Here is a 115058-nt window from a genome sequence, read left to right on the forward strand (position 1 = left end):
ACCAGGGCCTAGAGTTGAACGGTATTCACTAGGTTATGGCATATGCTGATGATGTAAATTTAATAGGGGATGATAGGAGAACAATAGAAAGAAATGCAGAGATCTTATTAAACGCTTGCGGGGACATGGGTTTAGAAGTAAATGAAGAGGAAACTAAATCCATGGAAGTGCGTCGAGAGCGTAATCCGGCGAATTATGGATGCGTTAAAATATTAAATAATACTTTTAATAAAATGGATACTTTCAAATATCTAAGATCAATATTAACAGACGAAAATCATATTCACGAAGGGATTAAATGTCGACTTAAAGTAGGGAATTCGTGTTACTATTCGGTTCAAAACCTCTTGTCGTCGCGAGTCCTGTCGAGGAATTTGAAGCTTAAAATATTTAAAACGATAATCTTGCCTGTTGTTCTGTATGGTTGCGAAAAATGGTCACTTACTCTGAGGGAAGAACATAGACTAAAAGTATTTGAGAACAAGATCCTGAGACGAATATTCGGACCCAAGAGGAATGGGAATGGGGAATGGCAGAAACTTCATAATGAGGGACTACATAATTTATACGATTTACCCAACATTGTTAGGGTCGTCAAGTCTAGAAGGCTTAGGTGGGCGGGTCATGTAGCTAGAATGGAAGAAAGTGGAAACGCTTCAAAGTCTTAACTGGAAGGCCAATTTGAAAACGACCATTAGGAAGACCTAGGCGCAGATGGAAGGACAATATTAAGATGGATCTCGCAGAGATAGGAATACAAAGTGGAAACTGGATCCAATTAGCTACGGATGGAAGTCAGTGGAGAGCTTTTGTGAACGCGGCATTGAACCTCCAGATTCCATAGGCCATAGAGTTAGTTTATATATATGTGTGTGTATTTGTAAAACTTGTATGGACTGCGTACTAAAATTCAACTACTTCAGTAGGTTATATACGATGGCCCATTTAACTTGAAACGCACTTGTAATTTGTTAAACTAGATTAACAGGTTTCGAAATCTCGCCTTGCAACTGCAACTACCGCTCCCATTTAGCTCATCGTCCTATATGATTTTTCAGTTCTCTTTCGTACTATTTTCAAGCACAGGTATATCAGTGGTATATCACACAAAAAAACCTGTACGTAGAAAAGTTGATACAATGTGTTCTGTGGTACAATCCCATCAATTCTGTCTGACATTTGTGAATTTTCATGGAAACAAACCGATTTCTTTCTAACTACTTACATATGTCTAACCACTATTAGTTACTTCAACCTGTTTTAGGGCTTAGTGATCACAAAGCAGTGTTGGGTAAGTTACTTGTAAAAATGTAACGCGTTACAAGTTACTTTACTTTCTCTTAAAATGTAACGCGTTACTCTTAGGTCCGAAAATTTGAATATGTGAAAAAAATATTTTTACTTCAATTTTCCGTACTACTATTACTACCGCTATTATTATTATTATTATTATTATTATTATTATTATTATTATTATTATTATTATTATTATTATTATTATTATTATTATTATTATTATTATTATTAATATTATTATTATTGCACGTTCTGAATCGCTTTATGTAAATGCAAGGACAATTTTTTATTTGACAACTGTATGAACATTTTCATATAGAGTAACATTGACTAAAATGCAATACTGCGTTACTCGTAGGGATGGGCACGTCCGAGTTCGAGCGAGTTTTCTTTGAAACTCGATTCGAGTAGAAACACATTTTTAAGCTCGACCCGAGAACTCGGCTCGAAAAATTTCTCCCAACTGGACTCGAATTCGGGTCTAGTTTCGAGTCGAGTCGATCCAAATCCAATGTGTAGTCTCGAGTACTCTCTTCAAGTATCTTACATATACAATATAATTATCAATGATACTACTACTACTAAAACACTATTATTATTATTATTATTATTATTATTATTATTATTATTATTATTATTATTATTATTATTATTATTATTATTATTATTATTATTATTATTATTACAACACTGTGTATAGACATGAAAGACAGGCAGTTTGTATTTGAATACTAAAAATTTAGTTGATTGGTAACTTCGGTAGTCGTGAAGTCTAGGATTCAAGGACATTGTTCACGAGCTTCTGAATTTGGGTTGAGAGTCTAGGTTGAGTGTTCGGGTTCGAGCCAAACATTGTTAGAAGTTATAGGGTACTGGCTAAATATCTTCAAACTCCTCGGCCCGGGTTTAGAATTGTCAACGACTCGAGGAGCTCGGCTCACAGTTCATTCACTATTGACACGAACCGAGAAGTGAGCCCAGTGAACAGCTCACCCAACCGAGTCGGTTCAGTTGAGCCGAGGCGAGCTGTACTTGTTATAAAAAAACCTCTTGTGGTCTCGCTATTGAGACGAGACGAGATGCAAACAGTGTCCCCTCTCGTGAGCAACACTAAAAGTATTCCATACTACTGCTTAGCTTACATTTCTCATGGCTTTGCTTTTCAGTGTAATCAGACCATGATTTCAAAACGAGTTAAAACGAGCGAGCCATTTATCGAATTCAACTCGACTCGAAATTCGACGCCAAAAACAGTGAATTGGCTCTGAACTCGACTCGAGAAAATTACCTTTGACTCGACTCGAAACTCGACTTGAATTCGAGTCGAGTCGAGTTTTAGCTTGACTCGTGCCCATCCCTATGCGTTAGAAAAAATGGATGCTTATTATTATTCTGCTAAACTATATAATAATAACAATGTTATGTAAAATTAAAAATACAGAATATAGAGAAACATTACACCACAACTAATAAAATGAGAACACAAGAATTGAGGGTGAATCAAAACTTGCCATTAACTCTAAAATCGATACACGCTCTTTAAAGCTAGTTCTTCCAAACTCTATAACACTAGCCAACAGTGAAAATGTAACTGGAATGAAATAGATGTTTTGTTAACTATATTGACCACTCTGATAATGAAAACGATAAATGAAAAACTCGAATTAGCTCTCGTTTCCAAGTTAAGGGGGGGGGGTGCATTTAATTATAAGTATTATATTTTATTAGCATTCATTGTCAATCCCTTCCCATTAGGCTTCGAAATCTCGATGATGGTAGACAGACTGACTAAGTTTACTACAGGTAACAATAGCTATGTGTATTTTGTTGCTATTTTTAGCCCGGGCTCATAGCAACTAGGGGAGGAGAAAGGGAAGAAGAACGAAGCATGTTTCCTTTAAGCGTAGTTTGTTTGTTACAAATTGTGTTCTGTTCGTGTTATGGAAAAAGGTATTACTGAAGTGTAGTTAGTGTGTGTGGTCACTAATTGCTGTGATTCATTATGCCTCGCAAATGTGTAAACAATGTTGACAATTTTTGCTACAGAGCAGACAGGCTACATTGAGATCGCAAAGGAGACTAATAACGCCATATATTAGGAACGCATACAGACCGTACTTTGGCTGAGAAATCAGGGACCACGACAAGCTCTGGGCCCTTCAGGTATGTTGCAATTTTGTGTCTCGAGTCTTCATTCGTGGTGGAATCGTAAAGGATCTTCCGTGGGGTTTGCTATTCCCATGATCTGGCGAGAATCACCAAACTATGTGAATGATTGTTACTTTTGTATGACAACTCCATTAATATGGTATTTCCAAGAGGGGAAATCTTTCTTTATATATGTAAACATACCGTCGGCCATGCGACCAGTGCCTCACGAAGACGGACTGCCTGTTCCTGTCCCACCTGCCTTTGTTTAAATGTCAACAAACTTTTTAGAAAATAAGAGGGCAGGAAACTGTAAGGATCTGGTGACAAATCTTCTGCACTGCTGTTGTAGACTGGGGTGCAATGTGTCCTCGAAGTTACATTTCTTAGATTCCCAAAAGGACTTCTTTCCTAACGACTATGGTGCTGTAAGGACGAGCACGAGGAACTCTTCCACCATCAAATTTCGGACGTGGAAATGAGATACCAGGGAAAGTAGAGTGCATCAATGTTAGCCGATTACTGCTGGACACTAATCAGGGAATCGCGAGCAGAGAACTACAAACGCTAGGCAAAGCGGTTGCGCTTTCAGTAACCTTTCTCCGAGGGATAATAACAAGGAAAATACATGCATAAGCTTATATAGGCAATAACGTAAAGTTACCGTAACTTCAAAACGAGAGCTGATCTTGCATTTTCATTATCATTTTCGTTATCAGCATACCCGGAAACATAAAGATGAGCTGGTTTCATGCGAGTTACAGAAAAAAAGTAAAATTTTGTTGGGTAGTGAATCAACGGGACTTTAGGTTACGCAAACTGATCTAAACGAACTCTAATATTACATACTATCAACATTACATCAATAAAGTAGGCCTGCTCATCAGAACACAGTTTATTCATATTAACCCTTACTATATATACTTAATTATGGCACCCTAGTTGTTGATGGTTCCCGCCGGGGCACCACTTTACTTTTAAATTCTGCCCACCATCATCTTCAGTTTTTAAGAAAAAGTATTCTTTCGCATGTTCGAACGATAAAATATTTTCGTTCTCCATCTTTATGAAAACAACAACAATCTAAGTAAAATAGACTACCGGTACCATTGCACTCGTAGTTCACTCACTGAATGTATTGATTTAGAGCTGTCAAAATCTATAACAAAATCTTTCGGGTGCTTGCAATCAGTACACATGATTTCCCAGAGGCTGTCCTCTTCTTCAAAAAACAGCAAGTGGCACTATGGTCTTATCTGTTTCTTTGTGTGCCGGTGACTGACTATCGGTCATTGACATCGTTCATGCTTCATTGCTCCATTCTGAGAAATTCACTTACAGGAAAGTAACATTTATTTCCGAAAAAAATATACATATATTGTAATTACTCATCCGAAATGTAACGCGAAAAAAGTGACACAAACTAGATACGTTACTTAAAAATTTGTAACGCGTTACCGTTTCAGTTACTTTGGAAAAAATGTAACGCGTTACTAGGAAACGTTACTTAAAGTAACGCGTTACTTGCGTTACGTTACTTCCCAAGACTGTCACAAAGTCCCTTTACACCGTATGTATTACAGAGATGTTAATAAATCACTGTTTCTTATTGTTGCAGATCTGATATACATCTAAACCCGTTACCCCTATGTATTACATAGATGCTAATGAATTATTGTTTCTTGATGTTGGAAGTGCTGATCTAAATCATGGCTGATGAGTCCGCTTACACCATGGAGGAACGTATCGTAATGAGGACGTAGGCTCACGAACAACCACATACAGGTAAATCAATGAGAGATATTCAATATGATTTCACTAAGGTTACAGAAACCTTCCCCTCCAAAACCAACAATTTTAGTAGGAGAAAAACTCTTTGCAGCTGATTGTTCCGCTCAGGATGAACACCAACCCGACTGGAAACGTGTGTGGAGGCTATAATATCTGTCGAACGTTCGCCAAATTATATAAAAAAAAAAAAAATCCATTCGTAAGCGGTCATATGAATTAGGTGTTCATACTCGACGTTACAAAAAACATATGAAGAAGGATTTGCAGTTAAAGGCATTTAAACTTCCGTTTGTAAACAAATTGAATGATAATGACATGCAAAAACGTCAGCAGGGTTGTAGACAAATACTCTATGTCTTTGAACTCTTCCTTCAATGGGGAAAGTGTTTTTCTCGGACGAATGTGCAATATACGATATCGCAGAGCAAAAGCCAGACACGTTTATTTCTGGAGAAAACAAACCTCACGCTTTTATGAAGAACTAAAACGCAACCCACCACATGTTATGATCTGAGCTGCAATGTCTGCAGCCCTCTTGGTAGTTCCATATTTCTTTGACGGTGCTGTGAATCACATTACGTATCTCACCATGTTAAGTGATTGGATTTATTCCATATCTGCAAGATCAGGGAGTGCTCGGTCGTGTATGGTTCCAGCAGGATGGAGCACCAGCCCATTATGTTATTGCCGTTAGAGAATATCTCAATGAGGTATTTCCTGATAAATGAATTGGACGTGGTTCTGTCCATTTGCCTACATCTTCGGAGTGGTCACTCCGAAGTCTTGATGTTATCTTGCGACAATGCATTATGGGGATTCATTAAACAAAAGGTTTCTGCCACACATTACGAGACAGTTGACGAATTTAAGGATGTTGTTCGACGTGCATTTACTGTCATCACGACAGCTATGTTGAGGAAAATTTAACATCATACATGGAGAAGAACCATACTCTGTTCTGAAAACGATGGTATAAACACAGACACTAAAATAAACAGTAAAGAATAGTCACATTATCTCAAAGTTGCCCTCTGCCATGATCCAACATTAATCCAATGCGACTATCTATGAATATCTGGGCACGCGACAGGAGGTAACGGGATTTTGTGATCACTCTGTAGAACAAATATTTGTTTATCCCATTTTGCACTTGGAGCAGTAAATGCCAACTGAGTCATTCTTTACGTTTGAAAACTTCTATATACAATATCCATACTTAAGCATTACAAAATCGGATAAATAATATTTATTCTATAATTTTGCAAGCCCTAAAATAGGTTGAAGCAACTAATAGTGGTTGGACATGAAGAAATAGTTAAAAGGACAGTAGATTTGTTTGCATAAAACCTCTGGTGTCGAATACAATTAACAGAAGTGTACCAGAGAAAACTCAGTACCGATATTTCTATTTACAGGTTCTTGGAGTGATATGCTACTCTGATCATAAATAGATTTCGGTTTGCAACAGGCCTGCAATTGTAAATGGTCACAGAGAGAACTGCAATATCGTGTAGAATGATGTTCTAAACACGGACGGCAGTCGTGGGTACAAGGTGAGATTTTGAGTTTTGTGTTATGTACCCGAGAGCATAGTTTATAATTCTACATTAACAGGTGTTGTCTAGTAATGAACATAAAATCTATTCTTATGCATTATGTAATCATTGTATACAATATTTCCCATTATCGTTATGCTGCCCGATTCATTTGTTTCTGCAAGATACTTGTCGAGCAGTGTCTATGGATGTCCATATTGCATTCAATTTAACATGTAAAATTAAAAAAAAGAATGGAATCGAAGTTTTACGTCCCACAATTATGCCGGCTAGGCTAAAAGAGACGGGGATGATGAGAAATGAATGAAATGGTGGAATGGAGTGCGAGGAAACGGAAGAACCACGAGAAAAACCACGCACACGGTGTTTGGCCATCACAAAGCTCACTTGGTGCGAACTGGGACCGAACCAGCCCCCGCCAAGTGAACTTTGTGGTGGACAAACACCGTGTGCGTGGGTTTTCTCGGGGTTCTCCCGTTTCCTCCCACTCTTCATTCCACCATTTCATTCATTACTCATCATCGTCGTCTCCTTTAGCCCAACCGGCATAACCGTGGGACGTAAAACTCAAAGATTTCATTTCATTTTTTTTGGGACCGAACCAAGGACCCCATGCACCAGAGGTAAAGCCTCTACCACTGACACAGAGCGGCCAACATGTAAAATTGACTAGTGTATAAAGACCTTAGAAGAAATTAGTATCGTAAGTTATCAAAGCTTTCTTCAATATATGATTAAGCTTTTTCTATTCTATCTTCGATATTATTGCGTATCGCTTTAGTAGAATTAGGTTCAATTTCAGTGAAATTACCCGAAAATTATTTTGATCGGAAGAAGATGAAGTGAAGGGAGAGAATCACTGAAGCAGGAATGTTGTATCAAGTAATAATCAGAGCTCCATTAAAACGAAAGTCTGTGCGTAAACCTACACTTATAACTGGTTTCGAAGGGTACACATTGAAGAAATATCAACTAACATTCCAATCATTGACAATGAGGTAGGTTGAGTAAGAAACCAATACAAAAATCTTCGAATATATGACTCATAATGTAAGTCATATATGACAATCATCTCAAATGGTTTTGGTCATATGACAGAATGAATGAAAATATGTTGTCGACACAAATATGCGAGGCATGCTCACAAGATACAAAGACTAAGAAATAGTGAAACGATTGTCTAAAAGAAATTATGGGACAAATGACATTTTTAATTCAACGTCCCGTGAATATGCCCTTTATGTTAGTGGTGATGGATGATTAATGAAGTAAATTCACTATAAAAAAATCGGTGGAATGAGAATGTGAGATGAAAGAGGAATACTCTGAAAGAACCTACAGGCACGATGTCCACATCAAGCTTATAGCCTGGGATCGAACCAGGAGCATCTTGCATCAGAGCTAAGCGCTCTACCATTGAAACGTGTCCCCTATATTATCTATCTATCTATCTATCTATCTATCTATCTATCTATCTATATATATATATATATATATATATATATATATATATATATATATATATATATATATATATATATATATATATAGAGAGAGAGAGAGAGAGAGAGAGAGAGAAATATAAAGGAGGCTACGCAGAAGTCAATATGAGCTTGGCATTCAAAAAATAGAAATATCTCTTTTTCCATTTCCCCTCTTCGGAGTGAAGAGGAATCGCGTCGTAAGTAAAACGAATCGCTCAACTAAGTAAAACTTTGCCCAAAATTGTAAAGCATTAAATTCATTTTACTCTTGTGGTAATGCCACTTGCACTCATTATACCCTACCTCAATAATTTATTTTGTTTACAATGATGGAAAGGTTGTTCAGCACAAATGGAAACACCTAGTTATCAAGTTCATTCTTTTATTTCTATTGAACAAAACGACAATACACATTGGAAATAAAATATACATCATTATTATCACATATTTTATACAATGCATATCACTGATTCATTGAAATATTTTTGTTAATTTCTACATTCTGGATGATGAAAACAGTATTAATTCTGTTTTACTAGGAATTATTTTCCGCGTAAGTTAAGTTTAACCCGGTCACAAAACGCACTTCGGTAAAACACTCGCCTACAATTCATTTCTAGGATGTAACACAATATAGCTCATTGTTTATCATTATAATTCCTTCTTGGTTCTTATCTTTCCATCAATCGTTAAAACAGAACAAAAATCATGTTAGTTCGTTCCGCATTCGCCGTCAATAATTTCGTTAATAACTTTCAAATTTCTAACAACAACAGTCATGAATAAGTCTCAATCGGCTACCATTATTGCTGTTTTGTATTGTTAACAAAGTTGTTTTCAATACGTATTACTTATGAATTACTTCACGGAAATTGTCACATACATTTATATTTTACGTACTGATACTGTATACTTCAATACTAAGTAATGAATTTCATCTGTAACAATTTTGGCCGGGCGAAACTTAATCCTGTTTCATTGTTCTCCATACTGTAATAAGTATTGTAAGTTTTGCACGAGCACCAAAATTAACTATGAACTTCATTGAATTATTATTACAATGACCATTCTGTTCAACCAATTTTAACATGTCCAAGAATGTTGTTAAATTCATTTGTACATATTATCATTTGTCAATACCAACGTAGGACAAAACAGAAAAATGAAACATTTACATTTCTTTATAAGTCAAACTCCTTTGCAGTGATGAATAAATAAAAGAAATATTTATATATATATTTTTTTTTTTTAAATTCAAAAGCAACAAAGATAAATATTCTTGTTGTTCTCAATCATTACAATTGAGAATGAATTACAAATGGTCTTGTGAAGTGCTTAACAAAAAGAATAGGAACTGTTCTATTGCTTTATATGTTCACTCAGAAACATTATCAAAATAATAACTCAGCACAACCTATAAATAAATAAATAGAACAAATAAGTTACTGATAGTTAGAGTCAGGATTTGTATATTAATTAATGTTTTGAACAGGCAACTTTTTTTTTTTTTTTTTTTTTTTAATTAAGCACGCAATAGGAATTCATACAACGGAATTTTTTTCGAATATACTCTTTCGGGGATTTTTGTACGACTTTTGCATAATTCAATGTTCGCTGTTATTTTTATAAATTAAGATCTGTTTTAAGATCTATTTGTGCCTATATATTTAAATATTTCAAAAAATACTTTGGAAATATCTGGAAAACTACTTGGTAATTACTAAAACTCAGACTAGGCCAATTTTATATTTGTACATACACTAGGAGTTAATATGATATTTTTCTCAACTTTTGTTAATCCCTTGATACTGTGTTTAGTATTTTGTTATGTACAGCCTTGTTCAAAAAATCTTGTCCACTCAGCCTGCTTTAGAAGGCCATATTCGGGCAACGCAGAAAATTTTAATAGTTTGGCTCTGAATAAAGATTTCAATAAGTCAAAGAAACTCTACACTTGTTTTATTTAACTTCAACTGTAGATAAGAGTCAGGGTTTTCAAAGATAAATAGGTGGCCAAGTTTTTCTGGACAACACTGTAAAGCCTTCAATAATTCAGGTAATATGCAAAACATCTGAACATATATCAGATAGTTTTTCAGATATTTATGTCGTAACAAACAGAAGTGTGAAATATATATATATATACAAATTCTTTATATATCTAGGTATTATAATCTTTCGTGTACTAACCCTAAATCTCATCTATTATATATATATATATATATATATATATATATATATATATATATATATATATATATATATATATATATATAATGAAGGTGACTATGTGATTTAACTCTTGAACCACCCCACCGATCTGGATCAAATCTGCAACATAAATGAGGTTCGGGGCTGGGATGTTTTCTATCATTTCACTTTGATGGTGCAACTTAGGGGAGGGGAAGATAAAAGATCGAAAATTACCGATATTGGTGTCGAATCCATAGTTTGGATGGTCGCTGAGATGAACAGTGACACTTCCGATGCCGTTTAAATTCAAATTTCACCCGCAACTTGGGAGAGAAGAAGATATATTTATAAAATGATCGAAAATGACCAATATTAGTGTCGAATCCATAGTTTCCGGAGTAGCTCAGATAAATAGTGACACTTCCGATCCCGTTTAAATCAAAAAAATGAAATGAAATCTTTAAGTTTTACGTCCCACGGTTATGCCGGTTAGGCTAAAGGAGACGGTGATGATGAGAGATGAGTGAAATGGTGGAATGAAGAAATTGGAAGGAAACGGGAGAACCCCGAGAAAACCCACGAGCACGGTGTTTGTCCACCACAAAGTTCACTTGGCGGGAGTATCCGTTTAAATCAAATTCGGTCCCGTAGCTTAGGGGAGGGAGGAGAGAACTCCTTTCTTCTCACACGGTCAACTTTATGTGACAATGTCTCGAGCTGTAAATCCCGAAAATTTATTTGTTCTGGTTGAAGAATGCAAGACAAAAACAGTATCTATTACAGAGCGCTTCAGTAATAGTAAGTGACTGACTAACGGAATATATTACTATTTTTTTCTTATTTTAACCCCGTGAAGCGGGTAATTGACGCTATATAAAAAGGTTTATATATATATATATATATATTCCACCACTGTTAGTTACAACATATATATGTGAAGACCAACATAGTGCATAGTCTTAAATCTTGGACCCAGAGAAGAAGAACCGTGGGAAATATCGGCTAAAAATACACACAAAGGAACATTATTCAAGAAACTTAAGTACCTTAGTCGTTTCGTATTTCATATAAATCCTGACCCTACTATTAAGTCATTCTTCTCCTTTCCCATCGTATATAAATAAATAAGAAAATAAATTCATTAATGTTGAGGAGATGTAATTGTCAAATTTGTAATTATCTTTGGTGTCCGAGTACTAACGGTATTTGTTTCGGATGATAACGCTCTTACTTTCTGTATATATTTACTACAAGTAATGGCACTTGTTTATTTCATATTATAGCATCAGGTATATTTCTAGACAATTATTAACAGCGATGCTTTTTTCACCATACACTAGTAGACTCTGTCAAACAGCAATCTGTCTTGTACAGTCTCCATAAAAGGAGACATGTATCCTTATAAAATTGGAGTTTGATGCTCGCGGTAATAGTTCATTGTCAATAGGGAATAAAGTTAAACTGTTTCTCGTTATATTAATTAATTTCTGAAATTATGTCAATAATAAACTGTTAAAGTATTCCAATTAATACTAAATCTGCTCGAGATTTTACTTTTTTTTTTTTTTTTTTTTTTTTTCTGGCGCTTTCACAAGTAGCTGAATGTAAACGTTTTCAGAAATAACTTTTATACTCATGGATCAAAATATATTCACAATTCAGTAAATATAGTATACTATAAAGAAAGATGGCTTACATTGAAAGTTAACTGAATTACGTAACAGTTTTTAAAAATGAAAGTTACTTTAGATGTATTTCATAAACATTTATGAAAATAATATATATATAATGGAGGAATATTCTTTTGTTACAAATAAAGGAAATTTGTGTTTTACAGTATGCTATACCGTTTATCTACCAACAAGTGGTATTTCAGTCAATCCTATCCCAAGAAAAGTGGTTTCGTAGGAGAAGAGCTTAGTGCATACCTGCGAAAGCTCCAATCCAATAGAACAAAAAGAAAAATTAAGCCCTTTTATATATATACACACACACTTTTGTTCAAATCTAATTTAGTAACTCTTGTAGAAGTAATTTAAAATTACATCCTCCTAACTTTACAGAAAGTCCTAAACTACAACGAAGCTTTCTACCTCGAAATATGTTTACATTAAGATGAAAAATTACCTTAAATAATTCTTACTGATTTTAATCCTTTATAAAATTTCAGGCTAAAGCTTCTCCCTTAAGCTATCTACACCCGAAGAATTTATCTGCAATTACTGACCACAAGAATTAAAACAAGAATTTTGTCTTTAAGAAAACAAAAATAAAATTTAAAAAGAAAGAAAGAAAGAAAAAAAAAAACATAGCTTAAAAGTATTGTTTCAGCTTCGGATATAATGCTGATAAAATTATCTGTTTTCCGATAAATCGCTGTTCTCGTCATTTGATAACAAACAAGTGTGGTATCAAAAGTGGCGGATCTAGAAGGTAAAAACTAGGGGGGAGAGGGCAGCACGCAGACTATGATAGGTGTATCATGAGTTTACTATAAACTTTCAAAAATATATAAATAATAATTTCAATTATTTATGTCATTCAAAAACCTGAGGAGGATGCTAGGCCCCTCCGGCCCCGGGCTAGATCCGCCACTGGGCATCAAGATTTTTTATCACTTTCTGGTTTCTGAATGTCAATCAGTTAGTCCGACAACTACCACTAAGTGTTCACTTACTGGCTTTAACGGAAAACTCATCTTGTATTTATTGCTATATAATACCAAAGTGAGAAGACATTTCTACTTAAATTGACTTCTTAATATGTTACGAACATTTCATTTACTTTAAAAAAAGAAAAAAGAAAAAAAAAGAAAAACTATGAGCAATTTGACTTTAAACTTTCTAAAGCCCCATTGTGATCAAACTGAACCTAATGTGTAAAGATGCAAGTTAGTAATTACTGTTAGAATATCTGCAGACAAGTTAAAAAAAAAAAACCGCGAGTGATACCTTGAAATACCTTACATTTTTTCTAGGGTTCGAAAGTTAATTCACAAGACCGTATAAAATCTGAAAAACTAAATAAACTTCTTCACTATATTTTTTCTGATTGTTTTCTGTACAAATTTATTTTGCCACAACTATACATACTACTTAGTTCGCAATATGATTACTTGACTTCTACAGTTCATACTAGAGAATTTGATAAATAAATGCAATAATATTAATTTATACCAGGTGTGATTGTCGTTTTCTTCTCGAAGTCTACCTTTGATCTTCATAAATTGCGTTACTAAACAGTTTCACACTCACAATGGAACTTTCTTTTTAATGTCTACACATAAATGCTTACACGTATTTTAACAGCTATCACGTAAAAAGATTCATTAATGAATTTATTTCTACTAAAATTTCGTGTAATTCTTCACATGTATATAAAAAACTTAGGACCTGAGGCCTGATGTTAATAACCATCCAATATCTGGATGAAGTACTCATGGCAGTGATGGTTTCAGAGTATAAATATTTATTATTTAATAGTAACTTATGTTCCACGTAACTGGGACTTGGTATGATACAATATGTACACTCTTATTAAATTATCAACAACAACAAATATATATATATATAATGAATGTAATGGAAGGAATTATAACATTAACAGGATTTATAATCAGGATTGTGACCTAGTCCTTGGTTCTTGGGGCGCATCACTGCTTGGATTGGTTCCGTAATTCCGTCAGCTTGAAGACCAAGACCGTTTCCAGGCTCCCATCCCATGCTTCGTAGCATCTTGTTCCCAATATTGCTTTCTGGTATTGGATCGGATGACCCACCGACTATTTCTGGAAGGAAGAACATACGAACTATATAGAATTATACATGAAAGAAAATTAAAACTGCAATTACGATAGTTTGCATAGATATACGTATTATGTAAATATGATAGATACTTGTTAAAATTTTTGTCATGTAAAAACCTATGTGGGTTACTAGGAAAATCGGCTAACTCACAAGGAACATTTTAAGTGATCCGTTGAATTCGGATAGTTAATTAGTGCATTCGACAGAACGCATGAAGCTTTATCTAAAGATACTTGTATACAATATTCAACACCACACTTTAGGGAACGGAAAAAAGAAGTCTGAAGGCAAATAGTGCACTATAAGTAAAATATGCATTCAATAAAAAAAGTTTTACAGAAAACAAACAAAACAAATCAACAAAATCAATTACTAATTATGGTGAAATCAACAGTAGAAAGATAATTATCTATGAATTTAATATAGAGCTCATACCAAAGCACATAAGAGAAAGACTTGTATTGTAAAACAAATGTGAGATTATCATTAGTTTTGATCAAGGCCCAATCACATGAATATCTGTCAGTCTTTCCTTTAGTTAACTAAGGTTATTATTTAATTTTGACCAACTGTTCCTTGGGTATTTCTATCTCCAGAAGTCAGTTTTATTTGGCACCGAATGTAAATTTGATTCGTAGTTCGTGGCGCAAAGAAGTGTATTGTTTGAAGCAATTTGTGACTGAAAACTAGTATAAATGTATTTCTGAACAACGTTTGAATAAAGCAGCGTTTCCCAACCGGTGTGCCGTGAATGGGCCGCTGGTGTGCCGCGAGGAAATTGAAACAAATTATTAATTCTATAGGAATCAAATTGCAAGACAAAGGAAAAATGTATATTTGTATTTCACATTACTATGAACCTCTACTATGAATCTACTACTTTAAGTTTCATGCCGTGCTACTTTTCTGTACATTTTTAATGTTGAAAAAAGTATTTGTTATCATTGTTATGACTATTATTGTTTCTTTATTGCTGCAGACTATTTCGTAACTTGAAATTTTAAAATATCATTCAATCCTTTCCACAAAGCAAACATGCATACAAATTACCTACATTTGTATTTTAAAACTAAAAGAGGTTTGTTTGTTCGTTCGTTATTTAGTGATCTTTCTTCTTAGTGAAAGGTTGGATACATTTTCCAAAAAGAAAGCTTAGTTTAAAAACCTGAGTCCAATATTTCATTGGAGTTGTTTTCTATTTTTGAATAGAATGAAAAATAAGCATAATGATTTACGAGGGAAAAAAAACTGATCGAGCTTTCTTCTGTGAGAAGGAGATCAGTAATCACAGAAAAAAATGTGACGGTATTTTATATTTACAAATAATAATATCTATGAGTGTGCCGCGAGAATTCATGTTACACCCGCAGTGTGCCGCAAGTTGAAAAAGGTTGGGAAACGCTGGAATAAAGTAATTAGTTTCAGCAATACCCTAAATTTTTTCAATTCTGTACTGTGATTTTTTCGTCAATGCTATTATCTGAAGGTGTATATTTTATAGATAGAGGTTCCCAAAATTAAGAGAGACGTTTCTCCTTGAAGTAACAACATATCTGGCGTATAAAAGTTGTCGGATTTCCGCATGATGGCAATGAAGATAGAAGTAACGTGTTAGTGTCTACTCTTTTAGCGTCTCCATAGTTACACTCGACCGTCACTAAGAACAGGCCAACACGGGAACGGTTATACGAATTTGTATGGTTACTAACTACAGCTAGGAGTTTTGGGTGCTGCACCCTATAACTTTTGACATGTTTGTTACTTGCAGAGGAAAACTGGATACACCGAACACCACAACTACACACCTTTTCATTTCCGATTCTACCTCTACAACTTGATTAACTACGCTAGACCAACAGAAAGCTGTCACTATGTACTCCCCCGATTCTCGGTCACAAACTATCTTTTCCAATTGGTGGTCCGCGGAACAAAATTAAGGGGGTCCGTGACATTACTTACATTTCGTAAATTATTTGAGGGTGTCTACTAAAATTCCGAAATAAAATTTCGTGACCTTTTCTTTACCAAAACATAAAATTTCGTAACATCTCAAGAGCAAATTTGGATGCGCATTGGGCCGAATTTTTATGCATGCGATAGAAGTGTGCTGTGCTTGTGATTTGGTAGCGTCTAAAGCCGATCACAGACATTCATGGTGGTGAATTTTGACATTTTATAGAACAAAATTTTCCAGTCTGTACTTATATATGTACAGATTAAAAAAGATCCAAAAGCTAAATTTCTTGACTTTCATGATCGTCTTCTGATTTCGTGTCTTTCGCGACTTTCGTAACCAATAGACACCTTGTAAAAGATACAAATAATGCCACGGCCCCCCAGCATGTATGTACGGTATTTTGCATGCTTATAACAGAAATAAAGATTTATAATTTAACTGTTAATATCCCCTTCTCAACTACGATTACTACGCAGCTTCGAAAATTTAAAGTAGGGTCCATACTTACTTTTAATAATAAAAAAGAGGTTCGCCAATTCTGAAATATTTGGCAGCCACTGCTATAGAACAAGATGCTGCCGTAAATAAAAGCCTGTTAACGATTGTATAATATACAGGGTGAGTCAAAAGTCCTTGGACACCTGCATAAGTTTGAAAATCGACGGGAAAAGTAAGAAGTGATGATGGGAACAGAGGTTTGATGAGTGTCCGCAACTTTTGGAGTGTATGTCATTCATGGCCATCTTGAAATCCGCCATTTTGGATTCAAGTCAATTTTTTTTTTTAAAAATGGGAAGCGGGTGTATGACACATCAAATAACATTAGCTTGAGCTCAGGAATTTAGTGGTGTAATTTTTTTTTTCTATCTTGTACAGTTTAGAAGTTACTAATGTTCAAAGGTGGGAAATTGAATCCGTCCAATGTTCAAAGGTGAGAAAATGGGTGGCTAATCGTCCCATTTTCTTTTCTTTCACTGTGAATTGCTAAATAAAGAAATTCAGCCTTTGTTATGTACTTTATGTGAGGGGTGCTAGCAGGGATATCCCTATGACACACCCTCCAACTCCCAAAACAGTTTTTGTGTCCTCTCTCAAAAATTGCATTCCAGTTACAAAATATTTTTACACGTCTTGTCTGAAAGAATTTTGTTTTATATTATTTTGAACATTTCGTATTAGTATTAAAAAAGAATACAAAAATTTTGTTTAAAAAAAAAATCATTAAAGAGATACAAAATGAAACTGTACTTGAACTCATGTAAATTGTTCGCATTGCTGCATTCTTTTCAATGTCAGCGTAATTTTAAAATGACAATAAACAATATTTTTATTAAAACTTGTGAGACGCATCATTAATGTATCATTACAAATGTATAGCTATTGATGGAAGATGATAAAATATCAGTTATAAATGAATACCAATAAATATTGCATTATAAGCATAAAGTACACTTTGGTATCCCATATTTAAAGACCAAGAGTCCGATTAAATTAGTCACTGAGTAGTGGTCCAATGCATACACTGATGTACAATTTTATCAGCAGTTCTATAAACTTATAAGTACTTCCGAAATAAAGCTCTCTGCGAATTACACAACAATCAAAAAATAGAAGCTGAAATACGAGTAACTGAATTCCAAAATCTTTATATTTGACTGACTGGCTACCTTCACTTTAAGTAAGAGGAGGAAATTCCGGTAAAATCGAAACTAGTGGAAACGAAAATGGAAAAAGATTGGAATTATGCAAGCATCGAAAATTAATTTACCATTGGATCGTTGATCCAACTGCATTTTGTAGATGATTCATCAATACGTTATTCCACTGCACAAATAAAAGCAAAAGACAATGTGCACAACTACAGGACGTAAGTTTATTACACACCATTACTAGAAAAGACAGTTAAGTTCCTAAGTTTGAAGTTAGCAATAAATAAATCATAAAATAGACCACAGCTGAAATCATCTTAGAATTTTCAATTTAAATGTTTATAAAATTTTGTAACCGTCTGCGAGGGGCGTAGCCGGTTCCTACCCGTGGTAGAAATTGTTCTGTACCCACTTGTTGCTGTGAAAGATAAAATATATTGTCAACACGACAAGAATAATGTTATCGTAAAACATAACGGATGTAAATACTGAGTAGCCTTCAAGCAACAGAGATGATTATAGACGTGTTTCAGGGCACAGTCTGTTCGGGGTACTTCGCTACTAAAGCAACAAACAAAACATACCCTGTTCAGAAATATAATATTTTTGATTCTATGTCACATGCACGAGAATTGTGTACGCAACATCGAAGAGTGAAGAGGGTAAAACTCAACTTCTCTCCACAGAACAGCTCATATACGCGCAAGTACGCGCCAATATGTTGAACGATATCCATAGAAAAGAAAATTGAAATACTACCCAAATATGCTCTATTTATTGGATAGTTTCCGCGAATAGAAGTAAATATATAAACTCAAAAATAATTTCACATTTCACGTGTTATATATGCACTGATAATGGTATGAAAACGCTTAACTGTTAAGTACTTACTAATATATGGCCTTCTCACACTTCACTATCGAAAACACACACCACTATAATGATCACTTTGGGGGGGAAGTGGAGATAAGACAAGTAAGACTTTCATATGGTATGCTGCTCCGACAAAGATGAAATTCCACTGTAAGAAATGTTGGTAATATATCCTATTAATGCTGTTCATTGCTCCATGCAGAAATTGTGGCGCAAGGATAAGTAATTGGTGCTTTATACATAACTTCATCTGATTACGTAGCATAAGAGAAAATGTCTGTAGCGACTTCACGCTCTTATCCAAAACCTTCAATCCTTTGCTTTAGTGCTTTCTTAATTTAGACAAGAATATTCAATGTGAGCTCAATGTTCCAATAATATACGCTATTAAAATATAGAAAACTGCGTAATTAAACGTGCGCATAACTATAACGAGTTACTTCTATAAAGAATAACTATGCACTAATTTAAGAACTAGAAGCGTACTCCGCGTTTGGTTTGGTTTGGCTTGGCTTGCCAGAAGAATTTTCCGGATTGTTTAAGGGATTGCCAGACAATTTATGAAACTTATTGTAAAGCAGATAAATGTTAATATACGACTATTGTACAGGGTTAACTTACACAGTTCTGGCAACGTCAGTCTAGATAATTATCCAGTCTTTCTTGGGATAATAGAGTATTCGCACAGTCCAAAATCAACATTTCCAAGTAAGTTTAATGTAACATGGAATAAAATTATTGTAAGTCCATATGTGCGTATAAGAAAGAAAACACATAAATAAAACATATATGACAAGCCTGAATGAAATGGTTGGTTGCCTGGCTTTCTTATATGCTTCCCACTATCAAAAGCGTTATTGTTTTCTTATCAGTCCGGCTCGCAACAGTAAATCAAACACTTGCAACGTTGCTGACAAGAGATTGTGCAGTTTGTAGACAGAAAATTCTGTCTTTTTAATGCTGTAGTACTTTATTCTTTCATAGTAAAGCGAAATTATATTAAATAATAAATGTTCACTAAAATGTAAGTAATTTTGAGCCAAGAATTGGTCATAATTTCTTTGAAATTCCCTGACTTTTGCCGGTCTTCTCATATTTCCTTACTTTTCCCGGTTTGTCGCTACCCTGTATTCAATTAAGAGGTACAAAATTCCGGTTTAGAAAAACAAGTATAATGGAGTACGAGCCAATGAATCTATCATGCATATCCAGTTGAAGGTGTGCCATCCCTTCACGGGCTGTAGAGCAAGAAAAGGGAGTTTGTGTGCTTATTGTGTTTGAAAACCAAACGAATTATGAACCACTGAGCAGAGCGCAATATTTCAATATATAATAATAATAATAATATTTTAAATGTGCAATTCGGCATGCATACAGCGTGAGATACAAGCGGTATTTGACAATCACATCATTAATTACAACTGAGTGATTGTAATATATCCGGAAGTCATTATATGACTAAAACATAGTTGGATAGAAAGCGCCTTATTATATAGAAGCCAAATAGAATAAGAAAATAAGAAAAGCAATTATTATAGTAACTTAATTTTATTCTTACTTTAAAAAAAGTGATACAATTAAATATTAATATCAGATTAAGATGTTTATTTACATATATTCTAGTCAGTGGCGGATCTAGCCTGGTGCTGGGGACGCCTAGATCCCCCCCCTCCCAGTTTTTTAAGTGACAAAAATAATTCAATTTAATAATATTTTTGAAAATTTATAGTAAGCGCTGCCTTTTATTCTTTACTGAAAATCTTTGGAAACATTAAATATAGTTTTAGCTGCAGTTTCTTTGTTATGCAATGTGTGAACCAACATTTGAGGTCCACAATGTCAACGTTAGCCGTAATATCCATCGGGAAAGAGTTAAGTTGGCAACTTCTGCAGGACACATGGAAAATAATGAATCAATATGCCAACACAGGCAATCGTCGAATTAGTTCTTGAATGGATCACGATTATGTGTTGTGTCACTGTGTACTGGTAGTAAAACATGAGAAAGTGAAGACAAAAATATCAATATTAAGCCATAAAAGCGTATTTTTGAATGAGAAAACTGCTCGAATTGTATTTTGAAGGTCACAAAAACGATCAATTTCAAGAACTTTTAGGTCAAGCCGTATCTTTATATATTGTCTAATACCAATTACTAACCAGAGCATTATACATTTTTTTCAATGCTTGAATTTCAGAAACAAAAGTTCGCAACCTTTCAGCAACTTTGAGTCCTTCACATGTATTTTTTTCTATTGTTTACCCATTCTCTTTCAAAGCTCTGTGAACACTTAAAATCATAACAATGGTAGTCGCTGAAGCTGCGCAGTAACTAATGAACAACAATATGAGAGAGAGTTGAGTTGAGTTGATTTTGAGTTTAACGTCCCGTTCAGCAGCGAGGCTATATGAGACGTGGACCTACTGATTAACGTGGAATCCGAACCACGTGAGCTCCCGCCAGGAATCGAACCCGGGTCTCCCACGCCAAAGGCGCGTACGCAATATGAGAGAGAGAGAAAAGAGTTTGAAATTCGAAACATTATTTTCGTTCGTAAAAATAATTATTATTATTATTATTATTATTATTATTATTATTATTATTATTATTATTATTATTATTATTATTAATAATAATAATAATAATAATAATAATAATAATAATAATAATAATAATAATAATAATAATAATAATAATAATAATAATAATAATAATAATAAAACACTGCATCAAAGGAAAGGATAATAGCCTTTTTTTCTTTTTGTTTTTATTATCATTAACAGTCGACAGTTGCATCGATTATATCGTTGAATTTACGTTTGCTATAGTTCTGGTGATTTATCGGTTGTACCCGTGCGTAAACTGAGATTCGTAAGCTCTCCGTTTTTACGAAATGTCGAAACAAAGTAGTATTTTAAGTTTTTTGTCTCGCAACAAGCGCAAGTGTGAAAGTGGCAATAGTCAAAGAGATTTCGCAGAACATCTGCCATGTGGAATTGTCGCTAAATCGAAACGTCTCAAACTAGCGTCCCAACCCAACGACGAAGAGGGGATTGCTTCGGTTTCCAGCGGAGAAGAACCACCGAATGATATTAGCGGGTCAGTATTCGACGGTCCGTGTCAACCACGTAAAGAAGTTTACAATTACAGATTGTTTAATAACAAGAAGAGAAGTTTTAGCAGTATTTGGTTCGATAGATATAAATTCATTGAATATTCCGAATATAAAGATGCAGTTTTCTGTTTTCCTTGCCGTCATTTTCAATCTAAATCAGGCAATGCGGAAGAGGTTTTCACAAAGTGTGGATTTTCTAACTGGAAAAAGATAGGAGAAAAACTCTAAAAGCATGCTGATTCTGATAGCTACAAGTCTTCAGTAATAAAGTGGAATTCTTTTCTAGAGAGTGAACAAAGTGGAACAGTGACGTCTAAGCTAAGCGAGAAGCACAAAGGTGAAGTATTGCGTAACCGCTCAGCTGTGTCGACATGGCCAGGGTAGCAATACTTTGTGCTTGACAAGACATTGTGTTGAGAGGTCATCGCGCAACTGTTACGGAAGACGTAAATAACAAAGGTAATTATCTCGAGATTTTAGAGCTTATTAAATTAGAAAGTGAAAGTGTTAGGAACAATATCAATGGTCTTCCCAAAAATGCTATATATGCTTCTAAAACTGCGTAAAATGAATTACTCGATATATCAGCTAACATAATCATTGATCATATTGTAGGAGAGGTAAAGAAATGCAATGGATACTACTACTTAATATTGGATGAAGCAAGAGATGAGTAAAGTGAAGCAAATGTCTATCTGTATTAGATATGTATGTTAATATTTCATAGTGAAAAGTTTCATTGGTTTCATACATTTGTCCCAGTTGAACGCAGAAAACATTGCTAATTCAGCTTTGGAACATCTTATTTCAGCAGGACTTGATCTAAGTAAGTGTATTGGGCACGCTTATGACGGGGCACCTATCGCGTTAGGAGCCCAAAGAGGTGTTCAAGCAATAGTTCGAGAAAAAGTTGGAAATCCATGTGTTTACGTACATTGTTATGAATTCGCTTGAATTTGCTTTTAGTAGATATTTCAAAAGCCGTTGACATTGGAGGTGACACTTTTGGTTTATTAGAAGCAATTTATGCTTTTCAACTTGCTTCTACAGTGCGCCATCAGAAGTTTATGTAAACACAAACAGATCTTCAACCAGGAGAACCTATTTTAGAGATACCTCTTCAAAGCGACACGGAATGGGTGTGTAAATATAAAGGAGTTCTGTATTTCAAGAAACGGTTCATTTCAGTTAAATTGTCCCTTGAATGTTTTTCACAGTCATCTAATAAGAAAGAAGCAGCAAAAGTAAAAGGGTTCTTGAAGCAGCTCTGTAAAGTGAAAGTATTGTTTGTATTGCAAATATTTTCAGATATCTTTGACTAATCGACAGAGTTTCTGTATTCTTACAGCTCAAACATGTAGACTTTGGAACTGCCCAGAGATTAGTCGATGGGGTTGTAAAGTCATTACAGGAAAAACGAAATGATAATTATTTTAGAGATATATGGACAGTTACATGCGATTTTGCTCAAGCATCAGGTATACGAGTAAAAACTGAAACAAACCCTAGAATGTCGGTTCTTCCTAAAACAATGTCTGATCAAAGGTAGAAAATACCACACAGCCAGAAAATTATAAAAGACAACTGTTTGAAGAATTGGACAATGTGGTAGGAGAGTTACAGCATAGATTTTCTGTAAATGATTTTGTTTGCAATGCCAAGGATGCTTGTAATCCAAAAAGTGACGCTTTCTTAAATTCAGACTTGATTCTTGCTTTTGCTGAAAGGTATAAATCTTTTTTCTCTGAAAACGAAAAACTCAAATCTGAAATCAGTTTAGCTAAGAATGTGTTTCAGACCAAAACTTCCACTTTTTGCTTCTTCTCCGAACTTGTGAAAATGAATGTTGCTTTCCCCAAATTGTTCTTATTTGTTAACTTTATGCTGACTCTTCCTGTATCATCAGCTTCTGCTGACCGGAGCTTCTCTGTCATGAAAAGAGTAAAATCGTATTTACGATCAACAATGTCAACAAGGAGGCTTTCCAACCTTGCACTTCTTTCAATCGAAAGAGAATTGAGTGGGAAACTACTTCAAGATCCATCATTTGTAATAAATCGATTTGCTCAGAGAGGAAACAGAAGATTAGATATGTGAAATAAGGAAATTTTCTGACTTTCCAGCTGTTTCACTTTCATAGTTTTCATGTTTTCCATATTGTGTTGACTGTGTAGTATGCGTGTGTATGTGTATATATTCCTATATTCCCTTATTATTTGCTGGATTCTATCAATAGAGGTTCAGACGATACTTCTAGGATAACTTTAATAATGGAGAGTTGTATGTTTATATTCAACATTTATTTATCCGACAGTTTCTAACTTGACTGTAATTACAATTTTTTACCAAATAAAGCGCAGTGTCTTGTGACTAATCTGTTTAACTGTAAATTATTTATTAATTGCTAGTTCCTGCTTCATGTCTAACTGTAACTGGTCGAAAGGATGATTCATTTTTTATCCCTAGTTCCTGTTAAGGAACAGCGTAAACGGATCTCAAATTACAATAATTTGCGTAAACCCATGATATACCTATCATAGTCTGGGTTCTTGCTGCCCCCCCTCCCCCCAGTTTTTACCTTCTAGATTTGCCACTGATTCTAGTGTAAAATCATGTACGGAATTACTAGTAATAAACCGATCTTAAGGTATGTCACTAGGTATTTTGTTTATTGACTATAATTACGAACCAAATAAAGTAACAGAATCCAGTGGACCCAAGGGTCACGAACCCTCTTTCGCGAAGAAATCGGTTCATGAACAATTTTCTCTCGGCTCACGAACGACATCTTGCGGTTCGAACGGGCACACAGCTTCACATGTCCGAGTTGCTCACTGTTTTCATGGAAAGGAATTCCCCCCACCGAAGCAGTAGCTTCCTCCTCTCCTCCTTCAGCATTCATTTATGCCAGCAACTATTTATAACCACGGTAAGAGTAAAGTAATACCATTTTATTTAATTTGATGTTACTTATTTGCCTCGAATTAAGAATTTTATTTTCAACCTATAGCCTAATCACAGAAAAAAAAAAACTTACAAATGTAAATAATACATATATACAAATCCATTATAGCTACAAAAAGATGTGGTTATAATGGATTAATTGTATTTAGAAAAATTTCAATGGGACAAATAATCTCGGTTCGTGAACAGCGTTACGGAACGGATTAAATTCGAGACCAGAGGGCCCACTATACTTTAAGACAGGGTGCGACATTTCCAGTCGCCAGGTCGCAACTGGCGAGCAAATATTTTAGTTTGGTAATAGAGATATTGCCTTTACTTTGTTTGCTCTCGAATTGCGAAGGCAAATGTCGACTAAGATCTCTAATCTAGCTACTGGATTCAGACCTGAAATTGCATGCCCTGCTTTAAGCTATATAAAAAGTTGTCCGCTGCATGAAACACTTTTCGATCAGGTTTACCAAACGTCTTCTTGCTTTTCCCTGGAAAATACGTCCAAATCTTTTTGAAGAAAGATAATCTACACAAGGTTATTTATTACAAGAAATCACCTAAATGAGCTTGAGGAAGTGTTGACTAAAATCAGCCGTGTGTTTAAACAACTAGTGACATGTATCATTTTGAGGTTGGTATTGCTGGACACTCGACTCATACGACTTTGCTCGTTTTATCTGTCAGTTTTGCACTGTTTGCATTCAGTTGGCCTTTTCTTCTTAACACATCTTGTTTCAAGTACCAATACTAGAAATGAAGTGTCCTCGTTTTATTTGGGTAACGTTTGGTAACTGTTTTTGATGTAACTTACGATTGCCTAATAGGGTAATGATATATTTACATTAATCTACATGATACACAAAAATTTTCCTGTCGCATTATTTAATGTGACTGCCGAACTATCCAAAAAACAACATATCTTCAAATTTAAAACTGAAGCTCTAAAATAGAAATATAAAATCTTGTTTGATGAAAACGCAAAGCAGCATTCCTAGCAGAACTTTCAATCACAACAGGCAACCTAATTACGTCATGTCAAACATTATCTTCAAATACTACACAATACTGCACCAAGGACAAGTTCTTACATGTACATTCCTGTTTCCTGCTCGCGACAATCCGTCCACGTGGAATCCTGGCTGTCAATTATATAGCATTTTAAATCACATTATAAATAACGAGAGGTAACTAGCTTTACAGTGCGAGCTCACCTGGTGAGAATGGTAAAGGGCTAGAGGGTGGAGTTTTTCTACGTCGTTTGAAGTCATTCAGTGGTTGAAAGATCCCCTGCAAAGCTAATTGTTCCACACGAACCGCTTGCGTTGTGTTTCTGGAATGAAGAAACCTAATGTTTGGTGAGAATATGAAAAAGAAAGCAAAGGAAAAATAATTAATTTCGTTGCTGCAAATGGAAGTTATCAGCAAAGGAACATAAAATAATATCCTCCCCAAAACAATAATAATACGTCCAAAGATCAGCAGATATAAAAATCAAATATTTGGTAACGTGTATTTTTTCCGTAACCGAATATTACTTCTACTTTGAACACTTATTTCCGAATATCCTAGATATATACTATTAGTAAGAAATTTCACAGGACAAAAAGATAAAGAAAAGGTTCCCCATTAAAAAGATACCATCCCCACGCCAAGATGTATAAGAGAGCTTCAGTGAGTAGGCACTAAAAAGTGAACCAAGAATCTCAACAAATAGAGAAAATATGCAACAAATTGTGTAACTCCACTCTATCAAATAAAATATTTAGTAAAGTAAAGCAAATAGTCACGTGTTTTATCAATTCTTAATTTTCTATTACGAAAGGGGGAGGGAGATTATAACAGAATTAAATATACGAGTTAGAAGCAGAAAAGAACAAATCATAGAACTATATTGGAAGTCTTTCCAGTTTAAGAAAACGATAGTAATCTACGGAAATTATTTATAAAAGATGTATACTTTTTCTAATGTACCACATCCTTAGTCAAAATCCTCTTCACTACAATCTCAACAGAAATATTATCTACCAATCAATACACAAGCAAACAGGCACTTACACTAAAAGCATGAGGCGCATTATAATGATTTGTGTGTATTCATGTTTCCACTTTTTATTAAAACTTGTGTGTTTTAACTTATTCTCAAAATTAGACAGAAAATGCAGGAAATACGTAATTAAAATTCAAATTAATTACTTGCAAGTAATGTAATAAATTACGTTTATCTTATGTAAATAAATTGATGCATGATTCGATGTCAAATTAAAGCTAGTCTTACAATACGTCCTAATATTTGGGGATGACAGAATATTGTTCGAAACGTTCCGGTAAACAAATATTAGGATGTATTACAACATATATTTTTTAATTTGATACGTAGTATCATGCTATGCACCAATAATTTAGATGTGGACGAATATGCTTCATTTGAAATGAAATGAAATGAAATCTTTGAGTTTTACGTCCCGCGGTTATGCCGGTTAGGCTAAAGGAGACGGTAATTATGAGTAATGAGTGAAATGGTGGAATGAAGATAGTGGGAGGAAACGGGAGAACCCCGAGAAAACCCACGCACACGGTGTTTGTCCACCACAAAGTTCACATGGCGGGGGCTGGGATCGAACCCGGGACCCCAAGCACCAGAGGTGAACGCTCTACCACTGAGCCACCGCGGCCCCTATGCTTCATTTGAACCGGTACGGGAAAGGTACTACGACTATTGCATTCCACATTTTTTGTCGAAAACATCAAGATTCCACTTGTTGAGTTCAAGATAATTTTGTTTGTGAAACACATGATGTAATCACATGTTAAATAAATGTGACTTATCATACTTGGAAATTTAATGTAACTCAAGTGGAATCTTTATCTTTTCATCATAAATGTAGAAGTGCAATAACTGTAGTAACCTTTTTCGTACCAGCTCATATGAAGGATATTGTATTTGGTCTAGGAATTAATTCGTGCGGTTGGTACGCACACATTGAAGCTGTAGTACAAATACAAAATACATAAATACCTTAAGAAAAATATTGTCCATCGCTAGCCACCACTTTCGCCCATCTGTCAGGCAATGTACGGATTCCGTGGCGAAAGAAGTCCTCATCCTTGGAAGCGATCCAGTCAGAGACCCATGTTTCGATATCTTCTGAAGAAGTAAACCGCTGTCCAATCAAATCGTTGTTCATGCAATCGAACAAGTAGTAGTCCGAAGGAGCAACGTCTGGTGAATACGGCGGGTGGGGTAAAACTTCCCATCCGACATTTTCTAAATAGGTTTTGACCGGTTTTGCGACATGTGGGCGAGCGTTATCATGTTGAACAATAAGTTTATCATGTCTGTTCTCCCATTCTGGTCGTGTTCTGGCCAGAGCTTGCTTCAAACGCATTAATTGTCGTCGATAACGTTCTCCATTCATAGTTTCACCCGGTTGCAGCAGCTCATAGTACACCACACCTTTCATATCCCACCATATGCACAGCATAACCTTTGCACAGTGAATATCTCGTTTTGGTTGTGATGGACCTGGTTCATCTGGTTTCACCCAGGCCTTTTTTCGTTTAGGGTTCTCGTAATGGATCCACTTCTCATCACCCGTAATAATTCGATGCAGAAACCCCTTTCTGCTCTGTCGTTGAAGCAGCAATTCGCAAATGGTTTTTCGTCTTTCAACGTCTCTGTCTTTCAATTCATGTGGAACCCAATGTGACATCTTTTGAATCATTCCCATGGCTTTCAAGCGTTTGGAGACTGTTGTTTGATCAACGCCTAATGCTGCTGCAAGTTGTTCCTGCGTTTGACACGAATCCTGCTCGAGCAATGCTGTCAATTCTTCGTCTTGAAATTTTTTTGGCTGTCCAGCTCGCTCTTGGTCTGCCAAGCCGAAATCACCACTTCTAAACCGTGCAAACCACTTCTGACACGTTCGCTCAGCTAGAGCATGGTCACCATACACTTTCACCAAAATACGATGACTTTCAGTCGCACTTTTCTGCATGTTAAAGTAATGCAGCAGGACACCCCGCAAAAACACTTTTATCAGGCACAAATTGCGCCATGTTCACTTAACTACAAACTGGTGTTGTTGACGCTTTAATCCACTGCCCTATACTACGAACGATACGCGATGACAGGGGTTTGCAACACATGTGTGGATACACGGAACTGTGGGACGCTCCGTTCGTTGCGCCATCTCTTGTCCATCCGCACGAATTAATTCCTAGACCAAATAGCACAAGTGAGATTACAAGCATGTAATAAGATGCTACTGAATTTATTGGATCTCTTACAGGTAATACATTCTCAGAAATTTCACAAGTGTTATTTACAGTTCTACTTGTTTCTGTAGAGTATTTGTTTCAATTACTCTCCATTACTCAGAATAATGCGATTGCCCTTCCCAGAAACATTAAGATATGGAATATAACAATAGAGAGAAGTATAAAAGAATGAAACCATTCATCTAATACTGCAGTATTACCTTGTTTTTGTAAGTACAGGGTAGGCCACTCCTTTTGTTGTGTCATTTCTCAGTTTTAATGAGTACAGATTAGCCAAATGACCAAGCTGATCTCTCTCGCGCTTTTGCATAGGATGTAACCTGAAAAGTATAAGAAATTATCTTACTTATTTGATAAATAATTACGGACTACTTATATTGAATTATAAGTCAACTCTATGACCTCTGACACAAAAAGTTTGAAAGGCATGCCTTACATCGAAATAATATTAATGGGTTTTTGGAAGTGAATATCTGTACAATGAACTCACAATTACTTTGTTTTCATATAGAATTTCAACGTTGCTGTATGGTTAGCATAGTCGTCCTGAATATATTTGTTACTATTGAAACTGTACAATTCTTTTCTGTTTGCACTGTATATTACCTCTATTGTGTTAATATTTGTTTCTTAGTTACCTGGAAAGTTGATGGAAAACCTGATCATCTACGGCACTTTAACTTACAAAATCCATATAACATAACATAAATTTAAATGAAGCCGTAATACGAATAGTGTATATGAAAACAGGAAATGTAATATCATACACTAAAAATGAAGAAAAAATATATAAATTGTTATCGCCAATATATTCACGTTCCAAATTCATTAACTGCAGGTAAGAAGCATGATATAAAACTTTTTACTTTGACCTTGGAACTTTGTGAGCAATAAGTCAGTGGATCAACTGGTAGCTCAAATAAGTGTTCTTTGTAATATCGTACTAGAGAGAGAAGGAAGGTACGCCATAGCTGTGGTTTCATTTCGCTTCACATTATAAAGGAAAGAATGCATATTCAACTTCAAGAATACATAGAATACAATGCTAATTTAGCTTCTCGTTTTGGCAGATACCATCACATTATTTTTCTTTGTAGTGCTATTTCTTTTTCTTGAAATGCTTCTTTGGCATTGCAATAACTAGTTTTTCGTGACAACATTCAATATATGGCCATAGTGATATATGACAGGGCGCATTCAGCAGTAGTACTTTTTTTTCTATTGCCCTTCTGCTCATATCGATGGGTCGAAAGTCTGTTCAGTACTTGAAATGACTGCTCTGGAATTTATTTAGGAAAAGCTAACAAATGGATACATCAGGCTATATGAATTACGATTACAATTAATGTAAACATGTGTTTTGTTGTGACTAGTATTAAAAGGAAGGTAAATTCCCTTATAATAATCAATACAAAGATACAGAATATTTAAACCTGAATACCATTCAACGTTACAAACTTTTCTGTTATTGTGTCCTGGTGAAAAAGATCCACATAGTACTCTTACATACATACTCTCTCTCTCTCTCTCTCTATACATACATATATATATATATATATATATATATATATACAGGATGTTACAAAAAGTTCGGGACAGTGGAATATCTGGAGAAATATACGTCGTATCATAAAATACAAAAACACGTGGCAAATATATTTTTAAATTCTATTTCAGAGTGGAACAATGAATTCACCCGGGTGCCCCCTAAGGGGGATAGAGGGGGCAACTTGAAAAGTTTAAATGGAAACCCCAGGCTTCAGTGCAGATTCAAATGCTACACACAAAAATACGTAACTTTTACTGGAATCATTTTGTGTATTCTTGACAGATGGCACTATAATCGCAAAAAATCTCTTTTATTGAGTAACGCAGCAGAAAGATCGGGACAGGAAAATATCTCGAGAAATACACGTCCGAGCATGAAAAAACAAAATACGTGTCAAATATTTGTTCGATTTCTATTTAACTGTGTGCAAATCAATGCTCTTCGGCGCTCCCTAAGGGGGCAGAGGAGGGCAACTTGAAAAGTTTAAATGGGATCCCCCCAGTTGGTAGTGCAGATTCAGATGCTACATACAAAAATATGTAACTTTTATCTGCAACATATTTGTTTGTTTGCTCGATAGATGGCACTGTAATCGCAAAATCTCTGTTTTATCTAGCAACGCAACAAAAATGTCGGGACAGTAGAATATCTCGAGAAATACGCATCTGGGCATGAAATTACACAAAAATATATGGGTCTAATATGTTTGATCCCTAAAGTGTGTGTGTGTAAATGGAAACACCTGGATAAACCTTAGTGAGACAGAGTGGGCAATTTGGAAATTTGACCCCGCAGTTGCAAATTCAGATGGAATGCACACAAATATACAACTTTTTTCTGAAAAGTTCTTCTGTGTTCTTGAGAGATAACAAAACTGTTTTATCGCTGTAATGCACGAAATGCGCTTCCGATGAAAAGATACAAAAAGACATGCCGAATTGTTATCGAAAATATTTTATTCTAGTCACCTTAGCAGGAAATAATAAGAGAAACAACTAAAGTTTAGAATTAAACATTCATATTGAAGTGGAAAGGACTAATGTGTACATCACATATAGCAACAGGCGATAAATTAACTACTTGTAGTGCTACACAGTAACAGCCACGTGAACGTACCTGAGTAGCTGTATATTCCCTCCTGGGTCTATTCTGTCGGTGCATCACCTCACTTCTCACCGTCGGGGTGGTTGTTGGTGCCTACGATATTCTCCAGAAACCAGTGTGTTATAGTAAGTGCTCAAATTGAGTACCTTGTTCGATTTGACAATTCCCTATTCGATGATAGAATCCATCTACAGCAGCCTTAATGACATTGAGTTCAATGAGTGCAATTTCGTCAATAATGCTTTGCAGAAGCTCATCTAAGTTGGTAGGCTTCCTTTCGTACACACGATTCTTCAAATGTCCCCAGAGAAAAAAGTCCAGCGGCGACAAGTCAGGAGAACGAGCTGGCCAGTCAATTCCACCTCTTCTGCCAATCCACCTTTGGGGGAATTGCTCATTCAGAACTTGCCTAACATTTACACCATAGTGCGGGCCCGCACCATCTTGCTGGAATCAAGTTTCGGCTAAGTTATCCGCTACAATGTGTCTAATTGCTGGAAGTACGTCGTTCTGCAGCATATCTTCATACTTCCCAGCATTCAAATTCCCGTCAATGAAAAATGGTCCAACTATGGAGGTGTTCATCACTTCCGCCCAGACGTTCAATTTTTGGGGATATTGGGTATGTGCTTCAACCGACCAATGAGGATCGCTGTCAGCCCAAATCTACAGTTATGCCTGTTAACGTGACCGGTTAATTCGAAAGTGGCTTCGTCTGAGAAAACAATTTTAGTGAGAAAGAGAGAATCGTCATCAATGCGCCTCATCATCTGTTCACAAAATTCCATACCACGGTCGAACTCATCTTCATTCAACTCATGTATCAGATGAATTTTGTACGGGTGGAACTTGACTACTTTCAAAGTTCTGTGGGCAGCCACGGTTGTCAGGTGAGGATTTTCAACGAAGGATAATGCAACGTCAAGCTGTTTTTCGGCCGTAGTCGATGACTTTGGTCGCCCAGGAATTCGACGATTCTTTACGCTTCCCGTTTCCTCGAAGCGCCGCACGGTGCGCTCGATAGTAGACTTTGAAACGAGATCGTTTGGACTGCGAAATGTTTGATTAAATAGCGCCCTAACTTCAGCATACAGTCTTTGGAGATAACCCCATCCGCGCATCATCAAAATAATTATTCTGTCATGCTCAGAAAGAGTGGCCATGTCGTTAAGTAGTTAATATCTGTCCAGCACTTCGAGATCACCACAATTTGACTTTACTTTCGCCAGTAAAGTGCACTTAATTTACAAGACATTCACTTACAATGAAAACCTCTATTTGAATTCACAATAAGACTTCGTGATAAGGAAGTCTCTGGCAGGATTTCGATTCTCACTCATTTTACACTACTTGATACTCTCTCTCAGCCGTAACAGGCCACTACGGAAATGAAATGAAATCTTTAAGTTTTTACGTCCCACGGTTATGCCGCTTAGCCTAAAGGAGACGGTAATAATGAGAAATGAGTGAGATGGTGGAATGAAGTGGGAGAACCCCGAGAAAACCTACGAGCACGGTGTTTGTCCACCACAAAGTCCACACGGCGTGAGCTGGGTTCAAACCAGGGACCCCAAGCACCGGAGGTGAACGCTCTACCACTGAACCACCGCGCCCCCCAGGCCACTACGGAGTAAATCACTAATTTTGCACTGATGAAAACTGCTGTGCAGTGTCTTTCATGCAAAACTAACTCGAAGCAGGCATGCCGAGGCTACTCCGCAAGGAACTAAACAGCAACTACAAACACAATTACCAGCTCTATTTCGATGACTTATTGACATATAGGTCGATGACCAACGTTTCTTCTATATAAAAACAACTCTTTTGGCAATTAGGGTAGTTTCATGCTTGTTTGATTTGATTTTAATGCATCCGTTTCGCGGAGAACTATTTTAGCCTAATATCCTCATTCTTGGGGGCACAACGTTTAATTTGAAATATTGCGTGCGTTTTGAACTCCAACATTTCTATGCACTTTGAAAGAAATATTTAGTTGTTGCGATTACAGTCATGGACGCCCGCAGACTTTATCCGAGGAGAGGGAAGCACAATGTTTCAGAAGACGGGGGCAGGGGGAGGAGAACTACCATTAAAAAGGTATAAATTCCAGAGGGAGAAAATGCCCCATAATTCCCTGTCTGTCACCGCTCCTGATTACAGCTTGCAGTAACGGTAACTGCAATAAAACCATTCAGGTATACAGTACTTGTATTTCTTGCTCGAATTACATTTCATGCGTTACTCGATAAAACAGCTTTTTGATACTACATTGTCATCTGTCAAGAACACAAAACAACTTTTCCGATAAAAGTAAGGTCGATTTTGTGTAAAGCATCTGAATCTACAGTAACAACTGGAGGTTCCATGTCACATTTTCAAGTGCCCCCTCCACCCACCTCCTCTAGAGGTTGACGAAGTTCATTCATTTGCACACACACACTTCAGGGATCGAAAATGTTAGTCCCATGTATTTAATTTCATGCCCAGATGCGTATTTCTCGAGATATTCTACTGTCCCGACATTTCTGTTGCGTTGCTCGATAAAATAATTTTGCGATTACAGTGCCATCCATCGAGCAAACACACAAATATGTTGCAGATAAAAGTTACATATTTTTTTATGTAGCATCTGAATCTGCACTACCAACTGGGGGGTATCATTTAAACTTTTTAAGTTGCCCCCCTCTGTCCTCCTTAGGGGGCACCCGGGTGAATTCATTGTTCCACCCTGAAATAGAATTTAAAAATATATTTGCCACGTGTTTTTGTATTTCATGATACGACGTGTATTTCTCGAGATATTCCGCCGTCCCGATTTTTTGTAACACCCTGTATATATATAAAAGGATATAAGGTGGATCAATTATCTTGATACGCCCTTGTAACTTTGAAACAAAAAACTGAAATTCTGTGGCATGCAAATATCAGCAGGGGAATATTATTTGACATACTCTAAGATACCACCAGGATTACAGTGTTGCCAACCCAACAGTTATATTTTTTCAACTGGCTCTACGTCAGGTTATTGTATATTTCAATTATACACGTCAAATGAAAAATTACAGTATCACACGTGTTATTCAGTGTTCCAAACTAAGAACGCTTCAGTATTACAAACATCTCGATTTTGGTGGCCTCTACAGCAGCCATACCGCCAGTAAGACAAACGGGCCAATGAACATCCCAAGTACTTTACAGTCTAATATTATTATCATGATATGATAGATTTTGAATGAATACGACGAAAGTTACACAGGATTGAAAATTTGACCTTTTTCAAAAGCCTTTATTTCGAAAAACCGCTTAGAAACGTACCTTATCCAATTACATAGATGGTTTTCAACAGATGTGAAGATCATAATGTCGTTTAGAACAACTTGATAATTATCCCTTTTCCAAATCAGATAATACGAGGGGCAGTCCGAAGATAAGTTTCCCCTCTCATATTCCCAGGAAAGCGAACATCAATGGGGGGAAACAAGACAGCGGTTGCATGTGCAATACGCCCAGACACAAGTGCGCATCATTCGCCCACGATTCTGCAGATGGCTTCGTCAAAGCGCCTGCGCAAATGTTACTCAGAGTGTTTTGGGATGCCCAAGGGATGTTGTTGCTGGACTTATTGAATGTTGGAACCATCAATGCTTCGCGGTACTGTCACACCCTGTCGAAATTGAAGGAGGCGATTTGGAACAAGCTGCCTGGCCTTCTCACATCTGGTGTTCTGTTGTTGGACGACAATGCGAGACCACACTCAGCGACGGCAACACAAAATCATATTGCAACTCTTAGGTGGGAGCGCCTTGTCCATCCACCATGCACTCCTAATCTCGCACCCACTGACTTCCATCTCTTTCCGGCTTCGAAGAAGACTGTCAGCGGCAGGCGCTTTGAAAGCAATGCTGAAGTCACAGAAGCTGTTCGACGCTTCTTCCGTATGCAAAGCCCTAAATTTTTCCTGGAAGGGTTTTTGAAGCTTACAGAACAATATGACTAATGTCTCAATGTACGCGGTACAAATGTTGCATTCCCACCTCTGTAGAGAGTCGCCTGGGGAAACTTACTTTCGGACTCCTCCTCGTATATATGTCATACTCAAATTTTAAGACTTACTAAATATGCTCTAAAAGTGTATCGGAAAATGGAAAATACAAAATACGAAACAAAGATTTATAATCTTAAAACTGAAAATTAAAGCTTTGGAAAAAAATATACCTGAGTTCCGACTGACTTGGATCTTGCAGGAAACGTGACAACTTTTCATTAGCAGACGTGATAATACTAAATCCAGGTCGCCCGTCCTTTAACCGACGCCGACCAGCACGAATTTTCCTTCCACCCTGTAAAATAGATTTCAGCTATGAAGACAACTGTATAGCACACCTACTATCTAAATCCATTAATCATCTTTAATTACTTCTGCTATAAACTTGCAGAAATATTTTCCACTACGATGACTGAATTACTACTTTAAGTACTCAGAAAAATTTTATTTTATGTTAGTCCAGTGTACACCAGTGCGAGAGCCCTCAGTGTTTGTGGATAGTGCGCGTGGGGCGAACGTTCGATTTCCAGTAGAGTAGTTAAAGGCTACTCATGCATTGCAATGGTTGGAATTCTACCTTAAGCTGTAGGTCCACGTCTCATACAGCCTCAGTGTTGAAAAGCTAAAACTCCTACCACCATTAATACAAAAAGATAAGCTACCTGAGTTTTCTTAAATTAATTACATTTAAAAATCAAATATTTAGAGGTAACAAAAATAATAAGGATGTCAAGGAGAGAGAAAAAGTAGATTAATGGCGTGAATTGCTTGCTACCAATTCGTGTATGAACGTTTTATTGTCACTTTTATTATACAAGAATTTAAAAAATAGCAACTGCCTAAATGTATTAATTATATTTGTTGAATTTTATAATTGAGTGATAAGTTGCAGAGAATACAGAGACTGCAGGCTTTCGGAAACAACGTTTTGAATAAAATACTTGTTTGCAAACATTTACACAACGCAGAACAAGAGATACACATCACAAAATACTATACGGATTGAGATGTTTAACGTGAGTGCAACATATTACTCTCACCGGAAATGGTGAAAGTTCTATAGGCGTTCGGAAAGTTCCTGTGCTTTGAAAGTAACGATATTTTGAAATACTTTGAACGAAAGATGTTAAAAATGGACCTCTTCAGACGTACAAACGATAGTGTCATGCACATTTTTCTTAAGATATATCTAGATGTAGTGTAATTTGCTTTACAAATCATATATTACTGTACTTCCATAGAAGCATGCAATCATAGTGCACAATAACTTTATGGACACACTGTAGTTGTGAAGCCTTTCGAAATAGCTCTTTGAGTAGACCAATAAGAAAATAATACATAGCAGATTTAAGGGAAGTAGATAACGATTATCTGATTTGGCTTGTCTTGACATCGGAAGGGACTCAATAACCAAGTGGTGTTTTAGCAGCGATGTCATTTAGTGTTTCTTAAGTTAACAGAGAACAAGTTAAAGCATAAATACAACACTTTCTTTAAACTGTGCTTGTTTTTGTTAAGGAATAATAGCATGACTAAAAATAATAAGTGTTAATGTTAAAATTTACCAAACCATCTCGTAGCCACTGAACACGAGCACGGTATGCTTGCTTCGATTCTTCTGGCATATGTTCAAAGCTCGCTGTAAGAATAGCTTGAAATGCTGGATCTTCATCTCTATCTGTATCATCATCCCCATCATCATTATCCCACCAAGGTTTTACACCGCAAGCGGATCCTGATTCACAGAACCAATCACTCTGTTCGTCGTCACCTGCCAAAATATAAATTGTGTCATTTACATATACTACAGAAAACTCAACGAAAATACTGAAAACCAATTAAATGCTTTCATCAGCATAAAAAGTGTTAGCATTATGTCCAGTGCATCAACTCATATTACACAGGCCTATGACCAAAAGAACTAAATGGGCGTTTTCCTCTGATTCTTATAGATTTTTGTATGCTGAACACGAGAAAATACTCAAAAGTTCTTTAGGTGAAATCTTCTTAAAAATCTAGAGCGCACCATAGGGTGGAGTGATATAAACTATATACTATATATATAAAAATCAAACTTCCAATTTTTTGATCTTTAAATAGTTGCCAACAAAAGTGAAAAACAAAGTGTGAAAATTGCAGAGCTAATTAACCTCACTGGAGAAAAAGATATCCTTCTTAGATTCATATTTTTAAAGTTCCTTTCGGGAGTGTATTCGCGTTCTGACGAACCCATCACTTACTTTCTGACCACACAGCAAATACCCACCTGAAGGAAGCTTTAGCTTCGGGATATCAAACTAGCGTATAGAAAGCGATTTTCTGTGATTTTTCAGGTCATCGTGTTATTTCGGAAGTAAAGTTCACGGACATGCTTTCGCTCATCCATTATCATAGCCAATATAACGTTCTAAGAATGGGCGAAGTAACTATTCCGTTAAATTGCATTGTGAACAATGGTTTTGTATTTTTCAGATAAACATGAGCTGCTCTGAATAATTCCATGGAGGGGGCGAGTACCTTAAGTAGTATCCGAAAGTCTTCAATCTATACTAGGACGGTGCATACATTTTCAAGGTATATTCATAAGAATATATATGATTATTTTCAGGGCGTGAAAAAGGCTTTTTCTTCTGAAATTACCAATTGTATGATAGAAAGTTAAGAGTACATGCCAATTATTGGCAATTTATTTTTAACGTAAAACTTGAGTTACAAGATCAAGGCTTAATGTGGCCCGGAACTCGAGGCAATTTCGTTGCGCCACCTTAGTGTCCTATCAAAACTCAGTTTGTGAGACTTCGTCTCCTAGTAATATTTGGCATTTCTGGAAGGTTCTGCTCTTTATTGACTCCCATCATTGCCTGCATTCCGGAAAGTTATCGTGTCAAGTGTTCCAGTTATTTTAAACACTGTGTACGAGGGAATGCGTTTTTAAGGCTGCTAAAATTTCAGATGATCGCTGCCATGCCATGGCGTTACTTTTTATATCTCCAATTCTAACAGTGAACTAACTTTTTTCCATCCTTGAATGGAGGTCTCATGCTAGCTCATCACCGCTGGAATAAAGCTTTCTATGTGTTACAGTTTTTATTCAACTCGAAGAAGTATTGTTATGGTATATAAATATAATAAACAATGCTTGCCTTTTTTTAACCACTAAAACAGAGCAGTTATCGTTCTGATTTAAAAAATATTACTTTCGGATAGAGAAAAAAAAAATAGGATATTTTCGCGTCCTGACATCAGTTAAAAAAAAATCGGGACTAGGATTAGAAAGAACAGACTGTCCCAACCACATTGGGATGTTTGGTAGCCTTATTCATTCAGTTAGAAGCAATAAATTAGTTTGGTACTATAGCTTCCAACAGACGTGCTACATTGCTGATAACTTCAATGAGTTTAGTAGAACAACTATCAATGAAGACTAGAGGCTCAGATATGAACAGAGAGCTAATGTGGCTCGGATTCCACGTTAAGCTAAGGTCCATGTCTCATATAACATCGCTGTTGAAAAGAATTCTAACTCAAAATCAAATCAAATTATAAATGTGTCAAGAATGGCAAATGTAATTTTGTTTTACATGTTAATGAGATTTTTTTGATAAATCAGTGTATTATAGTCTCTTCTTTTGCAAGCAAACTGTACGTTATTAAAAGAAAATCAAGTCATTCAGACTCAGTACACCCTAAAACATAATAAACACTGAAAGACACCCATGCAGCTCAAAAAATACCTTTTGCACTGTACTATTATTATTATTACTATAACGATTTTTTTTCAGGTATTATAATTGGTTATTGAGCATTTAGAACACATTATAATAATAATTAAAACTAACCTGAATAATGTTCCTATCATGTCATTTTTAAGCCTATATTTCAAATGCTTGCCGCGGGCACTTCTCGTCAAGGCTTAGGCTTAAGGCTATCCTCTATGCAGATCTGCACAGTTTTTTGTAACAACTGTCGTTTGCATATATATGCACAAAATGATTTCAGTATAGTAAAGGATCCTGCTCAGAGCTTATAGAAATCCGGTTTCCGTTAAATTGACTGGTATTGCAGTATGTTGTGTATTTTTGTCCCCTGATGAAAAGTCTCAATGGCCACGAAGCCCCAAAACCTCACGTTTGAGATATTCCCTTATTATTATCGTCACTTAAAGCCATACACTCCCGCAAACTGAAAATAATTAGGCCGACATTTTACTTATGAATTATCTCAACGAGTCTCACTAGGGTATACTAGGTTTTAGGGGTCGCAGATTCCGAATACGAGTTCGGTTAACCTCCATCACGTCAGGTTCAAGGTCATTTGAAGTTCAAATCAAGAGGAAACGTTGCAAAAACCTTCACAAAAAATACATAAATGTGTTTTGCGTCGCTGGATCAGATTATGTCATTTTCTTGACACAAGAAAGTCATGTAAAGTTCATTGCATTGTGATTTGAATGTAAAACGTTTTATAGAATGTAAAACTTTACTATAGGTGAAAACAGGTTGGAAAGAATCGGTAATTAATTAATTATATATATATATATATATATATATATATATATATATATATATATATATATATATATATATATATATATATATGTGTGTGTGTGTGTGTGTGTGTGTGTGTGTCTGTGTCTGTCTTGTCGGGTCAAGAAAATGACAATCCGATCCAGCGTCTGAAGAAACCTTTATGTACTTTTTGTTCAGATTTTTGCAACGTTTCTTTATGATTTGATTTCAAATGACCGTGAACATGACGTGATGAAGGTTAACTGACCTCGGATTAGGAATCAGCGACCCCAAAAACCTAGAGTACCCTAGCAAGACTCGTTCATACTTCATAAGTAAAATGACGATCTAATTAATAATTTCAGTTTCTAAAGGAAGCGTATGCCTTTAAGTAACGACAATAATCAGGGGATATCTCAGAAACGTGGGGTTTTGGGGCTTCCTGGTCATTCAGACCTTTCATGAGAGACCAAAATACACAACATACTGCAATACCAGCCAATTTAACTGAAACTGGATTTCCATAAGCTCTGAGCATGGTCCTTTGGCTAGTGCACCAACACGTAAATCAAACTTGTACTTTTTAAAAAGGAATCTTATCCTGTAATCTTCTACGTTACATACAATTAAGTCTACTACAACGATGTAAGTTCAAGCACCTGTATGCACAATGTTGTCAAATTAAACACTGTTGCCAATTTATGTTTAAATTCAACCCTTAATCTGTAATTTTTGCATGGTCTAAAGGATGTATAATCAAATATTTACTGTCTTAATTTATTATTATTATTGTAGTTGGTAATAATCAAATTCCAGTTCTTCTCAAGGTTTCCCTTTATAGTCTTCAATAGCGGTTTCTCTGTTCTTATATAATAAGCTCAAAATATGTTTCTCTCAATATTAGTAGTGGCCCGATGTGAACTTCTACATTTTCAATTTTCAACTGTACATTCTGTGGTCTCGAGATATCTTGACAGCCCTGAGACAGCTTCTTTATTTTTCTGAAACTTTCTAATGTATCCCTTTAGTCTAGTCCCAATGTTTCTTTTGGAGATTCCAATATAAGAGGCGTAACAAAAGTAAAAGATCTGCTATATGTCACTTAAACTGTTTTATTCACAAAATAATTTTTATAATGATAAAGTTCTTTCCATGTTTCAAGGGGGCTTAAAACTAACTTTAAAGTTGTCTTTTAGCTATTCTCTTTAATTTGCACGATATTCCTGGTCACAACGGAAATGTGACCTACAGGAGTCTTGTGTACGACTTTTTTTTTCCCCCTTCATTTCAGACCCGCTTTTCTAAGTCTTAAAAATCCTGTAGGCTTTCTGTTTCCAACATAATGGAACTGTAACTGTTAATACACCATAGGTTTGATTTTCCATTTAGTTACTCAACCAAATCTTCTTGAAGAATTACAAATCTGAAAGCTCTAATAAACATGATTATCCATATGTTGATCTGGTCTGTCAAAACGCTCTGGCGTTCTTTTTACGAATACATTACTAGCTGCATACTTTCGACTGAAATTTACTGAATATCTTATGAAATATAACGTCCAAAAAATTATGGAGTTCTTACTTTCTTTTTCGATTATAACCTTTATTCTTATATCAATACTCTAATTTTCCTATAAGATAATTTGTTCCTAATTTTTGTACACCATACGTGCGTGAAATGTAAATAATTAATGTAATTCAGGAATTCAGGCTAAAAAACAAACGAACATTATTCAGGTTAGTTTTAATTATTATTATTATTTTTTAATCTCCGACATTCTTTACAGGAAATGATTTATATAGTTCATCCTACGATATCTTACTTAACCCTTTAAGTGGCAAGCATTGACCGCATTACAATTAAAATGTTTAGTTTGCTTTTATGGTTGAACCATGTTTTCCTGATCATAATTTCGTAATTTTTAAAGTATTTTTGTACTTTGGTTACAAAATACAGCTACTGAGCTACATTGCCCTATTATGGTAAAATATCATAAGAATACTCTCAGTAATTACCAATAGGGTTTCGTTGAAATATTTTCCTACAGAGCAAGAAACCACAAATAAAAATAAAAAAATAACTTTGCGGAACGTAGGAGATAAAGCTTCTACAATACTGAATTTGACTGTCCCCTGTTGACGAAGATTAGAAGTATCTAAAAATGAGACCCGCAAATCATGTATATGAATATTGTATGAAAGCAATAATGCCAATTAAATGATCACTGAAGTTATAATTCATGCGGATAACGCAATAGAATGTGATGTTGATGCAGAGCAACACTGCCAAATAAAGGGTTAATTCGATATTTGTCAACTAAATATTATAATAATAATAATAATAATAATAATAATAATAATAATAATAATAATAATAATAATAATAATAATAATAATAATAATAATAATATCTTTTACGGGTGCAAATTCATGTAATTCAAACAGTGAACATTTGCCTTAAACTGATCGTACGTACCTTCACGGCCTTCATCATTGGTATATATTCCAGTATCACTTTCAGAGCTGCTTAAACTGCTGCTACTCATCATTTCACTAAAAAGAAAAGGAGTATAATGAGTCAGAAATACATAATATGCCGAAAGGACTCACCATCTTCACGTGTCAATGAAGTAAAATAAATTGGGCACCGGTTCAATGATTCACTATCATCATCCTCGATGCAAAGTGAGAAAATTAACGCTGCTTAACAAATTACATTATGAGATTTCTTCTTACTTCTACCATCATCCACTTTCTACCCAAGTCAGAAGAAATTTCAAATGAAATTAGGAAAACAAGCGTTAATTTTTTCACATCGCACTGAAAATATTAACAGTACATAATAGCAACCATATGCTATTTATCTTCATTTAGAGGACATTTAAAAGTATCTTTTCAACTATATAAATTAAACTATTTGCTTACCAAATACTTATTATTATTACGTTTATTTATTCTGTTCCATGAAGGTATTTATTATACGATAAACTTACTTTAATAGTGCTTCATATCAATGTTAAGTTGTTTCTAATTTCGGATACTTTTTCTGTAATCATCATCTTCAGAGCAATTAGAAAGAATGTGTAGGAAGTTACAGTATTGGTATTGTCATATATAATGGTCTTTTTAAAAAAAAGCTACTGGAAATTTCTTTAACACGTATCTACGCTGAAAAAATCCTGGGTGAGAGAACCAGACATAATGGTAAATTAAGGATGCTCATGCACCAAAATATAAGCAACAAACCAATTACGTTTACAAAATGGGGAAGTCCCGGATGGATCACTCTTATACACACACACATATTTATATATATATATATATATATATATATATATATGAATGGCAGTGCCAATATACTCGGATCACAATAATTAATTTCACAACTTATTTAACTTTGATTGATGTTTCATTGTTAACACTAACAGAATACTTGGTGCAATGGCTTAATGTGTGTGTTTCTGTACCTACATGATTTACACAATATCCACCTCGAAGCACAACATTAAGCAAAACCAGTGAAGTACAAACAACTACATATTCACTAGTTAGAAGCAACCGAACCAGTGCAACATGTCTCTCGCAGTTTTAGTTGTTCTTTGTCTCTTGCACATACCATATAGAGCGCTTGAGTTACTAAGCAAGTTTTATCAGGCGTGGCAAGAAACTCTCAAAAGAATATTAAGATAACAAAGCAAAAGCAGAAATTAATGTTAAGACGTTAGTAATCATTTCTTAGTAAGCATTTTTGCTTATAACAAAGCAAAAATTGCTCCCATGCTTTGTTGTAGTTCTGTCAGAATAGCTGATGAATCCATCAGCAATGAACTGAAAAGAAGTATTAAAGTTTACAAGATAGGAGCTAAAAATTAATCAATTCTATCTAATTGCTGTGATGAAAGTGACAATACATATAAACTCATCGAAATTATAAACAATTACACACTCATGAAGAACACTACTTAGATGGGTCTACAGCGTTTAAATATCTTCTCCCCGTACAATTTTTATCTTATCTAAACCTTTAAGATTGAAACGAAGAAAAGAAACAAAAGGTTGAAGGTGAGCAGAACTTACTTAATGTACTGACAGGATGCATATTTAATATTAACTAGGTTCGTACTCACGTAATCGTCCCCCGATAACAATGGGAAATCTTGACCATACACGTTTAAAAGACTTTAAAGGTTGTCACCTTCCTCAGTGCAAACTCTTTAAGGAAACAAGTTCCCTCGTGGCTATATGGTTAGCGAACGCTTCTTCGGCGAGGAGGACCCGGGTTCAATTCTTGGCAGCAGCTCATGTGGTTCAGATACCACGTTAAGCTGTATGTCCACGTCTCATATAGCCTCGGTGCTGAAAGCGACGGTAATCCCCAATTCACCAACCATTTCAGGAAACAATGCTGCATGAAGAATTACATTCAATGAATTTTATGCACTGTGAAAACAATTTAATTTGTCTTTCTTTAATTATGTATGTACTTCTTTCCTATAGAAATAAACTCTACATGAGTTATTATAACATTATTTTTACAGTGCATGAGATTTACAAATAATATAATTCTTTAAGGTTAGTATAAAGGGACAAGTTTTGCTGATAGATGTCACTACAGTCTTCGTATCTCTCCCATGTATTTTTTACCTTTCACGAAAATTTACAATTTCTCTTACAAATTTCAACCTAGAGACCTCAAATTTTTAGAGAAGGAACTTCATAATCTATTAAAGGAAACAAACCGTGCCGATTTTTTATTTAGAATTTTCTGCATTGTTGAAACAGTTCCATTGTTAAAGGTTTGAATATCCATTTCAACAATCAAGCCATTTCAACAATGAAGAAATTTCTAAATAAAGAATCGGCACGGATTATTGCCTTTGATAGATTATGAAGTTCCTTTTCTAAAAATTTGAAGTCTGTAGGTTGAAATTTGTAAGAGACATCGTGAATTTTCGTGAAAGATAAAAAATACATGGGAGAGATACGAAGACTGTAGTGCCATCTATCGGCAAAACTGGTCCCTTTAAACCAACCTTAAGTAATGTTGTTTTCTTGAAGAATCTGTACTGATGATGATGATAAATGGAAAGTCTTTAAAACGTACTGTATGTGGATGTACATTGAGTAAAAACTTCGTTAATAATACTAGTCTAGTAGGTGTACTACCCATTCTACAATAAAACTTCTTTGCTGCGTCTTCTGTTCATTCATCGAAAATTGTTATAATAACAAGTCAATTTTACTTCACTAACTTTTGTAATTTTGTAATTTTTGGATCTCTGTAGTACAATAGCACAGTCTTATTAACAACGCTGTATTCAAATCAAAAACAAAAGACTAATAGACCTAAGAGTTACGCAAAGAACTAGAACAATAAGTAATTCTTACATTTATCTGTATTTGATTCTTTAATATATATATAAATAGATATCACAGTGGAACTTAGAAATGTAAGATATACGAGTAACGGTAATTGTATTGGACTCTGTAATATGAAACCTAGTATTATTACAAACAAAACTATCTACATGTGTGATAAAAATGTATATTTCACCACTTAAAAGTATTTTAGCCTAATTCACGTACACCAATACAGCTACTACAAAAGTGCCTAGTATTCAATTTGTTGCTTCAGCAGCTCTAGGTTCATATTTATTGTTAGTTTGTGGAAGTTTACGTATCATTTTAGCACCGAGGCTATACGAATTAGTGGAATCCTAACAGCCATAATGGGTTCAAATTTTAATGCTCTTCTACCGGGAGTTGAACCCGAGATAAGATGCTTCAAAGGCGCATGTGCTATCCATTAGATCAGAACGGATTTCGGTTATAGATAATTATGTCACTTTCGTAACTGGTATAAAAACTTACCAATGCTTGCCTTCCATTTGAGAGAAATCCATGTGCCTTTCCTGTGCATTTGACAGAGTCATCTTATGGAAGCCCAAAAACCTTGAAGATTTAGAATTACTTCCTTCGCTTCTTTGGCAATCAAGACTCTTCTCTCTTGTGCTCCTCTTGCGTTTGCCACATAAGATGCTGTTGTATCTGTTGATGTGAAAAAGACATGTAAATCCTTTGAATTTTAAAGATGTTGAGCTAACGAATTTGGGTGATATAGAGAAATAAGGAAAATTCCAGGAAGATGGAAGGAATTCGTTAAACGCGAGTGTCTCACATATGAAAAAGAGATCATGACTGTAAATAATAATAATAATAATAATAATAATAGTAATAATAATAATAATAATAGTAGTAGTAGTAGTAGTAGTAGTAGTAGTAGTAGTAGTAGTAGTAGTAGTAGTAGTAGTAGTAGTAGTAGTAGTAGTAGTAGTAGTAGTAGTAGTAGTAGTCGTCGTCGTCGTCGTCGTCGTCGTCGTCGTCGTCACGACGGTCGTTCTTTGATAAGGCTGTATATTCCTTGGAAGTTGTACAATATTTTGAATGGCTAAGATTATTGCTATGCCATTCCCACCACATCTAACAATCATAACTGTACGAAGTAAATAGTTGTTTTAGACATGTTCCATGAAAAGCAAATAATTAGTAATTTCGTGTAAACAATTACTTCACCGTGCAACATAATTCAATTCATTCATTATTCAGTTCTACTATAATTAATTGAATACAAACATTGTTAATAGCTGATTCTCCCAAGTCTTTGACTCGTCTGCAATTTGCCTGCACGCTACCGACATCTCTTGGCGCCGGTGGGAAAATGAACTGAAATCTTACGGTTTAACGTCACACAATTATGCCTTTTAGGCTAAGGGAGACTGGTGATTTAGGCAAGTGAATGATGATGGAAGAATTGGTGGAATGAGGATGGAGGAAACACGAATACATCGAGAAAACCCACGGACATGGTGTTGTCCACCACAAACTTCCTTGGCCGGTGATCGAGCAAGGGACCTCACGTAACAGAAGTAGCGCGTGTCCCATACGCCAGGTGGGAGGCACCCCGAGCGCAACAATTATTATCCTGGCTTTCAACTATTGAGAATTAGCGTGACTGACAGACACGCGTCTTGCGTGTATAATAAGAATTAAGACTATTTAAAAAAATAGCCTAAAGTTTATCGAATCCGTAACTCAGCAATGTTTTGAAGTTTGCATATTAGTGTTACTCAGAAACTGATAACGATTAGTCGAAGCATCAATAATATACATACAGGAACATTCATAAACACTGAACCATCCATACAAGTCAAGTTCGATCAGTACATCACAGAAGTTATTGAAATGTAATCTTATTTTACATTAGTAACTGCTACACTCACAGGTGATATATTTTTCACTTGAAATATCATCTAAATTAAGAGATTTAAACTATTCATACAATTTACAGTGAGGGCAGTTATCCCAATTCAGCCAGGTATTGGACTACATCGATTTCACTCTTACATATCAACCTATTTCCAAAATGAAATATATATATAACTGAACTAACTACGGCCTATGGAAACCGAAGGTTCAATGCTGCGTTTACAAAAGCCCTCCACTGACTTCTATCCTTAGCCAATTGGATCCAGTTTCTACTTTGTATTCCTATTTCTGCCTGATCCATCTTAATTGTGTCCTCCCATCTGCTCCTAGGTCTTCCTAATGGTGGGTTTCCGATTGGTCTTTGAAAGCGTTTCTACTTTATTCCATCCTGGCTACATGACCTACCTATCTGAGCCTCCTAGATTTGATAACCCTAACAATGTTTGGTAAACCATATAAATTATGTAGTTCCTCGTTATGAAGTTTCCGCTATTCCCCATTCCCATTCCTCTTGGGACCGAATATTCGCGTCAGGATTCGTGACAGAATTCGCGACAAGAGATTTTGGGCAGAATAATAACACGAATTTCCTGCTTTTAGTCGATATGTAATTTCTTCGTGAATGTGGTTTTGGTCTGTTAATACTGATCCTAGATATTCGAATGTAACCACTTTGTCGATAATATTATTTGATATTTTAACGCATCCATAACTTGCAGTATTACGATCCCAACGAATTTCCATGTATTTGGTTTTCTCTGCATTTATTTCTAAACCCAGTCCTTGCAAGCGTTTAATAAGACTTCTGCATTTCTTTCTATTGTTCTCCTATAATTTCCTATTAAAATTACATCATCAGCATATGCCACAACTTGGTGAAAACAATTCAACTCTAGGCCCTGGTTGTTATCTTTGATTTTCCTTACCGTATTCTAGGACAAAGTTGAATAATAATAGCGACAACGCATCTCTTTGTTTCAGGCTATTCTCGACGTGAAAGCTCGTGAACAAAAATTTTCCTACCCGGACTTTACTTTGGGATTCATTTAAACGTATCTGAATTAATTTAATTAGCTTTTCGGTATTCCAAATTCTGTAAGAATGCTGTACAATGTTTCTCTCCTAACCGAGTCGCAAGCCTTTCTAAAATCAATAAATAATTGACGTACCGGGGTATTGTATTCCCACTTCTTTTCGAGTATTTGTCGAATAATAAATATTTGGTCGATAGTTGCTCGATTTCGTCTAAATCCGCACTGATAATCTCCATTAATTTCATCTGTGTTCAATCTTGCTAATAGAATGTTTGAGAGGATTTTACACGTTGCTGACAAGAGAAATGCCTCGATAAGTATTACTGTTTTATCGCCTTTCTTGTGATTGGTACAATTATTGATTCATATCAGCATTAGATAATGAACTAGTTTACATTTATATCCACTTTCAGTTTAGTTTGACAACTTAATTATTTTTAGATTTATAATTCCTTGTCATACAGTTGTTTATTTTTGTCAAAAATTGTACTTGTTCGTTGTCAATAATTCTATTGAATGAAACCGGTGTATAGGTAACTCCACCGAAAAAATTTGGGAAGCGGTTCCTTATACAAGATGAAAGAAAAAAGTTCTAATAAACATGGGTCGAAAAAGTCTCCTTTCAGAGTTATGAACTACCGAAAATTCGAAATGTCACGTTTTAAAACGCCCTGGCTTAGAAACTATAGGGCCTATCCCAAGCGGTTTAAGGAATTACACAGGAACTGGTATACGCCCTATCTAAATATCAATGTTTCAGAATTCACCGGTACCAGTGAAATGAACACACCATTAGTACTTAAAGGAGTATCCCTATACTTCAACTTTCTTTACAGTTCCTTTCACCGACAACGGAGGATGGTAAAACATGGATATTTAGATAGAGCACATACTAGTTCATGTGTAATTCCTTAAACCGCTTGCGATAGGTCCTATAGTTTCTAAATTCGGGAGTTTAGAAAAGTGATTTTTCGAATTTTCAACGGATCATAACTCTGAACGGAGATGTTTTTGGGCCCATGTTTATTATTAGAACTTTTTTCTTTTATTTCGTATAAGGAATGCCTCCCAAAGTTTCTCGGTGGAGTTACCTACCACCCTGTAATATATATATATATATATATATATATATATATATATACACGTTGGTAAAAAATTATACTTAGCTGAATAATGTGATAATAGAAAAGAAACAATGACCAAAATATAAAATAGTTACAAGGAATGAAAAATATGGAAGTAAGCACGAAATAAATATAACGAAATTGGGTTTGTCACACATTACAAAATTACAAGTTTTGTTCGTTATACATTGACATATCGGAGTAAATACGATTTCAATAAATTATCCACACAATTATTAAGAATTATGTTTTTGATGTAAACAAATTATAGATTGTCTGATATGAATAAAATATGGATGTCAGATATAGGCAGAAAACAGTCACTTACATTTGAAATTCACACCAGATAGGCACTTTGGAAACTTCAGTAAACACAGAAGTGTTGGAAAGGTAATCTATCCCAGTAGTTCTCAACTCCTTTTGACCGGCGACACAGTTTACTGATCATCCATGACATCGCGACACATTTTTTTGCTTTTTTTATTATTAATAATAATGAAAATTATAATATTGTAAACCTATAAGTTTCAATAAAGCAGTGACTACGTAGTACTGAGCATCGTTGCTGTCGTTAGAGGCGCTGACTGGTGCACTCTATCTCAAAATTAATTTTAACTAACTACTAAATGTTTTATGGTTTTTAAACTATAACATTTCGTGACGTACCAGATCTATATTATTATTATATAAGAGAGTAAAGTGACTCTCTCTTCGAAGCTCATGCCATATGATATAGCTAGAAACGTGAAATTGGATATAAAACTCCTTTTGTCACGAAAGCAGAATGTGGGATTCTTTTTCTTTCTTCAATAGTTTCGGAAACTCCGTTCCTAACTAGAGAAAGGAGGTAGTTCTCATATTCAAACTTCTGATTCTTCACTAAAAATATGGTTAGAGCCAGGATTCACTAAAGTTGTAAGTATGAAGTTCGATATACAAACTCTTCATTAAAAATGAGAGAACATGTATTAATGAGTTTTTGGAAAATTTCATTTCTAAGAGAATTAAAAACAAGCAATTTCTACAATATTCAAATTTTCTGTTTCATGTTTTATTAAACTATATCATTTTCGTATGAAGAGTAAACACTGCTGCTAGTATTATGATAGAACGAAATATCTTCCCATACAAAACAACGGTCGTAATGGTTTGGTTCTACACAGGCTACGTTCAATGTCGGATTTACGTTCCTGTGCTGATAACTTTCGTTTCTTTACCCATCGACATGGAGTTACTTAACAGTTTTAGCTTATAGTGCAATGTGATTTACGTGAATCATATTCGTTCCATAATTTTGCTTAAATATTTGGTCTAGGAATTAATTCGTGCGGTTTTACAAAAGATGGCGTAACTAGCTTATTGTCCCATAGTTTCGTTGATCCAAACATGCGTTGAAAACTACTGTCATTGAGCATCTTGTTTAGTATATGTCAGTTGCTTGAAGCGGAAACAACAACATTTTTTCTTCAACTGAAAATGGCGCATTTTGTGCCTGATAAAGTGTTTTTGCGGGGAGTTATTCTTCATTGCTTTAACATGAAGAAAAGTGCTACCGCAAGTCATCATATTTTAGTGGAAGTGTTTGGTGACCATGCTCTAGCTGAGCGAACGTGTCAGAAGTGGTTTGCACGGTTTAAAGGTGGTGATTTCAGCTTGGAAGACCAAAAGCAATTTGGACAGCCAAAAGAATTTGAAGATGAAGAATTGAGAGCATTGCTTGATCAGGATTCGTGTCAAACGCAGGACGAACTTGCAGAAGCATTTGGAGTGGAGTTGAGCAAACAACAGTTTCCAAACGTCTCAAAGCCATAGGAATGATTCAAAAGATGTATTATTGGGTTTCACATGAATTGAAAAGAAAGACGTTGAAAGAAGAAAAACCGTTTGCGAATTGCTGCTTCAAAGACAGAAAAGGAAGGGATTTTTGCATCGAATTGTAACTGGTGATGAGAAGTGGATTCATTACGAGAATCCTAAACGAAAAAAGGCCTGGGTGAAGCAAGGTGAACCAGGTCCTTCACAACCGAAACGAGATATTCATTGTGCAAAGGTTATGCTGTATATATGGTGGGATTTGAAACGTGTGGTGTACTATGAACTTCTGAAACTTGGTGAAACTATTAATGGACACCGCTATCGCCAACAATTAATGCGTTTGAAGCAAGCTCTGGCCTGAAAACGACCAGAATGGAATAACAGGCATAATAAACTTATTTATCAAGATGATAACGCTCGACCACATGTCGCAAAACCGGTCAAAACCTATTTGGAAAATGTCGGATGGAAAGTGTTACTCCACCCGCGATATTCACCAAACACTGCTCCGTCTGACTACTACTTGATCGATTGCATGAATAACGATTTGATTGGACAGCGGTTCACTTCTTCAGAAAATATCGAAAAATGGATCTTTGATTAGATTGCTTCAAAAGATGAGGAATTCTTTCGACACGGAATCCGTAAATTGCCTGAAAGATGGGAGAAAGTAGTGGCTAGCGATGGACAATATTTTTGTTAACGTATTCATTTACTTTGTTTTTGAAATAAAGCTTCAATTTTTATTAAAAACCGCACGAATTAATTCCTAGACCAAATATTTATTTCATTTTTATCAAGAACTCTGTCTAGGATGGTGCAGGATTCAAGGAAGTTTTAAGAGCTTATTCTTAATTCACCCAGTCGATGAACAGCAGGTAGGTGTTACAAAAATAGGAGGGCTACAAATACTACAATACATCAAACTAGAAGCATGTTTTGGTAATATATTAATTCATATTTCAGCAAGTGAAATGGAGATTATTTTTAAGTTTTTAATTGACAATGTCTTGAGATATATATTGAAAATGTTAGCTAGTTTATTATGTTAGAAATCTAAGCTCTGAAAACAGTTTTCGAAGTGTTAACTCTATCTTGCCAAACTATTAACAATGAAAACAACAACAACAAAAGAAACAGTGGGAATATGAAACAGAATATTTATACCAGCCACATTACCTGTTCTCACTATTGCTTGAATGCTTGAGAAACTTTTTCTTCTTCACTCTTGGAGGAGGAAGTATAGAAACAGCATGAGATGTTGAAGGGCTGCCAGGGTCTGGATCAATTGCCATTCGCTTGAATTTCCGCTTCCTGAAATCGCAGCACGGGGAAATAATTAAACAAAGAGGTAAACAACAATCAAAATTCTCCAAAAAAGACTAAGAACGTTAATTATGTTCTTAACAAATGTTCACACAAATTTATCCAATCGTGAAAACTGCCATTTCCTGTTCAAGTATTACCCAAATATTCAATAATGCGCGAATTATACCTACACAAATATCTGCCTGTTTGTCGTAACTTCATTTCGGTACAGTGTAAAATAATACATACATGTAAGTATGATTGTAACTTACTCGACAACTATTCGATATTATTCATAAAAGAAAAAGGTAAAATCCAAGACTGTACGTAATTTCTTTTAGTACGAAGAATGCAGCATCAACAAGGTAACAGCTTAAAAAAGATGTCAGTTAAAAAAATTTTAAACATACAAAAACCTTCAAATATGAAATGTCACAGAAATGAATGAATTTGTTACAACATACAAAAACTACAACAACTAAACAGACAAAAGCAGCAACAGGTTGTTAAATCATCGAAACACCCTTCTGTACAAACTTGTTTCCCCTATGAAAGAGGATTTCGGATATAATCTGGTGTTCAGTGGGAAAGTAACATTCCATATATATATATATATATATATATATATATATATATATATAAAAGGAAAGTGAACAGCTAGAGCCATCTCAGGAACTGATCGCGACATTTAAGCAGAAACTTAAATTGTAAACTTGGTGTGTCCTGTTATAGGGGATTGCATATCTGTCTGAAAGTTTATGGTACGACGTTTTCAGTTTTCCTTTCCTTGTATGTATTATGTCTATTTGGTTATTTTTCAATCGAGATAGGTGTAACACCTTATTAACTGCGTCTATAAACAGTGTACCTAAAAGGTTTCGAACGCGTAATTCAGCACCTTTTTTTACCAGATTAAGTAATTTGCATGAAGATCGATTCCTTTTATGAAAACATGTCCTTTATGTGCAAAGATTCAGAATGAAGCCTCTTGATAAACTGGTAATCTGTGTCGGAAAATGTTTTCGGAACAGCTTCTGTCCATCTATTGCCCTTTTTACTCCATAGCGATCAATGTAAAAATCGGAAATGGTTGATTTCTGCGTTTCTGGTTTGACTAGAGGGTTTCAGATAGAAACTGAGATCTATTCTTAGAAAGTTAAATCGATTCCAAAAGCAATCGCTTCTCGTTATCTCTTAACGCATACGCTCTATGAAGATCAATATTGAAACTGAAAGTTTCGTGGAAGGAAACTGAAATGGGTTTCTATCATCTTCGGTTTTAGTTGAGTTAAAGATGGAGATGACATGTATTCTTGACACGCTTAATCGATACTATGAAACCGCTTCTAGCTATCTATTACTGTTTTTTGTTCTACAGTAGTTAACGTTAAAATTGGATATGATTAATTTCTGCCACTTCTGACGCATGTCTTCCGGACGGATACGTGCACAGAGAAGATAAATATACAAAAGAATTTCTGAATGGTACACCATATTCCTTAAAATTAAATTTTAATTAGTAATTTTGAGAAATCATTGAATAAGTAACCGTAATAAAACACTGAAACTTGGAAACGTAAACAAGCTGTCCGTGCCGCTTTCAACTTACATGAATTCCAATATTGTAAATAAATAATAATTTGCCAATAAACGTAAAAATTACATCTATCTCAGTTGAAAATTGATATAAAAAATGTGTCAATAACAATCTTTAAATACATATGTTTACATTCGTTTGATTAAAATCGAATAACCCATCACTGAAATCCCGAACATCATTTAGACTTATCCTGTACACAAATTACTACTAGAAACCACTGTAAATGTGCAAACTGGGCTTTACGAATACTTTTTTATTTCTTTACTTTTTTCCTAAGTCTATTCTCCCTAGATGGTAAAGCGATTTAACTCAAGATTATAGCGTACCGTTTTTGTATTATATGATAATACGTTCACTATATTCTGATAGTAATGTTTCTTCCATATTAGTGACCTCCCTCGTGGCTATGTGGATAGCGAACGCGCTTCTGGCGCGGGAGACCTGGGTTCGATTTCTGGCGGGAGCACATGTGGTTCGGTTTCCACGTTAAACTGTAGGTCAACGTCTCATACAGACTCGCTGCTGAAGTCAAATCATATCTTCCATACCCGTTTGAGGATTACTTTGTTCAATTATATATAAAACATGTTAAGTCCCAACAAATATTATCATGGTTACCTTTTAAATTTTTAGTTCACTCTTTAAGAACTGATTACTTCATAAAGATTAACTATAATTACACATTAGTATTGAATGATTAGAGGTTAAAATTAACACTTAAAGTAGTTAACGTCACAGGAATAATGGAATATTATAACAGATTACAGTTTCTTCAATCTAACATGATTAAAATACTTTGTGCTGACTTTTACTGCCTATATGAGGCTCTGATGTATGGAGGCTACCAAGCCGTGAATCGGAGGTTACGAAACACGGTTAACTAACAACGTACAATATAACTCTGACATTCCACTTAGCTTCTCGGTAATATTCAACTCAATTACGTCAAACATAAAATTTTGTGTTGAAAATAGTTTTCAAACTTCTTTTTTTATTACCTGGGTAATACCGAACGCGTTTAACTTCAATGAGATCTTGGTTAACAATGGTAAATGCTTCTGATGTACACTCGTGCTCAAAAATTATGGACAATAGTAGTTATAAGTACTAGTCATGCTGTTACAACAGACTGTATACAAACACAGTGAATTTGAAGTGTATCACAAGTAACAATACACATAAAACACAAAATACTCAGCTGGGGCCTGCAGAAGGGACAAAACTTACCTGGAGGAATCACGACGTTTGCACCCATGGAATGTCATCAATTTCCTAGTATGCTGAAAAGATGTCAATAACTCCGGACTGCCAGACATGCCGTACAATGACTGGGTATTCTGTTCACACAGTTATCCCACATTTAGGATATGGCGTCGCATCGTATTAACACGTTGACTGCCGAGCGTAATTTCGGATTATGGGTGGGTTCAGGCCAAACGTTCATTTTTTTTACTTTTTAACTTTTGTGACATTTTTAATTTGATTTTTCAGTTTTTAATGGTTTCAATGTTGTTTTTGATGTTTTGAGATGTTTTCAGCCGTGTATACTTTAGTATACACATGGCCTGGGACGGTTCATAGTCCTTTCCAAGCCACGTGTATACTAAAGTATACACGGATAATATATTGTTTCGTTCACTCTTATTCAACATTTTTATTGTGTCTTTAGCATGATACAATGTATAATATATTTTTCATGGGTAGGTTGCTTTTTATACTATCTTTTTATTGCTGGCATAGTATATTGCTGAAAGGAATATTACAAATCTTGTTTCCCACAGTAATTCAATAATGATTTTTCTGTCACTTGCTGCAGTCCCAGAAAACGTATCATGCAAGGCCATTTGATTATATATATATATCCATTGAAGACTTCCCTACATTTTAGTCGACGATGTATTGAGCTTTTGCTTTACCCTCACCTCTCCTGTTTGTTTGGATGCAGACAGTTGTGCAGTGGTTTGGTGAAGGCATCAATATTTCCCTCATGTCTTTCCACTTGCTCATATTGACACCTTCGCCTATTATTCCAGAGAAATCTCTTAGTATAAAAGATTTTAGAGAAGAAGTTATCCTGTCGTTGGCAACCCCAAGCAACAAACTCCTCAAGAAACAACCCCAACGGCAAGAAAGGAGAACTCTCACTATTTGGTTGACAGAAAGTTCAGGGAAAAATCCAAAAAGGGGCGATGTGTTTTGTGTTTAAAAAGTATGGAAGAAGTGGTCAGCTAATAAATGGCAAACTGAAGCGTGCACCTCAAGTTGTGACCTATTGTGACACCCGCCCTAAAAGTCCATATATGTGTAGAGACTACTTCAATAAGATTCATTAGACTTGTCATATTTCCTTCTAATAACAGGAATTAGATATTAGAAGCAAATCATATTAGATATTAGTGATTAGTGATCATATCAGATATTAGATATGATAAGGAAATCACTGATTCATATTTCATTCTAATTACAATTCAGGAAAGCTTTAATTGTTTGACATTTATCAGATTTATGTGCGTTTTCTTCATGTATTACAATTTAGGAAATAATGTTTTATGTACTGTAGTGCAAAAATACATTACATTATATACATTGTTCAAACAAAACGTAAAAGGAAAACAGCGTACCCATATATCTATATCTTAGTTTTGCTTGCTGTTTTTTTGTTTTTAAATGATACATATAGATATTGTACCAACAGCAGGTTTCAATATAAAAGAAAATTCTGTACTGGATTCAAAACTTGATCCCTCTTCCCCAGAAAACAAATTCCATAAACTGACAGCAAAATAAAAGACACTCAGGTCACATGTGATATCTCTTCTAAGGGCAAAGTAGGATGATCAATAGTTAAGAACACACATGACCAAGAAGGAAACCTAGTGTGTGTATACTTAAGTATACACGTGGCCTGTACTTACCTACGCCGTGTGTATACTTAAGTATACACGTGGCAGTGAACGTGTTAAAAGCACTAGGAAATGAATGATGTTTCCACACTGTATCATTTGAGGGTATCTATGTATGCTCAATGAGATTTAAATTAGGAGAGCGGGCTGATCATGCTATACGCCTGATACTCTCAGCCTTAAGGTACTCATCGATCAAGGCTGCTTGGTGTGGATGTGAGTTGTCCATAAAAACGGAAATCAGAATCCACTGCATCCCTGCAAAGCTGTACATGCTGGTGGAGGATGAGGTCGCAATTCATCTGAGCTGTAAGAGTTAGCCGTTCGAATATGTGTAAGTAAGTGCGACTTCGCAGCATGATCCCACCTTATATCACAATACTATTATTCTCCTAACGGTCCCATTCTGGAATATTGAGAGGAGCTGTAACTACTACTAGATTAGTTAGTTTTAATACAGCAACAGCCACTTTGTAAACTAAACTTCGGATTCGTCTGTAAACAGTACACAGTCCCGCTGTTCCTTGTCCAGCCAGGTGTGCAGTACATAAGCCCTCTATGAACGGCGGTCAATGGGACAAACTGCAATTCCTCGTGCAGGTAACCGATGTTCATAAAGATTAATTATAATTACTTAGATATTGTAACTTGGAAAAACATTTGTCTTAGTAACGACAAAGTGGTCCTAGCAAGCGCCTCTGCTGCTGTTAACCCCCTGGCGTCTGACAGCTAGTTAACAGTCTTCTTGGAACGCTGCTGTCCTTGGACGTCTGCTATTGAACCATCGTTGAACATTTCCGTCCCGCTGAAGCCACTTCCACATTCTAGAAATGACTCCTTGTGGGACACTCAGTTCCTCCGATACGAACACTTGTGTTTGAACTCACTCCTGTCATTCAATGATCATACCGCGCTTGGAAGTCATCGAAATGAGTTTTACACTTACCAGTCAGAGATACTTTCAGCAGCTCCAAAAATAGTTCTGAGCTGTAACAAGATACAAGCTGGTTTACGCTGTTCTGTGTTCTTGGTATTTCAGTACTACCACACGGTCAGGTGTATTGCGTTGTTCACGAAGATACATCCGATAGTAATTTTGTATGTATCGTATCGTAACTACTGTTTCAATCGTTTGTCTCTATTCTTTTACATTACTTCTAATTTTGAGTGTAACTGTATTCAAGTAATATATTCTCTGCATGCTTCTTACAATACTTTACTTTTATTTATTTCTTATATTATTAAAATACCTTCTTGTCGTGGGATGAACTGGAGAGAAATTTTCATTCACCGAATCTGACTCCACAAAGTTTCCATGCAATCCTCCAATTTGTCGAGACTGAATACTTAAAGGAGCAAGCCTTTTATGAAGATCTGGCGCAGGACTAATATCATCTGAGTCGCTCTGAAATCAAGGAAAAATATTTAAAAACAAATATTGATTTTTACTTATAATTTGCGTACAAGACTAGTACAATATAACTACATAAAGGAGTTCTAAACAGCGTACTTTTAAAAAGTGTTTTAATATTGGCTCAGTCTCAAAGGCTCAGTCCCTTATCTCTACAACAACAAAACAACACTCATCTGATACCGGCAACCGACCTTCCCGCAAATGTGATTTTCGAAGTTGCGTTACGTTCAGAACTTCTCCAAGTAACCTTTGGTAGATGATGTGTATTTTATTATAAGAACTCGTTATATATAGGAAATGAAATGAAATCTTTCGGTTTAATGTCCCATGATTATGCCCTTTAGGCTAAGAGAGACGGGTGCCACAATAATTCAAATCAAATTTGGTAGATAAACCTACACGCTTTGGTCTTAGATTATCATTACAGGTATAAAACGTACGAGTCTCTTTGTCTGCTGTCTCGAGGATAACAGCAATTAAAGATACATACCATATAAGTTAAGTTTTGCAAAATAGAAGTATACGTTTTATGTCCGTGTAGAGTGTTTCTGGTAATCGAACGTAGAAAATTCACATTTAATTACTCACCTAGTTTTGTTTGATTTAATTCCGACTGCAGGTAAGAATATATGGATTTTCAAAGATAAGTGGGTGCCAGGTTTTATAAAACAAGACTATACATGTGTTCTCTGAATCCATCAAAATCCTCTAATAATAGGAATTGATGTTAAGGTTCAAGGTAAACTGGGAACTTTGAGCTTTATAATGAATTTATTACAATTTGTTTTTCATTGATCCAAGTACATAAAAATCGAAACTACTTGCAAGTTGGTAATACTAACGAGTAAAAAACAAAACAAAAGAATCTAAACGCCAGACTTGTTCTTCCAATCGCCACGGGGCAGCATAGATTTATCAAGCCGACTATAACGTTGTATATATATATGGAAAAATTAATAGCAACTATTTGGAATTTTACGCATTCATAAGGAAGTTTCTACATAAATATGCACAAACATACAATGATATATACATCAAATTAAAGGAAATTTTATATAGAATCCAAATCTACTCATATGCATCTTTACAACAATTGATGATATTCAACAAAATATGACGTCAATTGTTAAGTAAAATGAAAGTAAATGAAGTTAAGTGAAGCGTACTCAATTGACTTTGGCTCAGTCTAATACTTGATTGCATGTCCACGCTTAGTAATAACGTCTTTGCATCGATGTGGCATGGAGTTTACTAACAAGGACCGGACATGAACCTATCATCCGGATTCGCACGAAAAATTAGCTGCCATGAACAACGGAGTAAGTCCCTGGGGTTCTTAACCCTGTTAGTATAAAGAAAATCGTAGACTCGAAATGAAATAGCTACTGCATCAACACTGTTCATTGGAAAGTCATGGTTTATAGCTCATTCTCTTCAGCATGAAATAAGCTTTCCAGAAGTGCTATGTACTGGCGCCCATAACGTACTTGAACAGAGAAAATTGGGAGAATATCGGGAAAATTCCCTCCAGAAATCCCTTCCATCAACTTTGGACCTCTCTAGAGTGGCTCCGAGTAAAAGCACACAATCCAAATATATCTCGAAAAATACTATAGGGGATAAGAAATGTGTGTACCACGTTTTGTATTGATAGACAAAATAGATATGAGGAGAAAGCGAGTTTTGGTATACAAACTTTTCCCTCATATCTATTCCGTCTGTCAATACAAAACTTAAAATGAATTTCTTCATGACGAAGCATCTGCACATCAATGAATTTGGCCCGATTGAATTGTCATTCTGATTAATGATTCGAAAATTTCCGATACTCTAAAGGGGGTTGCGATAGGAAAGTAGGTTTCTCATTAGATTATCAAACTTCCGAATGCAACGAATATAATGCGATTTCACTCAACAAAGTTCTCTAAAAGTTCACATAATGATTTAGTCCTAACGCAATGAGCTACAAAAGGAATTAATGATATACCATTCAAAAGAATATCAAGTACACACTTAACAAATCAATATTTAACATCTGTAATCTAGTATATTCAATCATTAAACACATATGACGTACTAATTTCAACATTACCACTATTTCCTTCCTTCCATTTTCAGGTTTCATAATCAGTTTCTAGACAAGCTATCCCGATGAGAACAATGTTGAGATGGTGTCTTCAGAAAGAATAAGTTTATATATATATAAGATTACTTTATAATAAGTAGTTCAGAATAGTGGGGAAAACATAGTTACTCGTAAGGACATTTAGAAGTAGTTTAGTTTAGCTGTTATTCTAATTAATAACTTTTATTCAGTAAATTTGTTACATACTTATGTTTAATGTAGTTGTATATTGTCCTAGTAGTAGTGATGTATGCTTATTTGAAGCTACTGGACCGAAATATGTTAACGCAATAGTAAACACAGAGCGCTTGTTCGAGATTAAGTAACGTAAAAAGCATTTTATTTATTTTCATATAATTTGGCAAAACATTCTGTATATGTATTTCTCTTACAATTGACGCATTGCTATACTTTCATAAAATTCAATTATTCTTTATTATATATATTATTATTATTACTGTATAAATATATTTCTATCAATTCGAAGATTCAGTTATTAACTATTATGAATTTCTTTCACAATTCATAAAATGATCGTTCTTAACGGTAACTGCACGTAAATAAACTTCAATAATTCGATTTTTTACTATGGATTCCTAGTTTCGTAACACTGGACAGGAGTTATTATATTTAATTAAGCATGATGACATGATGTCGAAGTTCTCAAACAACGTCCAGTAAATTTTCCATTTTCTCTTTCTATACAAACATATGTGCAGTTAAATATGAGTTAGGCTTATTATCGGAAGTAAATTTAGGTTGGATATACCCCATGATATCAGGTCGGATTTATCGATTCCATGAAGGGAAGTTCCTTCTCAGTTCTAGGATTTCTAAAACTCCATTTTTCTTACGTTCATTCTTCCTGATATTTCAAAAATCTCAATGAATAACACGAACCTTAGATATTTTTCAGAAATATGCCTAATAATTATATATAAGTTTCGACCAACACTGCTCTTACATCATTTCTTCTTACAATAAGATATTTTCTTACTATTTATAAGAGTGTTTCACTGATATTTTAAATCAAATTCCTAGAATGATTCATAAATAATACTACAAGAAATGGTAATGTGCCCATCCCAAGTGCGTAGTCGCGCACTACAAGGCAGATACGATTGGAAAATTCTACCATTTTTGATTGGAAACCGTGCATTTCCAACAATTTTCTTCTTTTTGTTTTTCGTATTTTTACACATAACAAAGCTGGGCTATGGCCCTGGACTTTTGATACATATGGTATAAAATTCAACAAATTTCGTTATGAAAGTGTACATTTACTCAATAATTATGGTACCAAATTTTGTTTTGAGAAATATTTCGATTTATTTATTCATTCATTGCCTTAAACTGAACCTTGCAGCAGAAAAAAAAAATCAAGTAGTACTTCTATTCCAATATTCTGATTGTTCATACAACAGATTTATAAAAACTAATTAAATGAATACATTAGGCATTATACAACTAGTAACTGAGATGTTAAATCAATACATACCTGATGAATGCTGGAAGGGCCTTTTTCACGGGACAGCAATAATTCGCCTAAACTACTGCTTGAGTCATCACTTTGAGTAGCCTGACATGTAAGAGCTGAAACATTAAAATACATTATTAGTGTAAATTCCACGTTACTTTTTTTTTACAATCATAGTACAACTTAAACCGAAACAGAACTAGAAATCTGCACACTACGGTATTACTAGGCAAAACTGAAATTTAACTATTACTTCAATTGTTTTCTTGCACTTAACTGATCTTCAACTATATAAATTCAGGAACCGAACTGTAACTTAACTTCATTGCTTCTGTATTTACCTATATGTAGTTTACTTTTTTCCTTTCTTCAACGGTGCCCTTTTTGCGTACTTCTGGTCTTCTATTCGATGGCGGGTTTCACGCCATTTTACCCAGTGACAGTGTTGCCAATTTAGCAATCCAGCGGATTTGGAGAGAGGCAGGTATCATTTTTTTTTCTTTCTTTCAAAAGCGATTAATGGCTTTCTTTTAGCGACTTTTGAAGCGTCTTGGGAACAAAACTGGCGAAATGTTTTGCTGCTTTGCTTTTTAAATATTTCGTTATTGCTGACTGAGCTATTGTAAAAAATAAATAAATAAAAAATAAAATAAAATAAATAAATAAAACGAACGCGAGTCGTCATGTGAGTGCCACTGGGCATAATTCGGGAATAACATGTGGTTCATGACGTCTACTTGTATACACCAAGTGTAACAAATTCGAAAACTTCCTGTGGCTTGTCCCAGCTGACAACACAACCTCTTGATAACCATAGTCGGGCGTCAGGTCAATTGACACGACAATTCGAGACAAGGGAGAGGACAAAATTATTTGCCGGTGATTACTGTACATTCACTTTCCAAATAGAAGAACGGAACTAGGGCAGTGATGGGCAAACTTCCTTAGAAGAAGGCCAAAGAAAGAAAAAAAAATTCTTAGGAGGGCCAATATCATTTATGAAAATAAGAATGGCATAAGAATCTGAGAATTTTTCATAGTGTGGTTCGAATTACACAAGTGTCCCAAACTTAAGCATAATGACTGTTCGAGTACATAGAGCACGAAGAACGTACACAAGTCACACCAATTGGAACGACCTTACCAACATATCATGGCAACACCGGTGTATTCTCATATTTATTTAAAAAAGTAACAGTCACATTTCTTACTATCTATCTATATCTATATCTATATCTATATATATATATATATATATATATATATATATATATATATATATATATATATATATATATATATATAGAGAGAGAGAGAGAGAGAGAGAGAGAGAGAGAGAGAGAGAGAGAGAGAGAGAGAGAGAGAGAGAGAGAGAGAGAGGGAGAGACAAACTGATGATCTATCTTACTATTTCTTCTTAAAGAGTTCTCCGAACATGTGTCACTCTGGAACCTTTCTCAAAAGGTGGAGTCACTCACATGATAATTGATCACTTTAACAAAAATCTTGCTCTTCAGGTGTAACGAAAATTGGGAAGAAATAAATAAAAAAAGCTACCGATCTCTTTATGAAAGTACTGGATATTTTACTGATTATCTTTTTTCAAGAAATCTCTGTTTTTTTTTTCTTTTTCACAAAAACGACAGGCTTGTGCGAATTGTAATTGTAAGCTTGTGTGGCCTGAAGATGAGAATTAATTATTCTTGAAATTTCAACATGAAATGAATAACAGTAAAGACCTATTTTCATCAAGAAATTTAAAAACGAAGTAGCCTATCGTGAAAATAATAAAATAATACATTACTATCTACTAGTCACATTCCGTAACATTTGTTAAAAATTCTTCTTCCCTATGAAATTGTTGAGTTGATTTTAGTTTAGCGTCCATTTCAGCAGCGAGGCTATATGAGACGTGGACCTACTGATTAACGTGGAATTCGATACACATGAGCTCCCGCCGGGAATCGAACCCGGGTCTCCCACGCCAAAGGCGCGTACGCTAACCGTTCCCTATGAAAGTAAGCATATTAGACGATCAATAAAGTTACCATATTCATGCAAACTGTACTTACGGAGATTTCCAGTGGATCGAGCTCGTCTTCTCCAGCTCCACCTGCGACGAGATGATACAGAAGATGAAGTTTCTTCAAGGGCTAAAGAAAGGTCTTGAACTAATGCCTCCATCTTCTGTCGTAAGTCTACAGTTTTTAAAACACGCACTCCACGCTCCATTAGGAAATCACAAATAAATAAACGAATAGAAGCCTGGATTTTTCCCACTGAACAATACAAACACGAATAATCCTCTCACGTTACGTCTACACAGCCACAGCACTATACTTGAGATCTAGAAACGAGATTGACCTCTGAAAAGAGAACGAAGTAAGAGTTACTACATGAACTGATACGATACATATTTATTAAAGAAACACTAACCTTGAACTCCACTTAAGCACCTATATTATTAATTTATTCGTAGATGCTTGGATGAATGCTTACCATCTTTAGTGAACACTAACAGACTGCCCGCTCTTCGCACGGGGAGAGTAAAAATGAAATGAAATCTTTGAGTTTTATGTCCCACAATTATGCCGATTAGGCTAAAGGAGACAGTGATGATGAGTAATGAATGAAATGGTGGAATGAAGAAAGTGGGAGGAAACGGGAGAACCCCGAGAAAACCCACGGACATGCTGTTTGTCCACCACAAAGCTCACTTGGCAGGGCCGGAATCGAACCCAGGACCCCAAACACGAGAGGTGAACGCTCTACCACTGAGTTACCGCGGCCCCCTACACGGGGAGAGTAAGTTTCATTTTGGACATAAAGGACAATGGGATCTGAATTTGGATTCAAACGGCATCAGAAGTGCACCGTTTGTCTCAGCGACCTCAAAAACTGGATTTGATATTAATATCGATCATTTTTAAATATCCCACCCTCCCCTAAGTTGCACCATAAAAGTGAAATGAGACAAACACCGTGTGCGTGGGTTTCCTCCCACTTTCTTCAGTCCACCATTTCACTCATTTCTCATCATCAGCGTCTCCTTTAGCCTAACCGGCATAATCGTAAGACATAAAACTCAAAAATTTCATTTTTTCAAAGTGAAGTGACAAAAAACCATCCCACGCACAAACCTCATCTATGTTGAAAATTTGATCAAGATTGGTAGGGTGTTACAAGAAGTACGAAGTTACAAACATAGTCAACGAGTTGGACTTCGTCTGGGACCCTGCGGAAAACCCTGGGCAAACTCTTTTTTTTTAACCTCAAAAAGTGTGCCCTTGATAATAATGGGATACGTGTTCACCGAGTTTGCCATCTATCAAATCGTTTCCGAACAAATGACTCAGTTCAACTATTTTTTTTTTTTTCATCATAAAATATTCTAACTTACGATATTCCAACCGGTGGCACGTTTAACTTCAGGATTCGTCTAGTTGTAACATATCAAATGCAAACACAACTGTCTCGTTCGGATCTCAGCGGAGCCAGTGCGTATCCTTACCTTGTTAGACGAAACTCCTTCAGTAAAACACAACTGCAATTTGAACTTCTATAAATTACTTGAAGAGTTGATGAAATTTTCTTGTTACACGATCATCCCCTAACCCCTTTTTACGTCGATGATTAAATAAATTCGTGGATGAGGAACTTATCATTTTACTTCTGCATCAACCAAAGGTTACAATCTGATAAAGAAAGTTATATGAGAGCACTGGAAAGGCATACTCTTACCAAAAAAATAATAACAATAAACAAAAATAAAATAAAAAGAATAGTCAAAATCCGCCTGAGTTCTGCATGAACATACCTAGAACATATATACAAACAAGATATATACAAGATCTTATTTAAAAGCATAAAATCTGACTAATGCAAATCACTTTTAACATATAATAAATGTTAGAGATTCGGCAATGTATCATCAGAAGACAAAACTGATAATGTGTTTCATGAAGGCTGAAACTATTATTTACTAGAAGTGATTTCCTTGGATCAATTTCATCTTTCACTCTTGGTTGGCTGCTAAACAAGAACTTGAAATCTTCCGATATCTTCCGTTGCGTGTATGAATTAAAATTCTGTTAGGTTAAATTAGCCCTAGTAGATAATAACTTCATTTCTTTTTCTGAATATAAACGTATCGTATCTTTGTAGGTTAGACATAGTTAGAAAATCTAAAGCTAACACAACATGAAATTTATTTTTTTTTTCAATACCCTGAAATGGTGTTGTTATAACAATTTTGGTAATTTCTGTTCATATTAGTTAATTTAGGGCAGGTTAGGTTAGTTTAGTTTATGTTATATTAGTGTAGGGGTCCCGCATAATTATCCAAAAAATGATAGAATTTCGCTTATTTCTACTAATATTAGGTTAGTTTAGGTTTGTTTATGTTAGGTTAGGTTACGTTATGTTACGTCTAAGAACTTGCATCATTCATTTCTCCTGTAAATTTTGTTTTTTACGTGCTTCTGGACCCCTTTTACTAAACATACTCCTATTCATGTATTACTACAGAAAGAAGAAAAACTCAGCACAAATATGCATCTACGTTCGTCAGCGAGAATAGCAAAGCAATAACAGTGATAACAGACTTTAGCATACAAAATTATCATAATTTCCCTGCTAGATGTCAAGTACATAATGTTTTCTTTTGGGCGTGAGCTCGAAAAAGATTTTTACACAACCGAGAACCAACCACTCTCCGAGAAATGTACCTGAAAGACTCATACGTAACACCCGACAGACTTGGGTTTGGGTTATTGCATTAATAAGTTATCCCGAACCCTACTCAGGCTTATAATTGAACGTGTTAATTTTACAGAGCCGTGTGTAAGTAATGCTAATATGTGAAGATCTTACCTGTGAGCTATGAAGAAAGATAAGAAAGAAAATGAAGAGTGTTAACCACGGAATTGTCCATACAGAAACCATTATGCACGGTATCAAAAGATAAAGGAAGCATGGTAGTCTAACACATTAGAAGCAACCACAGAAAAGTCCAAGGCATAAGTACGCATAGACTTCCAGAAGACTGTATTACGTAGTTTAATTCTGAATGACTGAACTAGCAGACACGCCTTACAAATACCTGAAGTGAAATTAAACGAAAGTGAGAGCTATCTGAATTTATTCTAAGACGGAAAAGGCCTTCCTTTTAGTGACTGTAGCTTGTGAGGAAATTTTAGTTTATTAGCATTCAAACCATCGCATCGCACTTGCTCACTATGGATGCATCCTGGCGGGTCCATCAGTTTCGCCCTGCTCTGAATTGGAATGGATAAACATCTTGCTCGTAGAGGACATCTAGTACAGTTTGGTATGTAATTTGCATTTGCTTATATGACATACGTTCGCATCTACATTATAAAGCTATATGCAATTGGTGTATAATGTACTTGTAATGCACACATTTTTGTAGAGTATTTGTATCGAATTTTACAGATATTTCTGCTCATAACTGTTAAGCTTTTTGGGGTATGTTTAGTACAAGGGGTCCAGAAGCACGTAAAAAACACAAAATTTACAGGAGAAATGAGTGATGCAAGTACTTAGACATAACATAACGTAACCAAATCTAACCTAACCTAACATAAACTAACATAAGCTAACCTGAACTAACCTAAACTAATGTAATATTAATAGAAATAAGCAAAATTCTATCATTTTTTGGAAAATTATGCGGGACTCCTACACTAATATAACATAAACTAAGCTAACCTAACGTAACCTAAACTAGCCTAACCTAACTTAAACTAACCAACCCTACCATAAACTAACCGAATATGAACAGAAATTACCAAAATTATAACATTTTTTAGAGAAAAGAGCTGGACCCCTTCTGCTAAACATAGGCCAGCTTTTTTAAAGTAAATGTGATCGAAGTCATGCAACTCCACTAATAGGAATACAAAAGGATTCTTGAAGGCTGTAAGAGTAATTTCGTGAAACAAGTAAGCATACAATTAATTTATATATTTTCCCCGGCTTAAACTCCATAAGGCTCCGCTGCAATTACTTGTATCATGTTAAATCTAACCGAATCTAAACTAACTTACCGTATGTTTTACAAGCTGCCAGATTTAATGGAATTTATGACTGAATCCTATGATGAGTGTTTTATTTATAGTCATAAAATCTATGAATGCTGTATTTTCAACCTCTTCAGTACATTGTTCAACCATATTTTCCACGGCCTTTTGTTATGAACGATTACATGCTAATGACGCTTATATTACGGCAGCTCTGCCCTATTGCTTATAGAAGATATTTGCATAGAAAAAAAAAGTCTGTCCCTTTATGAAATTATTTTACCAATAAATGTTCCAAAGCTTGACATTATTCTCCAACTTAATCTTCCATACCCCTTTTGTTATGACTTTTGTTTATTGCTGTGTGAAATGGTTCATGCTAACTTCCGATCGCATGCACACCTGCTCTACTTTCTATCCTGTCAGTTCACTGAACTTCAACAACGCACAATAGAATGCAAAACACCTGCAAGTGAAATATTTCATCAAAAGGTAATGACAGGAAATTCTGTTTAGTTTTCTCATGTATTACTTACACTGACATTAATAATATAACTCAAATAATCAGTTAAATATGAATCAAATTTAACAATACATTTTCAGGAGTTAAAATAGTAAAATCATAAGATCTGTATTAACAGCATATAACATACCTTTTATGTAGAAATAAGAATTGTGATAAGATCAGAACCACACACATACATGAAATATTTAACACCTTTCTTCGAATTACACACATCTCCCAACATTACATTCATTTCACCACAAGTCAACATAACGCAAACAAATTCTGGCTCTACCTCCTTCCCCTAATTGTTAAATAGCACAACCCAACTAAATATACTGTACTTCATCAGCAGATAATTGCACATAAGATGGAATTGATTGACACCGCACCAAATCTACCAAATGCACCGTTCTGCACACTCAAGTTTCAAACAAAATCGCATATGAAGTTGATTCGAATCATAGGCAACGAATCAACGCCCCTTTCCGTAACCATTTACATTAACGCAACGTAAAATGTGTGTTTCAGTTGCGATAAGAGCAATAGCAATTATACAAGGTATCCAATATATAATTCAACGCGAAGTTTGGGATAATAGAATTTTGAACCTGAAGTGATACACAAATAATGGTTATACCAAAATGAAGTTTTAAAAAAATACATGTTTCGAAACTAGGAAGAAACGATTGAAGTGCACTAGGGACCACACAATGTTGCCAGATGTAACCGAAGGTGTAAATTATTATTTTTATTATTATTATTATTATTATTATTATTATTATTATTATTATTATTATTATTATTATTATTATTATTATTATTATTATTATTATTATTATTATTGCAAAAGACGTAAACTGACCCATAACTCATAAGTATGGATGTTCTGTCATTAATTTTCGGATTGTTTATTTGGAGTAGCTTAGGAACTATGGAGCAGAGTAAAAAGAACTTTTCATTTCCTCTGTAACTAACCGGGTGAGGCATCGGTAAGGGGAAAGTAGGGATATCTTAGTTTTCATAAATTAACATTCTGGATTGGCAACACTGTTGATATTTCAGTGCGTCGAAAGGTGTGTTATGGGGCGTTTACACTTGGTCGATTTAGTCGCACGGCTAAATCGACTCGCTGCATTTGCGACTAAATCGAAGCAACTAGACCGAATGAGATCGATGGATGTGTTCAATTGTTTTAACCGAAATTGAATGCTGCTTGTCGACTCGCTCTCCTCTGGTCGATTCGAAATCGACTGGCAATTTTAAAGATGTCCAAGCAAAAAGTAATAGGTACAATTTGCGGTGTTATAGCAGAAAAAAATAGAATCGACCACAGAAAATAGAACGTCTTTCAATTCATTTGCTAGTCGATTAGTCGCTTTCGATCAGCAAGCGATTAAGTTGAAGTCCTGTTTACACGTTCGATTAAGTTGAAAGTGACGTCAATTCAACTGAATCGAACGCAAATCGACTAAGTGTAAACGCCCCATTAAAGGATCTGTCTGCATTATGCATTTCCCGGAAACAACGAAAAAGAAAATTTTATATTATCGTGATAAAACTTGTACTTACATGCACCCGGCAACACTGCTATTTATTTCTAAGGGGCTACTTAAAGCAAGAGATATACAAGAACAGCCCTCGAACCACTGGCGCAAATCCCGGGGGGGACGAGGGGGACATGTCCCCCCAATGTTGGACCTGGGGGGACTGTCCCCCCCAATAATCTGATTTAAAAAGCGCTTTTTCGGATTTGCGTCCGACTGCTCCAAAGGAATGTAAGATGAAATTGATTTCTCTTGGCTTTTCCATTTTTTTGAAAAAAGAATCGTATTCTGTAGTATTTCAAACTGAACTTCGTGCTGTAGTGAGTTTAGTAGTCTCATCAATATGTATTAATTTCACTTCCACTACTTGGGCACAAATTGCAATAAATGCCAGAGGAGGATATGCCCCTCTCCTCATGCTGGAAAGTTGTCTCAGCTGTAGGTACGTGCACAAATTCCGGGGAAATGGGGAGACATGTCCCCCCCAACATTGGAACTAGAGGCTCTCCCAATAATCCGATTTGAAAAGTGCCGATTTGAAAAGTGCATTTTGCAGATAACTGTGATGAGTTGTGTCCGACTGCCACAAAGGAAAGTTAGATGAAATTTGTTTCTCTTGGCTTTTCCATTTATAATGAAAATGAAGGCGTGCGACTGTGCGTGACGTAACCTCATATGAAATCTTATCTCCTCCTCTCCCCTAGGCCCTAGCACACGAAGAGTATATAGACTATCCAATGTCAGTAGAACCCATCTTTTCAGTAAATGCGCATTTAATCTATTTGTAGTATCAGCCTAGGCATCTACTCATGCTTCGTAAGCTAACAAACTCTATAGCCTATGGAACTCGGAGGTTCAATGCCGCGTTCACAAAAGCTCTCCACTGACTTCTATTCTTAGCCAACTGGATCCAGTTTCTACTTTGTATTCCTATCTCTGCGAGATTCATCTTAATATTGTCTTCCCATCTGCGCCTAGGTCTTCTTAATAGTCGTTTTCCGATTGGTCTTACCGCTAACACTTTGAAAGCGTTCCTACTTTCTTCCATCCTGGCTACATGTCCTGCCCACCTAAGCCTCCTAGACTTGATGACCTTAACAATGTTTGGTAAGCCATATAATTTACGTAGTTCGTCGTTATGAAGTTTCCACCATTCCCCATTCCCGTTCCTCTTGGTCCGAATATTTCTCTCGGGATCTTGTTCTCAAATACTTTCAGTCTATGCTCTGTGCTCAGTAAGCGTATGATTATCGTTTTATACATTTTAAGCTTCAAATCCCTCGACAGAATTCGCGACGACAAGAGGTTTTGAACTGAATAATAACACGAATTCCCTGTTTTTAGTCGACATTTAATTTCTTCGTGAATATGATTTTCGTCTGTTAATATTGATCCTAGATGTTTGAAAGTATCCACTTTATCAAAAGTATTATTTAATATTTTAACACATACATAATTTGCCGTATTACGGTCCTGACGCACTTCCATGTATTTAGTTTTCTCTGCATTTACTTCTAAACTCATGTCCATGCAAGCGTGTCTAATAAGACCTCTGCATTTCTTTCTATTTTTCTCATATCAACCCCTACTAAACTTACATAATCAGCGTACGCATAACCTGGTGAACACCGTTCAGCTCTAGGCCCTGGTTGCTATCCTTCATCTTCCTTATAGCGTATTCCAGGACAAAGTTGAATAATAATGACGACAACGCATCTTCTTGTTTCAGGCCATTCTTAACGTGAAAGCACGTGGCCAAAACTTTTCCTACCCGGACTTTACTTTGGGATTCATTTAAACATGACTTAATTAATCTAATTAGCTTTTTCGGTATTCCAAATTCTGTAAGAACGTTGTACAATGTTTCTCTCCTAACCGAGTTATGAGCCTTTCTAAAATCAATAAATTTGATGTACCGGACTACTGTATTCCCGCTTATTTTCGAGTATTTGGCGAATGGTAAATATTTGGTCGATAGTTGATCGATTTCGTCTAAATCCACACTGATAATCTCCAAACATTTCATCTGCGTATGGGCTCATTCTTGCTAATAGAATGTTTGAAAGGATTTTATAGGATGTTAACAGAAGAGAGATGCCTCGATAATTATTACAGTCAGTTTTGTCGCCTTTCTTGTGAATTGGAACAATGATTGATTCTTCCCACTCTTGTGGCAATTCTTCCTTGTTGTAGATAAGGAGAATGAGTTTGTGTATCTTGTTCCACAATTTTTTGCCTCCAGCTAAAATTAACTCAGCCGGAATTTCCTTTGCACCCGAGATTTGTGTTTCTTTAATTTCTTTATAGCGAGTTTTACTACTATTCGATTGGGTTCTGGAATATATGATTCTGCCGTGTGTATCTTCCTTTCTCCACGCACATTAGTTTTTGGCTGCGTGTTAAGCAAATCGTCAAAGAAATCTTTCCATCTATTTAAAATGCTATCTGTATCAGTGAGAACTGTTCCATCAGCTTTCTTTCATATATAAGAACAAGGTTGATAGCCTTTCTTAAATTCGTTGACCCCTTTATACATGTCCCGAATGTTTTTATTTTTACTATCTTCAAGTTCCTAAATTTTAGCTTTCAAAATATCGCGTTTTTTTGTTCTAAAAGTTTTGGAAGTTCCTCGCCTGATGTCTACGAAATTTTGTGTAGTTACTTCATTCGGATTTTGTAGCCAACGTAATTTTGCCTGTTTTCTCTTCTCTGCTAGTTCGAACCATGGTTTGTTCCTACGTATTATTTCCGCGTGTCCCAATTTTTCTTTTGAGAGAGGATGTTTCGTAAGCAAAGAAAAGAATTCAATTGCTGGAATATTTTTCTCTCTAATCTTAAGGTTACATCTGTTAAGTAAAGAGTATGACATGCGTCAGATTTCTGAAACGATTCCTGTAATGTTATTGAGATTATAATCATTTTGCTCAAAGAGTATTGTTGCGTCACACATAATTGATATTCTTTCTTCATAGTTTTGGGGAAGTCGTCATTTATATTATTATATTACTATAAAACAATTTTAACGTGGATCTTTGTGGATGCCTAATTAGAAACATACCAATTATAAATATGCATGTATTCAGATTTCAGAATGTTTTCACGGCAGTGATTTGTAATACTGATATGTACTACTACTTCATCTACATCACCTAATATATAATATACTCTACAACAGTTGATCAGATTCATCTACCGTAATATGAGTTTCATCTCCCTTATCTAGAATAAGCCTCAAATCTGCCCACCTTCCAATGTTGAAGACAACCAATGGCGTATTTAGGATTTTCTTTTGAGGGCTATGCCCAATACAAGGAAGGAAGTGGGCAATTGCCCACCTGAGTTTGAGAATTAAATATATTTTAATTTATGCATAAATTGAAGTTACAATGACAAGAATTACAGATCGATAAATCCTATATGATATGACACAAAAATTTAAAAGTGAATCTAACCCTTTATTTTATTCATACAAGAAAAAGAAAGCATCCTCTTGGCCGTCCTAATTTCCCGGGCTAATTATTTCCCCGTTTTGATTTTCTTTAATTCAAACATTTCCTTCTTTTAAAAATAACTAAACGATATAATTGTTCCTTTGTTATAATAACTAAAGTCCTGTCATGTTGATATCCGCGCATGTTGGTGTGGAACACTAGTTTCGCTTATCAACTCTTCTTAGTTTTGGTGTTACTGATGACGGCCAACTTGAATCACAACTGACAACGGTCGATAAAGTATGATAGGCGAAATGAAAGTAGTAACGTCAAGAAAAAGAAACAGAAAAATAGAAAGGATGACAGAAAGAACAATTAAGGACGCGGTTCTTACATGGAATGAAATTTGACAAATACAGTATTATTTCTAAACAAAAAGCATAAGAAAATGGAAAGTCAATGATATTCTTAGAAATGGTAAGAAGGATTATTGTTGTACGTGGAATGCGTAAAACTAACAAATTATTTCGAGGGGAGAATGAGCCCGATAGCCTCCTAAATTCGTCACTGAAGACAATTCTGCTCCCCTGATCCTTCACAACATTGTTTTTCAACTTCATAAATATTTTGAACATCGCTTATATATATATATATATATATATATATATATATATATATATATATATATATATATATATATATATATATATATATATATATATATGGGACCATCTTAACCTTCCCCCCCAATGTTGAAGACAGATTTGCGCCTTTGCCTCGAACTATGCAAGACCTGGAAACGAACATTCGCAGTGCCATTGAGAACATTAACACTTGCGCTCTTCATAAAATGGCTGCCAATATTATGAAACGTGTGAAACAGTATTTGACACAGATGTTTACTTGGGCGCATTAATTAACACTTCTCTGATAAAAGATGTTCTATATCAAGAAACCAGGTCCTTGAAAGTTGAAACTATGTACAAGGTGTTTCAAAACAACACCGACATTTGGGAGGTGATTCCTGACACCAAAATAAGACAAAAAGTATAGACCAAACTGGGTACACAAATGCTTCCTTTCGGGGTTATAGGCTGCCGAAAACATGAAAAAATGAAGTTCAAAGATTCATATCTCCAAAACTATGGGACCTACCGCAATCGGGTCAAGACTTTACTTAGGAACTAATATATGCTCTATCGAAAAATACATGTTTCAGAATCCTAAGGTACTCACGGAACAATTTTTGTGAAGGTAGTTGGGCTACGGACATACAATCTGAAGTACTCACCAACTACCTCGATAAAAATTGGTTGCGGAAGTACCGCATTATTCTGACACATGGATATTTGGATAGGGATTTGGTTTTCGGCCCATTTCTTATGTGACTGGCAACATAATAACCTAAGGATAGATACAAGAATTTTATTAGAGTGTTCTGTGATATTACTCATGGAGTGATAAGGTGTTGTATGATGAACTTTAATATTGTACTCCTGCATTTTAGATGAAAACTTTGCTATGAAACACTGCAGCGTTGTCTGTCAGCACTGCTTCCACGATACCTAGATGTAACATGTAAATATTAAATAAACACTTGATAACTGAAGTATCAGTGGCGTTCTTCAAGGGATAGGCTGTACAATATTGTGTAAACACATAAACAGTAACCAGTGCAAAACGCGCACCATGTTTTCTTGATGGGTATGGACCTAAAACTCAAGGGCTAATAGAGCTCTAGATCCCAAATAAGGATTAGTGGACAAGAAACGAGCTGATGGGCGATGATTGGATTTAAATTGCATTAACTTCAAACAATATTTTAAATATTTCTTGACATCTGATCTCATTTTACTCCAATAAAACGATTTTGAGATGATCCGAAGTGTTTTTTTTTCTCCTGGGTGATCTAAATCATCATGGTAAGCTGTAAGAACGTTTTTCACTAATGACCTGGGAATGCAAATTTTACATGAATCTGGAAAATGGAAATCTCTATACACAAGAATACCGTTATAGAGTTTGAAAAATTTCTCCCAATTGCGTGAATTCCTAGGGAGCTCTTCTATTTTCACGCTTGCTAAAAAAGAAATAATGGGGAAATAATCAGCATCTTCCTTTTGTGCGTTCTGTAATTCTTCAAATGAAATATTTTTGATTTTGTCTTGAATAACCTGTAAAAGATGAACTCGTTTAGTTGGTAATTCTTTGGAAGGGAATAGACGTGAAAGCGCATCTGCACAAAGATTCTCAGAACCTTTCTGGAAACGTATTTCGTAGTCCAGCTGTTGTAATTCCAGAGACCATCTCAAAGGACGGGTGTTCCAAGGCTTGGCCCTATCTAACCAACTAAGATTTTTGTGATCTGTAATAAAAATAACATGGTGACCAATTAGGAATTGACGCCATTTTCGGACTTGAAATACGATTGCAAGACACCCCAGTTCACTAACACTATAGCGAGATTCAGCAGGTGCTAGCGAACTAGATTACCTTCTTCTGTCCATCACTCTACTGATATAAGACTGCACTGACTCCCAGGCGGGATGCGTCCGATTCTAAATAATAAGGTAAGTTCAAATCAGGGTGAGACAAGAGAACATCTTTACGAATATCGTCTTTAATTTATCGAAAAGATTGTTTGTGTTCTTCAAACCATTGCCACCGTTTTCCTTTTTTGAGAAGCTGAAAAAGAGGTTGCATTTTTTCTGAGAAATGAGGAATAAAATTTCGTGACCAATTAAAGAGGCCAATTACAGATTGTAAAGATTTAATATTGGTGGGCTGGGTAAGTTACGAACCGCTTCTATGGTTTTTGGATCTTTTTTGATGCCTTCGGGAGTAATCAAGAAACCTAAAAAAGATATTGACTTAATACATAACAAACATTTTTCAATGTTAATGGTAAGGTTGTGTTCTCTAAACTTTCCAAAAATGTGTCTCAGCAATGCAAGCTGTTCTTCGAAACTATCTGTAAAGCGAACCAAATCGTCGATATATCGTAAGATTTTGGCATGTAACTCTGGTCCCAATAGTTTTTGAAGCCTACTGTTTAATACACTGCTACTATTCTTGTAACCGGTGGCTGCGGTGGCTCAGTGGTAGAGCGTTCACCTCTGGTGCATGGGGTCCTGCGTTCAAACCCTGCTCCCGCCAAGTGAACTTTGTGGTGGACAAACACCGTGTGCGTGGGTTTTCTCGGGGTTCTCCCGTTTCCTCCCAATTTCTTCATTCCACCATTTCATTCATTTTTCATAATCACCGTCTCCTTTAGCCTAACCGGCATAACCGTGGGACGTAAAACTCAAAGATTTCATTTTTATTCTTGTAACCAAAACATGTGTCTCGATATTGGTAATGCTGACCTTTGAAATTGAATGCTGTATATTCCTGGGACTTAGGAGTAAGCAAAGCTTGATTGTAGCTACTTATAAAGTCCAGAGAGCTAAGGAAAGGTTCACACTTTACTTTGTATGCCCTCCAATTTGATTTGACGGAGTTCCACAAACTGGTTCGGCAAACGGAGGTCAACACATACCCTTGATTTTCCGTTTTTCTTAGGAACTACAAGGATAGGATTTCTGTGAACACAATTTGAATGACAAATTAATTCTAATTCTAATAACTTATGAATCTCATCTCGTACATCTTGGAGATACTTATGAGAGATGGGATATTCTTTACGTACTAATGGCTTGTCAGTTTTCACCTCCATCTCGTAAACAAAGTCTTTACAAAGGCCTGGGTAATTTGTAAAAAAATCCCTGTATTGTGACAAAAGAGAGTATAATTGCTTTTTCTGTTGGTTATTTAAATTGACAGCGCGGTTAACAGCATTTCTAATCTGTTCGTCTGTAGCACATTGTTTCACAAAAGTCTTAACTGAAACAGAAAAATTTTTATCTATTGTATTTCTCTCTTCGCCTTCGGAGATTTCCTGAAAGTCAAAATTTTCTGGTAAAAGATTAATAATGGTTTTCAAATTATTATATTCCATGGGAATCGTACCATCCGAAAGATTAATTTGGCTTCTTAAGGCAGTAAGTGCATCAATTCCTAAAATAAGATCTTGATTAATTGATTCTGTAATATAAACTTTAAAAAACAGAAATGTTATCAATTTGAATAGTGACTAATGTGTAATCTCTTACTTTTCTTCTGGCTGACCCACTAAAATCCACTAAAAGTACGTCGTCAGCTGGAGTGAGTTTAGGTGACGTCACATCTCCATTATTGCGTTTCCAAAGCGATAAAGACATGAGACACGTGTCGAAGCCCGTGTCCGCCAGACATTCAACTTCAATATTACAAACTAAAACTTTAAGTTTAGCAGAGATAGGGTTGGGTTGCGCATTAATATAATAGTCTAGACAGTCGGTGTCCGATTCACAGTCACTTCTAGCCAAATCGGGATTATTTGCACTACAAATGTGCGTATGAGATACCAGAAAATGATTAGTTGGACCTACAGTAGGATAGTATGTGTCGGCCGGTACCCGGTCCACAGTACCGCCTTCTATGTTTTCCGAGTGACCAGAATTCCATTCATTAAGTCGGTTGGACCGGTGTGAGTTGTTCCTATTGTTGTTATTTCTACTATTATTATTCCTCCTTTCATTATTGGTACTATTGTTTCGCCGATTCCTAGAATGATTGTTCTTTCGTTCAGGTCTAGTGTTAGAATTATCGCGCGAGTTGCGATTCCTGTTTCGCTCCTCATTATTGCTCTGATCACGTGATCGCGAGGGTCGAGTCCTACTGTTTCTACTATTGTCATGTCGCGTACGACCTTGGTTCTGGTTCTTGTTAATTCTCATGTTATTTACACGCTGATCTTGGTATCTTTGATCTTGGTTACCCTTATTGTATGATAAATTTCGTTGGATACCTTGGAAATTGGAATTTTGATTACCATGATAATTATTACCCTGTTTGTATCTTTCCTCTCTACGACTTTACTGAGCATGTAAAGTTTCTAATTTTTGAATTGGGGCTAAAAATTCCCTGATATTGTTACATGAATGAAGGAAGAGCTGTTTTAAATCTATTAGGCAAAGTCTGTATTACGTCTGTAAGTATGAGAAATTCAGGCAACTGCGGTGTCAATTCACGAAGTTTATCGAACCGAATACTCTTACAGGTTGATAACCTGTGTTGTACTGATCATAGGAAAGTCGTCTTTCCTATTATTATACCAGCTCAAAGAAACTCCTTGCAACAAATGTGGAATGAGCTTAAACAGAGTTTTATCGGAAAGGTTAGCTAATTGAGCTGTAAGCTCTAGCCTTTGTAAATAATTGTGAATTGATTCGCTGGAAGGATCACCCTGAAACTTAGGAAAACACTTAATTTCTTTCAGCATGATGTCATCTTTTAATTTCGTATTCTTTCTCTGATGATTTGTGAAAGTAACATTTTTACTACGCTTACGCCTTCGATCATAAACAATCTTGATTTCTGAATCATCACTTGCACTGTCACTACTACTGGTGTCCTTAGATTCCGAATAAGCCGAATCACTATAGTGCCTATTTCTAACTTGTTTAGGAATATCTATCTTTACTTAGGGCTCAAATTCCGGCGTTCAATTTTCAGTACTTTCTATTCTCTTAGCGAGCTCTACCATATAACGCCTAATTTCTTTTATGTTCTTATCTATTGCCCGTATTTCAGCGCGACATTCTGCGTTCGATTCATTTTTTACTTTCATATTATAATCTGAGTTTCGCTTCTTCGTATTCCATCTTAATGTCTTTTCCTTGCGTTTCTACACGTTCGGAAATTTCCTCAATACGGTGATGCATCTCATCTAATTTATCGACTGCATCTATATATAAACTATCGCAGCGCTCCTTATTAGCCTGACACACATCTCGGGCTGAACCCCGGAGGGATTGTGTGCATTCGTGCAAACCTCCTAAATGATTCTGGATTTTACAAACTTTTGTTTCTATTCGTTCTACGCGATGACAAGTTTCTTCAGCTTGTTGCCTAACTTCGACGTTGGTCTGTGTGGTGAGTTCGATTGCCTGTTTAGTACTATGACTAACTTCGTGAAGTTTGTCATGAATCTTAAGTGTTAGGCCATCATATTTTTGTTCAAGGGTTTCATTCCTACGTTTACTCTCAGCTTCTACAGTACTAATATTTGCTCTAACTTTTCGTTATTTTCGCGACATTCTTTTTGCACGGCGTCTAACTTCTGACCTAATTCACTCTTTAACTCAACAAAATTCTCTTTAAAATGAGCAAAATTCTCTTCGTTTTTATCTACTTTTTGTTCTAATCTAGCGAAATTTTCTTCACTTTTCTTTTCTAATCTGTCAATATTTTCTCTAAAAAGTAAATTTATCTTGGTAATCATATCTACTTCCTGCTCTGCAATCTCGGACAAAAATAAACTTAAAACGTACGATTAGAATAAAATAAACTATCACAAAAACATATGATTAAAATAACCTGAAAAAGATTTTTTTCAGATTACTGATTCTAAGCTGGAAAAGAAATGATGTATTAACATATTGATGTTGTAAGTATTCGAGCACCAATGGTCTCGATTCGGGTTGGTAGTTCGGGCGTCATTTATTTTGACCGTCAAGTGTATCGGGTCGCTGTTCTGGTACCATTTATTTGTAATCGCCGGATCGTAATCTGTCGTCCGTGGTCCTGCCAATAAGTATTCTCCTGAGACCTGGACTTACCTGGGTAGGACGTTGAAAGACCTCTCCAAGAAGGGATTACAAAATTGTTTCCAAATTGCTCGTCGGTCTCAATGATGAGATGAGCATTACGCGCCGAGAGGTTCGGATGTCTCGTCTCGAAAATATCACGGACGATCAGACGATCATCCAGACCATAACGCACACAAACATCATTCACACACACAACGAAAACACAATGGGTTAAATGACACTATACTTATTTATTAGAATACTATTAAAAAGAAAAATGATGAACAGAAATGATCCAACACTTAACATTGGGTACATATAGTTATTTTCATTATCAAAATTGCACTTTACTTTTCACTATACTGTAGCCCTTTATCAGTTTGATTTATATATAGAAAATTATAACTGAAATTGGACTATAAATGCTTTCCTCACACCATTGACACACTTGAGGGTTTAGCACTGAGGGAAAAGTTGCCGGGATAATCCCATGTAGTAATCTAGTTGCTGCTCCAAACAATCCTGAAGAGTTGAGATGAGTCTTCAGCAAAATAAGTTTCCAAAGTGGAATGCTAATGTTGGAGGGCGAGTTTATAATTTTTGGCGCACTAGGTATATGAACCTGGGACTTCACTAGTTGGGGATAGCCGTAAGAAAACGTCCTTCACTGGCTAATAGCTTGTCCCCCTTAACACAAGGCCATATTTGATTCCCGACGCGACGTGCGTGGTTGCTGCACACAATTCCGGAGTCAAACTGCCCGAACCAAAAGGTTCGAGATATGATCTGCGTTGGTGAATTCGTCAATGTTGGCAGTTCATTCTGAAAGACACTCAGGTTAAATCACCTGTAGATACATGCAAGCAGAATATGGAAGAGAATTGATGTTTATCTTAGTCCACTGGCCACGACGCACGAGACATTACGATAAAGGCCAACATACACTAGCGTATTTTCAGCGCGTATTTTCGGTCCGTAAAATGATGTAATTTCGGTCCGTAAGTTGGCCCATACACCTAGCGTAAAAATAGGCGCGTAAAAGAAGAAGAAAAAGAAGCGGTCATTTTTCGCTCTTCCTCTTGCCTGTTGTTTGAGCACGCGGTCGTTTTCCAGTTTGCTCAAGTTGTTTGAAGAGGACGCATATATCTTCTAAGTGCAGGTCCTACAAACATTATGCTATTAAGGAAACGAATAAAAAGAAAGAACAACAGAATAGATTTGGATAGGAAGTGATATTCAAATGTAGGAGTACTTTTTGTTTCATTTTCGTAGTATCGGAATGTGAAATTCCCATAGAATGTTTTAAGAAAGTTAAATCAGATTAAAAAAAGTAAAAGGAAGAAAGAAAAACAAAAGCTAAATGCATGATTTTGCGAAAGCAGTATTCAATTTAATAAATTTTCTCACTAAATTTGTTAGACTTCTCGAACAAATAAATAAATCTACTCTCTTGGCGTAACATATCTCATGGAACCAGGGCCTACCATCCAGCTTGTGCCACTCATGTCTTTAGGGCAGGGTGCGAATCCCGGGCCGGAATTTCCTTGTATTTTGTTTTAATCCCTTCCAAAAGCAACAAATTGAAACATTGATCGCTCACAAAGCAATCAACTATCTCCTGTTAGGAACTATTTTATTCCCCTTCAAATATATACAACCTAATTTGCGCACTGCTTTTGGGTAATATATGCTTTGCACATCTGCTGCTCTTGTAGAATCTAGTCCTTAATGAAAGGGTCAAGTAAAAGAAGGAAAGTCAACCGTCTCCAAGTACAAACAAACCAAGTTTCAATTTCAAAGTGTGACTTGACAAGCTATTTAAAAGTTACAAAGAATATCTAGAATAATTAAAATTTAATATTTAGAAAACGAATTAACACTTGATCTGAGGTACAACCTAACCAAATGAAAACAATATCAATTGTATTGTTGTACTTTACTAATATGAAAGGTGGCAACTAATTCACTCTCCTGTTTTCTTTCACGATCTTTGAAGCATAGCATTTGTTCTAACGGTGACGATATTAATGCACCATGCTACATTACATTGGATAGTACATTTGCTCATAATAATAAGTTGCTTGAAAGTTAAAATATCTTTTTAAGATAAAAAAATACTTTACCTTAAATACCACTAATTTTTAAATATATAAGTGCTTGTTCTATATCTTATCCGTTTAGCAACTGTAGAATAGATTGCTTTATATTTAGAATAGTTCTCATCAGAATCGTAACTAAGTTGGGGGGCCAGCAGGGCGGTTGCCCCGGGCGCTGATAGCAAGAGGATGCCGAAGGAGCAAGAAGAAAGGAAAGTATTGGAAATGAAAATAGATTTGTTAAAAACTTTCTTGCTCGCTACGCCCGCAATCCAAACGTTTCAATAAGTCAGAACAAGTTTTTACTTATTACTTTTTTTTAAAAGATATTATTTCTTAATGACGATGTGACATACATGCTGCCAAGTAATGACTTACAGTGTAAACAAAGCGTTTTCAAAATCAGAAAGGGTCACAATCTTGAATACGTACGAATTACGCATTTTGATGATGATGAGTTTGGTTAGTTAATCACGTTTTTCTACCCAATCGTTTTAATCACGACGGTGAGAATAAACGTATGAAAAATGAAAGGAGTGAAGAGACACAGAAGTTGGTGTTCGCGCTGGAATATTAAAATTGAAGGTAAACAAGGGGAATAATAACGTTCTTGAATTTGAAACAGTTGTAAAATAGGGGCTTAATGGGTCACAACTTTACCCCACGAATTTCGTCTTTTTCAAAGACAGATCGCTACCAGTGTTTTGATTATTATTATTATTATTATTATTATTATTATTATTATTATTATTATTATTATTTCATTGACATATGAAATGCTTCCAATTTAAAGGAATTTATTGGGATCATTTCTGCATTAACTACTTGTATCGCCAGGATTCTTTTTTGTGCTTACGTATAAAGTATATTTTTTTATTTATCTACATACCTATAAAATACACACACACATTGTATATATATATATATATATATATATATATATATATATATATATATATATATATATATATATATATCAGTAGCGGTTCGTGGTCTGTAGAAGTACCGGTTGCAATGTTGCAATATCAAAGTATGTAGTTACGCGCAAGTGTTCCCCTCCCCCCAGCATTCTTGAGTCTTATCAAAAAAATATTCAGGAAATATGGAGAGGAAAGTCCTTATAAGCTCCATTTGTATATTTATTGATTAGTATTCTCTAATATTGATTTAATATATAAGTTATTTCCTTTTTTTCAAACAACCACTATCAATGTACGTTTATACACTATTTATATACAAAAACTTCTACGTTCATGTTATTGAACAAGAGATAAATCGAATATATAGCATGTGCTGTAAGCCATGAATGATATCGTTAACCCAAAAAGAAGAAAAAAAGCAAGAAAATTGCATATATTCATGCACACAGTTAAACAAAATTATTTAATTAAGTAAACTATGCATTATTTTAGAATGGAAGGTCTTTCTTCGTTCGTTTCGAGCTTCAAATTCTTCTATGACTTCATTGAAATCTGAAATGCTGCTCGCCAAGTTTTTCTGAATAGAAAGCATTTTCTTTAAGGCACTGAAACACCTCTCTGCTCCGACAATATGCATTTTGTTAGCATTTCTTTGTATGAATATAAGGGACAAAGAGTTCATTTTCAGTAACTACGTATTTTTGTCTGCTGTTCTATTATAAAGAAGCATGAAATATAAGATTTTTTCCTTCGAAAATGAAAAAAAAAAATAATAATAGTTTAACATTCCAGCAATTTAGGCTAAAGAAGACAGATGAGTATTGAAAGTGAATAATTTGAGATTAATTTTTTATGCTCTCCGCCGGAAATCGAACACGGGATCATGTGCACGAGCGACACATACCTAGGAATTAGACCAGTGGTAAGACATTCTCTTCTTCGAGTCTCGATCGCTCCCCCCCCCCCAAGAATAGGATATTTTTTTATTTTAAAAATAAAATCTATCCCAAAAAATTTTACCTTTGTATTATAAATGTAAAAATCTATTGACTTCGAACGACTGCCCTCACCCAAATATTCAGCGTAGATCCGCCCCTGCTACCACCAGACGCGTATTTGCTCTTTGCGAGTTTCTGTTTGGTGACTAACTTCTTTCTTCCAAGCGTCTATATTTCACTCAACCTATCAATTGAGTCAAGCGCTGCCAAACGGAGGAATTCGTAACTACTACAGAAGCTGACTATATACCAGTTGCAACGAAGTAGCAACTGGAAAAGCTTAATACGGGAGGATAGCAGCGATGCAAGAATAAATCCACTTCCTCATGTTAAGAGATAGGAGCTCGCTGCCATATGCTCAATGTTACTGCTTCCAGTGGCAACGCTTGCTGCCACTGGATTTGTATATCACTCTCTTTCTTTCAGTTTTTTTAAATATTTTTTTTTAAAGAAATGCATCAATACTGTTTTGCTCTCAACAGCAAAGGTTTATTTTTTACTGATACACTACTTTAATACTTAAAAATATCTTTAGTATTAAAGAAATATCCGGTTGCACAACCATGCACCATATAGTACCAGCCGCCACTGATATATATTTGGTCTAGGAATTAATTCGTGCGGTTGGTACGCACACATTGAAGCTGTAGTACAAACACAAAATACATAAATACCTTAAGAAAAATATTGTCCATCGCTAGCCACCACTTTCGCCCATCTGTCAGGCAATGTACGGATTCCGTGGCGAAAGAAGTCCTCATCCTTGGAAGCGATCCAGTCAGAGACCCATGTTTCGATATCTTCTGAAGAAGTAAACCGCTGTCCAATCAAATCGTTGTTCATGCAATCGAACAAGTAGTAGTCCGAAGGAGCAACGTCTGGTGAATACGGCGGGTGGAGTAAAACTTCCCATCCGACATTTTCTAAATAGGTTTTGACCGGTTTTGCGACATGTGGGCGAGCGTTATCATGTTGAACAATAAGTTTATCATGTCTGTTCTCCCATTCTGGTCGTGTTCTGGCCAGAGCTTGCTTCAAACGCATTAATTGTCGTCGATAACGTTCTCCATTCATAGTTTCACCCGGTTGCAGCAGCTCATAGTACACCACACCTTTCATATCCCACCATATGCACAGCATAACCTTTGCACAGTGAATATCTCGTTTTGGTTGTGATGGACCTGGTTCACCTGGTTTCACCCAGGCCTTTTTTCGTTTAGGGTTCTCGTAATGGATCAACTTCTCATCACCCGTAATAATTCGATGCAGAAACCCCTTTCTGCTCTGTCGTTGAAGCAGCAATTCGCAAATGGTTTTTCGTCTTTCAACGTCTCTGTCTTTCAATTCATGTGGAACCCAATGTGACATCTTTTGAATCATTCCCATGGCTTTCAAGCGTTTGGAGACTGTTGTTTGATCAACGCCTAATGCTGCTGCAAGTTGTTCCTGAGTTTGACACGAATCCTGCTCGAGCAATGCTGTCAATTCTTCGTCTTGAAATTTTTTTGGCTGTCCAGCTCGCTCTTGGTCTGCCAAGCCGAAATCACCACTTCTAAACCGTGCAAACCACTTCTGACACGTTCGCTCAGCTAGAGCATGGTCACCATACACTTCCACCAAAATACGATGACTTTCAGTCGCACTTTTCTGCATGTTAAAGTAATGCAGCAGGACACCCCGCAAAAACACTTTATCAGGCACAAATTGCGCCATGTTCACTTAACTACAAACTGGTGTTGTTGACGCTTTAATCCACTGCCCTATACTACGAACGATACGCGATGACAGGGGTTTGCAACACATGTGTGGATACACGGAACTGTGGGACGCTCCGTTCGTTGCGCCATCTCTTGTCCACCCGCACGAATTAATTCCTAGACCAAATATATATATATATATATATATATATATATATATATATATATATATATATATATATATATATATGTGTGTGTGTGTGTGTGTGTGTGTGTCCGTGTATTTTAATATGTCTATTAATAAAAGTAACCTTAAATTTCAAATTTTCAGTTATTAAGAAATTAATTAAGTACTATAATTTTGAACATAAACTATGTGATCAAAAGTATCCGGATACCCGGATGAAAATGACTTACATGTTCGTAGCGCCCTCCATCGGTACTGTTGGAATTCAATATGGTGTTGGCCCACCTTTAGTCTTGATGACAACTTCCACTCTCCAGGCATACTTTCAATCAGGTGCTGGAAGGTTTATTGGGGAATGACAGCCCATTCTTCACGGAGTGCTGAATTGAGGAGAGGTATCAATGTAGGTTGGTGAGGCCTGACACAGTCACGTTCCAAAACATTCCAAAGGTGTTCTATAAGATTCAAGTCAGGACTCTGTGCAGGCCAGTCTATCACAGGGATGTTGTGGTCATATAACCACTCCGCCACAGGCCATGCAGTATGAACAGGTGCTCGATCGTGTTGAAAGATGCAATCGCCATCCCCGAATTGCTCTTCAATAGTGGGAAGCAAGAAGGTGCTTAAAACATCAATGTAGGCCTGTGCTGTGAGAGTGCCACGCAAAACAACAAGGGGTGCAAGCCCCCTTCAAGAAAACACGACCACACAATAACATCACCACCTCCGAATTTTACTGTTGGTACTACACATACTGACAGATGACGTTTACCGGGCATTCGCCATACCCACACCCTGCCATCGGATCGCCACGTTGTATATCGTGATTCGTCATTACACACAACGTTTTTCCACTATTCAATCGTCCAATGTTTACTCTCCTTACACCAAGCGAGGTATTTACCTGCATGATGTGTGGCTTATGAGCAGCCACTCGACCATGAAATCCAAGTTTTTTCTCACCTCACGCCTAACTGTCATAGTACTTGGAGTGGATCCTGATGCAGTTTGGAATTCCTGTGGTGGTGTTCTGGATAGATGTCTGTCTATTCTCTCTTCAGCTCTCTTCAACTGTCGACGGTCTCTGTCAGTCAACAGACGAGGTCGGCCTGTACGCTTTTGTGCTGTACGTGTCCCTTCACGTTTCTACTCCACTATCACATCAGACACAGGGGCCTAGGGATGTTTAGGAGTGTGGAAATCTCGCGTACAGACTTCTGACACAAGTGACACCCAATCACTTGACCACGTTCGAAGTCCGTAAGTCCCGCGGAGCGCTCCATTTTGCTTTCTCACGATGTTTAATGACTACTGAGGTCGCTGATAATGAGTACCTGGCAGTAGGTGGCAGCACAATGTACCTAATATGAAAAACGTATGTTTTTGGGGGGGGTGTCCGGATACTTTTGATCACGTAGTGTATGTAGTAGCCAAACTACATTTTGGATTTCAAGTACAAATATTAAACATATTATTTACCTCCATCGATCAATATTAAGAAATTCCCAAAAAAGGTCCCTTCAGAGCTTCCGTTACATTTCACAAAATATTTTTTACCGTAAAACAATCAAAATTAAAATCTTCTTTATGTGCTCACATACAGAATATCATAAAATTTCAAAAGTTTACAATTTGGAAATTGATTATGTTTCCCATTTCGATCATTTTTTAAATCACATAATTTCGAACGTATTAAAATTTCATTTCTTATATATAGTATGAAACGTAAATAGTTGTAAATTTTCATAATTGTTCTCAAAATGGATTTGTGTACAGCAAAGGCAGTTTTGTAAGTTTAACAAAAAGTCCAAAATAAGCCTCTTGAAAACGGCTTTTATTTGTAAAAGAATAGAGAATGATCACTTTTGGCTGTTGCACTAGTCTGTGCAAGCAGCATAATAAAAATTCAACGTAGCATAACGACAACGGGAGTTCTTAAGTTGACATAACCACAGCAACAGGACATGACGTCACTTAATGTCGTCACTACCCTGGAGCACTTAATGCGCAGTGTATCCATAAGCAAGGCAGCTCTGTTTACAGTATTACTACTGAGATAATATGCCAAGGTGGATTATAATTTAAAGACATACCTGGAATTTGTTCGTGTAAAAACACATTATGTTCTTACAGCGGTTGTGTGAGTTGCGTTTTACATTCAACAAACGAACAAGATTATACACAAACAATGCACTGAATAATGCATAAATAATTGCGGCTTGTCCCATCAAAGACGGGAAGAACGCCGGGAATTTTTTTAAAATCTCATTTCGTGCTGCGCACTGATACGTGTATCAAGATTGAAATTTCAGGTTTCCTCAGTTATGTTCTATTTTATAAGTGTACTGACATTCATGATATATCAATTTATTTTAGCACCAAATGAACTCTTGTAGGTTTAGTAAGTGTTTTGGAGTGGCAGAAACGTACGTGGACATTTTAAAAATTACAATTTACAGGTAAAAGGTGTTAATTCAGAACAAAAGACAAATGTTTAGGGAATTTATTTATGAAGGCGCAGAATATGTAAGTCATTTGTGAACGTAGATACAGCAATAAGATGTTGCTTTAATTCTATGAAACTTTCCATAAGGCCTTATTCCAGGGCTGCAAACTAATGCACAAGGGACTTGAAATATGACTATTTCGCTGCCTGAACCTATCCTAACCTAACCCGAACTATTGCTACTCTACTACTACTAGTATACTATTATTACTACTACTACTCAACTACTACCATTACTGCCTTACTATACTACTACTACTACTGCTACTAGCCTATTATTATACTATCATTGCTACTACCAGGGCCGAAACCAGCTACAAAGGTTGGGAGGACCGTGAATATGTTACGGGGGGCCAAGTCTTTAAAATTATCTTATAAATATCTAAATTGTGTTTTTTGTATTAATAATAAAATTTTGTATTGAAGTCTGGAGGGACCACAAAAAGTTTAGAGGGACCTGCCCCCCTCTGGTTGCGGGCCTGGCTCCAATAAACTACTACTCTACTATTACTGCCTTACTACTACTATACTATCATTACTACTATTACTACTACTAAGTGTGCACCCATAATTTTCGCATTTATTACTGCCTTAAAATGGAGAGATCCTCAAGTGACATGAATTCCCGTCTATATCTGTGTGCGCTGTGGATTACACGCACAACATTTAATGGATTTATCAAGAAATACTGAACCCACAGGTTCAGCACCCACATAAGTGCATTACTTATGAACAAGGGCGCCCACAAGAGGGGCAAGGTGGGGCACTCGCCCCATAAGAGGAAATTGTACTTGGGAATACTAAAAACCCAATAGAATTTTTACATTATTTACAGCAAAATTTGAAACCATATTTGAAACGTCGCTTATACTTGCCCCCCTTGGAAACCACAACAGGGGCGCCCTTGCTTATGAGCTGCACACTAAGAAAAATCCGTTCTCCGGACAGCGGTATATTGTACAAATATACAAAATCCTCTTGCTTACTACAGAAATCAGTATGGAGCATATGCTACATACGCACTGCCCTTAGATGTTACATCATGCCATTGCAGGATGTCTGACATCTAACAGTTTTCCATATATCACCTATGTTACACTCTGCAGCTATATTCTATTCTACTATGGACATTCTGCGTAGATTTGTACGTGAGATCCTGACCGTCTATATTGTTTCATACGGAAAGTACGTATTGATGGAACACATACGGAAAGTAAGTTTTATAAAACATGCGTTTTCAATTATACGTTCGCTGTACGTTAAGTCCAAAAACTACAGGAATTACGCATGTAACCTACCGTTTTGAGTACGCTACCTACATTTTTTTTCCCAATATGTGCTTTGAAAACTAGCCATACCGTATGTCGGATTACTGGGAGAAAGCATTTTTTGTTGAAAATCATTGCTGTTTTCTTAAATGTTTTTGAGGTTAATCTACCTAAAGCCAAACATAACACTAATTAAAGAGTTTCAGACAGTATTGTTGAGCATGAGTAGTCGCTAATGCTCTCGCCTTTGGTCCTGGGCTCGATTTCCGGCAGGGTCAGTCGGTCGAAAAGGTGTAACAGCTTTTTCAGGCTAGCTATCCTAAATGAGGTTTTTCCTGGGATTTCCTCATTCACACCAGGTAAATGCCGGGATGGTATTTAATCTACAGGCCTCAGGCTGCTTCTTTCCTTATCCGTTCCTTATATCCCTCCCCCGTGCCGTGATTTGTGCTCACCGAAGATGTCATCCCTCCAACGTGACCTGCTTAAGGCCATAGATGCCGGTAATGGCCATGACTTGTATCAATAAATAAATAAATAAATATTGACGAGCGAGCGCTAGCAACGAAGTCGAGTTAGAACGCCGCAATGCACGTTATAGTTGTCCATTCTAATTAATAGCAAATAGTAATTGCAAAATTTTCCATTCAGCACACATTTCCAGTCTACTCAGTTCACAAATTACTCACATATCAATATCAATTATCTTTCCGCAACATGAACTCATTCCACCTATAAACATTGTGTTTTTACGTAGTTTTGGTCCCCCGTAATCCTACAGAACCCGAGAAATATATTACATACTTCTTTCGTAAATTTTGCAAATTCAAACTCATAAAATAGGACACCACCATCGTTTTCTACATACAGTAAACGTTATATAATTTTTAAAAATTAGTAGTACAGTCCTTTTTCACACGCAGTCATTCCTTTTAATCATAAACTACTTTTTTTTTATGTTTATGTATTTTACACCTGCATCCATTTATCCAGCGCCGTAACTTAGATTGTTTTCTTGGGAGGGGGGTAAGCATTAATACGCGTATTTGGTGCTCCTAGAAAAAAGTTGTTTCTCTAATCTTGGGCTCCCTCTTTCCATCTTTCTCTTACTCTTTATGGGCCCGGGTCGTTAGTTACACCTTTGATCTCGTTCCATACATGACAAATGAATTAAGGGGGCAATATTGACAAATATCAAAGCCATAGGAATAAGCATTACTTCTAGGGCCCCTAATAGAAACTTTTTTATTGAAATGGGCCCACGACTCATTTTTGTTTTATTTACCTTTTATGTGTTGTTTTGTTTATGTAATATAGTGGACATAATCGATGCTTCATTTATAATTTCATGTTCGTATCGTATACGGAGTAAGAAAATGTTGTCTTAAAATGGGTCCCCTCGAACGGCGGGGAACTTCCTTGGGGAAGCATTTGCCCTCTCCCTCCTCAAGTTACGACCCTGTCACTTATTACATACTGGGCTGGTAGCCAGCCCAAAAATCTAGGGAAAGCCCGGTAGAAGTTTGGGAGGGAGTCCCGATCCAAACGTATTACTTATAGTTAATCATCATATTATAGCTCAGCGTACAAATTTTCGACTAGAAATTTAGAGCTGGCGACCAGTGTTCAGTAGGAATGGTTTCTGCCTGAACTCACAGGGCAGCGCATTTTCTGTTTCGTAAGAAAATAATTGTCACTGAGTGAGAGAAAACACGGAATGTGAAGTCTTTCTTTGTCAAACCAAAGGCCGTTTGGGGGGGGGGAGGCCATCTTAATTTGTACGTGAGAGATACTGGCAACCATTATTTTTGGATTGGCGAGTGCGTCTGACTTTGAAATTTTGCATCCTGTTATAAGTTATAGTTCATTTGCAAGCGTACTGTGAAAATTTTAGGGGACCAGTACCGTAAAAATTTAGAGGGGCCCGCCCACCCTAGACCCCATGGATAAGGGCCTGTCACATATTAATATGATATAGACCTATCATTAATTTTTATGTCAATTATATATTGTGGATCTCCAAATTTTTTGTGGCAACAAACCTTTCGCGGAGCACATCATCAAATATCGCGTGTGGAAATGCTATGTTTTCATACAAATATACAAATATCTCTTTAAGTATATTACTTCATTAACAGATAATCACATTTAAACATTTTCTTTACCGGTCTGTTACTCTAGTATAAAATTAATAAGTTGATACCAAATCAGTTGCAAACACTGCTCAACTTACTATCACATTTAGTGACGCCATATTGTGTGGTGCTCTGGTTTTGTCAACTTAAGATTAGGGATGCGCACGAGTCGAGTCGAGTCGAGTCGAGATTTAAGCTTGTCTCGACTCGTCTCGAGAAAATGTTGTCTCGACTCGTGTCTCGACTCGGAAATATGTTTCTGTCTCGACTCGAGTCTCGACTCGACATGTTGTGTCTCGACTCGACTCGAATTCGAGTCGAGACGGCTCGAAATTCGAGTCGAGACAAAATATACGAGTTAAAATATACGCACATATCAGCCAGAACATTATGACTATCTACCTAATTATCAGTATGTCCACCTTTGGCACGGATAACAAAGGCGACTCGTCTTGGCATGCACGCAATGATCCTTGGTAGGTCGCTGGAGAGAATTGGACCAGATGTGCACACACAGATCACCTAATTACCGTAAATTCCGGGGAGGGGATGATGCGCCCTAATGTCACGTTCAATCACATCCCAGATGCGTTCGATTTGGTTCAGATCCGGCGAGTTGGAGGGCCAGCACATCATTTGGAACTCACCCCTATGTTCCTCGAATCACTCCATTACTCCTGGCCTTGTGACATGGTGCATTATCTTGGCAAAAAATTCCACTACCGTTGGGAAACATGGTCGTCATGAAGGGTTGTACGCAGTCTGCAAGCAGTGTGCGATACCCCTCGGCGTCATGGTGCCTTGTTCAAGCTCCACTAGATACATGGATGCTCAAGTGAATGTTCCCCAGAGCTTAATTAATCCGCCACCAGCTTGTCTCCGTCCCGCAGTACAGGTGTCAAGGAGTTATTTCCTTGCAACACGTCATGATGAAGAAGGTATCGGGACTCATCAGACAATGCAGCGCTCTGCCACTGTGCCAAGGTCCAATGGCGATGGTCACGTGTTCATTTCAGTCGTAGTTGCCAATGTCGTTTTGTGAACATTCGCACATGGATGGGTCGTCGGTTGCGGAGGCCCATCGTTGGGAGTTTTCGGTGCACTGTGTGTTCAGACACACTTGTACTTTGCTCAGCTTTAAAAAGTCTGATGTTTGTTCCGTCACAGTTCGCTGCCTGTCCTGTTTTACCAGTCTGCCCAGCCTACGACGTCCGACATCAGTAGAAAGGTGGGGGCGCCCAATGATATTTGATAGTACTTCTTTACCTGTAAAAGATTTGAACGGCTCGGTAAGTTTGTGTAGGGTAATTAACAAGCACAGAGCAGTACACACCACACGTTTAGGGAAACTTTGATAAATAAAGCATTTCTACAGTCCATACAGGATATTTTGGTGCTTAAGAATGGTACTCTGATTTGAGAAGAGTTTCTTTAAGTTAACTGTCATGAAGTAACAGACCAACTTTTCAGTCCGGAGTGAAGTCGCCTACTTAAGCCTTCATAAATCCATAACTTCAAACCGATTTTCACCGAGTTGTGCTTTAATCATGAGAGAGCAGGACATGTGTTTTCTTACATCATACTCCCTCAACATCTTAAAGACAATTTCATTAATCAGAAAGCTGTCTGGCCTAAAGTCCTAAACATGGAATGGTCTATAGACTCTCCATCAAAAAGGCTAATTCTATTATTTATAGGATTGAGTTGGTTGAATATAAGAAAATTCCTCTCACCAGAGAAGTAAAGCGCCCTCAGCAGAATCTTCGTTTGAGGTTAAGTTTCTACAAAAACAGTCGTCAAGTTCTCGCATCGAAAACTGAGTCCAGTATTCTTTAAGTTCGCACTCAGTTGAATGCAGTCAGACTGTGGTTAAAAGAAAAGTATTTAAACCTCGTAAACAAGGACCCTCCTTGCTCAAGTTTCAAATAAGGCTCTCACTCTAAAATCCCTACAACTTGCTCCATTACTATGGAAACCAGGTATTGCTAGCAATCTTAAATAAACGTGGAAATGTCAATATCCATAAACAGACACTGTCACCCGTGAAAATGTTAGATGTTCCCTGCTAAGAAACAGGGTGAAATGATTTTAATAAGTCTGATTTAAATCACGATTTAAATCAGTGTGATTTAAATCACTTGATTTTTTTTTAAATCGTTGATTTAAATCGAATTACGAAATAAATTAATTTAAAGTGAAAATAAATAAAATCCCGTTTCTGTTCTGTTATTTCGATTATGAAAGTTAATAATCATAATACAATGAGACTCAAATGTACAGTACAGTATGAAAACAAGTGTTATGCAGAGGATGATTAGGGAAAATCACGTTTTGAACAGATAACGGAGCAATCCTGCTTTATTCTTTTCGTAACATTGGGTTTGGGTTTTAAAATCGTTAACTATTCCAACGGGGAAATCACCATCACGGGGACATTTAAGACGAAAAATCTTTTTTTGTGCGCATCTGTTTGTTTGTTCCCAGATAATAGAACGTATTTAGAGGGGTCCTATCCCCTCTCCAATTTTTACTTTATTTTATTTTATTTTATTTTATTTTATTTTTTGTTAATTTTATAACTTTAGGCGAAATTTATGTATTTCATGCCGCAAGCTAGTTCTGAGTTTTTAAAAATAGGCCCCTGCCAAATATCAGTAGCTATTGAGAAAGAGTGTACTTTTGATAAACGTTGCTGTACTTTTTTCTTAATGCTTAACCTTTTAAATTATATCACCTAGTTTTAGGTAATAGGGTAGAATCTTCATTATTCGATTTAAAAAAGTACCAATAAGGCTTTTTAATTCGTTTTTTTTAAGACTGGAGGCATTTTAGAACAGGTTATATATGCTTTCACGCCTTTCTGCGTTGAGGCATAGTGTGTGATATCATAAATTTAAAAAGATATTTTTTGTTATGCGTATTATTATTATTATTATTATTATTATTATTATTATTATTATTATTATTATTATTATTATTTAGTGGGTTACATTTTGTATTCAGAAGACTGAAGTTTTGGACACTCGTTCAGTACACCCGTTAATAATTTTCAGATGTTTTCAGATCTCTGCGTGGAAACAGCGAGGTGCAGAGGGCAAAAATGTTTAAAAAAGAAAGATATTTTTAACAAAAATAGCTTTTTTTCGTGATTTTCCCACCTCAGATGGAGATATATGAATGGTACTGTTTGAAAGGCTGTTCCATTCTGAAGAAAATGATGTACATACTATGCTTCTAGGATAAATAGGGATGTCTCAGGAAACTGTTGCCTGATATCCTGCTTTATACGGAAATCTGGGGTATTTGGGGAATATTGTTTTTCGCGGGCTTACTTTTGCACCTACAAGATTGAAATTTTGCACATTTATTCAGTGCACTCCTCAGTATTTTTCAGATTTGTTTCAGATCTCTGCCTTAAAACAGGGGGAGGGGTCCACAGAGGTAAAAATTTAAAAAAAAAAGGATATTTCTAACAGAAAATTCCTTTTTTCGTGATTTACCCGCCCCAGATACATGATGGAGAAATGTGAAGGGTACCGTTTGAAAATTTGTTTTATTCTGAAGATAATAATGCACAAATCATGATCCTACAATAAATAGGGATGTCTGAGGAAATTTTTATATTACATCTGGGTCATCTGGGGCAGTGTGGGAATGTTCTTAGCTCATTGTTAAATAGTTTCCTCACCCTTATTACTCAAGATAGAAGCTTGAAATTTCGTACACACATTTAGTACACCCCTTAGTATTTCTTAGTTGATTTTGAGATCTGTGCAGTAACACAGGGGAGTCCAGAGGGGATCAAAATTGTTAAAAAAATAAAAAAAAATCCGATTACTCTCAAAATTTCCCGCTTCAGGGACATGATAGGGAAATGTGAATATTACCGTTTGAAAAACTATTCTATTCTAAAGAGAGTGATGTATGTACCATGATCCTAGGATAAATAGGGATGATGCTGTAGCTGCTTGACTGGAAGTCTATAATTTACCTTTAAAAAGAGACATAATTTAAAAGGGTTAAAAAACATTGTTTGGGATTGATATAGATTAACGATTGGGGATAATTCAAAATTCAACCCCAATACTTTCACTTAAATGGCGTAATTAGCATTTAATACTAATTCCTAATGATTTTTCTTCAGTTCGCGACTTGTATTATACGAGGAGAAAGATTTGATTTAAATAAAAAAAATCGATTTAAATAAAAAAAATCAACAAAAATGATTTTTTCCCACCCTGCTAAGAAATAACATAAGAGTAATCTATTTCTCTATCTGGGGATTGATTTACCTAGCCTTAACTAGAAACAAGTCGAACTGACTCAAAATAGTTCTTAATTCCAGTCATACACTCGAAATAACTTATTACAACAGATATACTGTCATAGAGAATACTGCTCCAACTTGAGACTATATATCTGATATATAACAGAGAATCCATCTTTCTCGAAGCAAAACCTTTAAGTCAGACAATCAATGATGCCAAACACGCGCCTGAATTACGATAGATTTTTCTAAATTATGCCAGATTCTCTACTTATCTTTCCCACTAATTTTAAAGACCAGCCACCACTTACTTTCATTAAGAGGAGCTAACTGTATTCATGTACTTGTATTAAACTAACATGACTCTTACACAAACGATAAAAATGAATTAGTAAATGGCACATCATATGTATACATTCAATTTTAGTTTAAAGATATTTGAATGTGACTTAAATTTATACAGTATAACCTCGTTAACACGAACTCGCTTAAGCCGAACACTCGGTTAGGAAGAACAAAATTTCGGTCCCGGCATCGCTGTATGTTATCATATAGGAAGTTTTATCGGTTAACACGAATTTCGGTTAGCACGAATTACGAACTAATTTTTAGTCCCTTGAGTAAGTAAAGGTTTTGATTTAACACGAACTTTCAATCCTTTGTTTTTTTTTTCAGATCATTTTTCTTATTTCAGATTTCACTCCAGATCAGTTTTTGTCATATGTATTTATACAGACGAAAATTGCCTTATAAATAAGAGAAAAACCAGAAACAGGTATCTTTCCTCTCTTGAGGTGTTGATTCTGTCCTCCGTCAAGCGCTGAACATGCAGGTGCTTGGCAGACGAGCTGGCGACAGCTCCAGACAAAACATCTCTCCCCTGTTACTCCAAATTGGTGACACCGGTCATAAATACCTTTCCGTTACTAGCGGTACTCACCATGCTAGCGGAGTTATCAATTTTATAACTTGACCTGGATTTTCTGCGTGGAAACTTTTTTTTTTTTTTTAATCTTTGAAGATAGGATAATAAACTTACTGCAGGGTTTTCACTTTTCAGAGGATGGTACCGAGACCGAAACTAGTCTCGATCTCGATCTTAACTCGAATTTGAGACCGAGAAGTGCTTTTCAAAATCGAGACGAGACCGAAACTCTCAGTCTCGTCTCGATACAATTCTGTGGATGGTATCAAGACAGAGAATAGTCTTGGTCTCGTCTCGAATTCGGAACCGAGACGAGACTAGTCAGTCTCGTCTTGATACCATCTCTAGTGTTTTCTATGACATACATAATATACTGTAGTGGTATGTATAGTCTGTATACTGTAGTGAGTATGCATGGAGAAAGTGTATTCGAATAATAACATTTGGGTCCCCGGTTAACACGAATTCTTTTAACACGAACTTCTGATTTTTCAGTCCCTTGGAATTCGTGTTAACGAGGGTTTACTGTATTTGTAAGTTTTTAGTTTATATCCGTATCAAACACCCAGTTTATGATGGATCTACTGTATAAAGTAGGATCCCAAAAAAAGGTCATTGGAATTTGTACCATCCTTCAGTCGAACCAGGAACTGAAACATAAAGAGTGACATTTTCTTTTTAAAGATACTTTATTAAGCTGAGTATTGTGAAAATTTATGTTAGTACCTAGGTAGAACTACTAACATTATACAAGCGCAATTCCACAACTTTATGTACATAGTACCAAATATTGAACCCTCTTGTGTCCATATTGTTAGCGTACGCGTCTTTGTTGCGGGAGACCCAGGTTTGATTTCCGGTGGGAACTCCTGTGGTTCTGATCCCAGTTAATTTGTAAGTTCACATCTCATATAGCCTCGATGCTAAAACGTATACTAAACTCTAATCGAATACTAAATACAAGTATTTAAAGAAAAATGGTGACGCACCAAGATGACGTAAATTTGGCTATCAAATTCATCTTGTGTTTTCAGTTATTTTCCAGTAGTATTTTTTTTTTCTAGACATCCTTTCAGAAGACAATGATGCAAATTTCGTAACTGCGAATTCCTGTCCGAAGTCATGAAATTTTCCGATTAGACGCAAAATTTCCTACCCAATAAGATAGATACCGTAAATTTACAATATCTAGCAATAAATAAGTGAAAAATATCGCTTTAGAGGTGCTATGACGTACAGTTCAATTCATTTTCGGTGTATGAAAGGCATTATATATAATTATGCATGATAAGATCACAAACAAAATTTAAAAATATTAGGTGTGCTTTCTTTTAACAAACATTATATTTTCTTTTATGGTGTGGAAGGGGATATTAAGTTCGGCAAGAAGAAAAAAATATTGGCCTTAACACGATTCTTGTGTTGCTGTGCACGCATGTTCCTTGCCACAGAAAAGATGCAGTACATTTTGCAATTCCTTTACATTAGCTTGATGTTTCAAGTCTTGTGTGTTTCTGAAGTTCACTTTTACCTCAAAAGAGCTCAATGTTAACAGTCTTACATAGATTTGGTTCGATTCTCAACACGGACTGCAACTACACGTTAAATTGTAGATCCGAAAGCCACTCTTTGTTAAACCTCGCTTATTACCGCTCATCTTAATAATAGGGTCTATATATAAGTTCCAGGGGCGGATCCAGGACCGACTTCTGGGGGGGGGGCGATGTGTTATCATACTGCTACTTTTAAGGGCTCCAAACTTTGGGATGGGTTTTACTTATATATATAAAATGAGAAAGTTTCCTCTTCTGGGGGGGCGATTGCCCCGACCCCCCTTAGATCCGCCCCTGATAAGTTCACCGAGAAGCAAATGTTGCATTTCTCCCTTTCATCCTAGCACGAAACAAAACTAAACACAGCTGTGACACGAAGGAGCTATTTCGAAAATAAGTAAGCTATACTTATGTGGAAAACAACTTCATAGAGATGTGCACCAAACGATATGAAGTATTGTTACCACGCGGTACCACGCGGAAAACTTGGTCTATTATAATATTTGCCTCCCTCTGTTCGCTCTTTCGTATCATGTGTATCGGATGGTTTTGATATTTCTTCTGATCATTAAAACATAACGATGATGCCCGTGTGCGGGGAAAATACCCAAAAGCACCAGATAACTGTCTTTCCATTTGTTTTGGAAACAACAAACCCACTTCACGTGTGCGAGAGAAAATGAGTAGAGCGAGATCAGGTGTTTAGTCACGGTCAGTTCGCAGCAGGAGTCCATGGTTAAACATTTGGCTCGCTATCTTTTCATATCGATGTGAAAACATACTCGCAAAACCTTACAAACACAAAAAACTGCACTTGAAAGAAAATTTTAAGACACAGATAGTTCAATTTTCCCTTAGCATCTTTCTTCAGCAAAAGAGTCGGTTCACTGTATTCGAATAAGGGAATGGGAGAAAGGGTGAATTTATATTTTATAGGGAAGTAACATTGTAAGTAACATAAACAATACATACCGCTTCCGACACTGTACTGAAGCATTTCTTTCAGCGGTATATCATTAGATCTATCCTGGCCCTCATCCCACCTCAAGTTGTAAAGTAAAAAGGGACAGAAATATCCAAGATAACTGCGCACTTGAGTTTTAGTTCACAATAATAAAACTAGTGGGCAAGTAAACAGTCTTTTGTAAGCTAAAGAAAACGGTGATGTTGAGAATGAATGAAATGGTGGAATGAAGTAAGTGGAAGGGAACTAAAGAACCACAAGAAAGTCCACACACACGGTGTTTCTAAGCCACAAAGCCCACTTGGTACCAGCTGGGATCGAATCAAAGTCTTCACACACCAAGGGTGAAAGCTGTGCCACTGAGTCACAGCGGCCCCGGGGCTAGGTAGATTCACCTTTACCTTTATAGTTTCTTAGTATTTAAAGTAGTGATTATGAAATAGATTTTCCTTAATGAGCTGCATAAAAACAAAAGCCTTTGAAATGCATTAAACAATTAGCGCGATTTGATTGTGAACTTAATAATTTCTGTAAATTTAAAACTGATTACAAAATGAACCCGTAATTTTATTAGGTGAATATAAAATATACTTCCAGCACCAAACAAAACTATTTGGAACTGTCATGAAAAGAAAGAAAAAGCAAATAGCGTTGCAAAAAGATTAGTAAGTGAAATACATTTTGGACGTGAATTTCGGAAAATAAAAATTACTAAATCCATTTCTCCTTCAGCAGTGCGCAGAATCAATGTCTAGCGAATGAACACCTCCATGATAACAGAGAGAAGTCAGTGTTAAGTCAATAACAAAAGAAAGCTAAATAAATTCATATTAAAAGTTATATCAGTGTGTAAATACAGAGACGCGCCAAAGCTCGAAAACTTAATACACTATTACTCCTATGTGTCAAGCAATCGTTCAGCTGTCATTTGAGAGGATGGAAATCCCAGGCTCCAGAACAACTATGTTACTAGAGTAAAGTAAGGAGTGTATTTATCTTACAGTGAACTGCTTTGATGCCAAGTGGCCTAACTCCAAAACTGAAATATTCCGGGAGTGAAATTTGAAGTTCAATATCTCATGGACAATCCAAGTTTCTTTTATGTTGAGAACCAAAACCGTAACTACTGTACGTAGTTTATTGTTTTATGATTTAATGTTTACAAAATCCTTTTAAAAAATACCTATGTATAGAAGTGAAAGGTACCTATCTCTACTAGTTCTTGGCATCCAAGCAGTCCATTTATTGTAATCTACCATGTAAAATAGTCTCGTATCATAATATGTGATGTACAACAAATGTTACATTATATATTATGGACATTACGGAAGTTAGAGAAGAAGTATTTGGAGAGCTTCGAAATGTGGTGTTGGAGGAAGATAGAGAAGATAAAATGGACAGAGAGAGCAACAAACGGAGATGTTTTAAAACGGATAGGAGAGAAAAGGACACTTCTAGCCACCATTCTTCGTAGAAAGGCCAATTGGATTGGACACATCTTGCGAAGAAATTGTCTTCTTAACACCGCCATAGAAGGAAAGATGGAAAGGAAGCGAGGAATAGGAAAAAGAAGAATACAGCTGATCCAAGATTTGAAAGATAGGAGAAAATATTGGGAGTTAAAAGAGGAAACTGAAGATCGAGAAAAGTGGAAGAAACATTTCCAGGCCAAAATCTAAAATTGAGTAAAAAAAAAATCCTCATTAGTCTCAGGACCTGCCGAAAGGCAGAGTACCTAATAATAATAATAATAATAATAATAATAATAATAATAATAATAATAATAATAATAATTATTATTATTATTATTATTATTATAATTTTGCGTTCTATAATTTCCTAAAGTAATAAATGCTGCAGTTGGTTTCAAGGCTGTTTCTGAGTGAATACTTTCTTCAAAATAATATTAAAAAATATAGAAAGGTTTTCGAGACATTCGAGTCGAGTCGAGATTTTCAAGAGCAGTCTCGACTCGACTCGTGTCTCGACTCGAAAAATCGAGTCGAGAAATACGTTTGTCTCGACTCGTCTCGAATTTTTCAACGTGTGTCTCGACTCGAATCTCGAGTCGAGTCGAGTCGAGACATGTCTCGACTCGAGCGCATCCCTACTTAAGATCTCCCTAACGACAACAGCTGTTTCTTTTATTTGTAAAAAAAAAGCTTGATAAGGTGAGTGTAGGGGCGCCGAATTCTACTTTGCCCCTGGCGCCGAAATCTACCAACGACTCTGTTTTTCATCCACCTTCTAAATATTTGTATTGTTTACTAACACCTATCGATTCGACTGTGATATTCCTCATTGTTGTATATATATATATATATATATATATATATATATATATATATATATATATATATATATATATATATATATATATATATATATATATATATATATAGAAAATTTTTCGAACTTTTAATATTCCCCTTCACCGGACGCAAATTCTTATTAATTAATACACTGACAAAAGTCAGCTATTCGGACAGCGGTATGATGTTTCCGCTTCCGCTATTCCCCGCTTAGATGTTACATCATTCCGTTGCAGGATGTATGACATCTAACAGTCTTCCATATATCACATACGTATACGTATGTTACATACGCCAGTTGTATGCTACATGCGTATATCTGTATGTGAGATCCTGACCACCTATATACAGTTCTTTCGTTCGTACAGAAAGTACGTTTATTCGAAACATGTATGCGGGAAGTATGTATAAAATGTACTTTTTTCAGTTATACATTTGCTGTACGTTGTCCTAAAACTACATGATTTACACATGTAACCTACGTTTTTACGTACGCCACATACATTTTTCTCAGTGTATAATTTCACAATACGCCCTCTGTCCGCCTCTAATGTTAATGTATAAGATATAAGAAATTTACAGCATTTAATGTAGGGTCTACTGAAAACCTTGTGACACAGTAAGCAGACACTTTTAATCGATGAAACAACTTTTTAATTAAAAAAAAGATTGATTCTAATGACTGGACTAAACCACATGTTCAAATTAAATATAACAAATTTGGTGTTTTTTTTAAAAAGGTCATTTATTTAATTGTAAACAAATTAATTTAAGTTGTTGGCCAATGTAATGACTATTAGTGAATATTCTACGTTTGAACGCATCGTTTGATGATTAACAGTTAATGAAAATATAATGAAACTAATTGTAGATCTGAAGTGAAGTAATTCAAATAAAAGCGTATAGATCTAATTAAATACTACTAAAATTATTCCTCAACAATTTCTTAAAATTCACTTAAATTGGGAATATTATTAACAAGTTTGCTGTCCATCGGCGATTAGGGGTATGGAGGTAATTGCTGCCCCCACTTTTTTGGCTTTACACTATAGCCTAATTACATGCCCCCTTACTATTAGTAGTGTTTTGTCCCCCTTTCTAGTGTTCATACCCAATTGCCGTCACTGGTACTTTCCATTACAAGCGAATAGATCTGTGTTTTTGCGCAACTACAATTGATTACGGAAAGTAAGATAAATTTAACGCTTTATTAAAATTATTATAGTTATTTAGTATACTAAATATTAAATTTGTCTAAAAGAAAGATGTTTGCACGTGTATGTTATGTGGGAACATAAAAAACTGCAAATAATAAAATGTGGGGTTGTTACAAATGATTGTAGCTGTTTCATGAATTTGGCGTAGCTATGATATTTGGCATATTATCACGAAGCTTTACCACAATATAGACCTCAATTTATTTAATTTCGAACTTATAGTAGTCAAATTCCGTTCAAACATTAGCTATTCACAACTCTCTATTCTCCAATTCAACTCAGATTAGGTTATTTTCAAACAAAGTTAATCTATTCTGAACGACTGGTTTGTTTAAATTTTACTACATGTTCGTACAAACATCCAACTGCTTATTAAAATTAACTGAGAGCTACCCAATCTTAGTTTAGATTTTTTTTTCAAAAGAAGTTTAAACTCTTAACTCATTAAAGACACTTTGAACCAAATCCATTCGTTCGTTTAAATTTATTATTATTATTATTATTATTATTATTATTATTATTATTATTATTATTATTATTATTATTATTATTATTATTATTATTATTATTATTACATTTGTTTCACAACTTATGAACCAATGATTTGAAGCAATCTAAGTCGGAAGAGTTTCCATTTACTGGTTCATAAAATAAACAGATTTATTTTATTTTAAATTTTCATTTCTCTCAGTGTTCAAACGTTTATTCACATAACGAATAATTATTCAAACGTTTATTCAAATAGAGCCCGTCGTATTGTATGTTTTTAATACTCATAGTTCTTATATTCATTACATAAGGCATATTTCACTGTAAGAAAGCGTAGTTATAAGGAATTAAGCAGAAAGTAAAAAGAAAAATGTAAACAAACTTGTATGTTATACGAAACTGAACACAATTAAATATCAATTAATTTCGAAGCTCTAGTAGTAAAAATGACACTAAAATAATACACTATTAAGTAAGAAGAAAAATAGTACACTATTAAGTCAATTATTATATAAATTCTCCTGACAGGATGGACATGCTACTTATAAAGATAGTAAAACGATTAAGTTGTGTTGATTTTGAGTTTAACGTCCCTTTCACCAGCGAGGCTATATGAGACGAGACCTACTGATTAACGTGGAATCCGAACCACATGAACTCCCACCGGGAAGCAAATCCGGCTCTCCCATGCCAAAGACACGTATGCTAACCGTTTAGTCACAGAAGAGCTCAGTAAAATGATTGAGTTGTTCGTGAAAGAAATTATTTAAGTGTCAGATATTCATTGTTATTTAATATTTTGTGATTATAGACCTTAAGTTAACGTTTATCTGGGGAAAATTGATAGTAACCACACCACAAAGCTTGAGAAATGCTTTAATGGCATACTATGAGTTAACATCAGTGTTGGGTAAGTTACTTGTAAAAATGTAACGCGTTACAAGTTACTTTACTTTCTCTTAAAATGTAACGCGTTAGTAACGCGTTACTTGCCTCAAAAAAGTAACTGTTACTTTACTTCGAAAGTAACGCGTTACTTTTAGGTCCGAAACATTGAATATGTGGAAAAAATCTTATTACTTCAGTTTTCCGTACTGCTATTACTACCGCTATTATTATTATTATTATTATTATTATTATTATTATTATTATTATTATTATTATTATTATTATTATTATTATTATTATTATTATTATTATTATTGCACGTTCTGAATCGTTTTATGTAAATTCAAGGAAAAATTTTTACTTGACAACTATATGAACAATTTAATGTAATGTAACATTGACTAAAATGCCATACTGCGTTACTCGTAGGGATGGGCACGAGTGAATTCGAGCAAGTTTTCTTTGAAACTCGATTCGACTAGAAACAGACATCTTTGAGCTCGGCCCGAGAACTCGGCTTGAAAAATTTCCTCCAACTCGACTCGCATTCGGGTCGAGTTTCGAGTCGAGTCAAGTCAAATCTGGTGTATAGTTTCGAGTATTCTCTTCAAGTATCTTACATAGACAATATAATTATTATCAATGGTACTACTACAACTTCTTTTTCTTCTTCTTCTATTATTATTATTATTATTGTTGTAACAACACTGTGTATAAACATGAAAGATAGACGGTTTATATGAATACTAAAAAAGTAGTTGATTGCCAACCTCGGTAGTCGTGAAGTCTAGGAGTAAAGGACGAGCTTCTGAATTTTGGTTGAGGGTCTAGGTTGAGTATTCGGGCTCGAGCCAAACGTTGTTAAAAGTTATAGGGCACTGGCCATATATCTTCAAAACTGCTCGGCCCGGGTTTAGAATTGTCAACGGCTCGAGCAGATCGGCTCACAGCTCATTCACTATCGACTCAAACCGAGAAGTGAGCTGAGCCAACAACTCACCCAAACGAGTCGGCTAGAGCCCTTCGCTCAGTTGAGTTGAACCGAACAGATGGCTTATCCCAACCAAGCCAGCTCGAGCCGAAGGTTCACCCCAAGCGAGCCGGCTCGAGCCATCGGCTTAGTTAAGCCGAACCGAGCTAAGCTTTTTATAAAAAATCTCTTGTAGTCTCGCTATCGAGACGAGACGAGATGCGAGCAGTGTCTCCTCTCGTGAGCAACACTAAAAGTATTCCATATTACTGCTTAGCTTACATTCCTCATGGCTTTCGCTGTCCAGTGTAATCAGCCCATGATTTCAAAACGAGTTAAAACGAGCGAGCCACTTATCAAACTCGACTCGACTCGAAACTCGACGCCAAAAACAGTGAATCGGTTCGGAACTCGACTCGAGAATATTACTTTTGACTCGATTCGAAACTCGACTTGGATTCGAGTCGAGTTTTAGCTTGACTCGTGCCCATTCCTATGCGTTAGAAAAAATGGTTGCTTCTTATTATTCTGCTAAACTAATTATATAATAATAACAATGTTGCTATGTAAAATTAAAAATACAGAATATAGAGAAACATTACACTACAACTGACGAAATGAGAACACATGAACTGGGGGTGAATCAAAATTACCAATAACTCCAAAATCGATACATGCTTTTTAAAGCTAGTTGTTCCAAACTCTATAATCAACGGGACTTTAGGATATGCAAACTGATCTAAAAGAACCCTAATATTACATACCATCAATATTACATCAATAAAGTAGGGCTGCTCATCAGAACACAGTTTATTCATATTAAACCCTTACTGAATGTCGTTCATTATGGCACCCTAATTGTTGATAAATATTTCCCGCCGGGGCACCACTTTACTTTTAAATTCTGTTCAGCAGTGGCGTACTTACGATTTTGTTTGCCTGAAAATGTGAAAATTCTGCAAGATATTTTATATTCTTTACTATTTAATATAGTAAGTAAGATTTTTGGGGGGGGGCTTAATCCCGGAACTACTGTTCACCATCATCTTCAGCTTTTAAGAAAAAGTATTCTTTCAAATGCTCGAACGATAAAATATTTTCGTTCTCCATCTTTATAAAAACAACACCATTCAAAGAAAAATAGACTACGAGTACCATTGCACTCGTAGTTCACTCACTGAATGTATTGATTTGGAGCTGTCAAAATCTAAGACAAAATCTTCCAAGTGCTTGCAATCAGTACACGTGATTTTCCTGAGGCTGTTCTCATCTTCCAAAAGCAGCAAGTGGCACTATATTTTATGTAAATAAACAAATCAAATTGTATCTATGAATGTATTTGCAAGCCTACCAACGTAAAGTTCGTAAGGCGAAACGGGAAAATGCACATCGAAATTTCCCGTTCCGCCTTGCACTAAGATGAAAAGTGATAACCGGTTTTACATGCTAATTTCATTGCTAGAGGTCATAAGGCGAAACGGGAAAAGGCGAACAGTGCAGGAATTGTCGGTCACTGACATCGTTCATGCTCCATTGTTCTATTCTGAGAAATTCACTTACAGGAAAGAAACATTTGTTTCCGAAAAAAAAATATACATATATTGTAGTTACTCATCCGAAATGTAACGCGAAAAAGTAACGCAAACTAGGTACGTTACTTAAAAATTTGTAACGCGTTACCGTTACAGTTACTTTGGAAAAAATGTAACGCGTTACTAGGAAACGTTACTTAAAAAGTAACGCGTTACTTGCGTTACGTTTCTTCCCAAGACTGGTTAACATGAACTATTATGAGTGTAATCCTATTTCCTGCAAATGGGTGTCATTTCAATTTTGGCGTTAGGTATTTTCTGTTTTGAGTCTGCATAAGCTTTTCAAATAAGTGTTGGCACAGTCCCCATCATGACGAGATATAATAAAATGTTGAAAAATATTCAACATAGCTGGTACCCTGGATTGAACTTGAACTTTTAAGGCTGAAAAGCAAGCACACTAAAACGAGCGCTACAATGATTGTGCTATTTAGACTTAGTATGTGAGCATTAATGGCGAAATAGGATTATTAGGTCTATTAAATTTAAATATATGTACAATCTGATGTTTGAAATAATTCACAAAGAAAGAAACACTAGCCTATGTATTGTGATTTATCACATTTTCTTTTTCACGAGTAATGCCAAGATCACGTGAAAAAAAATAATGACTTTCTGAACCTATTTTGTTACAAGTTCTTGTAAAATTGAGAAGGTACTTAAAATAACAATCAGCAGGTGGTCGAAATAGCAAAAAAAATTTCAGCGAATTTCGATAGTCAAACGCAATTTTTTGCTTTTTTATCAGGCAGATATCGAGATAGTATCTTGTTGAAGTATCTTGGGACTAATTGTCAAATATTAAATTTAATGTTAAATTTGTAGTCGAAAGACATCATGTTTGATTGGATTGGATTTGACTTGAGCGACCTCTTAGACAGCGAGGCTATATGAGAAGTGAGATCCAAACTGCGTGAGCTTCTGCCGAGAATCGAACAGGGTGTCCTGCGCCGGAGAAGCTTACGCTGACCATATAACCACAGAGGAGGTCTCATCATTTGCGAATTCTGATTCTGAAGTATTGAATTTAAATACCTTTTTCTCTATGCACTGAAAATTAATTATGAATTTTAATGAGGAAATAAGGTCTCGTTTTGTGCAATAGAAAATATTAATTTAGCCGCAATCATGTATTGTATAGAAAGACTGAAACTAGATTGGAATGATGATTTCTGGTGAGTCTACCAGCAAACCTCAGCAACGATTCGCGAGGACAACACAAGAACAGGTTTTCTCTTCTGAAAACAATAAGACCAGACCAGGGAGAAGGCCGTGGAAAGGGCAAGAGACCACCTGCTGCTCGAAAACCCTTTCATCTGAGCCGTTTTTACGCGCCGTATTTACGCTCGAAGTTAAAAGCATCCAGACTTTTCCAGCGTATAAAAATTCGGTACGTAAACGTACGCCAGGTCCCATACACTAGCGTATTGACAGCTGCTAACAAGACTAGCGCATGAAATTTTATGGCTACGGCGGAAAAATACGTCAGTGTATGGCCGGTCTAACTCGGGCGTGTGAAAGTACAGATAACGAACTGGAAAAGCATTATGACTGGCGACGATTAGACGCTTGGACACCTGTTCTACCCTGGTCTGCTCTAATCTACTGCAATATTTCCATAAACGATTAAAGAAAACACTTAATTTAGTTCCAAATAACTATAGAATATATACGGTGCATATTATTAAGTCAGGGAGAATCACTGAAAAGGACTGAGACTTCCTTGTCCAGTTGCGTGGGAAGGAAGCAATTCCCACCGAAGAAAGAACTTATTTGCGTCGCAGAATAAAGTATAAATGGAAAAAATACACTGTCTTTACGAAATATACAGAGCGTTCACAAAAAAATACTTCTATAACCTGGTGGCGGTTATAACACAAAGCTTTAATATCAAACAAAGTGTCCTTAATCTAGAAAATAATCTATACAACATTAACAGATGGATGCTTCAGTATGGACTTGATTTAAATTGGGACAAAACCAAATTCATCATCTTCATCAGGAAGAGAAATATACCACAATATAAGCATTCACTTTCAAAATGTAAAGATTACTTCAATTAAATATTTAGGAATGTCTTTGGGAACTGTCATATGCAGGAATCTACTAAATATTTGAATCTATTAAAATACCTTTCGTTCAAAAAATGTAGAATAAATACTTATGCTCTGACTACTGTTCTTGGATTAATGTAAGCTTGAATGAGCCATGGTCTGTTGTTGGTATATGGAGTTCTATTTTGTAGAAGTAGTTCTAACTGCTGATGTTTGCTTATTATGGAAGGATTTGTTTTTCCAAAGGCAGTCATGATGAACTGGTTGGCCAGTTTGAAGAAAACTACCTGTAAGGGAACGCAACCAGTTTCTTTTAATACTGCCCACTTAGGACAAAATGAAGGCTGAGAAAAGATTGTTCTTGCTAAATTATACGGAGTTTGTTCCAATCTGATATGATGAGAGTTGATATTATTATAGAAGATACTGCTATAAGATAATTTAGACACACAATCTTGTTTAAAGACAGTAGTTATAGTTTTTATAAATGACCATTACAAAAATGTAAAGCTAAATTGTAAAGGGTCATTACAAGTGGTGATTCATTTATTTCAGTTTCTTTTTCTGCCAGTAATTTGTGTCCTCCCTTACTCGCTCTTCACGATTCTCAGGAGAGGCTGTGCGCACTAATTTAGAACAGAACGAAACATTATACTTTTCTGCTGCCACCTCATTAACCTTTGCACTACCTAGGTATTTTTTGTAACGCGGACTACCAAGGGTGGGTATTTTGTGCCCGATTGTTAAGATTAAATATACCTCGCAAGAGAAACTAATTAGAAGCTCTCACAAAAAAAATCTACCGGGACTGAAATGATCCGTACACAGGATGAGACTAACAACTATTTATTATGCTGCCATCTAGGAGTGGCAATTCTAAATGTCAGTCATCTACCAACGGAGGGGCATTTTGTGCCCACCAACTTAAAGTAGCAAATTTATGAGATACATTAACCTCAAACTCTCAAAATGAACAGTACACGCTAAGACTAACCGCTAAATTCAGAAAAGGTGGGATACTCCTATTTCTTATACTGCCATCTAGGAGAAAGACCACTAAATGTCAGTCACATGTCCTACCAACGGGGAGGGGATACTTTGTGACCACCAACTTAAAATAGCAAATTTTATGAGACACACATGTTCAATTTGAACGACCGTAAGATATACGCTTTAGCTGAACTAGTTGAGCAATAACATATTTTCTTATAATTTTAAAGAAAAGATTAGAAGAGTAATTACAAACAATACACTGAGGTGGGCACAAAGTACTCCCCCTCTCCGTTGGTAGTCCGATGGTTAAGCCAGATGGTTACTGTATTCTCCAACTCTTCAGCATTTCTACATTTACCGCCCAGAAATTCTTTTAGCTTAGGGTAAAGGTGGAAATCGGTAGTAGCAAAGTCCGGACTACAGGTGGATGATCAAAATTTTCCATCCGATTTGATCCACTAGATTGAATTGCAGTAGCAGTGTGAGAGCGGGCATTGTCGCAAAGAAGCACAATTCCTCCAGAAAGAATTCCTTGCCTCCTGTTTTGGATGGCTTGCCGTAGTTTTCTTAGTCTCAGAATAACGATTTGCATTGATCTTAGTGCCTTTTAGTAAGCCATATCTTTACGATCCCAAACGATGGTTTTTCATCTATGACCTTTCGTGTTTAGAGAGTCTGTTTGAAATTTCTCGGGTTTTTGGATGGTGAGGGATGACGTCACTCAAGTGACTAGCATTTGCTCTCTGGGGTGATGTGAGACACATGTCTCATCACCGGTCACAATCCGATCAAGAAAGGTGTCTCCGTCTGTGTGTTATTGTGTAGAGAATGTCAATGCTGAGCTCATGAGTTTTGTGTTGGCAACTCAGTAACCGCGGAACCCATCGTACACAAGTTTTGTTGTAGCCGAGATATTGCGACACAATTTCACCATGCAAAGAATGTCTGGAAACACGATGTGCAATTCGTCGAGAGTTACGCGCCTGTCTCCGTGTTCATTGCAATCTTCAGGCCTTCTGTGATGAGCGTCCAGGTCGAGTTTCATCGTGTACATTTGTTCAATCATTGTCGAACATTTCACTCCATTTTCTCACATTTTTTTTCGTTCATTACATTATCACATCTGCTTTCTGTTGCCGGTAAATTTTTGCCAGTTTCACCTTTTGAATGTTCAGAAATCAAATAACACTCCTCATCCTGTCGGTGGGATTTTCAATCACGCAGCTCGTTATGACCAGCCGAACTGCACAAAGGTGATTTCTTGCAACTTCCACTCACAGCGTTATGAGCACAGCTGTCACGGAAGCCAGTTGATTCTGAAAAGAAAAAGAGTAAGCTGCGCTGCGCAATGCGCAAGCGATCTTTTGTTTGAATGGAGTTACTACCTGGCTTAATGAACTGGTGGCAGAAGAGTGTAACATAAGAATTCTGAAGCTCGTGAACAAATGCGACAATTGTTTAAATGAAGGTGGTGATTATGAAGAGAAGCGAGGAAAGCTTTAAATTGTAACAGAAATTGGTTTTTCCAATAAATATATTTTTATTTTTAATTTTGTATAACGGTCTTTATTTTCTGAATGACCCTATATAAATATAGGTAACCAAGAAAGTTCTGTCATTGCACTGTCTGTGTTCCATTCGCCCTCGCACCGCGAATTGAATGCAAATGGAGATACGGCGAAGGTCCGTTGTTGGGGTGAGTATACCCAACATACTACCTGGTTGTGGCAGTTCAGATACACCGTGAACTTGCGTAAGGACAATGAGCATGGGACCTCCACAAAGCTTCATAAGGGTGTGTATGCTGTACGAGTTCAAACTGAGGTCAAACGCCGCTGCAGCAGGGCGGAAGATATGTCACGCCTTTGGTGAGGGTGTCGTGACTACACGGAAAGTGCAGCGGTGGTTTAAGAACGGTGACGAAACACTCGAAGACGCATCACGTGCCGGAAGACCAGCGCATATACAAAATTAAGATCTTCAGGCAGCAATTGAGGCAAACAGTGGTCAAACATGTGACGAACTGGAACTGGAATTCAGTGTGTAGAAACCATTCGGCAGCACCTCCATCAACTTGGGAAGCACTACAAGAGGGCGATAAAATTTTCCATGTGTAATCCTACCTATCTATGTAGGACATGTGATAATGTACAGTTCATAACTCTGCACCGATACTGTGTTATAGGTCTCAACATGAAGTAAGGTGTAGTGGTCCAAAATCCCTTATTGCACCTCAGAAAGCAGTGTGGCAACATCGCAGAAGTACTTGGCCTTAGGAAGTGAATGTATGGTTGGGAAGAGGTGGGATGAAGATGGTTTGCGATCAAGAGAAAACGCGAAGTATGACCGATTTCATACCCAGGATCGTGCCAACATTCGAGCAGTGAACGGGTGCGTTGTTTTTCAGGAGGCGGACGCCTTATGTCAGTACGAAACGCTCCGTTTCTATTCCCCACAAGCAATTGTTAGTGGTACAGAGCTAAATGTGTTATTTTGCTATTAGGGGAGACCGGGGCACATTTACCAACTTTTTTTTTTTTTTAATTGCATGTGTGGTATTTTATCTGAAACCTATTTAGAGGTAAACAGGATATAATTTTCTTCCTTATACCTTTATGAACGAAGTGCAACAGGTATTTTATCACAAAATGAATATTGAGTTTCACTACCAATGGTTAAATGTGATCATGTGACGTTGGAACATGTGCCTCGTGTGCGGGGCAAGTTGGCCAACCTACTAAAACTATACAGAGGCAAGTGTTCCAACTACTTCACATGCTAGAACACAGGTAAAATAAATCGTTGCTTTTACTGAAAATGTACCTTTTGTTTATTGCTTGGACAGTATAGGGAAGTGAGATTATGGTAAGCCTAATCAACAAGTTAACAAAAGCCATCATTGTCTGAATCACAATGAACGTGAACAAAAAATACATCTCCCTTTGTAGTTTTCGTGTGCCAATTTGTTGCATTTTGTATACCTCATCCACTTCTCCTTTGCCTGAGAGCTAGGGAAAGGTTCAAAGCAATAAATGCATAAACAATCTTCATCAGCTTCACACTCGAATTAAAGTTTTTTACACAATAGACTATACGGTCAATGGCAAGCACGTATTCAGTATTGTTTTTGGGGGGAGGGATAGGGCCACAGCCGCTTCGATATTTCAAGGAGGTTGTTCGGACGTCATTTTGCAATATATATATATATATATATATATATATATATATATACACAGGGTGGTAGGTAACTCCACCGAAAAACTTTCGGAGGTGATTCCTTATATGAAATGGAAGAAAAAGCTCTTATAAACATGGGTCTAAAAACGTTTCCTTTCAGAGTTATGAAATGCCGAAAATTCGAAAAATCACGTTTCAAAACACCCTAACTTAGAAACTATAGGACCTATCCCAAGCGGTTTAAGGAATTACACAGGAACTGGTATGCGCTCTATCTAAATATCCATGTTTTACCATCCTCCGTTATCCGCGAAACGAACTGTAAAAAGGACGTTAAAGTGTAGGGATACTCCTTTAAGTACTAACGGTGCGTTGGTTTCGCTGGTACCGGTGAATTATGAAACATGGATATTTAGACAGAACGCATAATAGTTCCTATGTAATTCCTTAAACCGCTTGTAATAGACCCTATAGTTTTTAAGCCAGGCCGTTTTGAAACTTGATTTTTCGAATATTCAGTGTTTTATAACTCTGAAAGGAGACGTTTTTAGACCCATGTTTATCAGAACTTTTTTCTTCCATTTCATACAAGGAATCACCTCCCAAAGTTTTTCGGTGTAGTTACCTACCACCCTGTATATTATATATACACAGTATATATGAGCATAGAATAACTTTTTTTACGTTCCCCCTGGCTGCGTGCCTGGTCACGGGCTACGTATTTTGTACCATATATTGTTATTTCGGAGATTTCTTTACACAGTAGGCCCTACATGCATTTGTTATAGTCCTACTAAGATTAGAGAAACTGACTGAGAGCGGGAAAATATTGGAATACGTGCCCCGTATGTTGAGTTGAATTTGAATTTAACGTTCCGTTCAGCAGCGAGGCTATATGAGACGTGGACCTACTGATTAATGTGGAATCCGAACCACATGAGATCCCGCCGGGAATCAAACCCGGGCCTCCCACGCCCAAGGCGCGTTCGCTAACTGCTTAGCCACGAAGCTCGTGCCCCGTATTTTGTTGGTAAACCTGTCCCATCACCACTTTTGAACTTCAACATAACTTTGACGAGTAGTGGTGTATATTATTTGCTAAACAAACACATCATTACGTAAAGAACACCATCTTTAGTACATGTAATGTCAAAGCAGTACGTTTAACACTAGTACATTTATTTTAAGTTTTAATGCAGACCTGGTACTTGACTTTTTCGGAAAAAAAAAATTACAAGATCTGCCTACGTCAACACAGCTACTCAACTGAAACCTGCGT

At 36.0% G+C, this 115058-nt stretch overlaps 1 protein-coding gene across 4 annotated transcripts; it reads right to left on the bottom strand.

Moving 5' to 3' along the window:
* Positions 1-8640: 8640 nt before the first annotated feature.
* LOC145695196 (G patch domain-containing protein 2) lies at positions 8641-69298 on the bottom strand. 4 transcript variants are annotated; one of them, XM_081772176.1, is made up of 12 exons: positions 69071-69297; positions 64449-64742; positions 62398-62492; positions 58611-58765; positions 52729-52863; positions 46182-46358; positions 42787-42863; positions 37369-37574; positions 35974-36098; positions 29306-29425; positions 26039-26157; positions 8641-14255 (listed from the first exon to the last, which is right to left on the bottom strand). In XM_081772176.1, the coding sequence occupies exons 2-12, from the start codon at positions 64606-64608 to the stop codon at positions 14068-14070; spliced, it is 1557 nt and encodes a 518-aa protein (XP_081628302.1). In that variant the 5' UTR covers positions 64609-64742; positions 69071-69297; the 3' UTR covers positions 8641-14067. The 4 variants fall into 4 exon arrangements, with proteins under 4 accessions (XP_081628302.1, XP_081628299.1, XP_081628301.1 ...); XM_081772173.1 differs by having other exon boundaries at positions 26039-26172; positions 69071-69296; XM_081772175.1 differs by lacking the exon at positions 69071-69297 and adding an exon at positions 68445-68782 and having other exon boundaries at positions 26039-26172.
* Positions 69299-115058: the final 45760 nt, after the last annotated feature.

This window comes from Thermobia domestica, chromosome 9, assembly GCF_964235325.1.
Source record: "Thermobia domestica chromosome 9, izTheDome1.hap1.1, whole genome shotgun sequence".
Lineage (NCBI taxonomy): Eukaryota > Metazoa > Arthropoda > Insecta > Zygentoma > Lepismatidae > Thermobia > Thermobia domestica.

Bases quoted from the DNA above. Each gene is read 5' to 3' on its own strand.
- LOC145695196 (XM_081772173.1), bottom strand. From the start codon at position 64,608: ATGGAGCGTGGAGTGCGTGTTTTAAAAACTGTAGACTTACGACAGAAG. The intron at 62,493-64,448 runs GTAAGTACAGTT...TTAATGTTTCAG, and splicing joins TCGATCCACTGGAAATCTCC to CTCTTACATGTCAGGCTACT. The intron at 14,256-26,038 runs GTGAGCTCGCAC...TCTTCCTTCCAG, and splicing joins CCCTTTACCATTCTCACCAG to AAATAGTCGGTGGGTCATCC.